The sequence below is a fragment of the Thamnophis elegans genome, chromosome 1 (assembly GCF_009769535.1).
Source record: "Thamnophis elegans isolate rThaEle1 chromosome 1, rThaEle1.pri, whole genome shotgun sequence".
Classification (NCBI taxonomy): domain Eukaryota; kingdom Metazoa; phylum Chordata; class Lepidosauria; order Squamata; family Colubridae; genus Thamnophis; species Thamnophis elegans.
This window is the reverse complement of record NC_045541.1, coordinates 101,045,427-101,189,605: the sequence shown is the minus strand read 5'-3', so window position 1 is coordinate 101,189,605 and position 144,179 is coordinate 101,045,427. Positions and strand designations below refer to the sequence as shown.

Here is a 144,179-nt window from a genome sequence, read left to right as displayed (position 1 = left end):
TATGTTCTACTTTAGGTAATTTTCCCCTCTTCCCTGTAACTCGTCCTTTTCTTCTTGCCTTCTGTTGTTCCATCCATTAAATTGAACGGTCTAGTTCAATCCATATCATACTCTAAGAGTATAATATAAATACTTTATGTTACAAGAATTTCATATGACTTCATAAAGAACTGCTGTCCTATCATGGAAGAAAAAAAAAGTCACATATTACAGGCATCCTGTTTATATAGCTTTACTCTCTTGTTACTAATTTCCTGTTTATTTGGTTTTGCTTGGTTTACTTACGGGTAAGAGAAAGTTCAACTATTCTCCATCCAGTAATTATGCTGCAATTTGTTAAACTTAAAAGTGGCTTGCAAATGCTGCAAAAGCTCATCTTTGTCTCTGAGCATCCTTCTGTTCCTCTCAATTCAGATGCATTTCTTCTGCCTCTGTTTTCTATTTTGCCTTTCTGTTCCGTTTCACTGGATGTCCTCTTAAAACATCAGGTACCATATTTTTTGGAGTATAAGACGCTCCAGAGTATAAGATGCACCTTAGTTTTTGGGGAGGAAAATAATAATAAGAAAAAAATCTGCCTCTGTCTACCAGCATCCATGGTATTCAGCTGACATATAGTAACAAGGTCAGCCAATGAATAGGCATAGCAATTAAATCAGCCAATGAGGGCTATTTGGACTCTAAAATTTGCAATGTGAGCAAGGAGACAAGAAGGAACCTGGTTTAGCTGAGAACTGAAAGTGAAACTGGTTGTGTTTTGCTTGCATTTACTGCTCCCTTGGAAAATTTGCTTTTGGTAATGTATTGTATATTATTTTGAATCCTGCTGAATCAGTTACTGTGCTTTCTGAATATGATTTCTGCTGCAAACTTTGACCAGCCAGGTCAGTTTCAGCACTTATTGCAGCCTGATTCAGTACAGCTGATTGGCGATGGATTGGACTGCTGGAATACCCCCAATCAGCTGGAAATTAGGACCCATTTCCAGCCTCCCAGAGGGTCCCTAGAGCCTGGGGAGGTCATTTTCGTCCTCCCGAAGGTTCAAGAAAAGCTTCCAGAGCCCAGGGAGGGCAAAAACATTCCCCCATTTCCTACATGGTGTAGGAAGCCAACTAGGCCATGCCCAATATGGCCACAGCAACTAGAGAACCCCTTGCTAAAAATTTTGAAGCCCACCCCTGAGTGTTTTATGTTAAGTATCCCATTTTCTGAAGTCTAGGCTAATTAAGGAACTTAATAGTTACAAGCTTGATGAAGTTGGGGAAAGGGTGATTGATTCTAGGAAATTTTTCTCCACTACAAACCATGCTGCTGATTTTTTTTCTATTTCAGTTCATAGTCAAATGTATTGTTATCTCCAACCATATTCTTTTAATCATATATACATTCAGTTGCTTCTCAGCTGTTGATTGATTTAGAATGCCTTCGATCCTTTTTTCACTTCAGGAAAAATAATTCCAGAGTGAAAGTATAAGAAGATGAAACAAACAAACACCATCTAATTGCTCTTTGCCTAAAAAAATAAAAGAAAGCTATATAATCTCAACACATTGTAAGGAATGAACAAAATACTCAGTTGACAAACTTAAAATCTCTTTAATTGGTAACAACTCCTTTCATGATCCAGTGCCACCCACAAATGGAAAAGAAAGTCTCATTTATCCGAAATGTCTGCTGCTGTGTTCCTACACAATAAATTAGTAACAAATGTGATAATATCAAAAAGACATTACCACCAGAGTTTAGTCATCAAGTTGCTATGTAAAACAGAAGATGATCAATTAGATGCAGTATTCTAAAACAGACCAGTATAGACCTGTATAGATCATAGGTTGAAGTATAATGGCTAAGCTACACCTGTCCAGGAATTACTATTTACTATAGTAGAAAACATCCATTGTCACATTCAGCTGTGCTGACAATGATAGAATAAGGATATTCCCAATAGTTTGGGAATTCAGTTTACTAGCCCACATTTACTTCATCCAGATACTGGCTCTGGTCCTGAATTATCTATTCTGATTTAGATAAACACATACACACGCACGCACACACACACGTCCGTGCACAGAGAGAAAGAGAGACAGACAGACACAGTTCTTCCTCTTCTCTTCTGCTGTCTCCAGATATTGCAACATCCACTATCCAGCCTTTAAAAAAAAATTCTTATCAACTGTTGTTAAGTCTGGATGTTGTGGGGAAAATGCTGGTCTGTTTGAATTCTAGTGTCTCAGAGCACTTTACCTTCCTTATTTTCTATTACTTTGTCTATTTTGAGGACTCTTTTCTATTCTTATTTGGTCTTTCTTGCAGGCCATTTTGGCCTTTCTGGTATTCAGTAATCCTCCATCGTACTAGCTTTAGTGTTTAGTGTCTTCACTGTCCTTCAAATATTCTTCAGATGCCTTTTTTTCCTTCTTCTTTAACCATGTGGTGTACTTGCAACATTCTGCGCCCTTCTATGTCCCTTGGTAAGTAGAGTATGTCAACATCACTGCATGGGTGAATGCCATGTTTCATTGTCATGATTTTTATTATCTTCCTATCCAGTTTTTTTTACTTCTCCTTGAGTACACTATTCCAGCTGTCTATCTAATGATTGAAATTGCCCACATGTTAATTGCCTTGAGGTTATTTTTTCCATTGAGTTTGAATTTTAAGATCTTCACTCTTATGATGTGTTCACTTCTAACCTTCTTCACTTCAGTATGCTTGAAGGATGTCCAGAAATTTAATATAATATAATAACAGAGTTGGAAGGGACCTTGGAGGTCTACTAGTCCAGCCCCGTGCTTAGGCAGGAAACCCCACACCACTTCAGACAAATGGTTATCCAACATCTTCTTAAAAACTTCCAGTGTTGGAGGCAAGTTCTTCAATTAATCACTGATTAATTGTTCTATCAGGAAATTTCTCCTTAGTTCTAACTTGCTTCTTTCCTTGATTAGTTTCCCCCATTGCTTCTTGTCCTACCCTCAGGTGCTTTGGGCAATAGCTTTGCTCCTTCTTTTTTTATTTATAGTGATCTTCTTCATCCAGAATCTTGAAATTATTTCCATAGGGCAATTTAATTCCTTCAATTTTTACTATTTTCCTCCATTGCTGGTGAGTGTGCCACATTTGTCCAGGCCAACACCAGTGCAATATATTTGCTGTATAATCAGATACTGTTGAGCCACAATTCTATTTCTAAGGATATTTTCCATATGGATTCAGATCATTATTTAAAGGAGATGGGATAGCCTGGCAAATGCTTTTAATGCTTGATAGTGATGGACTGACTGTTTCAGTAACGTTGACAGAAAAATCAGTTCAATAACAAACAGTAGTGGTGATAGTGAATATCCTTAAAAGTCTCTTTGAAAGATTCATCTCTTGATAGTAACTTCTCTCGATCTATTACCATTGACCAGCATTGTGTCATTGAACTTTGAATAGAAATTCTGATATTTCTACTAATTCCTGTTATATCTAGGTGGTTATTAGTATTTGTTAGCATCAGGCACTAAGTAGCATATTCATTCTGGATGGGTTATCATTTCTTCCCAAAACTTCCTGATGCTCTTTTACTACAATTAGCCAGTTACAGAAAATAGATTATTAAATTCTTTATTTCACCCTTTGATCAAATATCCACACCCTTTACATAAGCTTTTTGAGAAACAGATCTACCCGATCAAAGACTAGTATGTAAAATAGCTTAATCCTTTTAAATATGTTGCAAGCCATGGGTTCCACATTTTCTCACCACTCTGAAACTTTAGACCTCTTCTTTTCTTTCTTTCTACGGCTTGCTAAATGAAATAGCTTCAAAATGTCACCTGTGGATTTTAGTTTCTCTTCTGGTGCTTGAACTTTTACAATTTCTTATGGTTTTACTACTGCCTGCTTGGCCATGAAAAAACAAAACTTGAGATGGTCTTTGTAACACATGTGGTGATCAGCTGTGAAAACATGCATCTAACTTTGGTCCGGTGCCCACAAACCCACTTGTTCATTCATAAGTAAGAGACTTGGCATTTGATTCTGAGGATGAATGCAATTTTATTCTCTCTACCAGGAAAAACAGTGTGTGTGTGTGTGTGTGTGTGTGTGTGTGTGTATGCATGCATGCATGCATGTATGTATGTATGTGTATACACACACACACACACGCACACACGCACACAAACATGTCTTGTTGTATTCGGGTCTTTTCCCATGTAAGATTGAACAATCTTACATGGGAAAAGGCCTGAATACAACAAGACCAGCATACCTACACCTGTGAAAATATACGAAAACATATTGTGTATGTATGTATATATGTGTGTGTGTGTGTGTGTGTATGTATGTATATGTATATGTATATGTATATATATGTGTATATATATATATATATATATATATATGTATATGTATATGTATATGTATATGTATATGTATATGTATATGCAGGTCTTTGGTTATTCGGGTTTTCTCCCGCGTAAAATTGGAAGTGTCTTGGCGACGTTTCGATGAAGTCTCATTTGTCATCTTCAAGCTTTGTTTGAGCTGATTGGGTGGGTTTGAGCTGATTGGGTGGGAGATTGGCTGTGTTCTGATTGGGTGGAGGTGTGTTCTGATTGGTTGGGGGTTTGTGTAAGGATAGGAGGGGTTTAAAGTGACTAGGACCTATGAAAAACTTGAAGTCCAAAGAGCTTCCATTTTATGTGACCTCGCATTCCTACGAAACTGCCGAGATCAAAATAGCCACTTTAAACCCCTCCTATCCTTACAAGAAACACAAATATATATATGTGTGTGTGTGTGTGTGTGTATGTGTGTGTGTATGTGTATGTGTATATATATGTGTGTGTGTGTGTGTGTGTATGTGTATGTGTATGTGTATACGTATACATATACATATACATATATATATATATATATATACAATATATATATATACATATTGTAATAAATGTCATTGAGTGTTTAACTTAATGTTGTTTTGGAAAATGCAAAAAAGAACTGGACATTGAAAAAAAACAGAAAGACAAAAAACTTTCAAATATCTTAAAAGTTCTAACTATTATAATAAATGTGATTGATTGTTTAACATGATGTTGTTTTGGAAAAATAAAAAAAAGTACTGAACATTGGAAAAACAGAAAGACAAAAAAGACTTTCAAATGACCATTTGGTGGGAATAAACACTACATTTTTTATTTTACTGTCAAGTGAACTTTTCCAGTTTTAAAAAGTATGTGACTGTTGAAATTCCATGCAGTTTGAAAGAGAATATTGGCAGCTAACTGAAGTCCTAAGTATTCTGGAACATTTTCAAGAGAGTTTTTCCTTCATAAGATCTACAGCAGAATAGAACTCGATTCAAGGCTGGTTTTATTTTCAATTGTTTCACATCCCAAGAACTTTTATTCTTTGCTTTTTACCTATAAATCTATACCAGTTCTTTGATGCACCTCAGTTGGAGAAAGGTCTCCAACTGAGGTGCACAAAAAAGTTATAGCTTATGATTAATCAACACATTTTAAAGATATTTTATAATTATTATTTTTTTGTTCATCTACTTGTCATAAAATTTGAAATAGTGGTTTGTTCCCCCCATATAGCATCAAACTAGGACTTTGTGTCAGATAGGTTTGTACTGTGCTGGATCTTCGTTTTTCCCATTTTTTGGAGGTTGAGATATCTGTCCTCCAGTACAGTCTTTAAAAAGTGAAGTAATCTGAAGGAACTGAAAGTTTCAAAAAATTCCTAAAGAAAGATGAATTGTAAAAAAATAAAAGCCAGCATTGTTAACAAATTAATTGAATTATTTGCCATGTTTCTCAATCCATCTTGTATTTTGGAGTGCCACCAAACAAGAAAGCAGATAGCCAGGGCATGCTGTGCTCTTAGAAAGAAAAATAACAACTTAAAATATTGTGCTTCTATCAGCATAAGAATGAATCAGGTCACATTGTTATAGATTGTTGGCAACTCTATCAAAACCCTGGCTAAAGAAGTAAGCAGCATAATAAAGAAATAGGTAACCAACCTGATAAATTGGATCATGCAGACCATTGATCCTAGCTGAAAATAACAACAACATATTAAAACTATATGCTGCCTGACTCCCAGTTCATCTGGGTGTTTGCAATTATTAAAACAATTAAGAATAACGAACAATGTAAAAAACACTGAAAACAAAACAAAATAATAGAGGAAACTAAAGCTGCAAGTGAAGGCTCGTTCAAAGCAAAGGCATTATTCTTTTCTAAAGAGTCTGCTTAAGTGCTGCAGAATACTGAAATAAGAATTGAATTAATATAATTCATTGGAGTCAGGTTAACATCTTTGACTACAGTTGAAGAATGAAACACACTCTTTTGTTTTGTTTTACTTGTAGAAACTAGAGATGTATGCAACTAGGACATTTAATGCCAAGACAAAACACAAGTGAAAACAAAATTCCACTCTTTATATAGACCTTGTAGACTTGCTTGACACACTGATTTCTTAAAGTCAGAAATTATGGCATATTTTTTAAAAACCTTCTATCAACTGCCATATATTCTAAAGCCATAGAGTCTATAGATTGATTTTTGATGTATTACCATTGAGTTGATTTTATTGATGTGATATGATGATATATGTGAAGTTCATGATCTTCAGGTCTTCCAATGGTGCACCCATTGCCATTGTAATTGAATCCATATACCTTACTTAGAGAGAGGGATGGAGAGAGAGGGAGAGGAAGAGAAATTGCCATCATTAACTTGCACAAGGGAACTAGTATTGAGGTTGTGGTCTTGGTCTCTGAGCTTACGTGCTTGTTTTCGTGCAGACATTTCATTAAGCAAACTAGATAACATCATTATCATCATCATTATCATCAGTTTGAATAATGAAACATATGCAAGAAAACAACCAGCTCAGAGAGCACCAAGGACCTGTCATTTCAATCTTAATACAAATATACAAATATTCTCCTCTATTGGAACTAGTATCCAAATATTCACAATCTCTTGTTTCTTTCTTTCTGAAGTAAGATAATTTGTGCCTGGGCATTTAAATGTTTAGTAAGAACACTGGATTAATTAGTTAATGGGTTAATGATCCATTTGTTTTCTTGGCAGATAGACTCTATACTCTAAACTTAACTATTGTAACATAAAGATGTTGCATTCAGATGTTGTTTTAGATGACTGTTAAATATCTTGGGTTTTGGGGGTATTAACTTGAGCCCTATGGAAAATCCATATAGTTTATATGAATTCTCTAAACAGTGTTCCAGAGCAAGAGAGACATGGCACTGCTGACCAGGAAGACAATATATAGCTATAAAATGTATTCGGGACAAGAAGCTGTATAGTCTTATGGTCCATGACATCCTTACTGTAGATGTTCTAAAGTCATCTAGTTGCCACTGCCATGTTTTATTTAATGAATTCCATTGTTTAACTATCCAGTTTATTGATAAGTAAAATCCTCTACATTCTCTTTGATTTCAAATGTATCTCCAATGTTTATATAGCAACAGCACTCAGACTTATATACTGCTTTACAGTGCTTTACAGCCTTCTCTAAGCATATTGCTCCCAACAATTTGGGTCCTCATTTTACCGATCTTGGAAGGATGGAAGGCTGAGTCAACCTTGAGTCTGGTGAGATTTGAACTGCCAAATTGCAGTCAGCCAGCAGTCAGCAGAAGTAGCCTGCAGTACTGCATTCTAACCACTGCACCACTGTGGCTCATATATGAATGCTAACCTCACTTTTACAGAAAGAGGAAGCAGGGAGGGAGAAACAAAATGCAAATTGCCTAGGAACAGAGACCCATTTTTTAAAAATGAAATTTCAAGTACGGTAAGTATTTATGATCTTATAGTAGCAATGATGGTAATAGCAAAAATAGCAACAATAACCAAATTAAAAATTAGAATAATGATGTATTCATTTTTAAAAGATGCCACTTTAAGATTGGTTATATGCTTTTCTAATAATCATTAACATCAAATTAACACTCGAATGGAACTTTAAACTTAAGGAAATAAGAACAGCATTATTACTTTTAAGGCAATATTACTTTTAAATTCTAAATAATAAACCCAATATTTCAATTGGTTACAAAATCTGTACTGAAATGAAGCCAAAGAGGATGGAGTACCATCTCTATGCAGGCCTTGTTTCTTACATTTGACTATAATAATATAACCCGGCCACCCAATATGAAGTACACGAACATTTGTATAGGCATAACTGGAGTTGCAGATAACAGCCCATAGATTTTTGATTTATCACAAAGGAAAGCATAAAAAAGACTGGAGGATTGCTTATTTGAACTGCCGAAATATATATAAATATTTCCAAAGAAGTCATCTTTAATATTAATGCAAAATAAACTAGTTTAGTATTCCTGTCATCATTTCAAACAATTTCTTTAAATGAAAGAAATTGGAAAATGTTTAGCTCTGCTTTCTTTTGCTGTGGGCTCTGAGGACTTGTGGCTTTTTATTTGCTTCACCTTCATTTTCTGCTTTGTCCTGTGTAGGCGCCAGACCTCTGCTTTGAAAAGCTACTATGTAAACACAGCTCTGGTTGGTATTTGGTTTCTCTCTGTTAACTCTTTGGGGACAAAAAATAAAATAAAATCATAATACAGTAAGGTAAACTCTTTTGGTTGCCAGCTCAGAGAACAGCAACAGAAATTTAAATTCTCTTAAAATCTACAGATACTTAACACTCACCTTCTTTTAATAGTTTGCAAACATTTTTAATGCTTCAAATGGAAACTAGCCTAAGATGAAGTAATCTCAAGAAGTTAATACTTTTAAAAGTGTAATCATACTATATGAACTCATAATCACATAAGTAAATTAAGATTTCTCTATTTATTTATGAATTTGTTTGATTTATATGGCTGCCCATTCGCAAAGCAACTCTGGGCAACTAACAGGATGTTTTAAAAAATAACAAAAAGCCACAACAGAAAAATAAAGGATACGTTGCAGTAGCAAGAGAGCCAAATATATTTATATTTACAGCAGGTTCATATGTCAACATGGTCCAATGCCTGGGGGGAAATCCAGGTTTTCCAACTTCTTTTTAAGGCTGACAAAATTTGGGCCAGCCAAATTTAATGGTGGAATTTGGGGTTGGTAGGAAATGCTGTTCCATATTGCAGGCTTTGAAAATGAGAAGGTGCCTTTCTGGATCCCATCAGATATCTGTTTAACTGAAGGGATATGAAGCATGCCAACTTTGTTGAATAGCAATAGCAGTAGCATTTAGACTTATATACTGCTTCACAGTGTTTTACAGCCCTTTCTAATTAGTTTACGGAGTCAGCATATTGCCCCCAACAATCTGGGTCCTCATTTTACCGACCTTGGAAGGATGGAAGGCTGAGTCAACGTTGAGCCTGGTGAGATTTGAACTGCCAAATTGCAGTCAGTCAGCAGAAATAGCCTGCAGTGCCACATTCTAACCACTGCACCACTAAGACTCTTATCATGTAGGATGGGCTGAGATAGTTAGAGTCAGATGGCTCCTCAAATATGCAGGTCTAAGTCATTTAACCAACCACCAGCACCACCTTGAATTGTGCCCAGTAGTATACCACAATATGTAGTTGGGTTATATGGGTGTACTAAGGTGTGTCCATACTACTACCACCACCACCTCCTCCTCCTTCCTCTCCCCCTCCCCCCCCCCTCCTCCTCCTCCTCCTCTTCTTCTTCTTCTTCTTCTTCTTCTTCTTCTTCTTCTTCTTCTCTTTCTTCTTCTCTTTCTTCTTCTTCTTCATCTAGATCAAACTTTAAACTGCCAGAATGAAGCCACTTTTTGGCTTTATCATTGGCCCAAAATAAGTCATTGTTGGTACACATTTCTGGTAGTAACTGACATACCAGGAGATGGTTCAGGCCCTGTGTCTCTCCACATTCACATAGTGTATTGTTATCTGCTAAGAGCCTCAGTGAGCATATTGATTTTACATTCATCCATTCCAACCCTCAACCTATTCAGTGTCCTCCAAGAAGTATAAGCTGTGTCAGATCCTTCATCTATATCCTCCTTTAATGTTATTCCTTGCTCAATGGTCTCCTTCCTCATCTTTTAAATCAGTTTTGTTCTTGGGTATCCTCAAAAATGTTTGTTCTTGCCATAAAATTGTTCCTACATCTGAGTTAGCAGGCTTGGGGCACATGCCCCAGTGGTAAGATTCAGAATTTTTTTACTACTGGTTGTGTGGGCGTGGCTTTGGTGGGTGTGGCTTTGGTGACCATGGCTTTGGTGGGCATGGCTTGGTGGGCGTGGCAGGGGGAAGGATATTGTAAAATCTCCATTCCCTCCCGATCAGCTGAGAATCGGGAGGCAGAGAATAGATGGGGGCGGGGCCAGTCAGAGATGGTATTTACCGGTTCTCCAAACTATTCAAAATCTCAGCTACCGGTTCTTCAGAACTGGTCAGAACCTGGTGAATACCACCTCTGACATTCCCGTTTCAGAGAATGTTGAGAATCATTCTCTTGCTTCATTCTCTCAGCATCTTCATTCTTGATCTTTGGTGGAGGAATGCCAGTGAAAGGATATATTTTCACAATTGGTGTAGGTTTGACTTGTACTGGTGTATTCTGAACTAGCAGAAGTTTCTAGTTTTAAGAATAGTGCAATATAGAGTGCATTGCAGTAATTCAAATGAGACGTCACTAAGCAGAAAGTGACTGTAAATAGGGCATTGCAGTGAAGAAACAAGCATAAGATTCAAAAGTCCTGCATGCCATAGTTGCCAGCTGTTCCTTAGTCAGGAACCAGAGCTCTAGAAAAACTCCCAACTCAGTTCAGTCTGAGGAAATATAATCCAATCAAGAACTAATAGTGAAAGCTCTCTGGAGCAAAATGCCCCCAAATTCATAGAAACTTTATTTTGCTAAGGTTGAGTTTCAGTTTGTTCATCTCCATCAAGATTCCCACAGTGTCAGGCTTTTCAGAAAGGCAAGGTCAAAAAAGCAGTGTAATTTCAAAAATGTTTTTTTCAATTGTTGTTAAGAATAAGATTCTCGAAAGCCTGTACCATCAAACATAATCAAGGCAGGGAAGTTTTAAGTTTCATTCTCACATTCTCTTCTTTTCTGGGCCTGAGTAATCTTTTCTGCTCACTTCCCCTTTTTAAATTTTCTCACACAGCCTTCAAACATTAAGACACTAAGGCAGAAACCGCACAGCATTACTTGAGATATTTAACTATGTACCATCAGTATCTAACTCCATGTTAGCGGATGTGTTTATTTTTTTTCCAATTATTTCATGTTTAAAAGATTAATGCCTGTGCAAATGTCTTAAACTGAATATCTGTAAATATGACATTATGTCATTGAGCAATTTGTGAATGCTAGTCAGACTGAACCAGCATTACATTTTGGCTCTAGGTTTGTTGACCCTATGAGGAGCAGATCTAATCATCTGTCTCATTTTGGAGTTTGGTTCATTAATTAGCCCAATTACTTTACAGGTAAGTGCACACTTACTGGAGAGCAACCACCCCAGTTGGGAGGAGGGGTCAAACGGGAAATTAGTCTGGAGTGATTACATAATAAGAAGAAAGGAAGGTCTGAGCCTTCTTGAATGCCATTGGACTTTATCTAGTCCTTTTCAGGGACAAGCTGCCAATCTATGAAGATTCCTGTGAAATAGGCACTGAGCAATAAAGTAGCTAATTTGCACCCTACACTGGTAGGTCTGGTTGTTCACACCTGGCAATACTACATCAAAGTATATAAATCCTAACTGCATAACCATTTCTGGACTAGATGACACCAATAAAATCACTGTTTTTTTGTCAGCTTGTGGGGGCTTTATGTGGGTATACTATCCAGTGCTGAACTTCTGGTACAAGCAAAGCAAGTCGAGTGTCATCCATTTATCAACATTGACCCAAGTAAATATTTTCACTCAACGGTAATATAAAATTTTAACATATTGTAATTTCAAAAGAATTTTTTGCATTGTAAATTGCTGCTAATAAGCTATTACTAAAGCACAGTTGCCTTTTATGGAAAGCAGTTTAGAAGTCAGCCTATCCAGAATAGAAAATTCAGAAGTGTATTTTAATTAATAATGAGAAAAAAAACCACCTTTATGCATTAATGTTTGTCAACAGGGAAGACAATTTATCTATGAAGTTTTCTAACCCTTACACCTCAAACAACAGTTATGCTGTTTCTACCTCATTGAAAATTGATGATTACCAAACATTTATAAAAAATAATTCTAAAGTTAAACACAACAGTATAAAATATCACTCACTGGAAGACCTTCTATTTTCAGAAAGATAATTACACACATGTTTAAGTGTTTAAGTGTTTATTATACTTGTATGCATGTGAAATGTGAGCTGATAACATGCATAGAGAATATACTGGGAAAAGGCCAATTATCCTCCATTGAGGATACAATATTCTGAAGTTTGTAACAAAAGCTAAGACCATGTTGCCTGCATATGTAATTCATTTCCCAGAACCAGCTGTGCGTGGAGACAGTTAAGCTGAGGTAATTCATTCAAAGAAACGGACCCATTTAGATGTTCTCTGCCATAGAAAGAAATAGTAAATTCCCCATAAATGTAGCAGGACTTTTATTTTTTCAGAAAAATCTTCTACAGTATTATGATAAACTACTACAATAATGTCCAACCCCCTTCACAAACTGTACAGAAAAAGTATTTTAGCATCAAATTTAAATATACTTCAAAGTGTTCAAATTCCATTCAGGCAGATACATTTTGAAGAGACACAGCTTGTTGTAATAGTTAAAGCACCAGGCTAGAAACTGGGACCCCATAAGTTCTAATTGAATGACCTTGTGTCAGTCACTGTCACTCAGCCCTAGGAAGAAGGCAAGAACAACCCACTTCCAAAAATCTGGCCAAGAAAACTGTATGTCCAGGTAGTGACCAGCAATCAAAAGTAACTCAAAGGCACATACATTCATTCGGAATCTTCAATTAGCTATGTGTTTCTTCTTCCTCTGTGAGGAAAGTGCAATATTATAGTGCCATTTTTACATAAAGGTAGTTCTTGCTGAATGACCCTAAGTGGAGCAGAAACGTGAGCTAAATGCTTATTAATCAAATCATCATGTGTCTGTGTCTGGCAATTGTAGCATCCTGGTTGTTGTAATTAAGTGAATCACCATAGTTAAGCAAGACCTCACAATACTACATCTTGCTCGTGGGAAGCTAGAGAGGTACATCTTGCTTGTAGAAAGCTAGAGAGGTAACATGATGATGATATGATCATGGATGATATGAGCATCATAAATGATGGTTGCCAAGCACCCACATTGCAATCATGTGACTCTGGGGACACTGTGAGAATGATTGCTAAACAAGGACTAACAGTATTCTAATATCTGTAGTATATCCCAAGGCTACCAAAGTATAATGTGTCAAGTAAAATCTCGGACAAATAGTTAAATGGAACAATGCCTAGAATTTGTATATGGAACTTCAATTTGCACATTCTTAATTCATAACTGTGACAATCTTAATAGTGCTATAATTTTGGTCTTGAGTAGTAATCTTTTTCCTAAACCAATTGTTCAGCTCTAGTTCATCTCCTATACTCAGCCATCATGGTATTTCAAAAATTAGAGCACAAAGGATCTCATTAAGAAATACAAACTTTCAGATTCTTTCTAAAATTCATTAATTTCCTATTCTCATAAAAGATTGCATTTGGAGAGCCATATACATATTATTCTACACTTTTTAACTCTTTCAGTCTTCAGCAGATACTAAGGAAAAATTTCTAATTATTTATTATATAATAACTACTTATTCCCTAAATAATTATTGGCCCCACAGCATTCTTCACAGAAGGTAAAAGAAAAAGTAAAAATGCCCAACAGTTTAACAGCTAGACTCAGTACAGAATTTCTGAGCATTAATGCTGAGATGTTCCACAGAGCAAAAAATCTGCCAGTGATTGTTCACCACATGCAGAATGGGAAATACAATCTTTATCCCAATATTCAGACATTACAAAAGTAAACCCAGGCACATGTGTGAGATATTTTATTAACTAAAACAATATTTTTTAAAATCTAAACTGATGGTGAACTCTTTTGTCTACTTAATATTTATTTATTTAACAAATATCCATAACTCCAAAAATGGGAAAAAGAAGATCCAGCAAAATACAAAGCTATTTGACATCTATATCTGGAAAGATGCTAGAGCAATGAAAAAGTGACTCTGGATGGTGAACAATTAGTAAAATTAGGATAAAAACAATTCCAACAAATGCAAACGTTAAAATACATCACTGCCAAGGAACTGCTACAATCCATTTTTGACAAGAGATTATCCACCCCAACTGAAAGCAAGATTTCAGATTAATATAGGAGAGCTGGCTGTATGGCTCACTTTAAAGCTGCAAGTATCATGACCACAACAGATGCTGGTTGTGATAAAAAAAAATTCTGTCTGAAAACAAGATTATCAACTGTGTAGCACTGATCAAATAATAACAGTTACTAACTTAATTTCACACAACATTTTAATTAAAAATTCCACATGTTTTCAGAAGCTGAAATAAAAAGGAGTACTCTGACCTTTGGAGTAAGAATTATCTGGAAGCACAAATAACCTATGAGTAACCTCACAACAGTGAACAAAGATATATGACTGACTGACTGGTAGAAGGGAGGGTTGCCTAGCCCGAGATAACATCCTGGAGCTAATGATCCCAGAGTCAACATGACAACTTTTACTTCTACAGTTATTGAACATGACCTGGATTTTACTTGATGAGAATTATATGCAAGCAGGTTTGTGCATGACTCAGTTCCAGAGAAAGAGGTTACTGATAATCTTATTCCAAGAAGCAGTTCTACTTTCTTCTCTGTGCAACAACATTGGCCTTTTTATTCCTTCTTGAAAGGGTTAGACATTGCTCATCTTCTGCTAGACTGCTAAAATATTCCCCCCACCTTTTGCCCTTTAATGTCTAGTAGTTTTGAAACTGCTTTCTGAAACGCATTGCATGATTATTCTTTTTTCTCTCCATCAAATCCCCTTCAAACATCTTTTTTGAAAAGAATTGGGTCAATCTGTAGTTACTTTGCCTATTGTTATTAAAGCATAACCTCAAACTGCCCTCCCTAGTGATAACACATATTGCTTTCCTGTTTACCCATACTTCCTCTTTCTTCATTCTTTGCTTGCTTCAGATTAGAGATCTTCTACCACATCAATCTGCTGCCTTATGGATTGTGAAACTAAGTAATTCTAGATTTAATGCTAACAAAAAAGAAGTGAAATGAACTTTTGCCATTTATATATTAAAAGGTACTTCTGTTGCCTGAGTGTTAAATGTTTTTAGTTTGTAAACATTTCCTGTAATAAAAAATATGACTATATATTTACAAATCATCATAATAAATTCAGATTGTGGCCAGCTGTTTTAGATACTGGGATATATGTCTCTCTATGTGTATGTACAGTATGTGTATGTGTGTGGACACAACTATGAAAATATCATTTTAGAATAAGGCCTGAAGCACCGCAAAGCTCTAAAAGATAGCACTAGCTCTTAGCATTTAGACTTATATGCCACTTCACAGTGCTTTACATCACTCTCTACGTGGTTTACAGAGTCAGCATATTTCCCCCAACAATCAGGGTCCTCATTTTACCAACCTCAGAAGGACGGAAGGCTCAGTCAACCTTGAGCCCGTCAGGATCAAATCCTGACAGTAAGCAGAGTTAGTCTGCCAGGTAGACAAAATATTGTGAGATTGAAATGTCACTCAACACTCAACCTTTGAATGAACTTTCCTCTTCTGAATTCTGAGTCAACCAGGAATGGTCCAACCTCAGAACAGGCTAATTTCAATCCATATTGGCTCGTATAGTGGCCATTTTGAGACCAGATTTCTTCGAATGGAAATCTGTAATCCTAAAATGTTTTATGAACATTGCATTCAACTCCCAGAATCAGTCTAGTTGTCCTGTTGCCTCCTTAGGCTATGTAATGAGAACAGGTAGCAAGCTTAAGATTTTAAGTAAAAATAAGAACAAATATAAAGTTAGAATTAAGAAGACAACAGTTAGCTAACTCTGCCTTTGCAAAGAACCTGAACAAACAGTGGACACTTGCTGCTGCAAAAAGATCTCACGGATACAAACGACAATAATGATAATGAAGCCTCAATGGTGTACTGGAAGATCTGCACGAAATACCATTTGCCTGCAAGGAAGAACTCATAGGAGTGCAAAATAGACAAAAAAAGCTAAAATGCTTTGGGACTTTAGAAGTAAATCAGACAAGCGCCTGCCACAAAATATCCCAGACTTAACAATTGTTGATAAGAAAGATCAAAAAGTCCAGATAGTGGATGTTGCAGTACCTGGAACTGAAGAAAATTACAAAATGCAACACCTGCAAATAGGTATAGAACTGTAAGAAAGCAAGCAAAGGTAATGCCAATGGTAATAGATGCCTTGAGTACAATCCCAAAACAACCTGAGCACCACTTGAACACCACTGGCATTGACAAAATTACCATCAGTCAATTACAGAAGGCGGCTTTACTTGGAACAGCTTACATCCTGCGCCAGTACTTTTAACATCCTCAATCATCCACCCTAGTGCTAGTCGTTACTTTTAAAGCCCTACATGGTATCGGACCTGGGTACTTGAGAGACCGCCTCCTGCCAATTACCTCCCTACGACCGATCAGATCTCACAGATTAGGCCTCCTCCGAATTCCATCTGCCAGCCAGTGCCGACTGGCAAATCCCCGGGGGAGGGCCTTCTCTGTGGCTGCTCCGGCCCTCTGGAATGATCTCCCCGTGGAGATCCGGACCCTTACCACCCTCCAGGCTTTCCGCAAAGCCACGAAGACCTGGTTGTTCCGGCAGGCCTGGGGCTGATGAATTTCCAGCCCCACTTGAAATTTTATGACTGTTGTTGTTTTTTATTCTGTCTGTCTTTTGTCCTATTTGTATTCCCTTCCCCCCTTTGGTTGTTAGCCGCCCCGAGTCCTTCGGGAGTGGGGCGGCATACAAATTAAATAAACATTCCAACATTCCCTACCTAGATCCTTATAAACAACTTGCTAGATGGATAGAAATGCCAAATCCAGTCTGGATATCTGACTAACTATACAACAAACAGTAATTGCAAAAGGCTACACTGCTTGGATCCGCACATATACTATGTTGGTACATTATGATATGCTTGGTTCTTGGGAAGACCTTGATGCATATAAAGAAAAAAACAGCTAAAGCATTGGCAGCTGTGATTTCACATTGTTTTGAACAGATTATAATAATAAAAGCTGGATAAAAATGTCAAATCTTTCTGAGTTTCCATAATAATAATAATTTATTAAACATATGGCTCAATAATTTGGGTGGCTTTTATCACTGTTATCATATTTAAGAAATGTTTACATAATTATGCAGGTTTGTGAAAGACCATGACATGTATGTCTGAGATATGCATTGCACTGGTGATGTTATTTAGTTTGGTAATGAAAGGTCTGCAAGGAAACAGCCAAGCTCAGAGAGCACCAATCACTCTTACGTCTGAGATAATCTGTCTAGGAATTAGCATTGGTCTTTTATAGTTTCCATCACATACCAGTTCTTACGTTACAGTGGAGAAGAACGTCATCCCAAGTTTGAATAGTCTCAATATTCTAATATTAAAATGCTGGTAAAAGCTCATGTAATAGAATGGCTTGCTGCAAAAATGAACAAAAATCCATACAAATAAACAAAGCAAGATTTTTTGACAATTTAAATTCATAGAAGATGATTTATGATCTAACATTCATAGGAGATGATGAAAACAGATTAGGTAGAAACTATTTCCCAAATAGGTTTTATTCTATGAGGAAGGATATTTATTGCATTGTCATTTGTTTAATATGTTCTATTGCTTACTTCATAAAAGAAATTTAATCCCATAGACATTCTACTGGGTTAGACTTGTGTTTTAGTTATAACTATGACAGAGGCAGGACTATCACAGTTCCAGTAAAGAGCTATTGCTGAATCATTGGCCTTGGGGGTTTCCAGTAAATAGCTTTCCAGTGACAATAGTAACAAAAATCTTAAGTGTTTGTAGAATAATGTATTGCTCAATTTCTGAACTAGTCATTAAACATACAAACTGTTTAAATAAACGTAACAGCCTTGAACAGTATCTAGGGTATTAAAATAGTTTAAAATATGCTGTTCAGTTACCCAGTTTAAGATGCAAATTAACTTGTGAGTTTGGATATTCCTTAAGGATGTGTGATAATTAATTTATGAGGAACTAAATGTCTTCACAGCACCGTCTCCTTGATAAAAGCCATTTCACACACACATTCAGTTTCTTTTTCAGATGGTATTCTTTTCTTAGCCACCAGGTCCAAATTATTTCCTATGATATGGTTAGCAATATCTTCAGGATCCAGTGACCAGCTTTGTTGTGTATGCAATGTTACATCACACATGCAAAGGGGCAATGTTTTAATCACATCATTGTGACACTACTTTTCATCATTTATTCTCCCCCTTGACCTTCTTTGTGGTCACCTACTCCATATTAAATGCTGCTCCATCCTCATCCTTCTCATCATCTGACACCAACAATTTAATTTACCAGCAAAAGGCAACAAACATAAATGGGCTTGCCCTTAATTTTGATCTATCCTGAATCCTGATCCCTGAGAATCTGTCCTTAATTCAGGCAAATTTCTTTGTTCCCCTTATTGTCACCCAAGATTAAGCCTAGGAGAATAGCACAGATAATCCAAAGTACCTGAAGGCAGGACAAGAAGCAATAGATGGAAACTAATCAAGAAGAGAACCAACCAAGAATTAAGGAGAAGTTCCCAGACAGAACAATTAATCAGTGGAATGATTAATTGTCATTAAGCAGCTTTTCATGCTTTTTTAAGGTGATCCAAGGTGGCATGTTGTATTTCATCTAGGTGATAAGATTTTGATATGTAGGAAACAATATCTTTCTTCATTACTAGAAGTTTCAAATATTTCAAGTTGATGTTGTTGTTATGTGAAATTATATCTAATTTTAGGGCTGTAATGTAATTAAACATGATTAATATCCCCAATAGCTTCTCCTGAGCCAAATTATTTTATATAATATCTAACTAAATTAAAATTTGTCCTACAGATTAGTTAAAGCATGCCTGGTAGATCAGCTTCTCCTGAACTTGAAGAGTAGGATTATTATAACAGAATTTGCTTCATTCTTCTTTTCTTACAACTGACAGACAACACACATCAGAAGTGTCTAAGAAGCCCATATTTCTGGTTCTTATTTTTTTGGCTATTATAGCATTAATACAAATCTTAAATACACAAGTTAAATCATTGTTTTAAAAGCATAGGGAGAAAATTATCTTTGGATTGTTATATAACACATCACTCAAAAATAATTTAATTACTACAGCATAAAAATGGTTTAGATGCTTGTCATTTCAACCAGTAATCCTAATAATCACAGTATATTTTACTTTGTGTCATGTCAAAAAAACGTAGTCAATTCTTTTTTAAAAAAGATTTTAAAAGTCAGTAGGTATATTTCAAAATTAAACATCACCATTCAGATTATTTTCAAATTAAATTTATGGACTTTTTTAGATTGCTTCTTCCAGCATAACTTGTAAAATACTGTTTTTAGGCATAGCAAAAAAGACAAGCAAAGACTGCCTTTTTATTGGTCCAGGAGCAAGTAGATAACATTTTTGGATGAGTAGGTCCACACTTCTGGCCCACACTTGTACTGGGGAACTGGATGTGCAGATCAACCCTAAGTTTGATTGATTGTTATCCAGCAATAAACAGTACATTTTACTATATTTACAACTGCAAAAGTTGAAATCTGAATTTCAAATGTATTTATTTTTTGCAATTTTCTATAATTTTAGACATCAACTTTATTTATTCTGGGATCCTTACCATATTAACCATTATTTTAAGACTATTTGTAGATTCTCACCAAACATTCTAATAAAATATTTTAATAAATCAACAAATTCCACAACATATCCTAGGACTGTGATGGCAAACCTATGGCATGTGTGCCAAAGGTAACTTGCAGAGCCCTTTTTGTGAGTATGCGTGCCATCGCCAGCTGATTTTATGGTTTCTGGCATGCGCACTGGCCAGCTGGTCTTCACGGGCACCAGAGGACCGGAAAATGATCCGAAAAATGGCCCAAAACCAGGCTGTTTTGGGGGCATTTTTCAGGCCGTTTTGGAGCTGTTTGGGGGGCATTTTGGGCTATTTGTGGGCCATTTTGTGAGCCATTTTTGGGCTGTTTTTTGGAATGTCCCGAAAAACAGCCTGAAAAACAGGCATGTATACACCAGCCAGCTGGTCTTCGGGTTTCCGACACACACATGCACACGTGTTTCGGTTTTGGAACTTGGTGCAAAAAAGTTTGCCATCACTGTCCTAGGAAGACATAGTTGTTCCTAACCTTTCAAACAAGGTCTTATCAGCAACTGAACTAGCAGTATCTGAATCACTCTGGTATTTAATCTTGATGGGTTTACATAAAAGTCCTTTGAGGATGACAAGTGTTTACCCACTGACTCAAAAGTTTAACTGGAACGAAACCACATAACCTCTAAAGTACAGAAATTCCATCAGTGCACATTGACAGAAAAGGAATAGAGAAACCCAAATGCCACAGATTTGCCAAGCATGAGTTAAAGCCTTCTGCTTCCTAGGACTATCCCTTACAGATGTTGTAGAGAAGTAGCTACAGATGTGTTAGTTGCAAAAATATTCAATCTAAACCGTGTTTCCTGATTCTGCTCTCCAATACTTAACACAGTTTATTGCTCTAGTGATTATACATAAACTCCTTTTTTAAAATTTGTCTGACTGATATTTCTCTACTACTGGGCCAACTTTGTCTTCTCATTCTTATTCAGCTATTATACAGTTCTTTACCCTGAATGGGACAGTCTGTTTCTGGCTAGATCTTGGGACAAAATTTGATGCCAATTTCTTTCAGGAGGGGAATATTTTGTGGAGACTTGGAAGGCCTTCTGGCTACTGCTTGAACTCTGCAGTGCAGACTGTACAAATCTGGAAACTCCCTTCAAGTGGAAAAAAATAGTTTAGATGTTTCTCAAGGATAAGGAAAATATACTGTTAATTCTCTAGGGAAAGAAAATGTCATTAACTCGGAGGAAAAACATAGTGAGAATGTAATTAGAGGCATCAAAAAAATTAAAGATTGTTGCCTTCAACTCTGTCCCAAATTCTACTAACAGAAAAAGGCAAGCACAGTTTTTAAAAGAAAGAAACTGGAGAGTGAAAAGGGTGAGAAGTTGAATTTGGGATGGTGGGTGAATGATAAAGTTAGTATCTGCAACAATAAATATATAAAAGATACACCTGGGAACAAAAGACCAAAGCAAAATTAATTGAATATGAAACCATACCTTTTGAAAAAGCAAGGCTTCTATCTTCAGTAATATATTTTTTCTGTTTTGTTTCTTGACGTTTTATGGGCAATAATCAAGCTTATTGATTATTTTTTCCAGCCTGGACTTTAATTAGCATAATTGGCATAAATAACCCAATGTCCTCCTGCCACTGATTGTTGAAAATAGGATTAACACTTAGTAGGCCAAGGAATGGGAACACACGGGATAAATGTTTATATATTGTTTTAGATCAGTGGTAGTCAATCTGGTCCCTACTGCCCACTAGTGGGCGTTCCAGCTTTCATGGTAGGCGGTAAGGATTTGCTGTAACTTTACTTTATAAATTTTATAAAGTAAAGTTACTTCCCTACTTTATAAATCACCATTATTGTGGAACTGATGGGCGGTTAGAAAATTTTACTACTAACAGAGATACAAAAGTGGGTAGTAGGTATGAAAAGGTTGACTAGCCCTGTTTTAGATGATCATACAATAGAAGTGTACGTTTTATTCACCTTTCTCCCATCTACCCATACCTTTCTTCCCAATTTCCTGTTATAAATACTGTAATAAAATGAATTAATGAGTACAATGGAAAATAATTTGAGTAATTGGTTTTATCTTTTTTCCAATAAGGGAAAACAAACAAATTCCTCTAATATCAATACCATTGTTAAAGAAATAATCTTAACAGACAGCTTTTTTGTCACCCCTCCGTATTATTAAAGGAACAGGAACCCTATTTCCCTGATGTTTAGTCATACTAACTTTCAGTAAGTTAAGCAAGCTAGCCAAAATGTATAATTATTATGTTTATAATATAACTTCTAAAATTACTGCAGTAAAGCTGGAAATATTATTAATGTGATTGCCCATCATTCTCAGAATAACGAAATTTTCTTTATGTTCTTTATGTTTTTGCTTAGCTTATTTAATTCTTTAATTCTTTTTCACCTCTGTCAAAACTCTCTACAACCTACCATGTCTCTTGCTTGCATTTGCCTTCTAATTTTATCATAGGCCTCTCTGTAAATTGCCATGTATCTCTCAGAAACCTGAGCTTAATCTACAGTAAACTTAACTGCGTACATTTGAGGGAAGGGAAAGCAGCAGCATAATTCAGCTGAATACCAAAAGAATGACTTGGTTTCAAAGTCTGGGAGATTAATTATAAACAGTGACATGAACAGCAGAAATGTGCTGTGCCAAGCGAACAATTGTTCCTAAAGTTCTGGCAGTTGCAGCCCAATTCTCTTGGACCTTCAAGCTTTGATCTTGATACAGTAGAAGGTTTGTCCAGTTTCACTCCCCACTTGAGTAAGGAAAGAGAACTCCCACACTCCCCTCCCTTTGGGGTTTGTTTGTAAGACTGCAGCTGTGCTCCATAACGGGTTGTGTTCCCGCTACAGTGTACGACTCAAAGAGGCCACCCGAGAATGGAATCATTTAATTGTGGCGTCAATTATAGTTCTGGCTACAGATCACTGCTCAAATGTACAAAGCAGCCCTGAACAATGAAGATCCTGACCAATCCTGCTTTTTTTATCTGAAGACATTTCAACACCCCCTTTCACAAAAAGAGGGACATTACACAACTAAAACTACAGCAAGCTGTAAATGTAAAGTGACCTAATGGAAAGAATAGATTAAAAATAGTGGTAGGAAGTTGCATCATAACAAGTCAGTCCTAAATACTCAGCATGGCATATACAGATTGGGAGAACAATCTTTCCTAGGTCCATTGATAATTCTATTTATATTAAACTAGTTCTCTACCCCTGAGATATATATGTAAATATAAACATAAGATGTACTTACATTTGATGGTTGCAAATAGCAGGCCTTCTCTTCCACGGCATCCTCCTTATGGAGCATTCTACCCCACCCTCAAAGTCAAGTTAGCTCCATCCCTGTTAATGTTTCAAAAGTTCCTCAAGACCTGATTATGTCATCAGGCCGGAGGGGGGGGGGGTCCAGGAACAGATGGCATCCTAAGATGGCTTCACTATTGTGGCTGATTCTTCACTCTCTCCATGATTTTCGGTTTACATATTTTTAATTTTTAGTAACAATTTATTTACACTTGTATAACAATTGTTTTGATGTATTTGTTGTTTGACTTGATGGTTGTAACATTGCCCATAGAGAGATGGGTGTCCATAGAAATTTGATAAATAAATAAACCCTCTCCTACATAGCTCCCCCTACAACAATGGTCCCAGGGATGGGCTGCTACGGATTCGCTCGGGTTCTGGAGAACCCATAGCTAACATTACGGCTGGTTCGGAGAACCTCCAAATCTCACCCTGGTTGAGATGGTGGGGTGGGATGGGGGGGCTCCTCCCATCCTACCCCACCCCTCCCAGGAGTCTTTATGTGGCCCATTTTAGATGAGACATAAGTTCAGGGCTCACATGAAGGTTTGGGGAGGGGTAAAGCAGCCCTTCTGGAAGGCCAGAAAAGGGCCCATTTCTGGCTTCTGGAGGGCCTCCAGATCCCAGGGGAGGCAGTTTTCACTCTCCCAGAGGATCGAAGAAAGCCTCTGGAGCCTGGGGAGGGTGAAAATTTGACACCCCCCCCCTGCTGTGGTGCAGGAGGCTGACTAGGCCTCTCCTACCATGACCATGCCCACCCAGCAACCAGGAAGAGAACCTGTTGCTGAAATTTTTGAAGTCCACCCCTTAATGGTCCCCACCCTTTATAGCTTGGTGGTCCAGCGGGAGGGTAGGAGAAGGGAACCAGGCCATGCAAGCGGCAAGCCGGTGATCACACATGGGCACACACTACTCAACTTGCATCAGTGGTGGGTTGGTTCCGGATAGGCTACGGTCCGCTAGTGGGCCATGGGCTGGGGGTAGGGACTCTTGTTCTACAATGAATGCATATGGAACTTTGCAAATGTGCCAGTTAATAGTAGAGCTCAATAGCTATTTAAGCATCCCTATTTTCTTTCTCTAGCTCAGATGATGCTGAACTACTAGGACACTAATCCTAATATCACTCTTTTTTTTGTCCTATTTACTGCCATTAAGAGGGAATCACAATCTGAACAGTGTATTGAAAGCATAACCTAAATAATAGACTAGTAATTATTGATGTAAAATATGTGTAAATTTCATTCATTTGCCACCATCTCACCATGAGGTGACTATTTAAAATAAAGTTATTTATCATTTATATAAAAGCTTTCCATGCTTCTTTTCAGGATTTCATTTCCTTAAGGTGCCCTAACATTATAAAATTGTTTTCAGTAGTCAAAATAATCAGATTTAAAAAGCAGCATAAAACCGCAAGCAACAACTTAAAATACAAAAAATATTGCTATTTTAGAGCCAGGAAAGGTATCTGTTTAATATCCAGATCAGAGGTTTTGCTCAAAGGCAGTCTGCAATTTAAAAAACTGTTACTGTGGTGTTGTTCATGTATTGTTTCTGATAAGTATTCATAAGGAGTGACAGTAATGCGGTCACATACCCCAATGTATGAATATCTGCCTTAAAATCTGCCTTAAAAAAACCGAGTGACAGAAGTCAGAGCTTTAGGGTGAATTGGTTGGTGAGATTCTTGACTGAAGCAACATTAACACAAAAAGGAAAGGAAAGAATCAGAATGAATTATATCGCTTAAATGTTTCTTTGCTGTAACTCTAAATCAATTCTTGTCTGAGCATTTGTGTCCTGGGAAGTAAAGAGATACCTTATATCTGCGGTCTCCTGCCTAGCCCAACCGTTCTCAGGCAGGATTCTGATTAATGCACAACTTCCAGGAATTAGGAATTTCATTGTCCAGAGAGCAATAACACCATTTCATTTGGATGCCCTCAGAGACCCACAGAGAGGAGAAGAAATGGGCAATGTATATCTGCACAATGTCTTCCATATGGGATTACTTTTGAGGGTTTAAAAATGTACCTGATTTGCAACATAGCAACTGCTGCTGGGCATATAAATCTTTAATTCGTGATCCAATTACCTGTCTGATCTTAATCATACATATTTGAAACATGGCTCCTTCCATAGGTACCCTGCCCCTCTCTGCCTCAGGGTATAGTGGAAAAGGCTTTTTTCAGGATCTGTTCACCATGTTCTCATGGTAACAATAACAGTGAATGGCCTTACTGAAGTAAACAAAGTCAATATGATTTGCAATAGAAGCGCAGTTTTTACCACAAGAGTTGCATCAGTATTAGTCACAAGGGAATGTCTAGCAAGTTCCTATGATATTTCCATCACAGTTGGATTATGCCAAGAATTTATAACAGAATCCAAACTCAGCAGTATCTATGCAGTGGCAAAATTACATACTGTAACAGTGGCTCCTTGAGGATTGTCAAATACCTCCTGAAACTCAATCTATACTGGTTGTTGGTGCTTGGCAGAGGTGGTATTCAGCAGGTTCTGACCAGTTCTGGAGAACCGGTAGTGGAAATTTTGAGCAGTTTGGAGAACTGGTAAATACCACCTCTGACTGGCCCCACCTATTCTCTGCCACCCGAGTCCCAGCTGACCGGGAGGGAATGGGGATTTTGCTGTAACCTTCTCCCAGAGTGGGGAGGGAATGGAGATTTTACAGTATCCTTCCCCTGCCATGCCCACCAAGCCACGCCCACCAAGCCTCACAGAACCCTTAGTAAAAAAAACTGTGAATCTCACCACTGGTGCTTGGGTAGAATTGGATGCATTTAACAGTTTTATCCAGTGTAAATTTGATTGCATCGATGTAATATGTGTCTTGATAACTGCATTATGCTCGAAGTAAGGCTAATGATAGTTGATTCAGCTTAGTTTTTAGCCATTGCTCAGCAGAAGATCATATAAATAAATTCATTTAAAATTATGGACTGATTACATTATCATATCGAGGGATCAACAATACTTATGCTGTTGAGTACTACAGTTTAAATAGCAGAAGACAGCATCTGTCAGGCCAAAACCAAGATTGACATGTGGCAATTCTTCCAGGCTGAGTTCTTTATTGTTTCAGATCTATAAACAAAATCTTGACAGATTGAGGATACTACTATTTTCATCTGCAGTATACTCTATGAATTATTTGGGAGAGGTTGTCTTTACGTTCTTTCTCTCACGATATGATATCTGAGTTGCTTATGCTCTGAAATGTATTCTCCACCCTCCTGTAGATCCACCTCCTCATTACATTCTATCACCAGAAATAAGAGTGGATGGGGGCAACAATTGTTTCTCTGATATTCACTTGCCTCTCTTTATTATTCTTCCTTCAAGGAAATAATAGTTATTTCTTGGCAGAGGTCTAAACCGTGTTTTGAATCTAGATCAAACAAAATCTAATTCTGGAGCTTCAGGTTGCCTATGCCCGGGACAGGTTCATTTTTTTAAAAAAATTCTCTGTTTCTAAATATTGAAAGCATTAACGAAGAGTTCGACAGTTGCATTCTAGGGGGATGGCCTGAGAACCAAAACAAATAAAGACACCCCACTCATATATTTTGACATACCCCCATCCAAATAATATCCCCAATTGCATTCATACATAAATCTTCCTTCAAAGTCATGGAACTTCCCTGCTCCATAATTAGTTGGGCTAATTGGAGAAGAAGTGTAGCACGTCTCTCTCTTCTTCCGTCTCAGCTTGGAAGTGGTTTCCCTGTTTCAGCAGATAGCAACAGCTAAAGGCTGCAAATGAAGGTAGTCAGCAACTTTCCTCCAGCAAAGAGGAAGCTAGCAAGATGGAAATCAAGAAGCTTTTCCTTCTGAAAATATAGTATAGAAATCACCAGAGAAAGATTGGTCTCTTCCTGTATCAACAGTTTGATGCATGAAGAATATAACTCGGTTGAAAAGGCCATTGCCTAAAACTAAGCAACTATAGACCGTATTTGGCCATGGACAGTAGTTCTTTACCACTGGTAAATGATATGATTATCAATATAAAAATCTTCCTTAAAATAAAAGGTTTGAGTACATGTGCATCTTCCAGCCTTTGCAAGACCACCAGAAGGTGCTATTCCATAACAAATCTGATATGGATTCCAATTTATCTTCCTTTCTTTTCTTAAAGGAAGCAGCATCACTGCTTGGATAATCAGGATTTGTCAGTGTCTGTATCCATGAGAAGAATAGTCATGAACTATAATCATTGTGCTTTTCAATTTATATCTGTAAATGTTTGCAATTCACGAAGGTAATAAGGGTTCCTTTAATCACAGTATTGTTAACATGAGGTCTTAAAATCAGATTAAAAGCAACGATTCTACCATCTTGTGACTTCCTTTTGCTTTGACCACATCAAAAATTTCTCGTTGCTACTTTTTGCTAGAGGGCCATGTAGCAGCTATATGAAGATGACACATTGCAAAGAAAGGGAAGAGGCGGCAGAGGAGGGGAAATTTTATTTTGCTATAGTGCTGAAAGGGTTTCCTTTTTTAATTAAATGTTTTAGCATTAAAGGCTTCCTTGTTTCCAGCAAGTCAGGCTGAATAACTCCTGGCTGGAATCCCAGACACAAGCTTTCTGGGCTGGCTATATGAATGATGCCAGCCCTGGCACCAAATTCTTTTATCTCTGCCCTGCCCTGCTGCTCTCTAACCAAAAATACAGTCAAAGAGACCATCCAAAGACTTCATTGTAGGAATATTATTAAAAACCACCCAGAGTAACAACCAAGGCTATGGAAGGACCTTTAACCTTTAGAGAAATGAAACAATCTTTAAAATTATGGATGTCCTTCATCTCTTAGCATGCTTGCTTTAGGAAGTAGTAGGAATTAAACTTGGCCTCTCAAATGAAGACAGCTATACTAGTTTGAATCTCTCTCTCTTACCACCCTCCTTGGAATGATTATATTCAGTTGGCTAAATTATTGATGCTTAGAAAACTTGTCATTCTCCCCAGAACATTATACAACCATTTGAAAAAATTGAACAGTGTGATCTAGCATAGGATTTTTTAGACTGTCCTCGATCGACAAAAACATGATGGGGATCCACAAAAGACTAAAAAAGTTTATAGAAATGTGGTCGAACAGAGCTTTGCTTCTTCAGCACTTCTGGCCAAGATGTATTTTTGTTTACGTGTTATTTTGTCTTAACTAGCAAAAGTTTGGATGTAGTTTGTCATTTAAAGCACCAAGAATATAGAGGCATAAAAGCTCTTCCTTCCAAGAAATTCCAACTCTCTGCTCTAGATATCCAGTTAATGAATATTTATATGTTAAGGGTTTTGTGGGCAAATCTTGTTTCAGGTCATTCTTTTGCAGGAAAAAAAATAGAGCATATACTTGGGTCTAAATATGAATGATGGGGCATTGCTCTGAATGCGGGAAGAATGTATACCTTCTAATTTTTTAGTTGAATGTTTAGGTCTGTTGCATCACTGCATTTTGAATGCAATCAAAAAATAGACCATTCTGAAAGATTCATATAGGATGGAAGTCATGTACAGTCACCTCTGCATGGGATCAGATAGGATTATATTAAAAGGTTTCTCAAATAGAAGAAAAGTACTGGGCATAAAACTGAGTCCCCTTCGGGGGGAAAGGGCGGCATATAAATGAAATAAACTGAAACTGAAAAAGATTTCCTCCAAGTTAGCCATTGCACTTGTAGTTCAGAGTTGTCCCTAAATCTGACTTACTTTCAGAATAAAAAGATTGGCAAACTGAATAGCCAGAAGTGCCAAAACTTCACCTTCGATAATTGTGTGGAATCTTTATAAGTTAGCTTCTACTCTCACTCACCAGCTTCTACTGGTATTGGATTGTATTTTCTGAGAACCTGCATTTAAACATGAGTGTTGATAATGTTAGGCCTCATGCTTACCGTTAACCATATTTTATAAATATTTGTATAGGTAAACTCCCTTCTTTAACCCTATCCCCAACAATAAATAAATCCCTTATCACCATTTTCATTTCATTTTCATTCTCCTTGTAAGTGGTGGAAAGGTGTGAAGGTCTACATTATAGAGTTGGAGCTGGGAGAAAAAAACCTGCCAGGTTATATGGTGGTTTCATTTGAAAACCCTTTTTAAAAGACTGTGCAAGGTTTGATTCAGATTTCCTTCATACAGTTGCACCAAGGGCAGAAGATGGAAATCTTCCTCTGTATGCAAGTGAATGTATATGTGGGAATGTATAAGAACACTAAGGCAGCAACCTTAAAAACTCAAAGAGCCATTTGGACCCATTTCCCACAGAAAAGAAAACACTGGGAGCCACAAAACCATTCCTGTGCATGACTATTTCATGAGCGGCCCACAAAACTAATATATGTAGTTGAATTAAACATTCTGTTTTCTTCTGAAACTTTACTTTTCTTGGATTTATCCATCATTGGCCTACCAGGGGTCGAAACGCTCAATAAATCGCATGCTGTGGAGTGTTGCACATTGGCAGTTGTGACACATATTTTGAGCGACAAGGAGCCGCAGCAGAGGGATGAAAGTTCTACATGTGGCTCCACAGCCGTGGGTTGCTAAGCCCTGCACTAAGGGTTAAGAGAGTTTGTGCTTGGTGACTAAACCTACCTTATTTGCACTGCATAACAGAGATGGGTTGGTCACGGTTTGGTCCAGATTGGCCGAACCGGCAGTGGGGGGAGACTCCACGCACCTGCCCGGATGCCTCTGCGCATCGTATGTGTATGGGAGCACACCCAAACCAATAGTAAAAAAATTGGCAACCCACCACTGCTGCATATGATTACTAAGTAGCTTTTCCAAGTCTTCTTGACATGGATTTCAACTCCTGAAATTTTCAACAATAATTATATAACCTGGGAAATTTCAGGCTATAATCTACATATTTGGGAAATGGCCAGGTTTGGAGGTATACTTTAAAGCTGCAGTATTCAAACTGTATTCCCTAGTACCTCAGGTTCTGTAAATGGTATTGGTGTAAATTTGATTATATGTTTTATAAAGAAATACAGGTGTCAGGGTTCCAAGCAACACCCCTAACGAAAAAGAACTCTGAGGCTTGATTTTCCTCAAAGCTATACTTTATTAGAGATGTCATATTGGCATATCTGGGAAAACCCAAATCTGAGAGCTTTCAGGTTTTCTCCACACAGTTAAAAGTTCAAGACCCTGCGCCATACCCATATGTCCAAAGTTCACTCCAATTAGACACTGTCCCAACTGGAGACATCTTCCAGTCACTCCCATGCAGGTGCCAGGGGCAGGTTGTCCTTGTCTCTCAGAGAAAGGAATGTTGTTATGGCTATACATCCACGGGGCTCCATACAATCCTCCCTCCCAGTTTCTCACAATCTCTATTGTGGCAGGTCTGAAGGCCCAATTCAAAATATGGCTTCCAGGCATGACAACAGAGATGGGACAGAAGGCAGGAAAAAGGGGGAGGGAGAAAGAACATCTTGCTGCCCCCTTTCTGGGTTTGTCACAGCTATGATGAGAAACCATGCTGAATCTTTCTGAAAACAATATTAGAACCATCTGTGAAGAATAATGGATAGACTAGTGGATAGATAATAGCAGCATCTGTCCAAACATGGAGAATGGATGTAAAATGGATGTAAAAGGAATGTTAATAGTATTGTGAAAAACTGCAATTTCATATGCCATCCATGTTTTGTATCCTGACCTTTGCTTTGTAGACAAACTTGTCTCCAGCTGTTGACTGCCATTTTGCTTCAGCATCCATCTGCAGGAGGCTAAAACAGCTTTTCCAGAGGATGTTTCAAATTATATAGCACAGGGTCAGGATGAGAGTTACCATCACTGTTATTTTGTTAATCGGTCAACATTTTTTGTTGTTTTGTTGAGTTTGTTTTTGAACGGTGCTTGTATTTTTTATTTTATTTGTCCTCTAAGTTACCAATACAGTCTAATCAAATAAGTAAATAAAAATTAACATAAGGTTTCAATCAATGAAAGGACAGTATTATTAAGTAGTTTTAATGAAAACGCAGTTGAAAACTAGTGCAGTTTTCTGATTTTAAAAGTGCTCCTTTATCAATCCAGGACATCAGAAGAAATTTAAGTGGACAATCACTAGACTTTCAATGTTGATTATATATGAAATCCTTGCCTGCCACTCTTTAACGCGGTGAAAAACGAATCAAAATAAAAAATGCTTAATTTTAAAGAGTCAGTGTACCAATTACCTAATGAATGATACTTTGAAGAAATGAAAGGGATACACCTTTTTATGAATCAAAGGCCACATTTGGGCTTTGACTAACATGGAGGCCAATGTTGTAAAAATTAGATTTAGAATTAAATTTGGTAACAACATTGTAGTAAGTACATGTCCAATTTCCTACTTATGCACTCACATTTATCAAGAGTTTCTTCTATTTTCATTTATCACTTCTCTCAGAGTGGAACTACTTCTTCCAGAGAGCAAACCTGCTTCTTCTAATTGTTGCAAAATGTTTCTTACTGGAAGAGGATTAGAGCTGTAGTAGTTTGGCTGGTTTGTAATCCTTCCAGATATTTTGCAAAAATTGTCTCACATTGCTAATGATTTCAGTATGGAACACTGGAAGTACTTTACAGAGATCATTTTCATTTAGCTGGTTTTACTCCATTTTTCTTCTGAAAATGTTGGGGTTATATTTTTTAAATAACTAAGCACTAAAAACTGTTCTGTTAGTGTAATTTGCTGCTGCCATATTCTTCTTTTATGGTATAGCCTGGAATAATGAAGTATAAGGTGAGAACTGTTTCAATAAACTGTCAGAGACATATTTCAGAAAGCAAAGCCAAGGATGAACCACAAGCCAAAAAGCCTTAATGGAGCTCTTGAGGGTAGAAAACAGAATGGTGAAGCTGGGTTGCCTCTTTCCGCTGACCACTTTGTCACAACAATGACTTAACATCTTCTTTATGGGGAAAAGCAAAATTGCTTGTATACTCAGATTAGTTTGGGAACGGGTAGCTTATATGTGTAAAAGTCTGACTTATATTTTTCAATCATTCACTTATTGGGCAACTAGAAGAAATCTTGTGTTGCTGTTCTTGAGGCAAAAAATCTGAGCTAAATACTTTGAAGCAGGGGTGGGTTTCTGCCAGTTCTAACCTCTTCTATAGAAGAGGTTCCACAAATCTACCGTGCTGTTTAGAACCGGTTCCAGCTCTTTCCCCCTGTCTGTTAGCACCACACTTGCCCCGCCCTCCACTCACTGATTGGCTGGATCAGCAATAGCCCCGCCCACCTCTAAGAGTCCTATCTAAACCTTAAGGTCTTAAAGCTGTCAAGTTTGAACACTCCTGAGGTTTTTTTTCTAAAGGGTTAGGGGTGCAAGGGTCTTGTAACTTGACAGCTTTAAGACTTGCTCACTTCAATGCCAGAGTTCCTGAGCCAACATGACTGGAGGAGGAATTCTGGGAGTTGAAGTCCACAAGTCTTAAAGCTGTCAAGTTTGAACACCCCTGGGGTTTTTCTTTCTAAAGAGTTAGGGGTGCAAGGGTCTTGTAACCTGACAGCTTTAAGACATGCATGCTTCAAATGCCAGAGTTTCTGAGCCAACATGACTGGAGGAGGAATTCTGGAGGTTGAAGTCCACAATTCTTAAAGCTGACAAGTTTGAACACCCCTGAGGTTTTTTTTTCTAAAGGATTAGGGGTGCAAGGGTCTTGTAACTTGACAGCTTTAAGACTTGCATGCTTCAAATGCCAGAGTTTCTGAGCCAACATTTTGGTTGCTAAGCAAGAGCATTGTTAAGTGAGCTTCACCACATTTTACAAGTTGGCCATGTCCACCCAGTCACATGACTGCTAAGCCACTCCCACTCGGTCACATGGCTGGCAAGCCACTCTCACCCAGTCACATGGCTGGCAAGCCACTCCCACAAAGCAGGCCACACCTACAGAAGATGTTCTAAAAATTTTTGAAACCCACCACTGCTTTGAAGCCACTATTATTATTTGCAGCTTCAGTGCAACTTTATGCTCTTGTGTGCATGAAGTTATTCATCAGTGTTTTCTAATATTGTGTAATACTTGGAATATAAAGATAGATTGTAATATATTAGCCGTTTGAAGTCTATTTGAAACATATTTGACTTCGAAGCCTTCTGAAACAAGAATTAAATTACAGTTTTGGTTGCCACTGTGTAAAAAAGAGGTTAGGACTCTGGAAAAAGTGCAGAGAAGAGTAACCAATATGATTGTGGGACTGGAGGTTAAAACATATAAAGAATGGCTGGAATTGGGTATGTCTAGTTTAATAGAAAGAAGGAGTAGGGGTGATAGTAGCATTCCAATATCTCAGGGTTTGCCACAAAAAAGAGGGAGTCAAGCTATTCCCCAAAGCACCTGAAGGCAGGAAAAGAAGCAATGGATGGAAACTAATCAAGGAGAGAAACAATCTAGAAATCTCCTGACAGTTAGAACAATTAATCAGTGGAACAACTTTCCACTAAAATCGATGAATGCTTCAACACTGGACATTTAAAAAAAGAGACTGGACAAACATTTGTCTGAAATTGTATAGGGTTTCGTGTCTGAGCAGGGGGTTGGACTAGAAGAGGGGGTTGGACTCCAAGGTCCCTTCCAACTCTGTTATTCTGTGATGCTGCTATATAAATGAGTCTATCATGGCCTATGTTTCTAGCAACCACGTTTTACAAGTTAGAAGAAACAAATATTTAACTTACATATGTGTCTCAATCTTATAGTAAGTTGATAGGCCTGCTAAGGCTGTACTAATAATTGAGAGGCAGCTCCTTAAAACCACAGTTGAGAATTTCAGGGCTGTTCCATGTCATATGTTTGTTATGGATGGTCAGCATTTTTCTTTAAACTGCATGCTTAAAATCCTTGATACTTAAGATTAGATGTGCTGATCCATCATGGAAAGAACTTCAATATGGATTTATTAAACATGGATTCCTTGATTCTACATAGTGGAAATCAGTCACAGTTGCATAAAACTAATCTGAGAACTAATGAATTCCAAAGCACATGATCCTTTCATTTCCCTTTTGTCTAAAGCATGTGCAATCTGAAACATCCTGCATTGAAAAAAAGGGAAAAATAGTTTTCCTTATTTGGTATTATAGGAAAATGCAGTTATCATTTGCACATATCATGAATGTTGTATTCATAAACAATGGAGACATCTTGTTAAGGCTATTTTATTAAATGAAAAGAATTAAGTATTCATGCACCATACAATCTCTGAAACATATGGAAATCAGGCTAGTCTAGGAAACAACATTTAAGACATGCTTGATTTTGGACGGATTGTGCCTGATTCAGTAAATGGTATATTTTAGTATAGAGAATTTCCCTCCATATATTACACCATAAAAAGCTTTAAGGTGTGAAATTGTAACAAGAATACATAAAGGACAATTTCATAAGTTCCCCATTCCTCAAACTATCAATCCAGGAAATGTAATAGTCCAACTCATCTCACAGGGCTGTTGTTTTGGGGAAAATAGGAAAAGCAAAGAGTATTATGTATGTTTGACAACTTGAATTACTTATAAAGTAATAAAAAGTTGGCTAAAAATAAAAATAAATAAATAGGTACCTGATTTTCAGAATAGTTTACAGGAAACTCCAGATTGCATTAAAACTGGATACTATAAAGAACTAAAATTTCTGGATGGGAGAATCAGATTCTAATTTTATTTTGAATCTTTGCAAATGATCAGTCTAGATAAATTTTAAAGTAGAAAATTGAAAGTAAGGAATTGATTAATCAGTTCAAATGGAGCTATGTGCTATTCAACTCCAGCTTCTGCTATTTAACCTGCTTTGTTATGTTAGCCACAATGTTATAATAATTCTATTCCATACTTAAGGAGCTTGCCAAAGTTTAGAAACTGAATTTCTTCTAATAAAAAAACCCATCAAATTTCACTTGCTATTCCCTTTTTGGTTCTCCTCAGTATCACAGAGCACAGATATTTTTAAATAATTTATATAAAGCCTACTTTCTTTGAATAGTTATTATTGCCTGTCCAGATAATATGAACATTGCTACCTAACTCAGCCATTCTTATCAAAAGTGTCTTCTCTTAGTAGTACAGAAATACTTTGTTTTAGTAATCCACAGACAACTTGTAAAGCAACATGTGTTCCTTTAATTCTTTCTTTTAAATCAAAGAATTTAATTTGCACATTTCAGATTTTCAAAGCTTTCTGCCCCTAATCAGCGTTGTCTTTTACTTTCTCAGTTTCTGCTGAGCATTATACTTTGGTTCTCATTTACGTCTGTAAAGTATCCGTTTGTTCAATAGATCAGCATCAATGTTATTATCCCATTTATCTTTTCTCTATTTTGGAAACCTTCTCTTCTGTCTCTGTTGATACAAGAAAATATGTTGGAGTGGAAAATTTCCACATGTCAGGCAGTCTGCACTGGCTCACACACCCAGTGAGCATGAGTAATTAAATCTCAAAAATGCAAAGCAAAAAAGTTAATAATAATACAGTAAACTCGACTGGAAAAACACCAATCAATCAATCACAAATATATGTATCAAATAATAGATTGAAGAGGGATGATGCTAGGAGGTCCTTTGGTCCATCCCTGCCAGGACAGATATTAACCCATCCCAGAAACATGGGTTTTAACTTTTCTTGAAAACCACCAATGACAGCGCCCTGTTTGCCTGGAAAATCTCCAATGATGTAGCATCCATGACTCTAAAAGACAGGCTGTTCCATTACTTAATAGCTCTCATCATCAATAGATTCATCCTTATTTTGAGCTGGATCTCCTTTTAAAAACTCCAGTCTCAGCCACCCCCTGTGATCTGGTTACTGGAAGGTTGGGCCACTTTTTCCTTTTTGTAAAAGACAAATGAAGTACTGAAATTAATCAATTCCCTCTCCCTCTCTCTCCCTCTCCTTCTCTCCATCCATCCATCCATCCATGGAGGACTTCTTACTTTTTCTCTTTCTGAAGTCTTGATATATAGAGTAATAATCTCTTTTCTTGATGGCATCATCCCTTGAACCAGCAGTTCAGAATCATCCATTTTGCTCTCAGGCAATGTCATTCAGTTGGAAATATGTGGAAACACTACCTGTGCTCATGGCCTTTTTTTCTTGCTTAACACCTTGTGCGGTCCTGGTAAACTATTCAATCTCTTTCTAGTAGCATCATTCATTCCAACTCGAAGGAAAAGAGGGAGACAAAGGTTAGCGACTTTAATTATTCAGCCTGTCTATCATGTTCTGGATCTTGGAATCTGGGAGGCAACACACTTTCCTTGCCTGATCTGCAAACTGCTACCTCCATTCCTCTCAGTAGTGAGTCATTCATTTTCAACACGTACTTTTTCCTCTTCAGGGAAGATGGCAAGTTCCTTCCCTCTGTGGGAATCTGAGCATCTCCGTTTGCAGTTCCAGAATACTAAATGGAAACTCTTCTTCAGAAGAACGCAAGTCACCATCCAAGGGGAAGACCTGACACAGATTGCGCAGCTTCAGTGATAAGGACTGCTCAAAGTTCTTGTCTAGGACACCTGCTTTCTTTATGGTGGTCTCTTCCTTCCTGACCCTTTTGGAGAAATTCCTCTGCTATATCCAAAAATGTCTTGTCTTCCCTAATGAGTCTCTCTGTGGCCCAATGTGCCTGCAGCTCCTCTACTTTCTTTTCCATAAAAATGGGTCTGTACCTGGTGCAGATGTAGTTGAAGTCCTCCTCAGGCAAGAATATAGTATTCATTCTGTTATTTCCTTTCAGACTAAGAATTGTTATGCAGAGCACGAAGAAGAGATGAGAAACGCCAAGCTAGACACGATAAGAATAAAATAGAATACAATTACAAGCAGCAGTGGGTTTCACATTTTGTTATCACCGGTTCGCTGTGTACACGCACTCTTCACGCATGGATGCCTCTTCAAAGCATGCGCCTGACCTTCCACGCATGTGCTCACACGCCAGGCCTCAAAATCGTGCTGAAATAGGACAGCATAGAGCCGGGGCGGGTGGGCCGACCCACCCACAATTTCTGCTACCGGTTCGGGAGAACTGTTCCGAACCAGCTGAATACCATCTCTGATTACAAGAAAGAAAAGGAACATAGCTGCAGCTAGTTTATGTGATATTTCCATGTCTTTCTAGTCTTATAAATCATCCGTTCTTCCACGCTTTTACATAGCCATTTTTACTTCTTTCAATAAACATCCATTCTTTGTAATAGATCATGTGCTATCTATATATTTTACATATTTCTTCATCTATTTTCTCACCCTTAGTAAATAATTGACTAAGGTACACAAATTTATCTACCTGTTCTAGTTTTCACCATTTATGTATAACTAACAGCCATTTGAGCTGGTCCAAATCAGGAAAGAAACAAAATGCTAGAACCCAAGAGCCAATTTAGTCTAGTTAAGACACCAGTATTGGGTATATTTACCTCCTTCAGTTATATATTTAAAAAAGGCAGGATAAAATAAGAATAATTTTACTTTATTGGTTTAAGCTATAGTAACAATATTTGGAAAATCTGCTTGTGTTTTCCCTCCTTGTTATTCCCTAGGAAGTCAGGGCAATTTGTTTTCCTACAATTTTCTTAGTTTCCTGGACTTAGAGCATTTTTTTAAAATTGTCATCTTCTAATATATGCAAGGACATCTTTGTGGCTCTCCATACCAAATTGCAATGACAGTCAAGAATTTATTTCATTCTCCATTAGATTCAACTATCTTGACCTTTGAATAATAAGAATAATTAATAATTTATTAAACTTCTATATCATCTAACTTTCAATTACTCTGGATGGCTTACAACAAAAATAAAAAATAACATCAATAAAACTTTAAAAAGCTTAAAAGATGGCAAGAGCAATGAAGCAAGGGGGTCTTGCTCTCACTCATCAAAGGCCTGGGTGAAGGATCAAGTCTTCATGACACTTCTTATCAACAGCAGAATAAGAGCCATTTAGGTTTTTGAGGAAGGGATCTCGTTCCAGAATGTAGATACGGCTACAAAGAAGGTAGACTTCTGAAGTCCTAAGAGATGATATATTTTAGTCAAAGGAACCTGGAGCGTGCCAACCCTACAGGATAGAATGGGTTGGGCAAATGTTATGTGAGACAGACACTCCTTCAAGAATATAATTTCCACGTATATTTTCTTTGCTTGCATCATTCAGTCTAACATTTGCTGCATATCTATGAACACACCTTTAGTATTACCAGAAACATTTCTCATACATTTAACTATACATGAATTAAGTAGCCAAGGAGACATCATATCTCTCTGTCTTATTTCCTGCCCAATGTTGAATCATTTGCTGAGCATTATAATTTATGTATGATGCCGTGCATTATGTGCTTGTGTTCTTCTTAGCTTCTTTGCTGCATGACCCTACAATTCTTGTTTTTTTACTACCAGTTTTAAATATCAAAATAACTAAGCAACATATTAATCAAGGTTTGCAATCAAGGTTTCACACTTCTTTCCTTCCTTTAACACAAGGCTGTCAAATTCCCAGCCCATGGGCCAGTTGCTTCACATGCTGGCCATGCCCATGCCTGGTTTAGCGAAGGGGAAAAAAGTCACGCTACATCATGTGATGCCGCTGTGACCCAGTGAGTTTGATACCCTTGCTTTAACAGTTTCGCTCTATTCAACTAAATTGTCCTGATACACTAAATAGTGTAATTGGAAGACCAAATCTGTTTAAGCTGCTTGCGAAATTTCTTAAATCTATCAAACAATATAACTTTTCTTTCTTTCTTCTCAGTAGTTTATATCTGTAGTCTCTGTCTCTTAAGAGTTTTCTTTTACTGTGGTAATATAACTATTAAGTACACCAAAGAGGAGACTGTACTAGCTTTCGATGCAATTAAAATAACTTGGTTAGCCGCAACCAATTAGATGGATTTGAAGTGTACATTAACAATAAATTGAAAAAAGTGAATCAGAGCTCAGGGTGGAATCAGAAGGGATGGAAAAGGGATGTGATCTTTAGTCAACCATGTAAAAAAAAAGGCACATCACAGAGTTCATTTTTCTGAATCATAGTTTATTTGTAGGGCTAATTTTTTACAATTGAAAAGCTACCTCAGATAGATTTTCTTGCTTAATAATCAAAATATTCTTCTTACATGCAAAGTTAAGATTGCTATTCAGTGATATCATTTCCTTAAAGAGAATTACCAGAGAATTCACCAGATAAAGGTCTTTTCGTACAAATATTTAATCTTACCAACACTGGGAAAAATACTTCCTGCAGACAGTAAGTTTTCAGAACACTTAGGAATAAGTAATGAAAGTAAGACGGTTTAATGTATGAAGGAAGGTCTGATAGACTTCTTATAGTTTTTCATGATTACTATGGGTCAATATATCCCAGTTAAAGATTATTTGGGATTGGGCAACAGAATGTTCTTATACCTGCCAGACTTCCAAACCAATGTCTTTGAAAGTGGGATCAGCTCCTCCAAAGAACATTGATTTCATCATCAGAATGAAGAACTGGCAGGCATTATGAAGGTGCTGTGTGGTGAAGAAGTGGGAGGAAGTTCTCCTGCTACACTTCACAATCCCTTCCCCTGTGTTGGTCAGTTATTGGATCTATTTCATTCTCCCACTCTGTAAAGCTTGCAAATTGATTGCTAGGTCGGGAGAAGGAATGTGCTGGGATCGTAGTGGATGACAACAGCCCCTGCTTTGACTCCATATGCTTTCCCTGTACTTGCAACCCAGCAGCCAAGGTGTTTTTTTTTAGAATACAGGTAGTCCTTTACTTACAACTGTTACATACTGACACCCAGTATGGTAGGTCCCACCAAGATCCTCCACTCCATCAGGAAAATACTTGAAGCCGATGGGCCGAGGTGTTTGACAACTCCTTATAAAAGGACTAGCTGTCAAATGGAGCAATGCTGGATTGTACATAGTTATTCCAATAAAGAGCTGTTGTTTGCCACTAGAGCTTGAGCCTGCCTTATCCATTCACCCGATCTAACAACAACCATTTGTTTAGTGACAGTTTGAAGTTACAACGGCATTATAAAAAAAGTGACTTATTGCCATTTTTCACACTTATGACTGTTGCAGCATCCCCATGGTCACCTGATCAAAATTCAGATACCTTGGCAACTAATTTATATTTATGACCATTACAGTGTCCTGGGATCATGTGGCAAGAAAGGTCGTAAAATGTGGCAAAACTCACTTAACAACTGTCTCGCTTAGCAATAGAAATTTGGGGCTCAATTGTGATCGTACATTGGGGAACCACCTGTATTAGTTTAGGGATATGTTGTTTAAAAAAGCTGCTTGATCAGGAAGCTGAATTGGCTTCCACCTCTGCCCCTTATTGATCAGGCAGCTTAACAGATAGCTGAACCCACTGATCAAACAGCTCAGGTCCACTCACTATAAAACAGAGGAATTGATGGTGACTTTTCCTGTCAGCAGATGATGTTCAGTGGGGGAGAGGGAAAAGCCACAGAAATCCAGCAATCACTTTCCTTAACTACCGTAAATCCCTTTCCACATTATAATTTTTAGGATAACACCAATTTCTGGTCTGACTACTGGGGAAGTGTTATTTAATCAGCAGATTGTTTCACTGACCGATAGGTGGCATTTCGGTGCAACTACCTGGTTGTGCACCAAAATTGGAGAATCCATCAATTCCTTTACTTAACACATGCCACATACAGTAACTGAGCATCATGCCATTGTCAGCATCATGCATGTAATAGCAATAGTACTTAGACATCACTTCACAGTGATTTACAGCCCTCTCGAAGTGATTTACAGAGTCAGCCTATTGCCCACAACAATCTGGGTCATTTTACTGACCTAGGAAGGGTGTAACACTGAGTCAATCTTAGCGATAAAAGAACTGCAGAACTGCAGTCAGACGGCAGTCAGCAGTCAGCAGAAGTAACCTGCAGTACTTCATTCTAACCACTGCTCCACCATAGATCATAGTAGTAGAATAGTAATGGAATTTTGGAAGAAGAGCGAGTATGTAGTGGAATGCATTGTCCAATGAGCCAGGATTTTCCTTTTTAATGTCAACCAGTAACTAATAGTTTAATTGGAATCTTACACCCTTTGATTTTAGAACAGGATGTCAGATAGCATGATCTCAGAGTCACTTGATGTAGTCAGATTGTTGTGGACAGGAATGTTTTCTTTATCTCTCCACAGCATGTATCACAATGATTGGGAAGATAATTTCTCAGAATACCAGAAATGATTATTGATGTTCTTTAAATTATTCCTAAGAGATGAACCTCAGTGTAGACCAGTGGGGGGTTCCTACTGATTCGGACTGGTTCGGCTGAACTGGTAGTGGTTTGGCGGCCTGGGTCACTGGAACCGGCAGCAACTCATGCCTGCCATGCCCCCGAACTGGTTCTCTGGGTGATGTCTATGTCACCGCCATCTTGGTTTTTGCTTCTGTGCATGCGCAGAACGTTTATTGCACAGTGCATGCATGCACGGCGCACAGATGAGCGAACCGGCAGTAGTGCCTGCCAGGACCCACTCCTGGTGTAGACACACCCAGGAAGGATACTGTACATGACTCAGAACAATCTGGGGAATACCTGGGGCTGCCTTTGACAAAGTTCACAGCTACTGAAGTGATGTGATATTCTGTATTTATTTGTCTTTATAAAGGCAGCTATGTCTTGTTTTATTGTTTGTGGATAATTCCTCTCTGTATTATACTTTTCACTTAAAGTTGTACTTTTGCCATGCTTTCCTTAACAAGCTCTTTTATGTGTGCATCTGTTGTTTTTGATTCCACAAATCTTCTGCCTCTACTTAGTGTGGCAAAACAGCAGGGTAGAAACTGGCAGTCCTGGAGGCGTCACATTTTATATTGATATATTTTATTTTGGCTCAAGGTCTGGTCGATGATGTTTTAACAGACTGTAGGGAAGAGCTTTTTGTTTTGCTTGGAAACTCAGCAACATCAAGACTAGTTAGGAGCTTTAGGCAATCACTGTTAGACTGTGAAGTGAGAGGCACGCGCAGAACAAGGCAGTTGCATACTATCTCTGTAGCCTTGCCAAGAAAAACTACATGGATATGCTAATGAAGTCATAGAGAACTGAGCTTGACTCAATGGAGACTTAATTTTTTATTGAAGTATTGTGTCAGGAGTTGGCAGTATGTAGCCCCTCTTGGCTGATCTCATGTGGTATCTAGGTTAAGGATAGCTTGACCATAGATGAGAAACTAATCTATGGGAGATTGGGGGGGGGGGAAGCAAGGCCACACTACTTCCATATTTTTTTCTAAGAACCCGACATAAAGGTCTCATAAAGCCAATAGTTTAACTTGAAAGAGACTTGACTGAGATTTCAAAAATGGAGATATAGTTATATAGAAAGGATATATCCAAGTTATTATCTATATACCCTAGAAAAAGAGTGTTTATTAATACTGTTTTTGATGGCATGCATCCAGTAACCAAATATGAATATGAAACCCAATATATATATATATATATATATATATATATATATATATATATATATATATATATATATATATATATATATATATATATATATATATATATATATATATATATATATATATACACACTTTAAAGTCACAACCCCTGGTATGCCCAAGTATGGGAGGAAGGTCACACTTCCACTCTCTGTCATTAGGCTCGTCACAAGAGACCATCCAGACAGAAACCCAATATTTTTTACTGTTGCCTTTTTTGTTACATTTGTTATATTTATGCTGATAAATAAATAAAGGGAGACTAGTATAGATCTATTTCAAGCTATTTAGCTCTCATCAGCTAGCCATACCCACTTGGGTATGGCTAGCTGATGAGAGCTAAATAGCTTGAAATAGATTTATACTAGTCTCCCTTTATTTATTTATCAGCATAAATAATATATATATATATATATATATATATATATATATATATATATATATATATATATATATATATATATATATATATATATATATATATATATATATATATATATATATATTACTGTTGCAAAAAGCAACAGTAAAAATATTGGGTTTCTGTCTGGATGGTCTCTTGTGACGAGCCGATGGACAGAGAATGGAAGTTATGAACTTCCTCCCATATTTGGGCATACCAGGGGTTGTGACTTTAAATATATACCTTTCTCCCTGGCTCAGTGATAAAGAGAAGAACTCTGTGGCTTAATGGTTAACACATCTGCCTAAGATGCAATACAGCACAGGTTCTAATCCCAGTAAGGATATGGCTAGCTGATGAGAGCTAAATAGTTTGAAATAGATCTATACTAGTCCCCCTTTATTTATTTATCTGCACAAATACAACACACACACACACACACACACACACACACTACCCAGAAAAATCTATTCAATAGGAAGCAAAGGTTGTATTGAAATAGTCAAAGGGAAAAAAAATACACAAAATAATAATTTCGTTGCTCAGATTGCCCTCTGCTGGTCTAGTTCTAATTTGTCAGTAAATAGTTCTGCAATTGATCAATAGGCTTGTGCAGCATGCTGCGGACATAATTAAGACATATCCTGTACAGCATACTGGAACATGAACGTAGCACCTCTCTGCAACTCTTTAAAGCAGCTGTATCTTTTTTTCAGGACTGTACATCTCCATTCTTTTGTTGCCACATGAATCCTGGAAATGACATGGCAGGTTTGAAGAATTGCAATTAGGTGCTACATACAAATACAATAGCAGAGTTGGAAGGGACCTTGGAGGTCTTCTGGTCTGCAGAGTGCTTCATTGGAATTTATAAGAGTTCCATTACTCTATGGTACAAAATCATTTGTGTAAATTAAATTTAAGGTAGTTTTGCTTTCTGCTGTCATTTAGATAAGCAGTTACTTTATCAGAGAATCACTGCAATATACTGCACTGTACATTGTGTAGTATGCAGTATAATATCAGCTGGTAAAAACATTGGGTGCTCACCATTGGCAATCATTTAATCTAATTAAATACAATACAATAGCAGAGTTGGAAGGGACCTTGGAGGTCTTCTAGTCCAACCCCCTGCTTAAGCAGGAAACCCTATACCATTTCAGACAAATGGCTATCCAACATCTTCTTAAAGACTTCCAGTGTTGGAGCATTCACAACTTCTGGAGCCAAGCTGTTCCACTGATTAATTGTTCTAACTATCAGGAAATTTCTCCTCAGTTTCCTCAGTTTCTTCTTTCCTTGATTAGTTTTCACCCATTGCTTCTTGTTCTACTCAGGTGCCTTGGAGAATAGTTTGACTCACTCTTCTTTGTGGCAACCCTTGAGATATTGGAATGCTGCTATCATGTCTCCCCTAGTTCTTATTTTCATTAAACTAGACATACCCAGTTCCATGCCAAAAGGATTCCAAAGCACCTTTTTAGAATCTAATCTGAAAGATTGCAAGCCATACTAATCTAAATCACCATAAATTTAATTTATGAAATTCAGATCTACTGAAGATAACGCTATGTTGAAATCTCCTGATGCCTGAAGATTTCTTTGGCTTTTTTCTTTTGATGCTTATTATTATATACACCTTGGAATTTAGCAGCCTTCTGAGAGTTTAAAGTAATGAAAGTTCTTTGGAAGATGCGAAGTATGTCTTTATAATAAAGAGTTTATTTGGAGCATTTCTGTAAATTGCTATGTACCCTCGTTTGATTATTGAGATTTTAAATGTTTGTTTCCACATTTACAAAGTGCCCACTGAATCAAAAAAATGAATAAATATAGATGGAGCTTCTAAAAGAACATAGTATCATGCAGAGCATACAGCATACTGGCAAAAAAAGTGATAAAATTGAATGAAACTCACTCAACAACTACCTTGCTTAACAATGGAAATTCTGGTCCTGTTCGTAGTCTAAAATCCTTATATATCTTTGGTCTTCATATTACAATATATAACCTCCCAGCCTTCACTACTCTTATTTTTTAGACACTCAAAAGGTTCTTTTTCTCTTAGCTCACAGGAAACGGACATTTCAAGACAGATCACAACATTCAGATCACTGCTTTATGTCATGCAAAATTAACACCTTATTCCTCAGTATATATTATCACGGTTTTCCTGTTGTTCAGATTTTGCACTGGCACTGCCATATGTATTTCGGTCTTTGATTGTATATAAAGTTTAATCTAATAACAATAGCAAATGAACGCCTTTCTTTCTTTTTTAAAAATATGGGAATTTGACAGTTTGCAAAATTGGGCAAAGGCTTAAGTAGCAGGTACCGTATTTTCACGACTATAAGCCGCACTGAAAATCCTAAAATTTGATCCAAAACCGGCAGTGCGGCTTATAACCCGGTGCGCTTTATATGTGGAAAAAGATCTTCCAGCTGCTTTCGCGGTTTCCTGGAGCGGCAAGAACCTCCGCGCTCTTCTCCGCTCCTCGCGAGTGCAATAGATGTCCAGAAGCGGCTTTTGGGGCTAATGGGGATTGGATTTCCAGCTCGATAGCCCCTGCCGCTTCTGGACGTCTATTGCAGTTGTGAGGAGCCGAGGAGAGTGCAGAGAAGAGCGCGGAGGTTCTTGGTGCTCCAGGAAGCCGGGAAAGCAGTTGGGAGAGGCGCACGGCTTGGTTTCTCCTCCCTGGACGTCGCAGCAGCAGCCCCAAACTCACCGATCTCAGTGTTTTTCGCATCGGGGTGTGCTGCAAGAGCATGCCCCGATGCGAAAAACACAGAGTTCGGTGCGCTTGGGGCTGCTGCTGCGACGTCCAGGGAGGAGATACTGGGCTAATTATCTTATTTATTAGTTGCAATCACATGATGCTTTTTCTGAATAGCTCTTGCAATCACCAAGATGGGAATAAAATATAGGCAATATGTTTGCTCATGAGCACCATATCCTAGAATTTGGCACCATTAAGAAGAATATGGAACATTCAAAAATTAGACTGTCAAATTTTAAATGTATCTTCTTTCATTTCTGTTTTTCTCAGAAGACTTTCTGTTATCGTGTTTCCCTGAAAATAAGACAGGGTCTTATTTTCTTTTGACCCCCAAAATAAGCACTTGGCCTTATTTTCGGGGAGGTCTTATTATTTTTGAGGTGCAGGAGGCAACAAGCGTGGTCACTTCATGGCTGCTGCCTGTGTTGCAATATTTTTGAGGAGGACTTATTTTTGGGGGTGGGCTTATTTTAGCGCATGCGCTTAAAAGCCTGATTGGGCTTATTATCCAGGGAGGTCTTATTTTCAGGGAAACACGGTATTTAGTAATACAATTTCTATTGATATATTGTTGGAACTGTAAATATGCCTGCAACTCATAACCATTTTTCAAGGTTACAGTAAATGTATACTGTAAATTAAGCTGACATGTAGGAATTTATGATTACCTGGTTGCATCAAAACCTTCTGACCTTCCTGAAATAATGCCGCAATTATGTAGAAAAATTCCCTAGTTAACACAAACAATCACATTGTTAATTGCTAGCAGAACAGGCAGAACAGAATGATAAATTCTTAAATGAATTTGAAAGACACAACTTCAGACTCCAGGAAAGTAACTTCATTCGTTTCATATGGATTATGTGCTTGCAAATCATCAAAATGAAATACGAATAGTTCAGCCCTATTCTTTTTCTGTTCTTATTTCTCATACTCTTAAGAAATGCAAGGGCATTTTTAAAATATAGAAATCATTTAAAAATATGATCAACAACCCATTTAAAATAAAAGCTAGCTTAGGAGCCTTCCACCTTACCATCATGTTTTCTTGTATAAATCATTCTATGTTTATTTTTTTAAAAATCTATGTTTTTTTAGACTGAAATGAAGAGATTCCATTTTCAAAGGATTGGGGTTAATCCCTCCATCACTAAAACCAAAGCATAACATATTGCAGTGAAAGACCAGATATACATTAGGACTGTGCTACATGGATGTGGTGGAGGGACAGGGAAATGCTTGTTAATTGGGAGAGGGGCCTTATTTAAATAATTAGTTCTTGTCATGCTGAGACTACTCCCTACCCTCTTGAAGTGACTGGATGCCAATTTTTTTGAGTAAGTCTGACCAATCAGACTTGTTGCTTGGTTTCAACATAATGCCAGCCCATACTTGCAGCTCAAGCTTATTATGAAGCTGCAATGGAAGATAACCTTCTGATTTTATTTTTCCCACTGGGCACCTTCCAAATTAGATCATTACTCTTGCTCCACAGCCTCCTTCTACCAGGGAAGCCAGCTCAGTGTGAGTAAACTCATGTCAGTTCATCCAAACAGCTGCACCACTATTTCCAGCCATAACACTCCCACTCCCACCCTTGACATAGACAGTACCTTGTTAATAAAATGGTAATAGAGCCCTGTGGGCAGAGATCCAGATTGGAAGGCCATGGGGATATGCAAATGGCACCTCTTGGAAACAGCTCAAAGAAAATCAATTTTTCCCAGGATTGCACATGAGTTGCTACAGCTGTTCCAAAGAGCTCCCTACAGGTGTTACATACATGCCCAGGCTGATTTCTGCACAGCTCTCCTATATATATCCAAACTTTTGCACGCATCTTTGGTGGGCTCTCTTCTACTTCTCCTTATACTTATGTAACTTGAGAGACTTTGCTTGAAGGCAACAATCAGGACACAGTTCCCAAATGATATTGTGTACTGATTATAACAATTATAGGTTATTTTATACATAGACAACTTCTTGTATTTTTTAACTGTAATATTATATGGAATTTGAACTACAAAGAAATATTTGAAACTTGAGACTATGAGATAATAGTTCACTCTGAAAACTCAACTGCGGTATCACCAAGTAAGGTCATCTTGTGAGTTCTTTGTTGAGGGTTATCATAGAAAATTTGTTTCTTACTAACAATAAATTGCAGTGCACGTCCATGTGAAATAATTTTCTCGTTCTTCTTCCTCCTGTTAGTCCAGGAAACAGATAAATCAGCACTTCAGATTCTTGGAAACAATTAATATGCTTCCCCATCATCTTCTTTTCCGAGCTAAACATTTTCAGTAATATTAACCAATTCTCCTAAGTTGTACCTTCCAGGTCCATTATGATCTTGGTCTTCTGGGACTTGCTTCTCATTTGTCTATGTTCTTCTTAAAATATGGTGCCCAGTTTCTAGGTGGTCTGATTAACATATAATAGTGAACAAGGATATTTTTGCTTGATCTTGATGCTGCACAGTATTTCTAGGGAAGTTTTCTACAGTTGATCGGCTATTTTCAAACATCTGTTTTGCTTGTACTGGTGAAGCATATTTAATTACACAGAAAAGACCATTTCTCAGTTTTAAAAAGTAACTAGACATTACTCTATGTTAAATTCTATTCAAAACAGAGTGATGCAACAGGGAGCAGAAATGAGAAACATTTTAATTGCAATAAGGTTCTGAGAGAGTTTTAAATCATTGACACAATAGGTACTCTTATCATTTTTTCCCAAGACCAGGAAGATAAGAGAGAAATCCCACCACTGTGTTGTAAGCTCTTGGTAAAATAAACAGTGAATGACTAGCAACAGAGTCTAGAAAACTAGATGAGTCCATGACTGGAAGCAGACACAGTAATGACTGTACTGATTCATCCTCTACCGAAAATGAATGATAATGGAAGTATGAAGAAACTACTGTCTGATTAAACAGGACCCAAGAGTAAAAGGAAAACAAACCAATTGCCCTGAAGCCAGAGATCATGAATATGAAGTATACCAGAAGAGTATTAATAATAAGAACTGCAGTGGCACAGTGGTTAGAATCCAGTACTGCAGGCTACTTCTGCTGCCTGCTGGCTGCCTGCAATTTGGCAGTTCAAATCTCACCAGGCTCAAGGTTGACTTCCCTCCTTCCAAGGTCAGGAAAATGAGAACCCAGATTGTTGGGGGAAATACACTGACTATGTAAACTGCTTAGAGAGGGCTGTAAAGCACCATGAAGCAGTATATGTCTAAATGCTATTGCTATGCTAATAAGCAGGTTTCAGGAAAATGCTATATAGACCAACAAGATGATCCATGGATAACAGAAAGTGTAGCAGAAAGGGAGCCAAAAGCAAATAAGTTTTCTTTTGAAGTTCATATTTTTATTTGTAATTTTTATGGCCAATCAACTGTAGAAAACTTCCCTAGAAGTTTATAGTAATTTTTATTTGTAATTTTTATAGTAACAGGAATTGAAATGGCAAGACAGGGACCATTTTCAGTTCATCCATTTTACTTGCAAGGGGATTTTTCCTGTCATGCAAGCCAAATAATTACCCCCAAATACCTTCCAGCCTCTTGTCTATTTGAGGATATCTGGTACATGCAATTTACTACAGCAGCAAGGACTAATTTATGTGGTATATACACACTTACGCACAAGCACACACAAACCAAGTTGGCTAATAATTGTAAGGTATGTAGTTTTATCCCACATACAAAAAAAAATAATCATGGAAGGACTTGATAACAAACCATAACTTGGAGCCAAAGAAAATATCAAAAGGAAAAAAAAATGTCAGGCAATATGTTTTAATTATTTCCTTCCTATCCACCAACCCATTCATAGTAGAATGCTTAGATAGATTAAAAAAATCTGTTTCTCCATAGAAATATGGGTACTGCTCAACTAAACAATTCATTTAGTGACCAAAGTTACAACAGCACCGAAAAGAGAAAAAAGAAAGCCTATGAGCCACAAAAGGCTTACAAAATTCCAGTATCCTTCATTGTTCTTTTTGATGGCTGCTCAACTGTACTAGCTATTGTCCAAATAATCCAAAGGACAAGTCCTCAGTATCCTGATGATCCTTGAGAAAGATCCAATTGCCCCTCTCGCTTGCTTACAATCTTGCCCAAGCGCCTAGTTTTAATAATGCTTTCAATGTAATCACACTAAATCTTAGGGCCCCTTTATAAACCAGGCAATAGTTTCATGTAAAAAGATAAGATGCCAGAGATATATCTGAAATTCCCAACATTCCTATAAATGGGCTGGTAAAGAGAAGATATGTATACAAATGTCTATAAATGTACAATAAATTACATTTCTAAAAGTAACTTGTTAGCTTTACAGTCAGGACAAATCTGTACAGCCTGAGGCTATAAACTGTATCAACTAGTGAGGAAAGTTTTAACTTGATTATTCAAAGGATTTGCCTAGGTCACAAAGAATTTTGGATAGGCCCAGTTGTTATGGAACTAGGACACAGAAAGTCCTTTTCAAACAATAAAAAGAGGATAACCTATTAAAATTAAATGTTAAAAAGATAGCTTTAAAATGTTGAAAAGATAGCTTTAAAATGTTGAAAAGATAGCTTTAAAATGTTGAAAAAAAATGTTTAACTGAGGCAAAGCAAAACTACTTTACTAAACAGTTATTATTTTAAGCTTGATAATTTTTCTCCCAAACAGGGAGTCTGCTTTCGAACCATAACTATACTAAATGAAATCTTGCTAGCAGCACTGAATATTTGATTTGATTTTGATTTTATTGACATTTGTAGGCCGCCCTTTTCCCTGAGGGGACTCAGGGCGGCTCACATAAAATCAGGGGGGGGGAAGTACAAACAGTAACGTAGACACATATAATAAAAGCAATAAGCAACATACGTTCATCATTCGGGAGGGGCAACTATCCTTGTCCCCAGGCCTGACGGGCTAGCCAGTTCTTGAGGGCTGTGCGGAAGGCCTGGACGGTGGTGAGGGTACGAATCTCCACGGGGAGTTCGTTCCAAAGGGTCGGGGCTACTACTGAGAAGGCCCTCCTCCTTGTAGTTGCCAGCCGACACTGGCTGGCCGATGGAATACGGAGGAGGCCCAATCTGTGTGATCTAGTTGGTCGCAGGGAGGTGATTGGCAGGAGGCGGTCTCTCAAGTATCCAGATCCACTACCATGCAGGGCTTTATGGGTGACTAATAGCACCTTGAAGCGCATCCGGAGGTCGACAGGTAGCCAGCGCAGCTCGCGGAGGATAGGTGTTATGTGGGTGAACCGCGGTGCACCCACAATCACTCGCGCGGCCGCGTTCTGTACTAGCTGAAGTCGCCGGATGCTCTTCAAGGGCAGCCCCATGTAGAGCACATTGCAGTATTCCAGCCTAGAGGTCACAAGGGCCCGAGTGACTGTTGTGAGTGCCTCCCGATTCAGGTAGGGTCGCAACTGGCGCACCAGGCGAACCTGGGCGAATGCCCCCCTAGTCACAGCCGTCAGGTGGTGGTCAAACGATAGCTGTGGATCTAGGAGGACTCCCAAGTTGCGAACCCTCTCTGAGGGGTATAGAATTTGACCCCCCAGCCTGAGTGATGGAATATTGGTCGAATCTTTGGGAGGGAAACACAACAGCCACTCGGTCTTTTCTGGGTTGAGCACAAGCTTGTTAACCCTCATCCAGTCCATAACGGCCTCAAGGCCTCGGTTCATCACGTCTGCCGCTTCATTGAGTTGGCACGGGGCGGACAGATACAACTGGGTATCGTCCGCATATTGATGGTATCTGATCCCGTGCCTGCGGATGATCTCTCCCAGCGGTTTCATGTAGATGTTGAATAGTAGGGGGGATAAAACCGAGCCCTGAGGCACCCCATATGTTAGGGGCCTAGGGGACGATCTCTGCCCCCCCACTAACACCGACTGCGACCTGTCCGAGAGGTAGGAAGAGAACCACCGCAACACGGTGCCTCCCACTCCCACCTCCCGCAGTCGTCGCAGAAGGATACCATGGTCGATGGTATCGAAAGCCGCTGAGAGGTCAAGGAGAACCAGGATGGAGGAAAATCCTCCATCTCTGGCTCTCCAGAGATCATCGGTCAATGCGACCAAAGCGGTTTCTGTGCTGTAACCGGGTCTGAAGCCTGACTGGAAGGGGTCGAGATAGTTTGCTTCCTCCAAGGACCGTTGGAGCTGAAAGGCCACCACCTTCTCAACAACCTTCCCAAGGAAGGGAAGGTTGGAGACTGGGCGATAGTTATTAAGAGCAGCTGGATCCAAAGATGGCTTCTTTAGGAGGGGTCTCACCACCGCCGCTTTCAGTGCGGCGGGGAAGTTCCCCTCCCGAAGAGAGGCGGTCACAACCGCCTGGATCCAGCCTCGTGTCACCTCACTGCTGTTAGTAACCAGCCATGAGGGACACGGGTCCAGTACGCAGGTGGAGGCACTTACAGCCCTCATGGCCTTGTCCACATCCCCGGGGGTAACATCCTGAAACTCAACCCAGAGATGTTCCATCTGATCCTCTTGTGCCTCGGCTGGAACTGCAGGGATGGAGTCCAAGTCCGACCGAAACCGAGCAATTTTGTCCGCTAAGAATTGGGCATAATCCTCAGCTCTGCCCTGCAAGGGTTCCCCCGCTTCCCTTTTATTTAATAGGGAGCGGGTTATCTTAAACAGGGCGGCTGGGCGGGACTCAGCGGACGCAACCAAGGTGGCTATATGAGATCTTTTCGCTGCCCTAAGTGCCCTGGTGTATTCCTTGGTGCAGGTGGTTACCATTGCTCGGTTCGATTCGGACTTATTGGACCTCCATCGGTGCTCTAGGCATCTCCTCCGGCGCTTCATCTCCCGGAGTTCCTCGGTGAACCAAGGGGGTCTCCGGGATCCGCCGCCTCGGAGGGGCCGTAGTGGCGCAATCCGGTCGAGGGCCTCTGATGCTGCCGAATGCCAAGCAGCAACCAAAGTCTCTACCGGACTGTGGGCGAAAGTATCAGGAATAACCCCAAGCTCCGTCTGGAACCTTAGCGGTTCCATAAGTCGCCTGGGGCGGAACCACCTGGTCGGTTCCTCCTCCCTACAGTGGGGGTTTGGTCTCTGGAAGTCGAGCCTCAGTAGGCAGTGGTCTGACCACGACAGGGGTATGATGTCGTTACCCCTCAGACCAAGATCACAAATCCACTGCTCCGAGAGGAATACGAGGTCGAGCATGTGACCCGCCAAATGGGTTGGGCCCCGAATTACTTGGGTCAAGCCCATGGCTGTCATGGAAGCCATGAACTCCTGCGCCCCATCAGAGTTTTCACCGAGCGAAGGCAAATTAAAGTCCCCCAGGACCATCAACCTAGGGAACTCAATTGCCAGCTCGGCTTCCGACTCGAGGAGCGAGGGGAGGGCTGCTGCAACGCTGTTGGGAGGCAGGTACGTTAACAGCAGACCCACTTGACCCTTGAGGTCCAACTTTATCAGCAGAGACTCACACCCGACAAGCTCCGGAGCAGGGACCCTACGAGGAACTAACGACTCCCGGATAACAACGGCCACACCCCCACCCCTTCCCTGGGCTCTCGGCTGGTGCACCTGAGTTACTCCTGGTGGTAACTGTAGATGCCAACTAATTAAGCCCATAAGAAACTATTGTAATGTGAACTTTCTTTTATTCTACCATGAATCAGAAATCTTGCCAAGATAAATTTTAACAAGAGTAGAATTTTAAGGCAGAATGTACTATATTATCTCAATGTAGTTAGATAGCCAAGATGAAGCTACTTCAAATAGAGCTTGAATGTTTAAATTTAGCAGCAAATATGCAGGGACATATTGTATTTCATTAGTAACTATGTAATTATAAAGCTAAAAAACTCTCATGGCTATTTACTGAAAAGATTTATGAGGAAATTATTTCAGTAAATCTGGCAGTTGTGGATAGCAAAGCAATTTTGTATATACTTATCCAGAAGAGAATCCCATTAAGGTCAATGGGTCTCAATTCCAAATTCAGCAGATACAGAAGTTGAGTGGTAGATATTTCATAACTAGACTGAGGATGGGGTGAAGGTTGTCATAGTTTAATTAAATTTTGAATTCCATATGCAATGCCTTGAATATAAAAAATAAATACACCTTTTGAAATATGAACACAGTGAACATTCTGACAAGTTATATTTGGACAGCAAAAATATTTTCCACACTGAACAGCCTACCTAAAATTTAATTCTGAAAATTTATATTTTCTCAACAAAATATAATAACAATAACTTATATTTAAACATTCAAATACGGTTGAAAGATGTATGCTAATTTGAACTCTTAAAACTGTATTACTTTTGCATTTCAAAACATACAAATAGATTCAGATTTAAATACAAGCAGCAGCATTCCTGTTAGCCTGAAAGTTATACATAGAGATAAGAAGAATGGGTCCATGAAATTTGGGCAAGCTTTCTTTAAATGATGTCCCAAAGTTATGGCTTGAAGCACTGCCACGAGGAAAACCAATGTCACCAGTTCCAGTGCAAATAATTAAGTCCGGATTTTATTCTCAAACCATTGTTTTCGAAACTCACAATAATACATAATAATAAGAACTGTAAGTAGAAAACATGTTCAACAGGAATAGAATGTAGAATGTACTTTAAGATTAATGATTAACATTGTTTGGCAATTGAATTTTGGCACTCTGTATTTTCTTCTCATCACTCATAATATTTATCATTATTAGTCACTGTATTTATTGTATGCAGATAATTCTTCATATAGTCAGATTCCTATAGCTGAATCCTATTCTAACTGCTTTTTAAAAAATAAACAGCAACACTGTTGACTCAGATCAATTACATTTTGCCATCTCAATCTGGTTAGACCTAAAAGATGGTTGGTATTCAGCCTAGATAAAAGTTTAGCTTGAAGGAAAGATGATCTTCTTTCCTTTCAGTATTTTTTATACATCTATTCAATATTACCCAAGAGTTTTACATAGTATATAGGCAATACGCATTTACAGTGTTTCCCTGAAAATAAGACAGAGACTTATTCTCTTTTGACCTCCAAAATAAGGCCTTATTTTCGGAGAGGTCTTATTATTTTTGAGGTGCAGGAAGTAGCGAGTATGGTCACCTCATGGATGCTGCTGTGTTGCAATATTTTTGGGGAAGGATATTTTTAGTGCATGTGCTCAAATCCGATTGGGCTTATTATCTGGGGAGGTCTTATTTTTCGGGGGGAAAGGGTATATTAGAACACACTCTAAAATTACTCTGAACCAGTTTTGCAGATGTAACATGCATAACAGTATTTCAACATAAAAGTCAAGAGATCGAAATCATTAAACATCTTTTAAAGTTTATTTAAATAAATAAGCAGTTTAAGTTGTCCATGTCACACTATACATATTTTCCTAGCTTCTGTGTCTAGTTGCCTTTTATCTTCTTTCGGAATTCAGTTTAAATATTTTGCCAAACACAGGAAGAAATCTTGATCTTTTAATACAAAGCAAGACGGCCTGGATTCTCCAAGTTTGCCTTGAGTGTGTCTAAAAATTTAGAAGCTAGTTCATCATCTATCACTCGACCATCACTTGACAGGGTTATCGTTAGGAGCTGGTGTTGTTGAAGCTTCTCATTCCCATCTTCATCCTCTACAACAGTGAGTTCTGTCCGAGATCCTCCCACCGCTAAGATGCAGGCTTGAGGAGGCATTACCAGACCAATGAAACTGTTGATACCGAACTTTCCAAGATTTGATATGCTTTTGTTGGAAAAATGACAAGAAATAGAAAAATAAGACATTCTGGAAAAATAATTCTGAAACTGTTTAGTACAGGTAGGTAGAAATAAATATGTTGCAATGGTTAATTCTTGATTTTGAATTTGGTTTATAACAGAACAGTCAAATAGTTTCATTCGTCATCAACATGAGACTAGGGGTTCTTGGGGGTAAAAACTGGTTCAAATTCCATGTGATGAAACACGGCTATTGAATAATTAGCATAGCTGTTAAATTTTATTTGTTTAGTGTATGGCATCTACAGAATGTGAACAATACACTATAGGAGATAAAATATTAAATTAACATAAAACCATAAGAAGATCACCATAATATGAAGCCAGGAAGATAACCATCTAACTGCTTCTAGTGTGGCTGATATCATACCAGGGGTATGAAGTATAGACTACCTGCACAACGGCATACCCTGACAACATTTTTTCTTAACAAAGTGGCTATACATAGTGACCTAATTGGATATTGCATCCCTCATGGTCCAAAACTATGGAAGCAGCAATTAGATTACAACTGTTCTTTTAAGGACTCACTGAAAAAAAAAATGGGACACTGGATCCATATTTTGCAAGTAAACATAGAAGGCTCAAGTAGAAATAAATGTGAGTACCTAAGCAGACTGGCGATAGATAATATGATAGATTTTATAACACTATAAGAAATACATTTAGCTGACAAGGAACAGGTTAAAGCTGGTAAGTGCCAAACCAAAGGAGAGCCTTCTCAGTTGCAGCTCCGACGCTATGGAACAATCTCCCCGTGGAGATCCGCACCCTCACCACCGTTCAGGCCTTCCGCACAGCCCTCAAGATCTGGCTATCCCGTCAGGCCTGGGGATAAGACTTTACTCTTGCCCCTCCCGAATGTTGAATGAATGTTGTGTTTTTACCGCTAATTATTTTTACTCACATTTTCTTTTTGTGTTTTGTCCTGCACTCCCCTCCCCTATTATTGTAAGCCGCCCTGAGTCCCCTCAGGGAAAAGGGCGGCCTATAAATGTTTAATAAAACTAAACTAAAAAACTAAAAAACTTTATTGGCAAAGGCTTACCCATTCACACCTATTGTTTGACTGCTTAATATGGGACCTTTGAACATCAATGGGCTACAGGTGCCCCGCTGATTTTTAGATTATTTTATAGAAAACATGGCAAATGGCGAGACATAAACAAAAAACAACATTTTTTTTTCCAACAATATCCCAGGGCCACAGTCTTTCTCAGAGAACAAAATAATGATTGTAGCTTGATAAGCGGCGGTGGTAGAAAGCTCCCTGAAGGGATAATGGCAAACACTCAGTAGCATATCTTCTAGGAAATAGATGTTATGAAGTTAACTATGCCTGAACCCTAAACATGCTTCCACCTAGTAGATTGGGACTACTGATCAAATGACTCAACACAAAATATTCATACCAGAATGCGAACAAAGCAATAATTTCCCACACAATCGTTTGAAGATTTTGAAATGTACAGCTCACCAATATTGGATATTATATTGAACTCATATAAAATTATATGTTATTTTGAATGCATCTGATTTAAATTCTGACATGAGAGTTTAATACTGTTTTATACTGTTTCTTTGCAGGTTGAGCAAAAATAGTTTTGTTTACAATGTTATATTGTGGTTTTACAAAATTGGTGCATGATAAGGTGAGGAAAAATATCCATCAGGAGGACTTCAAGGTATCTGGAAGCAGTCATGCTTGTTCCATTGCAGCAGAATCAATATTAGGAAATATGATAAAATGGTATTGGCACTAAAATATGGTGAACCAATGAAATATGTTTCATTGTTTTTATGTAAGCATTCTGCAAATCTGTTTTATGATTTTCCCCATGCCAAGTAAGGTCCATCTTCTCTTATATAAACCGAACATGGCAATGCTAATAAAATGTGTTACTTTTTTTGACATTTTTTCAAAAATGCAATATTCTTGCATATCAAGATTTAGAGAATATGAACATATGAAACAAATGCAAAAAGTCCATATGTGCAGAAGTTCTCCTTTGGATGAACTTTTTTCCTAACACTTCATTCACACTAATTTCCCATTTTGAGTCAGTTTGGAAAGGGAATCAGATGCCTTTAGAAAAGGCTGCCTTCCTTTCTAAAGGGAAGACACACATAACTTGTTTCATTTTAACAACAGCCCAACACAATTTATCTCTTTAGGAAAGGTGATGATGGTTGATGCTGACAAAAGGAGTTTCTCCAGTTTTGTTACATTCCTTGTACTAGGCCAGTGATGGCGAACCTATGACACGCGTGTCAGTGCTGACACGCATAGCCATTTGGGGTGACACGCACAGGATTTCATGCGATTCATCCTCGGCTCCTGCACGGCCGCCGAGGATGAAAGAATCTGTGCTGGAGGAACAGGGGGGGGCGGGATGTGTGATCTCCCCCGCCCACACTCACTTACTGTATCGCCGCCGCCCCTTTCTGAGCGCAGGGGCTGCTGGTAAGGCGTGCGTGCAGTGCGCACACACGTCATCAGCGCGGCAAGGGAGGACCCGCAGGAGAGGAGCGCGGGAACAGTGCGCGCCTCTCTCCAGTCAGGCCGGCACAGAGAGTCTACTCCTGGGACTGTCGGTTACGACCGCACCACAGCAGGGAACAGCGGAGTGCCAACGGGAACTGTGAGCGCCATTAGCAGCAACTATTGGGGTGCCATGGACTTGTAATTGCCCACAATAACTGAGATAAGTGAGGGGGAGGTTGTGTTAGCTTGTTAGGCTAGTTAACCCCTAATTGGCTATCTATAATTCTATCTGCTGTCACTGGCCCACTGATGGAGCACCCAAAAAATAAAAAACAAAGGTTAAGTAAAGGGAGTGGTAGTGGCAGTGGCCGACCCTTTCAAGAGACATGGAGCGAGATGTATGGCATTATAGAAAAAAATGGCAGATCATTTTGCGTTCTATGTACTGAAACGGTAGTAAGCAGAACGTGGAATATAAATAGACATTTTGAAACTAATCATTCCCAGCTCTTGGAAAAAAGTGAGGATGAAAGGAGGGAATACATTTCCAGGAAGCTACACCTTTATAAGAGCCAATCTAACTCCATCCTTAAATTTATGAAAGGCTCTACAAATTTAAACTCTGCAAGTTTGAGCATTGCTCACTCCATAGCTCAGCATGCAAAAGCGCTTAACAAAGAAGTTACTAAGCAGGTATGTTAAATAATTTGTTTTTGGTTTATTAAATACAATTATATATTGCAATTATACATTTTTGTAGTTTAAACTATAAATTGAGCAAAATTATGTTTTTGTCGAAGTGACACACAACGCGAGTTATGCTCGATTTTTTGCCGATTTTTGACACACCACGCCAAAAAGGTTGCCCATCACTGTACTAGGCAGTTCTTTCTGTTACTCATGGTCACTTGAAAGTTTGCAGCTACTATCTTATTCAATAAAATAACTATTGATGGGCAATGGGGGAGGGATGATGTCTGTTCTCTTTAAGATCTCATCCTCAAGAAACCAACCAAGCATGAGAAGTAACAAAAGTGTGGGCTGGATGTGTTTTTCCATTCTTGCAATATAAGATATGTAGAAATATTTCCCTTTACCACTTCAACTATATGTACTGTATGAGGGCTCTGGAGAATTAAGGGTTAATTAAATTCATTACATTTACTCAAAATGCCTCCAGTTTGAAGCTAACCGGTTCCCAATTCAGTGATCTAAATGTCATTCCTCCAAGTTATACTAGTTCAACATAGTGTTATTTGAGATTCATGGAACTGATAAATGAAAATGCCAAGTCTTTTGGCTTCTCTTTAGGGTCAGCCTTAAAGGTGTTTTGACTTGCTTGCTTACTATCAGTGAATCATTTTCATGAATGTAACAATTCTAATAACTCCAAATTCAGTAACAGATTCCAAATTTTATAAAATAGCAGATATTATGATTTTATAATACACCTAGATAGAGCATTATTAAAGTTGCTGAATTACCATTGAAAGGCTATAGAATTAAATCCAAAAAACAACTCGACAGCAGCCCGAAAATAAAGCAGGAAAAACAGAAGAGAATGTAGCAGTACTTATTTATAAGTAACCCCCATTCATTACTTTTATTATATGTGTCTTCGTCATTGTTTTGTATTCCCCCTCCCTGATTTTATGTGAGCCGCCCTGAGTCCCCTCAGGTTAAAGGGCGGCCTACAAATATTAATAAAATCTCTAAAAAAAAAAAAAAAATCTCATCGTTCTGTTCACAGATCTTATAATGGAGATGGGATTATAAAACATAGACTTAAGAGATTTACAAAGAGTATCTCAAACATCTCCACCACCAACCCACACTCCACCAGGCCGCCGCCATTCTGTTCCGAAATGTATTTAAATTACCTCAAAGATCCTCCTTGGTATTCTTCGGGAAGTAACTTCCCATCTCTTGCTTTCTTTGCTAAAGCCTAAGGAAGTAAGATCCAAATATAAATTATTTTAAATAATCACAACTTTCAAAAAGTACATGCTTTTATGCACATTTGATTGGGTTGCTAATTATATAAGAAAATTCTGACAGATTCAGACAGTTGCTATAATCTGTAGTTAGAAGAACTCATATATTTGGATGTCCTGGGAAGGGGTTTCACATGTGAAAAAAGAACTGTAAGTAAAGCAGAGATATGGAGAGATTTCATGGAGATTTCTTAAATTGCTTTTTAAAATTCCACATATGTTGCCTTATGGAGAGCATATGTGGTTATCCACAATCCATCATTGTCTTGTTTACAGAATCTAAAAATTGAAAAGCAATTACTTTGCTATAACTATAAATTAACATTTTTATATTAACAGGAAATCCCACCAAATGTCAACAGAAATCATAGCAAATGTCATAGAAAAATGTAAGCCTTGCAGCAGGATTCAGAACAGACAGGTGAGAATAATTCAGTGTTAATTCATTTCCCGCAGGAGGCAATAAAACTCATGAAAAATCATGACGTGTTGTAATTTTATATACCATATTTAGATACTTCAGAATTAAACAATAGAACTACCTTCTGAATGCTTAAAAATAGGATAGTTATAGGAGATATTTTAAAGATTTAAATAAATGGCAATTAAAATTTATCTAGGTAAGTATTTCTTGAGCTTTTTCTCTCTCAGGACACTTTCCCACAGTATGGAGGGCTGCTAAGAGCTTTTGTTTGTATGAGTTATATTCATCATTATTTGCTATATTAAAATTTTTACTGCATTAGTTGCAGTACAACTTCTTACTATTGTTTGATGGAATTTTAATATTGTAATAGTTTTCAACATAGGCTGGCAAATAGTTTTTAATTTGTGGACCTATAAGCCAGAAATATTTTTGTTAGGTATATTATCAGAAAAATATGACAAAGGGAACATATATTTAATACTAGATGTTTTGATGGCAGTGAGAATGGTATTTGCACAACGCTGGAAAAATAAAGAAACTCCTACAGATGAAAATATAATTTAAAAAATATTAGATAATGTAGAAATGGATAGGTTAACATTCAAAATAAAGGATAAAGAGGATACATAATATTTTTCAACATGGAATTTGTTTTACCAATGATTACATAAAGAAGTAGAAATTATAAGTTGGAAGAATACCACTATTAAATATTATTATTATTATTGCTGTTGTTGTTATTCCTATTATTATGTATAAGTAAATTGACCCAGACAGTACATTTATGTATGTTTAAAAATGCATAAATAAAATTTAAAAAATATATATTTGTGTACCTCTGGATGGGTCTCAGACGACCATCCCCAGGGATCCTAGGGCCACACTTTTGTAACTGTTTTTAAATATCAACTAGACTAGATCAATTACATGATTGATTTCTTGAATATATTTTTTTCAAAATACATGAGCTGTGTATGTGAATTAATGGGAAACTGAATTTCTTAAAATGTGTTTCCTGAAGTAGCAAAGCAATGTATTTGTATTCGAAGAGAGTGCTAATCAACTGGAGTGGGCACAAGCAACTGGAATGGACACAAGCAATCTATTTAATACACCTTACGTCCAATACAAAATTGTACTCTTATCACAAATTATATAATGATCTAGTGTTCTTGTTGATAAAACAAACATATTTTTGCTTTGAAGGTTTATGTGGGAAGCAGACTAAATTTCTTTTTGCAGTTTCTGCAAAGGCACCATGACAAATATTGATCTCATCACAAACCCTTCCCTGAAAGCTATTCAGAAGTTAGGAAGGAGGCAGGTGATTTGTGGAGCCATGAGACTTAGATTCTCATTCTCAGATCATGCCAGACTAATCTTATTGCATTCTTTGACAAAGTGACAAAATTAGTGGACCAGAGGAATGCCGTCGATGTACCGTATATACTCGAGTATAAGCCGACCCGAATATAAGCCGAGGCACCTAATTTTACCCCAAAAAGCTGGAAAAGTTATTGACTCGAGTATAAGCCTAGGGTGGGAAATGCAGCAGCTACCGGTAAATTTCAAAAATAAAAATAGATATCAATAATGTTTTTGAATAAATAAATATTATTTATTTATAAATAAATAACTAGCTCTGTAAGTGGAAAAGAGGGTCAATAAAAACAATATGGTATCAACAATAACTTTAAATGTACAAAAACCTTAGCTCATTCAGCAACCAAGCTAAAACATAAGAGTTAAAATCCTTCAAAACTGGATTCCTCCTCATCATCTGTATGTCCAAACATACTTCAGCATTAGCTAGTGTGAGGTTATCAGCATAGACATTGTCATCATCACTGAGTTCGCAGTCATCACCATCAGAGCTGTCGTTCTCATACAAAGCGCTGTCTTCACTGCCATCCATAGCATTACTAATGCCACATTTCTTGAAGGCGCGTTGCACCATGTCCTCCGGAATCTCTTCCCATGCATCACGAACCCACTTTGCTATCAATTCTATGTCGGGCTTCATCAGATTTCCACCTTTTGTCAGTCGGGCTTGACCAGATGACATCCATTCATGCCACATCTTTCTCACACGGTCTTTAAAAGGTTTATTTAAACACACATCTAGCGGTTGCAATACAGATGTAAGCCCACCTGGAATAACGGCCAAAGTAACTTGAGAAGATTTTGCCATTTTTTTTATGTCATCAGATGTGTGGGCTCTGAACATATCCCAAACTAGCAATGATGGTTTTTTCTTTAAGGCTGCTCCTGGTCGTTCTTTCCAAATTTCTTCCAGCCATTTTTTTGTTCCGTCTTCATCCATCCAGCCTTTAATATGTGCGCGCACTGTAATTCGTGGTGGGAATTTGACCTTTTTAGGCAAGGTCTTTCTTTTAAAAATAATGACAGGCCGCAGCTTAGTTCCATTAGCCAAACATGACAGAACAACTGTGAAATGGTTTTTTTCATTTCCTGTGGTTCTGAGAAAAATAGTTTTGTCTCCCAAACTTGCCACAGTTCTGTTGCTTGGAAGATCAAAGGTCATAGGTGTTTCATCCATATTTCCAATATCTCCCAGGTCATAGTTATGGATCCTTCTTTGTTTTATGATGAACGAATGGAATGACATCACTTTTTCATCAAGGTCTTTTGGCAACTTCTGTGAAATCTTTGTTCTTTGCCGCAAACATAGGGAAAACCTATTCATGAAGCGGGTACACCATCCTGCTGACGCAACAAATTTTTCAATGCCTGGTGCTTTAAATTTGTCATCTTGTGCCATTTGAAGGGCACGTAAGCGAATTCCCATGCGTGTTACACAGTAACCATTTTGACGACACTCCATAACCCATTCATACAATTCAGTCTCTAGAGCCCCATATGAAGTTGTTAAACCACGTTGAGCTTTTTTTGACTTTGGAATCTTTTCCAAGTCAGCTTTCTTTTTCCGCCATTCCCTCACTTGTTTTTCATCAACACAAAATTCCCTACTTGCAATACTGTTATTGCTTTCTTCTGCTCTTGACACAACCTTAAGTTTGAAACCAGCTTCGAATGACCTGCGTTTTTGTTTTGGTCGAGGATTACCGGTAGAAGTACTGGGATCCATTTCTAACAGGATAAAAAAAAAAAAGACTTGTTCGGGTACCGTATCTTTTGAGGCCTAATGCAGGCTGATATTATAGAAAGTGATGACATGACTGTTTGCATAGAGCAGTCTGATTGGAACCCCCAAGGAATTTGTCTTAGGTGTACATAAATAAAATAAAATAAAATACATTCATCAAGAATCATAAGCTACAACACAGTGATAGTCTCTCTCTCTCTCTCTCTCTCTCTCTCTCTCTCTCACACACACACACACACACACACACAAATACACACACACTCCTCCTCTGGATTCAATGGGGTTTAGGAAATCTCCCACCCTCATACACTCCTTCTTTCTTTCTCTCTTCCCTCCTCTGGATTCAATGGGATTTTTAGAAAATCCCCACTCCTGTGCACACACTTCTTCTTTCTTTCTTTCTTCCCTCCTCTGGATTCAATGGGGTTTAGGAAATCTCCCACCCTCATACACTCCTTCTTTCTTTCTCTCTTCCCTCCTCTGGATTCAATGGGATTTTTAGAAAATCCCCACTCCTGTGCACACACTTCTTCTTTCTTTCTTTCTTCCCTCCTCTGGATTCAATGGGGTTTTTAGAAAATCCCCACTCCTGTGCACACACTTCTTCTTTCTTTCTTTCTTTTTCTTTCTTTCTTTCTTTCTTTCTTTCTTCTTTCTTTCTTTCTTTCTTTCTTTCTTTCTTTCTTTCTTTCTTTCTTTCTTTCTTCCCTCCTCTGGATTCAATGGGGTTTTTAGAAAATCCCCACTCCTGTGCACACACTTCTTCTTTCTTTCTTTCTTTCTTCCCTCCTCTGGATTCAATGGGGTTTTTAGAAAATCCCCACTCCTGTGCACACACTTCTTCTTTCTTTCTTTCTTTCTTCCCTCCTCTGGATTCAATGGGATTTTTAGAAAATCCACACTCCTGTGCACACACTCCCTCTTTCTTTCTCTCTTCTTTATAGCTAAATTTGATACCATTAAAAATTAAATAGGATTAAAATCTGTGGTTTATAATTTACCAGTTGTGTCCACCCCACTCCTTTCACCAGCGTTAGCCCGCTGCACCAAGGGGGGCACGTAAGAGGAAGGGGAAAATACAAGAGTGCACGCGGCAACCTCGACGTCTAAGTGGGCAAGTTCACAGCATGCGCGCCCGCACGTCTGAGACAGGGCATAAAAAGGGGAAAAAAGGCTGATTGGACCCAGCTCTGTTTGGGGCGCAGGCGTGGCGCGGCAGCAGTTTTTCAGGCTGCTCCCAGATGGGAAGGGAGGGGGATTGTAAACCCCTTCTACACCCTGGCTCCTCCTCTTCCAGAGTTCAGGCTCTCTTTCTTTCTTTCTTTTTTTCTTTCTTTGAAAGAGAAGCCCAAATTAGCCAAAGGGGGGAAAGCGAGCGAGCAAGGGACCCCAGGAAACTAGACTCGCTTGGCTGGACTACGTACGCTCCTTGGCTTAGTTGCTTTCCACGCGCCTGTTAATATATTCAAGGAAACAAACCACGGCAGTTTTCCCCAAGGGCAATGCCGAAGAGCAGAGCCCGGAGAAAAACCAAGGAAGTCACGGAGGGCATTTGCCACTTTCTCTAGAAGGTGATACGAGCTTCCCTTTCGAATGGGAAGAGACGGGGGGTTGGCTGGGCTCTTCCCAGCAGGAAAGGGGGTTGTTTGAAACATTGGGACCGGGGGAGGGGTTGGTTTTGTTTTGTTTTGAAAGGAAATCTCAACCTGTTACAATCGTCCTTCCCAAATGAGCCGAGGAGGACAGCGGTGAAAAGTTTTCTCCAACATTTAGGGGAAAGTCGCGAGCAGCATTGCCCTCACAACTGAGGGGAAAAAACCCGCCCTCTTCCCCTTCCAGGTTTTCTTTAAAAGCAGGCAGCGCTCCTTGGCCGCAGGGCTTCACAGGGACCTTTCCCCCTCCCACTGCTTCGCTCGCTCGCTCGCTTTCCCCCCTTTGGCTAATTTGGGCTTCTCTTTCAAAGAAAGAAAGAAAGAGAGCCCGAACTCTGGAGGAAAGAAAAGGAGCCAGGGTGTGGAAGGGGTTTACAATCCCCCTCCCTTCCCATCTGGGAGCAGCCTGAAAAAACTGCTGGGAGGTATGCGGTTCCTAGGTCAGCGGCCCCAAGGAAAGGAGAGGCTGAGCCACGGGAACGAAAAGAAAAAGGGAGGGGGAAAAAACCCGCCCTCTTCCCCTTCCAGGTTTTCTTTAAAAGCAGGCAGCGCTCCTTGGCCGCAGGGCTTCACAGGGACCTTTCCCCCTCCCACTGTTTCGCTCGCTCGCTCGCTTTCCCCCCTTTGGCTAATTTGGGCTTCTCTTTCAAAGAAAGAAAGAAAGAGAGCCCGAACTCTGGAAGAAAGAAAAGGAGCCAGGGTGTGGAAGGGGTTTACAATCCCCCTCCCTTCCCATCTGGGAGCAGCCTGAAAAAACTGCTGGGAGGTATGCGGTTCCTAGGTCAGCGGCGCGTGGGATCAAACTAGGAAGAAACTGGAGGTGGGGGGGAGCAGTTCGAGAGACTATGGAGAATATGGACTTCAGAGGCGGACCAGAAAGAGGTCCCGACAAAGATCCGAGGCTGAATTCGGCAGTGTTTATGGATCAGGGTCAGCCCCACCAGCTGGCGACAGGAGAGCAGAGAGGAGCGGACGGAGCAGAAGCAGCCCCAGGGCTCCGCTGCCGCTCCCCGCATTTTCTGGACAGGGATCCCTTGGAGAGGGGATTCCTTCCTGCGAGACCCCGTCCACAAAATGCAGGGAGCGGCAGCGGAGCCCCGGGGCTGCTTCTGCTGCGTCCGCTGGACTGTGGGGCTTGGAAGGGGGCGGGAAGAGCGGCGGGGTGGCGGTGGCCGGCGGTGGCAGGCTGGTTCGCCTCCTCCTCCTCCAACAGGCAACAGCACTGCCGGATCCAGTTGTAGACTCGAGTATAAGCCGAGGCGGCTTTTTTCAGCCCAAAAAGTGGGCTGAAAAACTCGGCTTATACTCGAGTATATACGGTAGTTTACTTGGACTTCAGTAAGGTATTTGATAACCTATTACTAGATAAAGTAGAAGAATGTGGGTTAGACATAGTAGTGGGTTCCGGATCCCGTTCCAACCGGTACGGTTGGAAAGGGCCCAGCGTTGCCCACATGGACGCGTGCGGGGGGGCGTGCATGCATCATACCTGCCTGTGACGCCTCCGCAACGCTCCAGCTGCTCAGTGGAGTATTACGCAGGCGCTGTACGCACTACGCACGTGCATAGAAGCGCTGAAGGCTTAAAGGAACAGGTAAGGAGCTCAGGCAGGCGGGTGGGCCCTCCGGAGCACCACACTGGAATGGTACCTGGTGCTCCGGGAAGGCTCCGGTAAGCCCGTACCAGGGCGTACTGCCTGCAACCCACCACTTGTTAGACAGCATCACCACCAGATGGATTCGTAACTGGCTGACCAAGCGCACTCAACGTGTAGTCCTCAAGGGAATTGCATCTACATGGAGGGAACTATGCAGTGGAGTACCCCAAGGCTCTGTTTTAGGCCAAGTACTCTTCAACATCTTCATCAATGATTTGGATGACATAATAAATGGGGAACTCATCAAATTTGCAGATGACACCAAGCTGACAGGAATAGCCAACACTCCAGAAGATAGGCTAAAGATACAGAAGGATCTTGACAAACTTGAACATTGGGTACTAGCTAATAAAATGAAATTCAATGATGAAAAGAGTAAGGTTCTACATTTAGGCAAGAAAAATGAAATGCACAGGGACAGTATAGATGGTACCTTGCTCAATAGTAGTAACTGTGAGAAGGATCTTGGAGTCCTAGTGGACAACCATTTAAATATGAGCCAGCAGTGTGCAGCAGCTGCCAAAAAAGCCAACACAATTCTAGGCTACATACACAGAGGGATAGAATCAAGATCACATGAAGTGTTAATACCACTTTATAATGCCTTGGTAAGGCCACACTTGGAATACTGCATTCAGTTTTGCTCGCCCCGATGTAGAAAAGATATGGAGACTCTAGGAAGAGTTCAGAGAATAGCAACAAAGATGATTAGGGGACTAGAGACTAAAACATATGAAAAGCGGTTGCAGGAACTGGATATGTCTAGTTTAATGAAAAGAAGGACCAGGGGAGACATGATAGCAGTATTCCAATATCTCAGGGGTTGCCACAAAGAAGAGGGAGTCAAACTATTCTCCAAGGCACCTGAGGGTAGAAAAAGAAGCAATGCGTGAAACTAATCAAGGAGAGAAGCAACTTAGAACTGAGGAGAAATTTCCTGATAGTTAGAACAATTAATCAGCGGAACAGCTTGCCTCCAGAAGTTGTGAATGCCCCAACACTGGAAGTCTTTAAGAAGATGTTGGGTAGCCATTTGTCTGAAACGGTATAGGGTTTCCTGCCTAGGCAGGAGGTTGGACTAGAAGACCTCCAAGGTCCCTTCCAACTCTGCTATTGTATTGTATTGTAGAGGTTTATCTCAAGAAAGACTGGTGACCATCTGCCATAAACAAATAAGTCTTATCATCATGAAATTAGAGGTATAAAGATGCAATGCCACAATTCACAATGTTTCATTTCAAAAGAGGGAAATTATTATGACTAATCCATTTTTCAATATTAAATCTTCTAAGGTCTTTTGTGAAATCTGCAAATTTACTGAAGTTTCCCCAAATCTCACAAGATATGTTTCCAAAAAGTATCCACAGTAATTTTTAATTCCATAAGACTACAAATGCTCTTCAGCCTAGCAAGAACCCGATAGGTGTTTTGAAAAAGCAAAGCCCAGTTTTCCTAGGTTGTTCCAAAGGTGTTTTTTTCAAGAGGCAACTGGACTTTCTTGTTTTTCTTTGAAGACGTTTAGCTTCTCATCCAAGAAGCCTCAGGCCCACCATTCCCCAGAGTTGAAGAAGCTTCTTGAATGAGAAGCGAAACATCTTCAAAAAAAACAAGAAAGTTTAGTTGCCCATTGAACCTTTCGAACAACCATGGCTTAGATGACTGAGAATCTCCATCCTTGATTATAAGTTTTAGAAAAATCTGCTAAAATATCTCACAGAATATTAAAAGGAATAGTCATATCTATATTCAGAAAATTAATCTTATTAATTTTAAATACAATGGTAATGAACTTATTATGCTAATATTTGACAATATAGGATGTCTATATATCTATTGACAATATAGGATGTCTATATAAAAATATCAAAATGGATGGCAGAGATAACAAACAGGGAGAGAGGTTCAGATGGTTTAGAGACGATTGGGCTATTTATAGTCTCTAATAGCCATGTACTAAGATGCACTAGATCAATGCCTCCTGAATCATAAATGAGTTATTGATAGGTTACTATGCCACAACAGTATACAGAGGTTATTGCCTTCTATTCAAGATTTGTGATCTTTGTAAAACAATCTTGTCCTCTTTCTTAAAGCCAGCCAAGAAGGCATAATCAAAGGAACAGCGGATGTTTTCTTAGAAACCATATAATTCAATTTTTGGTCTAAGAGAGGCCTGGGTATTTGAAGACACACCTCTGCAGAAGCAGCAATTTCCTGAATTCCCTTGGATGCAGCATCCTTTATGATAGGTGTAATAAAACCTTGGTCTGTTGCTGTAACTATAGAAATGTCTATCGATTGCAGCTGCTGGGGGCCTTCTCCATTCCAGGTCACGTTCACATCTGGCATTTGCTGGAAGAAACAGAGGGAGGCACAGATGTTAAAAATAGCATTGAAACCAAGTTTTTAAAAGCCTTTTAGAATTGTGTGATAGAAACAATAACATATGGGAAATGATTTGCCTTAAGCAAGATCACGTTAATAATAGCAAGAAAAAGGCCAAATGACTCTAAAAATAGACTTATCTTATTAGTGTATATTAATTTTGTCACAAAAGATGAATGCAAATTATGGTCACAGGCAATTACAGCTGCAGGCAACCACACAATAGATGGGTTTATTCAGTTTCTGGGTTACATTATTAACAGAATTCAAACTTGTTGGAGGGCAACTCTCATTTTGTTCCTTGCTAGTAAAGAACTTTGACATTCCGTCCAAAAACATAATAGAAGGTTTATAGAATTTCTGTTCCCATTTAAATCAGGGAAGAGAAAAGAGCTAAAAAATTGTAAAAAATTAAAAAGGAGTGGGGGGAGTCACATAACCATATTGAAGGGAGAACCAATTAGATTCTGTTGTATGTATGTACAATGACAATAAAGGTTATTATTATTATTTGTCTTATTTGAAACCTTAATTTCAGAAATAAACTCTTAACATTTTTAAATTCAGTTTGGGTTTTTAAAAAGGTTTTTTTCCCTTTAATATTCTGAGCTTTCACTAGAATAGTGAAATAGACAGCTAATTTTAAAAACAGCAGATCTGACACTTCAATTCAATTTGTAGTATTCTCCTAATAAGCGTTAGCCCACACTGATTCAATGAGAGCCACACACCAATTAATCACACCAATGTATGCACTGACAAACTGTCACTTCCAATTTCTCTTTTTGGTTGCAATTTTTCACACCATGTATGCCGCATAGAAGTCTCCCACAATATTCAGAATTGATTTTTACAGTCTATGAGTAGCTGTGAAAAAAGCAAGCAAACCCCCACACAACTATTTGAAAAATCCTGCAACGTTTGAAGTTGAAACATTATATTTCATCTTATGATTGCATCTTGTATCTTAGCACTTATAAATAGTATTTTCTACTATCCTCATAAAAGATCAAATTCAACACAAATGGTACACTACTGAAAGATCCTTATGGACTAAGGAATTCTAAAATATACTATAAAAATCAATATTGATTGATTAGAAAAAATAGGAATTAGTGGAAAGTGAGTATTAAGTTTTCTTTATTATATTTATGGAAACGAATCTTTGCATTTTAAGGATTTTGCTTATTTTCTCCATAAAGGCCAACTAAACACATTGCATCTTGAACTGAATTTAGATACAAGCGAATATCAAATATATATATGTAATGACTTGGAAATCCTAGAATATTAACTGAAATTAAAATAAAATTTTGGAAGGAATATTTGTTCTTTCTCTAGGAGACTATATCCCTTATCAGTAGAAACAATATTCATTGCACCAAAGGATATAAACCTATGTAGCTAGATATTATACAGTACAATAGTTGGAAAACAATAAAATAAAAAATATATTTAGCTTAAACTTGCCATTACTTGAAGGACATTGTAGAAAAGAGAACATGGTGCCAGCAATCACCAATATCCGTGTCCATGATCCATAATATTTAATAGGAGGAATTACAACAATAATCTCAAATCACATGGTATTTTATAAAGTATTGTTGAAAACAAATTTGTAAGGTAATGGTAAATGCACAAAAAAGAAAAGCTGTACAGATGTATTTGATTAACATATTTTGTGCAATTTTTCTCCAAGGTAGGAGTTGTTTAAAGATACATTAAACATTCACTGTATCTGTTACAATATCTTTAAGAAACATCTTTTCCTGGTCTGGAACAAAAAATACAGGTTTAAGAAATCGTTAAGGTGGAATCAGGTGTGTATATTTTGCAGGACTAATTTACTTACTTTCAGGGTTAATGCAGTTGCTTTGATAATAAAATCATTTATAGATACTTTAACATCATCTGTGCAAAAGAGAAATGAATTATAAGGTGACGTTTAATAGAAAAACTAGAATTCTAGACATGTAAAATCATATGGTTAAAACATTACAAGGATTTATTTTTACAGTAGTATTTTCACAGTACCACAAATTTGAAATTCAAAATTTGTGCCATAACACAAGTTTCCTTTGGACTGAGCCCCACGTATCGTAATTTCATGTACTTGGCTAATGTAGCCCTAAAAGGTAGACTGGATCAGGAAACAGACACCACGAAGGCCTAAAATTACTTTCATCAGAATGACCACAGTAAAAGAGTTTTGCAAATCTGAAGATATCACTCCCTCCTTTTATTTTCATTTGAATAAGGTGATTGCCTTACCCGTTTTTGTAATTCTGTACCTTTATATGGGCTTAAGCCATGCTTATTTGCTCATTGCTTTTTAATGATCTTCCCTCTAAAAAAGGCCAGCCTCTTTATATCTACACCTATAACAATGCAGAAACAGCCTGTTATTGCCTGCTTCAACAGGTTTTTTAAACTTTCCACTTTACTTGATATCTGGTATTTTCCCATGTGAGGACCAAGGAATCTCTGTGAGATTGTCCAAGCACACTGTAGAAAATTTCATTATGGAATTAAATCACATAAAGTAAATTCTTGAATTAATAGATTATCCAAGGCAGGGAGATCCAATCATCGTCATTAAATGCAAAATCACATTCATCTTGATGTACATTTTTGTGGAATTTATAGATTATGTATGTTGTGTGTTTTTTTAAATATAACAACCTGATACTTCCTATTTTTATTGTTTTTCATATTTTAAATACCCACTCTTACTCTTTGTAAATCACCCAGCATATAAATGAAATTAAACAAAATATAACGGAGGCAAAGAATACTCCAAAATAGAACATAAAATCCTTTTGAATGTTATGTATTGAAACATAGCTGATGTGAAAACATAATTTTGTGAGCAGAGAAGATTGAAACTTCATAATAATTGCACATAATTGAACATAAATTAATAAAACTATATTGTGCAGATCTGCATAATTAGCTGAAGTCAGTATTTTTAGCAACATTAGGATATGATTCATACTGTCATTCATAAATTATTGTTATAATTCATAATTTTAAGAAGAGAAACAAAGCAAGCAAGTAATTAGTGAATGAAAAATATGCATTACAACTTTTTATAATTTGTAACATTCATGTATCAATCTACCATTGTTTCAAAATCTATTCTTAAGTCTGAAAATAAACTCCGAAAGAGGCACTATAAATCCTGTCAGGCATGAAGTGGAAGAATCAAAATGATTGTTTTATATCTGTTCAGTCATAAGTAGGTGACATCTCAGTCTGTGATGCCCTTGGGGCTACTGCAATTTAAATGACATAAAGCCAAGACAAATCCTTAAAATCGGGTTAATGGTAACAGAGAGTAGAAAGGAACTTTACTGCAAGCTGCAAAGTGTAAAATATTTAACTATCATAAAACCATTTCTTCTTGGTTAATAGTTAGCTTGATGATGCACACTGGTTCTTGGTAGTTCTAAATTTTGAGACAGTAATAAGTTTATTTTCTTTTGCTGAATAGAGATCAGTCATTGATCCCTTTTTCTATATTACACAATCATTTTACAGCATGTAGCATTGTATTATTGTTAACATACTTCTTCACTATAGAAACTCTTACTATCTTAAAATGATGCTGCAACCACAAATACAGGTGATTAGTATTTGAATGTACAAAAGTCAACAATTCAGTATAATGGCTGGGTTCAAATAAATGAGTACCTTTACAAGAAAAACTGGGTCAATGTTATTTCTGTTTTAAATACCAGAAATTGTCGATTGACTTAAAACTGTACATCTTGTTGGTTGGATTCTCTGGGCTTTGGGAGATCAATGCCAATATATTGATCAGGGTTGACAGTTAGAACAATTAATCAGTGGAATAGCTTGCCTCCGGAAGTTGTGAATGTTCCAACACTGGAAGTCTTTAAGATGATGTTGGATAGCCCTTTTGTCTGAAATAGGGTTTCCTGCCTAGGCAGGGGGTTGGACTAGAAGACCTCCAAGGTCCCTTCCAATTATTCTATTGTATTGAAAGGTTTTTGCAGATATTTGATTCCATGTCCCATCGAGTCTTTTTCGATGCAAAATTCAGAAGTGCCTGGCTGTATTTGTAGTCTGCATAGGTTTTGAATGCAGGAGTTGGCTAGTGATTGAAGGTCTCTTGTGACCAATCAACTTTTTAGTGACTTTGAACATTAGCGGTCCCTTTGACAGATCAATAGATCTGTATATGATCTATCACTCAGTCAAGCACATGATCCAAACTATATACAACAAATAGATAAGGCACACCAATCAAAATGGAACTGACACTCAATTAATGATACTTAACATTAGCTTTTTTTAATTGGAAAGTTTCATATATCAATACTTGATGAACAGTTGATATGCCTAGTTTGTTCAGATTTTTTTCTTTTTTCTCTTTTGCTTGTTACTGTTTGAAAAACTGAAAAGTGGAACTATGAAAGAATTGGAGAATTATATTCTACCACATGCAGATAATATGTTATGCTTTATGGACTGATATAGTATGTGGTTTTAAGTTCTCACACTTTCAGGCTTATCGCTAGGCAGTAATCCAAGCTTTGATCACTAAATGAAATCAAGAACTTACGTATTCATCTATTCTCAGCAAAATAATTATTATTTGATCACAGTGAAATTCTAAGAAACAGCCTATCCTTAATATCACTAAAATGTTTTATTTTGGGATTTCCCAGTTTTGAAAATGCAGGTCAATCTATCTTTTGGTAAACTGGGCCTCTGATAGTACTATTATTTTAGATTAACTGGGCATTTAAACAACTTTTGCAAAATGAAAAAAATAAATTAGTTTTCCTGCAGAATGCTTCTTGGCATTTTATTCAGCTCAAGCATTTATTATACAGTCTATGAGGTCCAGATGTTATTGCTACTTCTGGAAACTCCATAATTGATGGAAGTTATGGAAGAATCAATCATAGTTCCTAAGCCAACAGCCTTTCTCTTAATAGGAAATTGATGAAACTGATATTATTTGATTTTATTTCAGTCCCACCTGACTTCAAACTGGCCCTACCCAATTTACTAGCTGCCAATGCAACCTATAAGAAGGAGTCTGGCAGTAAAACTAAGATTTTTTTTATTTATTAAAAAGCTCTTTTATTAGCCACAGTTCATTTTATCAAATGAGATGAATTTCCTTTTCACTGAAACTAGAGGAAGGTTGCTTTAAATAATACGATATACAATTCACTGTGATCTTAAAGGAGGTCATTACAACAATAAAAATATTATTCAAACCTCAGAGAATAATAAATAACAGAGCAACTGCCTTGCTAAGATGAAACTCATGAGTTGGAATATTAACTAGTAGGGTTTGGACTATCCCATTAATGTCACATTTTGGATTTAGACCAATTCAGTTGTGAATATGACTTTGGATGACAGCTATGCATTAAAGAGGCATATGTTTTTCCTGGCTTTTTCCCAGTGCTTGAACATTATCAAGGTTTCAAGATGTACAGTATATATTTGGCGCATAGGGACTGGATAAAAGAATTATACAATTATACATGTTAAATGCAAATGTAGATTGTTGACTGTCAATCTTTGAAAGAGACAAGGAAAGAGGCAAGGAATTTTGAGCATTATAGCAAGCATTCTGAATGTTCTCTTTATAACTTAATCGCTTAGTTTCTAGTTTGCATTATCATATTGTTAATACCGTTTTTATTCTGCTTTTGTTGCTAATTAGTCCAATATAAGAAAGTGGTTTTAAACAAACTCTCTCTTTTAAATGTCACATCAGCATGGTAAAATACTTTTGAAACTGAGGGAAATTTTTATATCATATCATACAAAGAAAAATAAATACTTTAAAAAATAAATACACATGACAATACTTGCAGTATATCTTAATGAATGATTATTACCTTTTTTTAATGCAAACCTATCATACTTATACAAAGAATAATGATGTGGAAAGAAGCAAAGCTAATTGAAGCTCTGAAAACAGTAGATAGTCTGTGGTTTTTCTGGTTCTAAATTTAATGCAATTATATTTTGAAACTAGTTAAAATTCCTCCAAACCAATAATTCAAACAAGAACAGTGTCTGTTCTATAGGATACTGTATAAGTTCATTATGTATGAACTTTTCCATATATGTTTAAAGAAAAATCTAAATTCTCAAAAAATATAACCAACAATTAACCCGGAATATTTGGTATCTTTCCAAATTGTTGTAATGTGTATAGCTTACCAGGATTAAGGAAAAGATATGGCACACAGATTCAAAACTCTATGCAAAGCAATACGTAGCAACAGAAATCTCTTGTTGGCAAAACTGGAATTCTGTCTTCCCCACCCCACCATCAGTTGCAATGTTATTGAGTAAAAAGTATTCAAATAACAAACATTAAGCACATTAGGGCTGGCTGAAGTGGAAAAGCATCATCATTTAAATAACAATACCTGTTTAGAATACTAATGAAGGAATTTGCCGTCTGCACCTCCTAAGGCTGCTAATTAAGCGGTAACCTTCAAATGCTTCATTCAAAATGTAAAACCATTCACATGAATAGGTTTATAGTGGAATTCGCAGATTCTTTTTGTGGGTAGGCTACAATTGCTTAACACTCTTAAGCAAAAAAAATAATTAATTAAGTAGAAATCCTCTGTGACAATAAGAGCAGGACAGTTGTCATCAAAGCCAATTAACAACTATCCATGCTAAATGTTGGATTGCAAGGGATGTCACATATGCAAACAAAAATGCTCATCTGCATCTAAGATCAAAGGCAAAATTTTGACAGGCGTTTTGTTTCTTTTCAGAAAAGCCCCTGCAGTAAATGCAGCATAGCTGAGTAGACAGATCAGAATTTTAATATTTGGGTTTACAAAATAGGAAGGAGTTTTACCTTTTGCCAGCTCTTGCGTTAGATTTAATATAGCACCAAGGTCACAGTCAGCCGATGCATATGCATGAGGTACCATGGTCTTTGATTCTGTTAGTTTCTTAGCAATAACTCTTCTTGTGTCGCTAGCAGGGATTTCAGTGAACGGGTTCTTGCAATAAAACACATTTTACATATTAAATTAAAGGAAGAAAGATGATTTCAGTGGAATAGGATCATGACAATAAAGGACATCATTTAAACCATAATGTTTAGTGGTAGAAAAACTGGGCTTTAATACCTAATGTTTTCTAAATAACTATGTTGCCAATTATAGAGTTCTTAAATCAAAATGAGCATTCTACATGGGCATATAAACTATAAGACACATATAAATATTCATTACAATTCTCACTGAAGTCCATGCAGAATCGTAACAGATCGGCGTGTCCTTAAGTTGCATAAATAAATAAAACTCTAAATTGAATTCTAAAATCCTACTGGTATAACTCTATCATTTATGCTTATATAATGTAATGCAGTGATCTTAGCGTAGCTATAAATCTGAGAAAGTTAATACCATGGAAGCTGGCCGGCCAGGAACAGAGACAGGGGTAACTGGAGGACGTGAAGCACTAACGGGCACACTTGCTGATGGTGTAGACAAAGGCATTCCAGCTTGGCGTAGGGGAACTGAAGAAACCATGGGTTTTGCTTCCACAGGCTTTTGCTTCTGCTCTAAAAGCTTAAGGGCATCCCTGTCAATTCAAAGACACAAGTGGAAAGGTTTAAGACACACTTCAAATATCATGAAGTGCAAATAAATCTATAAAACAACGTCTGCAAAGCACAAAGGCCTGGTGTGCTCTGGTCCGTGGGGTCGTGAAAAGTCAGACATGACTTAGCGACTGAATAGGACCAATAACAAAGCACAACAAAAATCCATTCCAAAAACAGCCCTGTTATTGGAGATTATTTACCAAGCAACTTATAGGTCCCATTATTAAGCATTGACTTATAGGACAATATATTTAAGTTGTAAACTAAACCATTTGGACAACAGCAGCGTTTTTCAAATTTGGCAACTTTAAGATATGTAGACTTTAGCCAGTGGTGGGTTCCGGATTCCATAACAACCGGTATGGTTGGAACAGCCCCGGCGTGTATTGGGTGGAAGCAGAGTAACTGCCCAAGCCAACCTAGCAGGCTTTCATGCCTAAGATGGAACTATAAATTACAGTCTCCTGGTTTCCAGATAAGTACCTAGATATATTATACAATAAATTATATTATTGAAAGTCACTGGGAGTTAGATAACATACAACTTTAATAAATAATTATATTACATTTATATTAATGTATTATTTATTTATAAAAATGAATATTTTATTATTGTTGTTGATTGACCATTGATTATTATTAATGTTTTCCCAGTTGCAATGTATGGCTATGAAAGTTGGACCATAAGAAAGGCTAAGTGCCAAAGAATTGAATTATGGTGCTGGAGAAGACTTCTGCAAGTCCCTTGGACTGCCAGGCGATCAAGCCTGTCAGTCCTAGAGGAGATCAACCCTGACTGCTCTTTAGAAGACCAGATCCTGAAGATGAAACTCAAATACTTTGGCCACCTAATGAGAAGGAAAGACTCACTGTAGAAGAGCCTGATGCTGGGAAAGATTGAGGGCAAAACAAGAAGGGGACAACAGGAAATGAGGTGGCTGGATGGAGTCATCGAAGCAGTAGGTGTGAGCTTAAATGTACTCCAGAGGATGGTAGAGGACAGGAAGGCCTGGAGAAACATTGTCCATAAGATCGCGATGGGTCGGACACGTCTGTGCAACTAACAACAACAACAATTATTATATATTAAACTTGTATGCAGCCCAACTCCCAATGATTCTGACAAAGAAATTACAATAACACATAAAAGATGGCAAGAATGACAGACTGTATGGAACAAAGCAAGGTCCTCATTCTCTCTCACCAGGGTGAAGAACCAGGTCTTCATAGCTTTTCTAACTAGCAGCAGAGTGTGGGCCATCTAGATCTCTAAAGGCACTGCTACAGAGAATGGGCGTTGGTTCCTACCTGGTATGTTCATTCTCTATTGAAGTGGAGACAGCAGCCAGACTGGATTTGCTCCGTCCAGTAACCAATTGAACTGAGTCTACACTTGTGATGTCATCGGGCCTTGTGGCTCCTCCCCAGTTCAGACGAAGGAAAACTGTAGACCCAAGTGAGAATTGTGAGAAAAAAACGTCCATGTATCAAGTCTGTAGTCTCTGTTTCTCTCTCCACACAAAAAAGTTCCATTGCGTGACGCACCCCAGGGTGGGGCTGGCTGCTGTCTCCACTTCAACAGAGAATGAGCGTATCAGGTAAGAACCAACACCCATTCTCCTGTGATCGTGGAGATAGCAGCCAGACTGGGACATACCAAAGACTGGGCTGTCCGCTAGGGTGGGAATACTAAAGAAAGTCCGTTAAGCACTTGTTGCAGTACCCTCTGCCCAAAAGCCGCGTCAGCCGACACATAATTGTCCATCTTGTAATGACATATGAAGACCGTGGGAGATGCCCATGTGGCTGCCCAGCAGATTCTTCCAACATGGCTTGCGTGGACCAAGCAGCAGATGTTGCAGCACTGCATGTAGAATGAGCTGCAATGTTTAGAGAAACCTGCAAGGACTGAAGTTCATAAGACAGTTTAATACAGGCCCTGATCCACCGCCCCAGACTCAACGATGAAGCCTTGTTACCCAAGGAAGCCTGGCGAAAGGATATGAAGAGAGATTCCAAGTGGCGGAACTAAGCGGTGCTGTCGATGTAGATCTTGAGGGCCCGACGTATGTCAAGAGTGTGCCATTTACGTTCCCACTCATTATGGGAAGATGGACAGAAGTCAGGCAAGGTTAACTCTTGACCTCTGTGAAAGCAATTATTCACCTTCGGTATGAATGTTGGGTCCAGTTTTAAGACAACTTGGTCTGGATTGAACACGCACAAGTCATGCCTGACTGAAAGGGCAGCCAAATCAGAAATCCTTCTGGCAGATGTGATAACCACCAAAAACAACGTCTTAAAGGACAACAGTTTCAAAGAAGTGGATCTCATAGGTTCAAAGGGCGAGGAAGTCAAAGTTTCTAGGACACAAGTAAGTCCCAAGTCGAATACCTATGGATGGTAGAGGGATGCAGGTTGGATGCTCCAAGGAGAAATCTCCGGATCAAAGGATGAGAAGGTAGATGTTTGGAGGCCAGACCGTCTAGGATAGGAGCCAATGCAGCCACCTGTCAATGTAACATATTAGGGGTAAGGCCCTGATCAAGTCCCCTCTGCAAGAAGTCCAATATCTGTGGAATGGACGCTTTAAGTGGATCAACAGTCTGGTTGGTACACCACAGTGCAAATGCTCTCCAAGTGGCATCATAAATGCGGTTAGTAGAGCTTCTGTGTGGTGCTTGAATGGTAACAATGACGTTGAGGGAGATGTTATAAGCTGTTAAGCTTGCCGCTCAATCGCCATGCGGTTAATTGTAGCCACTGGGGGTTGGGGCGACAAACAGACCCTTGGTGTAGAGACAGAAGAGACTGTGGAATGTGCCATGGAGTGGAGATTGAAAGAGTCACTAGGGCGGCATAACAAGGCTGGTGTGGCCACTTCGGCGCTAGTAGCAATAGTTCTGGCTCCTGCTCCAACATTTTCCGAATTACTCTCTGAATAAGGGGACGGGGCGGAAACACGTACAGGAGACCCTTGGGCCACTGGCACCTGAGGGTGTCTACTTCTTCTGCCATGGGATCCACGAACCACGAGTAATACCTGGGTACCTGGTTGTTGTCTGCTGTCGCAAATAGGTTTAGGACTGGGAGACCGAATCGTAGTATCAGTCGATGGAAGAGGTTTGGATGGATACTCCACTCTGCCTGATCTATCTAGTCTGCCTGGACGTTGGAGGCCCCTGATATGTGCTCTGCCCTGAGAGATGTCAGGTGAGATTCCGCCTACCGGCACAACAGATTGGACTCCTGCATCAGAGGCCAGGAACGTGTTCCCCACTGCCTGTTTATGTGTGCCTTGGTCGTGGTGTTGTTTGTTAGGACTAATATGTGGCAGTCCTGAACCCTGTGTTGGAATTGTTTGAAGGCGAAGCAAACTGCCCGTAACTCTAGCCAATTTATGCTGTTTTGCCTCTCTTCAAAGGACCACTGACTCTGAGCCACTAGGTCCTGCATGTGTGCCCCCCACCCCATCAGAGTTGCGTCCATCGTAAGTGTTAGATGGCACAGATCCCTAAACAAGGTCCCTTGCAACATCACTGGGACTGCCACCATTTGAGGGATTGTAAGATCTGTCTGAGAAGAGAAACCCAGAGAGGAGAGCAGCTCCTGTCGGCCTTTTGATGTGGAAGCATGAATCATTGAAGGAGCCTGCTGTGGAACCTGGAACAACCCCGAAGAAGACACTATCTTGCCCAAAACTTGGGAGAGAAGAATGGATGTCTTGCATAGGCGCAGCACCTTCCTGACAAGCTCCTTCAGATTGAGTATGTGGTCATTGGACAGAAACACTTGATTCTTCTTGATATTCACCCCAAACCCGTGATTCCGCACAGTGTGAATGGTGAGGGCAAAATCTGTTTCTGCTTGAACTGGAGACCTGGACAACAAGAGAATGTCATCAAGGTTAACAGAGAATCCGAACTGGAGATGACCTGATGTGGGCGGCTAGGGCAGCCAGCACCTTTGTGAATATCCTGGGGGCCGAGGACAGTCCGAACGGAAGAGCTCAGTACTGGAAGTGCCTCTCCCATTAGAGAAACAGAGATATTTTCGGTGGTCTATGAAGATGGGAATACGAAGGTAAGCTTCGGTCAAGTCCACTGACGTGAGGAAGTCGCCTTTTCTGACTCTCTGCAGGATGGTGTGCAGAGAAAGAGGCCATGGCATTAGAAGCGAATCTGGCAGCATTGAGAGAAGAATCAGCCACAAATTCAACGTCTGTCTAATCTTGTTGAGGTCCCTATGTGACCTAGTGTCAGTAGGAGAAATGTGTTCCTGAAGTTGTTCAATCCAGACTAGAGCTGCTCTAGAGAAAAAGGAACTGGTAGTGGAGGCCCTAACAGCCCAGGCCCCAGACTGACTAAGGTTTGGTCTGACCTTTTCTCCTCAGGCTTGAGGACTTCTTCAGGGGCTCCAGAGACCACAGTAGGGGATGACAGGGCTGCAACTGGTGCATCCACTGGGGGAGTCTCAAAGAATTTGGTGAGTTTGTCAAGGTTGATTGGCTGTGGAGCCGAGCCTGGGGACTCCCACTGCTTCTGGATCACATTCAGGAAGATCTTGGGAACAGGGATCACCTCCTTTTCCACAGTAGGTTCGGTGAATGGGGTATTAAGACCCTCAGTTGTAGCCAGTTCTGTTGGTTTCTCCTGTGAAGTAGAAGCTGAAGCAGAAGATAGCAGCTTTAATGGCTTTAAGTAGAAGGGTGTTAAAGCTATTGGTTTTGAATAATCCGGCAAAGGTCGGGGCATCCGGGGTGACCACCTCGTCGTCAGACAGGTCTGAATCCCGCAGGTTATCTTGCTCCCCACCAACTGAAGCCTGAAGAAGTAGAAGCAGAGGGATCAGGATGTTGAGCAGTTACAGACAATTTATGTTTGTGGCTATGTGATGGAGCAGGTTGAGAATGCTGTAGGCCAGAAGCCATGACCTGTTTAATGGTTTCAGCGATGATGGTTTCCATATCTGCAGGAGAGGTGTACATGGCTTGGGGAATCCCAGAACCATGAGCCACAGAGAGGGAAGCCTGTTCAAAGGTGCGTTCCCTATTGAGAGGGACATTAAAGAAATCGCCTCTGTTGTCAGGTTCTATAGAAGAGGAGGACTCTGAAGAAGACAATCTCCCATCTGAATCAGCCAGTGAAGGGCAAGGGCCCATGGGAGGCAAGACAGGTGGATCTGGGGAGACAACCTGGAGGAGGGGGGGCAGTTAGAACTTCTTGTTGTTTTGGGGCCCTCTGAAATTCTTTCTCAAGAGCCTTCTGTCTGCGCTCTTCTGCTCTGGTAGTCGCTTTAGAGCCCTTGGGGTTTACTCCTGAGGAAGGAGCCTCTTTGGCTTGCCTCTTCCTATTGCTCTTTGCTCCCGATGGTACTGCCTCCTCTAATCCTTTATCTGCAGCCACATCTTGGTCAGCCATCTCATCAGACATAAATCAATGTCACAATAAAGATAAGCAATGGTCTCACCTGTTTGATGGCCAGGCGCTCCTGATCCGGTCCACTTGGGATGATCCTGAGTCGCTGGGCACTTCTAACGGCTGCTGCACAGTTCGCACCTTTTTTAATGTGTCCAAAATGGCTGACTTTTTTTTTCTGAGGCTTTTCTGAGCCTCAAAATGGCGCCGCTATCTTCGAGGGCTTTTCCAACCTGTAAAATGGCACTGACACTCAATGTGGCCGAGCGATCCGCAGAATGGCCACCGACTTCGCTGGAACCGCTGCACATGGAAGGGCTGGTCGCATGTCTCTCCAAGTGCCCAGAGTCAAGGAGTGCTGTGGGGAAAAAGCTACGGAGCCGTAGCTCGTGAGCTGGCCGATCCGACTGCAAGGCAGGCTTTCTGACGAACTCATGGCAGTCAGATGGCTGAAGAGAGGCAGCCAGAAAGCAGTTCTGAATTTCCCTCCAATTTGATCAGAAGAAAAAATTCAATTAAAAAAGCCAATTCAAAGGGAAAAAAATTGTAAAAAAATTGCCAATTAAACTTATAAGGTTAAAATTTGGAGGAGAGATCAATTCTCACAGCTAGTCGGTTGGACTGAGTCTGAACTGGGGAAGAGCCACAAGGGCCCGATGACATCATAAGTGTAGACTCAATTGGTTACTGGACAGAGGAAACCCAGTCTGGCTGTTGTGTCCACGATCACAGAATACATGCTTCTGAGGTCCTGGCGAAATGGTATTGTTTAATTGAGCGAATCTGGATTGTGCAAATGCTTTAAGATCAAATTGGCTAGGCAGATACTATGATAGATACTATGGGAGACAGGTAGTTCAAGAAGCAACCAGGTCTTATGCCATGAAGGCTTTTACAGGTAACCATCACACCCAGAAACAAACTAGCAAATAGTACAACTTATGAAACAGAGATGTTACATGACACAAGCAGAAATGAGAAATAAGAAATGCACATCACTGCTTGCAACTGCTGCATTATGTACCAGTTGACGTTTCAAGAGCAGTAATCAAGTGTGGCAGTAATCAAGCAATGAGCTGACTAGGGCATGATAGACTACTTAAAGCCCCTATGTAGAAAAAGTGCACCTCTTAAGAAGAAGTTGATAATCTAGGAAGATTTCCAGATTGTACACCAACCTGGAAGAGTAAGTGCAATCTCATCCAAGGGCAATGATGGAATATTGCCAGATCTGGATAACTGAAACACTGACAGCCATTTGGTCTTGGTAATATTTGGAAAGGTAATGGTCAATTATTGATGAATTTTTAATCAAAGATTCTTTTATTACATTTTTATTTTCCTTTATACAATCACTTAAATACTGTGCAGTTAAAAAAAAAAGAAGCAATAAACAACTCATAACACTTCTATCCTACATACACCCTTCCTTCTACCCCTCCAACTTTCATTTCTCCCTTCCAACAATCCCCTCTTCTACTTTCCCTCCCCCTCAGCCATTCCTTTCTCCCCTTCCCACCATCTCACCCTCCTTACATTCCCTTCTCACTCCCTCTTAATTCCCCCCTCTTCTTTCCCTCTACACCTCGCTTCGGTGTATTTCTAGTATTCATTGGTCTATTTGTTTTGTACTAAAACAAAAGAAAAATAAAAGGAAAAGAAAGAAGAAAAGAAAAAAAGAAAAAAAAGCAACAGTATCCAAGTGCATTCATTGTTCTGAAAATTGAGTCTATATTTCCACCCTCCCCCCCACCCACCCCCTGAACCCCCCTCCCTGACCCCCTTCCGACTTCCCAGGTCCCATTCCCGGCATCGTTCTTTATCAAGCAAAGTCTGGAGTATATTGAAACCGAATAGATTAGAAGTTACAAAATAATAAAAAATAATAAAAAATAAAGAACAAAAAAGAAAAGAATAATAAAAAGAAAAAAGGGGGGGGGAACCCCCCCCAAGAAAGAGAAGTCAATATACTCTCTAACATTAAACTCAGCTTCTCATTATTTTTAAAATCTTAAACAATGTCTTTACCTGCTTCCGCATATAAATTCTATACCTCCCATCCTGCCTTTACCCGTGTCCGCATATATATTTTATCCTCATCCATTGCTCCTCTCATATTTACTCCACCCTCATGTAGACTCTCCAGATAATCTTTCTTAACCTTGTATTCAAATAACAATTTATACAAAAATCAGCTTACATTCTGGATCAAGGTAATCTAATTGAACTTTCACTACCCTTCCATCTACCCCACGCACCCGACTCCATTCATCCCAAACCACAATCCAAGAAAACTATGATCTCCGCTCTCCTCGCCCCAAAGAATAGATCATGCACAGTTTAAATTAAGATTCAAACAAGTCTTATATAAGTCCCATACAATATATGTCCAAATTCAGCACCGGTTCTTTCAGTCTCAATATCTCTTCATCGGTATACAGCTTTGTCATTTTATACCAGACAGGAGTCCTGAAATTTTATTCAAATTAAAAATTTAAGAAGTATTTTAAAGGCATAGCTGGATCTTTATTCTTTACTCTTCTGCCCTTCCGGAAAGGGAAAGCAACACCCTCCGCCTTGTAGCCACGTGTCCCGCTGCTTATCTTCTCCTTCTCCTCGTCTTTCTCCAAGTCCGGGTGAATCAGGAAGTCCCGCCTTCAGAGTTTTGTAGTAAAAATCTCGGGCTTCGCAAACAGAATTGAGACGATATTTTTGGTTCTCAAATGTGACTGTGATACCAGATGGCACTTCCCATTTATATTGTATCTGAGAATCTCTGAGTTTTTCAGTTAAGAAAGTGTAGTCTCTCCTTGCTCTTAATATTTGTGATGGTATTTCTTTAAAAACAATCAAGTCCTGTCCATCGATTCGCAGCCTGTTATTGTAGAACTTCTGTATTATCGCATTTCTGGATTCTCTTGTGGTGAAATATATAATTATGTCCCTCGGAAGCTGTCGTTGTTTTGCTACACACGAGTTCTGGTGATAAATTTTTTGAATCTGCCAATCAAAGTTAAATCCCAGACTTCCCACCGAACGTCTGAAAGCTTCAAAAAAGGTCTGTTTCAAATTCTCCTGTTCCTTTTCACGCAATCCTCTGACTCTTATTGCAAACGCAGTCTTATTGTAATTTATCATAATGAGTTGTTTTTGAGCATTTTCAACTTCCTGTTGTAACGTTTGAATTTTAGATGTCAAATTAGAATTAGTTTTTTCCAAAAGTTCCAATTTGTCCTCCATTTCAGAAACATAGTCTGTCATAACAGTCATAACTCTGATCGTATCTTCCCTTGTTTGAGCAATCTTGGCGTCCAGTTTATCATATAAGTCCGATAAAAGTTGTTTAATTTCCTGTCTGAACTCTTTAAGGGTTTCAAAAAGAAATTCTTGCGTTAAGAGATCTCCAGTAGAGGGCGTGGGAGGCAAGGGCAGCGATTTTGTAACAATTTCTTGAGATGTATTATTAAGGAAACGCTTAGACTGCTTCGATTTGGGAGCCATTATAAAAAACGCACAAACAAACAAAGTCTCTGCTCCCCTCGGTTTTAAATGGGATACTATTTATAGACTTTTAACAGTTAATAAGGAGAAGTCTTCAGGAGAATAGAGCTGATTGAGTGTGTCATATATCAAACGCAGAAGCTATAAAATCGCCATCTTGTAACGCAGCTGGATAAGAAAGCCTTTTACAAAATTGAAGCTGGTATTTTGAATAGTAATAAGAAAAAAATTTACAACTTCAAGTTAATATTTGGTTTTGAAGCCATTTCAAAATTTATCTGCCTGCAGTTAATAAAACTCTATTGCCTGAATATGCAGCTTTAAGTAAAGAGGCTGAGTTCCCCTTTTATTTTGAAGTTAAGGCTTGGCAAAACTTTCAGTGAGTAAACATTGTAACAAGACCGTTCAGCAGATTCATCACCATTTAACTTCCAGATAAGCAAAGTTAATGAAGGAGTAAGATTCTTGTAGAAATAAAACTAATTAAAAAGCTTCTGCTGGCCTATTGTGAAACCAAAACATATGATAAGCAATCTCTTTTGTTTTGAATTCTTGTGAATTCTTGTGAGGATTAAGAGTTTAAGAGTTTATTAACATTTATTTATATTAACAAAAAGTGTTCATTATTACCGGAGAAACCAGCCTGCTCGGCGCCATTTTAAAAGCCTCTAAGTAAATAATTTTTCGGAGGAGAAAAAGAAGAGAAGCTAAAATGTTGATAAACAATTATTGTGCACGGAAATGGATTCAGCTCGTGATAAGATTAAATCAAACAAAACTTTGAACTGAGTGGGGGAGACCTACTTTGTCCTGCACAAGGCAGTTTGAAATTCCCAGCACGGACAGCTGTTCTGCCTTGGGCTAGCCCCCCTTTCCCTGCAAGCACAAAAGCTGCAAAAATCGAAGAGCATTTGCCAGCAAAACAATTTCTTCTTTCCTTCTTGCCTGAAGGATAAGAAAACCTGATAAGACGTCAGATGGAAGATCCTCTAAACAGGTACGTAGCCAGGAATTCGGAGGCAGCTGATTTTTTTGCTGCCACCACCAGCAGGCTCCTCCCAGGAAGTCAATTATTGATGAATTTTTGAATTCTGGAAGAATGGACTAGACACAGACTACATTTGTTGTGCTTAGGTTTTAAGGAAATCTTTGCAATAATAAAATACACTTTAAATTATCCTATTAAAGTAACGTTTTTAGTCTGAATAAAACTCATAAACTGGATTCATATATTGTACACCAAGGCAGGGGTCTCCAACCTTCGGGCTGTGCTCACTACTGGGCCATAAGGCATTTGGATCTGAGCTGTGAAACCAACAGGCAAGCACGTGCACCCCCCCACTTGTGTGAGCAAAGGGGTGAGCGCATGTGTCAGTCTCTACTTTGTTTGCTTGCTATTGGCTGCCATAGTAACGAGGAGGGTGGGGCTTGTGGTATTTGGGAGGGGAATTGCTGGTGCTGGAGGAGTATGAGGAATGGAGTTTTGGTCTCACCATCTTCTGATCATGCTGATGGCTTAGGTTTAGGTTTGGTCAAGGCCAACCATCTCTACCAATGGAATGAGGCCACGTGAAGATGCACCCCACACGACACCTTTGGGAGTTACAGATTGGACATTTGGTGGGGGGGTGGGTCCTGGGTAAACATTTGATATGTACACGTTTGTGCCTTTTTGTCTCAGATCTTGCTTTTCTTTAGCTGCTTTCATTTCATGTCTAGTAAAAGTACCTTTATCTCTACTCAAATAGAGTTCGGGGTTTTCTTTCTTGGATACTGAATGTATGTGTGCTTCATTTGCGTGAGCAGTGTGCGTGCCTGCCTGCTGCTCACGCAAATGGAGCTGTATGCACTTGCCAGTTGCTTGCATGAAACCATCCTCTCTTCCTCTCCTGTCAGTTCACAAAGTCAAAAAGGTAGGGGAACACTGCACTAAGGAATAATGAGGGTAACTTTGTATTTAACAGCATGATATGAAAATCCAGTTCTAGAAATTATTGGATATTCAATAATTTGATTGATGCATTTGGAAGTCTGGATTGCCATAAAACAGGGCAGGAATTGGAAGTCTGGATTGCCACAAAACAGGGCAGGAATGCTGGCATGCTGGTAGGAAGTTTAGAAGTTGTAGGGGATTCATCACTGGAGGTTTTAAAGAAAAGATTGGACAGCCACCTGTCTGAAATGGTTTAGGGTCTCCGGCTTGAGCAAGGGATTGGACTAGAAGTCCTCCGAGGTGCCTTCCAGCTCTATTCTAATTGAACTCTCTACTTCTGCCAGAAAAATGTGTGGGATGGAATTGGTGAAATTCCTAAAACTACTAAAAAAGAAACCAATTATATGCTTCCCACTTGCTTCCAAATTCAGACTTTGATAATAGACACAGGTCAAGCTCTTAACTTTTAAGGAAGTGAACCAAATTCTTCCTAAGTATTTGGTTTGAGTGCAACAACTGCCATAAATAATTTGGGGAAAGGTGGCACTGACAGTACTGTAACCACCTTCTGCCACTCAGCTAATCATGAGGAGGATAACGAAGAGATCAGAGTAATACTCAGAAATAATAGTCAATTCCTCTACAAATGCTTCAAACATGGAACCCACTGAGCAAAACCCCAATTTACAACAGCATTTCTGGTGACAAAGAGAGGAAGAAAAGAGATGACGAATATTCTTTCCAGTGAATTTTTGTTTCACTTTGGAGATTAGCATAATTCATTCTACATTTGCTGTCTTGCATTTTCAATACAACTGTATAGAAAACAGAAAGCTGTTCTATGCAGGAATGGGATTTTCTTTGTTCAAGGGGTCATTCATTTACATCATCTAGTCTGCCAGACTAGATGAAGAGATGTGTCCTCATCTCTTCTCCCTCTCTTTGATCTAATGGATTATAGCGTTTCATACCATTACTCCAATTTATTTAAGCACATTGGGAAACAATAAAGGCAATTTCTGACAGCTTCTTTTTAGAACAAGCTTAACCCATAGCAGATGCTTTGCTGATTTCTTCAGAAATCAGGTTCTCCCATCCCCCTCTGGATAACAATACCCTCACAATAACTAATGCTGGTTAAGCAGGAGAGAAAAAAATCTCCTGAATTTGATTCTATCTTCTTAACTGTGGTAATAGTAATTTTAAAACTGCATTGTTTTCTTAATTAATCCTTAATATGACTTGTGACTACAAATCAATATGCAGAAAAAAATCTCTACAGATACTGTATGGCAGTGATGGCTAACCTTTTCAGCACTGAGTGCCGAAAGTGTATGTATCCCCATAATGCAATGCATGTGCACTCCGACTGCCCCATACATGCACGTGCGACCACCTCATGTGTGACCTGCCCCCCATGCATCTGCCCCCTGTGTGACTTTCCCCCCACATGCATGCGCAATCCCCCACATCCTTGCTCCCAAGCATACGTGGCAGAGCCCCGAAAACCAACTGGCCGGTGGGAGGCGTACGTGCGTGTGTGATAGAGCTGAGCTGGGGTAATGGCAGAGACAGTATAGTGATGACCGCTAGCTTTTATGGCTACAGTTTTGTGAATATGCCTCTTACCAGCCATCGGAAAAGCAAATTAAATGGGACATCAATGGTCAGCGATAATAAGGTTTAGGTTTAGGTAGGTTTAAGTAGTTTTATTTATATGCCGCCCTTTTCCCTGAGGGGACTCAGGGCGGCTTACAGTTCAAAAGGAAGGGAGGACATACAAATTAAACACATGAGACAGTACGTCGTTAAAAAACACAACATTCATACAATTCGGGTGGGTTGAGGTCTTTAGTCCCAGGCCTGTCGGGACAGCCAGGTTTTGAGGGCTACGCGGAAGGTCTGAAGGGTGGTGAGGGTACGAATCTCCACGGGGAGATCGTTCCATAGGGTCGGAGCTGCCACCGAGAAGGCTCTCCTCCGCGTGGTTGCCAGTCGACACTGACCAGCTGATGGAACTCGGAGGAGGCCTAATCTATGGGATCTAATTGGTCGAGAGGAGGTAATTGGCAGTAGGCGGTCTCTCAAGTACCCAGATCCACTACCATGGAGGGCTTTGTAGGTGACAAGTAGCACCTTGAAGCGTACCCGGAGACCGACAGGTAGCCAGTGCAGCTCGCGGAGGATAGGTGTTATGTGGGTGAAACAAGGTGCACCCACGATCGCTCGCGCGGCCGCATTCTGAACTAGCTGAAGTTGCCGAATACTCTTCAAGGGCAGCCCCATGTAGAGCACATTGCAGTACTCCAGCCTAGAGGTCACAAGGGCACGGGTGACTGTTGTGAGAGCCTCCCGGTTCAGGTAGGGGCGCAACTGGTGTACCAGGCGAACCTGGGTAAATGCCTCCCTGGTCACAGCTGACAAATGGTGTTCAAAAGTCAGCTGTGGGTCCAGGAGGACTCCCAAGTTGCGGACCCTGTCTGAGGGGCGTAGTATTTGACCCCCCAGCCTGAGAGATGGAACACTTGGCAAATTAGTGGGAGGGAAGCACAACAGCCACTCGGTCTTATCTGGATTGAGCACAAGCTTGTTAACCCTCATCCAGTCTCTAACAGCCTCAAGGCCCTGGCTTATCACGTTCACCGTTTCATTGAGTTGGCACGGGGCGGACAGATACAACTGTGTATCGTCCGCATACTGGTGGTATTTTATCCCGTGCCGCCGAATGATCTCGCCCAGCTGTTTCATGTAGATATTAAAAAGTAGGGGGGACAGGACCGAACCCTGCGGCACCCCATATGTATAAAACTCTCAATGTTACATCTTCAAGGCAAAGAGGAATGAAGTACAGCTACTAGAAACAGTTCTCAAGATGGAAGGATCTTTCGTCTGATTAATGGCGTTTGTTTATTTGTCAGAATTTTATCTTGCCTTGCGTCTAGGAACTTAAATTAAAAATAAATTAAAACAAATAATGAAGTTGATGGTATAAACTTTCTACTAATACGTACTAAATACTTTAAATTGCTTGTTATTTCTGATTATCTAGGAACTCTGTATATCCACCAGGCCCTCCTTTTTGTTTCTCAAAATAACCCTGAAACAGTAATTGGTGTGAAATCATCCTTTAAGATTCCACTGCTGAGTGTAGACTTAAGCTGAGCTCTCTCAGTCCAGCAACTTTAAACATACCTTCGCACTGACTCCAAAACAATGATAAACAACTCCACTCTTTTCTCATGTCTTCCTTCTCTGTTTAATTATGTTTTTCTAACAAATGCATTGTTTTGAAATTTGTTTAACAAAAATATGATAAATAAAACTTTTTAAAATTATCCTACACTTTGACATCACTAGTAATGCAAGCACGAGTCCCTGATAAACTATATATAAAAGAAAAGGAACTCAAAGTGATTATAAGAACATCCATATTATGGAACAATTGCTATTTTAATTGCTTATTTAATAAAGCAGTAACATTTTAAGGAAAACAATTTTCTTAACTGAAAAAGCAATTACTATTATGTGCAGAGATAATCAGAAACAATGAGCAATTTAAAGTATCTAGCAGAAAGTTTATACCATCAACTTCATTATTTGTTTTAATTTATACAGATTTGAAAGTTGAGATTTTCATCCTGATTTTTAATCTCCAAAACACTATTATTTTTTCATACTGCAGAATAATTAATATGTTCAAAAATATGAAAACAGAGATAAAAGTATAATTACAGAGTTTTAAAAAGTAATTTATTACTTGTAGAAATCTTTAAATTACGAAATATTACACATATGACTTCTTGTAAAACCCAGTGCCTCGTAAAATGCAATTGCTTCATTTATCATTTTTGTAGATTACATATAACTGCTTTTTAAAGAACAAGTTCAGCAAAATCTATATATAGGTCAGGAACCTCCAATCTGGACAGAACATTGAAAAAAAGAGTCTGGCTCCAGATCAGTAAAAAGAATAAGATAAGGTTGTATGTTCTTTTCTTATTTATTCAAGCTATTTGCAGAACATATATTTAGGGTGGCTAGATCGGAGGGAGATTAGTGTGGTTTTAAATTGGAGGAAGAAAGATTATTAAATTGCGCTATTTTATGATAGTACACTGTCAGCAGAAAATACAAATTATTTGTGAGCTTTAGTAATGAAAAGTCAAGGATCATAGGGAAAACATGGGAGAAGGATTAAATATACTGTGAAGAGGACCAAGCTAATGATAACCCATAGAACTAATCAAAAATATATTTAGAAATATGAAATATAAATAAATAAATTTAATTACTGGATAGTTTCTGCCTTATCGGATTACACCTCAGATTGGCATTTGGTAGGACAGAACTGAAAGGCTTAGGAAAGATATTTAAATGTCAAGATATCTACAAATACCAGAATTGTGTAGGCAATACACAATCATGAATAATGTTCATGATTTTGAAAGCTGGTCCCTAGAATATCATTGATAGTCAAAAAAACCAAAAAACTTGAAGGTTGGTGATAAGATCTTCTAGGAAAAGCTCCTTGTAGTCACTAAGAGTCAACATTGATTTGAAATCACAGTCAATCTATCTATTATGAATGAATCTATTTGTATTATCTAGGACTTTAGTTATGAATTACTGTAACACAACTGCTCTATTAAAATCAAAGAGGGTTTTTTCCAATGAGTTCAATTAAATATGAATTTCATCATCAGTAATTCCTCATTTCATTTTGCCAATTCTGAAAAACACAAAATGCAGTTTTCTATGTTCTCAGGATATGCCATTATTAATAGGTAAAGTTCACGATAATGAACAAAATAAATGCAACCTATTTACCAATTTTGTTTCTAGGCGGCTTTTTAAAACACCATTTTATAGCAGAGATCTCTTTCCCCAAAACAAAACCCCAGAATTGAGAAATGTGTAAAATCCAATATCACAAATTTGTTGAAATATGTGCTCTGTGTGAAATATAACTTTTATGAAAAATTGTAATTTGCAAGATTCAGCACTGTAGTGTGCCTTTTACTATAATAAAGTTTTACTGAAAATTGTGTTTTGCTGCCACCTGCAGTTCTCAGACTTGGGGGAAAAAACCCACAGCATCAAATAATCCATTGCTTATTGTTTTATTGACCTTGTACAAAAACCTGTGTTATATGTCCATGGCTACTAGAGAAAATTAATTACTGTAGGTATCTCAGTAACCTACAGAAGTTTCCCATCTGGCATGAATTAATTATATACTATAAATTAATTTATGTTTTTACAATTACTAAGATTCCTCATAATTACTGTTACATGTGAGGTGTTATGTATTCAGTTTACTTTTCCATCTAAATCAGGTTACAACAAGAACAAAATCGAGGTTGTATTTATTTGTTTTTAATCCAAAGCTCTACTATGCCATTTCAGTATTAGTGCTGTCTTAGCAGATGGCTTCCCATTATATCTGAGAAGTTAGCAATATTTAAGTGCTCTGTTACCAAAGGCAGTTCATTTATTAATAGAATTAGTTTCAGTTATGAAACAAATATCAATAAATTTAAGCACAGTAATATCAACTACTGTAACTGATTTAGAAAATGCTGGATAAGGATTCTTGCTTAAGATCTAAAACCTTTTATTACCAAGGAGTCTCTATGATACACAGCTCCAATCAGCTCCATCATTCCAAAGTATCTTTCAATTAATTTCAGTGCAAGTAGGAGCAATGCAACCTGATAGAATCACTTGGTTGTGTAAATGGCCCCACCATTCTATAAATAGAATCAGAAACTGAACTGATTTAATAACACCTTTCAAAGCACAGCATTTTCGCAATTGTGGCAGCCATTGAGGAGCTGCATAGAAGAAAAACTTTTGATCCTTGTATGACTCAATCTTGAAGTATCCATTTTTCAACAAAAATCAGTTGCTTTAAATGTTTGTGTAATTTCTTTATTCTGTATAACTTTAGTCTGATGTCACTGACTAGACCTGACCTTTGGTAACTGTATTGGAAGATGCCTGCTTGTCCCTGGTAATAACTCTTGCTCTTCCAAATACATTGCAACTGACCACTTGTTTTGTGGACTTGAATAGTCCATAAGGAGCATCCATCTCTTTGATGATAGTTTTCTTCTGTTCTCTGAATTCTGCCAAACCACTGTTAAACTTAATTTTGGCATGGTACAGTAGTTGCTCAGCTTTGTAAGCTGTTTAAGTCTTATGTCTTGAATCTTAAAGATGTCAAGTTTGAAAAACACTGGTTCACCCTTTCTCCCCCTATCTTTTCCATCTAGATCAGTGGTAGTTAACCTGGTCCCTACCGCCCACCAGTGGGCGGTAGGGATTTGCTGTAACTCTGCTTTATAAATTTTATAAAGTAAAGTTACTTCCCTACTTTATAAATCACCATTATTGTGGAACTGGCGGGTGGTTAGAAAATTTTACTGCTAACAAAGATAAAAAAAATGGGCGGTAGGTATAAAAAGGTTGACTACCACTGATCTAGATTCTATTATTTCTGTACACATTTGATTCACCATAAGGTTTTACTCAGTGTGTAACTTAAAATACTGTCATGGCACTTCTATATCACTGTCTTCATAGTTTCAACTGACAAACTGATTCCTTCATCCCCATATTCCTTTCTGTTTGTGACCGTATTACAACTAATACAAAGTTCCATTTTCTAGGAAAGTAAGATATCAACTGGTATAGTTGATTTTTACAAAAATTAGAAGAAACGTGTTTTACAGAATATGATACATAAAGAAAAAGTTGACATTTCACATACTCTTTTGTGAAAATTCCTCGAGGTCCCGAGGGTGTGCAATGACTTGCATCAAGTCCATGTGTTTCCAAAATGTTACGGGCAGCAGGACTTAAGCGAAACCTAAAAAGCAAAGGTACAACTGTATTAAAAGGGTACATACAAAAAAGTAACTCAGAATTTATTAAATAAATATATATACCATATTTAATTTTCCTAAAATTTAAATGCCAAAACAATTTTGATTATTAAAGTGATACAAGTCTTCCACAATAACCTCTAAAAAGTAAAAATAATTTATCTAGAGAAGCAATAGCCAACAAGAAACATATTTAACAACTCTTTGCAGACACAAACCGACCCTCCTTCCCACTCAAAATCTGGTTTCCAGATGTGTTGGTATACAATTCCATTAACTCTGGTCAACATGATAATTATCAGGATGGTAAGACAGTTTAACACATCTTCAAAGAAAATGCTGCTTTATTGCAAGCATGTTATATTTGCTTTTAAAGTAATAAACCCTGAACTGATAACAATTTGCTCCAATTATTGTTTCATCCTTTACATATTTAAAAGGAATTACCTACAAATGAAAAAATACTTTATCCATTTCATTTCACTGTTTAATAAACTATAATGTTATTTGGCAACTTAAAAAAAGATACTATTGTAGCCAAAAGCTGAAACCTATTAACATTTTTAACTAAATGGAAAAATATCAAATTGGGATATATGAGGGACATCCTATGAGTTAAAATTAAGAAAGAATTAAGTAATATGGATTAGAAGTGTGTAGGATAAAATATTAGGCATCGTATTTTTCAGACTATAAGATGCACCGGAGTATAAGACGCACCAAGATTTTGAAGCAGTACATTAAAAAAAAAATTGTGTGTGTGAAAAACAGGATGTGCAGAGAGTTTGGTAGGCCTGCAAAGTGTTCCTAGGGGCCAAAGAGGGCACAAATGCGATGCGTGGGAGTGGTGGTATTGGGAAGTGAAAAATGGGCCATTTTTACAAAAACGGGGCAGTTTTTCACAAAAATGGGGCATGCAGGGGATTTGGGAGGCCTGTAGAGTGCTCCTGGGGGAGACCAAAAACAAGCAAGAACTGTCCCATTTTTGCAACCCCCCACCCCAAAAAAACCAAAACAACAAACAAACCCAGAACGTGTAGAGAGTTTGGGAGAACTGTAGAGTGCTCCTGGGGGCTGGGAAGGGCAAAAACACAGTTTATATGAAAAACGGACCTGTTTTCAGTCGTTTTGGCCCTCCCCAGCTCCTAGGAGCACTTTGTAGGCCTCCCAAACCCTCTGCATGTCCATTTTTGCAAAAGACAGGATGCGCGGGGCAGGGTTTTGGAAGGCCAAAAATGGCTGTATTTGGTGTATAAGATGCATCCAGATTTTCACCGTCTTTTTTGGGGGAAAAGATGCGTCTTATACTCTGAAAAATATGGTACTTTTTTTTAACTCTCTGGAATCTTTGCATTAGCATGTTTTAATTTACCTTGTCCACAACCAGGTCTATTTAGTTTAAAAAAAAAAAAAACAATACCATTCTTATATTGCCATTCATTGAAATGTTAAGACAACCAATACATCAATAGTAAATTATATAGGAAAAGATGTATTGCATCTATGCCCCTGATATGGAACACTTTGCCTTGGAGATGAAAATGATGCTACCGCTTATTGAATTTTGTATGGCAGTCATGACTGAACATTTTGAGGCCTTTGATATCTAACACACAACAATAATACTGACATTAGGGGTAAATTTGTGCTGCTGGAATATTTTATTGTTTTTTTGTGGATTGTATGGATTTGTATGGATACAGCAAATTGACTATTGATATATCGATTGTTTTGACAGTGAGTTTATTGGAGTCAGTGTTCTAAAAACACTGTAAATAAATAAAGTTTTGCACCAAAAAAGGTACTGATGTAAAGACTTCTTTCCACTTATTTCATTTACTATTTCTATACCATTGATAATGCACAGAGAAGTATAATTTTTAGAGCTGTAGTTACTACTATAGCACTGCTAGTATCACTAAGAATAAATGGACTGAAATTAGAATTTTTGAGGTTTCCATAAATTCTATTATTAGAATTCAAAGTACAAATTGTTGTGAGAAGTTAGGCTAAGATATAAACTCTGACTATTTCCTGATTATTCTGCCACTTTTAGAATAGGATATTAAGATAGATATTTTTATGCACCAGGAACAATCTAGTTTCTCATATGAATACAAAATTCTGTAGAAGACTCAGTAGAAATATATACTGAAATACATCAGTCCATGAGATACCTAGAGACTTACTGTTCTTTTCCATGGTGCTCTTCTATTTTATGAGCTAATGGGAGAGTTGGGGAAGAGGCTGTTGATGCTGATGATGTCACAGGCTCAGAAGATGCATCACTTGGTATATCAACTTGCTTCCAGTCTTGTCCTTCTTCTACTAGCAAACCAATTAGTGTACCTAAGCGCACATTTTTACTTCCCTCTTCCTTCTGAAATGGAATAGAAAACAGAATGCTGTAGACTTATGAAATTACCATGTTTTTGCCTCATTTGGTGAACAACCACATTTAAAAATTAAATCAATCCCAGTCTGCAAACATACAATAAAACTAAGATACTAACAGGATCCAATCTGGTTTGGTCATTGGGACCAGAGATTCTGTCTTCTGAGCTTTCGGATTCATGCTGGAGCCCATCTTTGGGGACCTGTAGGTGATTGAGGCTTGGGGGACCCTTACATTTGCTATTAAACAGAAAAGTGACAGCTAAGAAGCAGGAACTACAACTAGTTGCAGACCTCTGGAATGTGTAAATGTCTGCCTTGTAAATTTAGTCCTTGTTGGCACCAGGATGACTTCCTTTTTCTCCTTTTCCTCCGCTGTCCAGTTACACTTCCTCTTATTACCATTTCATTTTTCAAATACCGTTAGTGATCTTTACTAGAAAGAATTCATACATATAGTAAGAAATGTTTACACTTGTCTATCTGTAACTAAACTGAAAGATATAACAGATAAAACTAAACTAAAACTAAATATACCTATTTTTCCTTGATTTTGAGAACATTAATAATCACTTCCCATTCTAAAAATCATTAACATATTATTGTTTCAATGAAATTACAAAAAAAGTAGAAAAAAATGAAGGTCTTGATTGAAAGAAAAGCTCTGATCATGCAACTCTGAAGGACTGACACAAACCACTATTATGGTTTCACAAGGAACCGTCAACAGTGGAAATCTTCCATTGTGAAAGATAGGTCCCATTATCTTAGATGGAGCCCTATTATCTTAAACTCCAGACAGGTATTTTCTTGCTTGATTTCTTCTTAACTGCCCAGGAAGGTATTTTATAATCCATTCATACATCAAGCTGTCTTTGATACTTATTTGCATAGCATAGTGAAGCAGAAAGTTTCAACTGCAGGTTTCATATCACGAACAGTGAAGTGTTCTGAATTTGCATATAGTAAGCAACTTTACTATATGATTTTGCTATAATAGGATTTTAACATGCATATAATAGTGCATACAATAAAGACTTTGTACAAAATATGCTGACAAAAGTGCTTTTGCACAAGGCTTTGAACAGCTAGTGATCTTTTCTGTCATGTCTACTTCACTGACAGTATTTTTAATCTACAAATATTTGAGTCTCTACTATTTTTCAACTACTCATCAAATTGGTATTGCAAAAAAGATATTTACTCAACCTAAGAATTATGTAATGTGCGACGTGTTTCCCTCAAACCAAAGCATGGTGTTAGGCAACATTGTATAATCATATGATTTCAAAAGCAGATTTGTTAGATTGTTTTGTAAATTGCCCTAAGTCTATACTGATTTGGTAGTATACCCGCAAATCAAATAATATATGCTAACTAAATAATATATGCCTGCTAACTGCAATCATGATAGTCCACATTAAAAGTTTATTTCCTTATGAATTTGACAATTTTCCATAAACAATATTTTCTATTCAAAATGGCTTTATTCACATGCACTTTTTAAGGATATTTTTTATTTCTTTACAGTTTACAAAGTTTAGATTTCTAGCCATATGATTTATGCTTATTATAATTCCTTATATCCACAATTTTAAAATAAAAAAGTCCTCCTAAAATGAATCATCCCTAAATAATTCAATAAATATAACTTGAAAGTGAAAAAATAAAATACTTTCTAGGATTGTAGGAGTCCAGCTGAACAGACTTGTGGGACTGCAGTTGGATCATTGTTGCAGAAATCTGTAAACCTATTTCAGTATAGTATCTTTTTTAAATTCCGCCAATTATGGTTTTAAATTAGCAAATATTCAAAAATCAAGTTTTGATGTCATAGAAAAGAAGATAGTAGGAAAAATTGCTGGGTTTTTATTATTGTAAGCTGCCTGGAGTCACTGAGAGTGAGCTGGTCCCCATATCAATTTAATTAATTAATTAATTAATTCTCATGAAAGATCTAAACATTCATTCAAGTGAATAATAATAATTCAGTAGTTTCACAAAAGGTAAAATAAGACCAATTTTATGCAAGCACACACATAGCCAAGCACATTTGTTTTTGTACTCCCCCTCTTCTCTCTTACAATTTAGCATCCTTCCTATTTGTAGAAATTGCAATAAGAATAACTTCCAATCATTGTTGTTTCAAATTCTGGGAATTGTATCCTAATATGGAATACTAGGTCAAGAAATTCTAATAAAATACTTAAAATCAGGAAAAATAAATCTTAATCTATTGAAACTTAAGTATATATTCTAAAGGTCATAATATTCTAAGGACCATAATTTATAGTAACTTAAATTACTCCTACCATTATTTTAGCTAATATGCCATCATCACTTGATTCCATTGTAACCACTGCTTTATCTGTTTCAATTTCACATAGGGCATCTCCAACATTCACCGTTTCTCCTGTAAAATGAAAATAAAATTCAATCTATTTAATAAATTTCATAGGTTTTAATTCATAGTTTATATTAAATTTAGTTTGTATTTAAAAATAAAATCATTTAACTAAAAACACAATGAGTTTTGTTAAAAACTAATGAACAGATATTAAATAATTTGTTTTTAGATAAAGAAAATGCACTTCAGTACAAATACAAAATAAAGGATTAAGTAAATTAAGGATGAAATTAATATGGCTTGTGGCACTGAGTGAAAATCCATATAGCGTCCTTACCTCTATTGTTTCTGCTCATATGTAAAAAATGGTGAGAGAAGGAAAAGTGATACTGACTATTGGCTGATGTACAACCAGCTGTATTAGAATTGCTTGCAAAGCATATTTAGTATAGCAAGAATAACAGATTAATTGATCTATATCAACCCTTCTCCAATGTATTTCTTTCCATACCTGTTAATACTGCAACTCTCAGAAGGCTAACTAGGAATCATGGGAAATGTATAAATCAGCAACAGAAATCAAGAATGAGACTGAGTCAAAGGAAGTTTACAGAAAGAATTTCATAGCAATATCCAGGATTAAAAGGAAAAAGTACTACCTGGGCTACTATAAGAAATAACACAATGTTTCCAAGAAGAAAAGGAAACCATATTTATCTAAGAGTAAAGAAAAAAAGACTGAAATTTTAAGACAGAGATTACTGTCTTGTATCAATAAGGGACGCCAGGTAATTAAGAATAAACAAAATTATCCTAAGTAATAAATTGCAAAGAGCTTGCACACAGAAATTTTGTGCAATCTGATATTTTAGTATTAAAAATCTCTCTAAATAAACAGTACTGCCCCATTTTTCCTTTTTTTAAATACATTCATACAAAACAAATTTAAGAAGTAATCTGAAATTGGTTTGGAAGTTCCTAAACAGAGGGAAAATCCTATTAGAAATATGTATTTATTTTCAGAAGTTAAAAGCAAGAACTTAATAGGAATTTCTATATAAGATATTATTTTTAAAATGGAATAATTTAGCTAGCATTTTCTCCTAAACTCAATAACATGCCATTTGATTTCTGTGTTAATTGATTCAGAATTCTTCATTAACTACTGTAAAAGTTGGTTAGACATTTTCTATTTAAAATGAACTAAACTGGATAAGCTCCTAAATGGTTCTGGAGTTAAAACATCTAATATACTTCCTCTCTGGAAAATTGTACTAACAAAGGTTTGATTCTTTGTTGTTTGACTGACATTGTGTACAATCATTTTATTAAAAAAGGAAAAGGTCATTTAAGTGTCTTACTGAAAGAAAGCAAACTGACCTGCCTAAGCCCTACATTTGATTTCTCATAATTTTCCACATCAGACTTAAATATTGCACAATTATGTTAACAGCCAGGTCACTAAATGAAATGTACAATTCTGACATCTACTTCCTCTGTTATATTTATGTAAAAACAAAATACAGAGAATATTGAAGGGTAATGATGTAAGTAGATCATGTTCCTTTGAAATGGCAACTGTAAACAACAACCACTGGGAAATGTTTCAAAATCAGTATTAGATCACTGCAGACATTTCATTTAGAAGAGTCTCTAAAATATCTGAAGAAGAAAAAAGGAAAAGGAGGACAAGGAAATAATGAGGTACTTATCTATTCAGTAAATCCAACAATGCAATTTGTTCCATTTGCTATAATCAAACCATTGCTATAATTACAGCATGAGATTTAAGTTACGTTGGTGACCTTAAATACTTTTCAAGTTTTCCTTAGAATACTGCTTATGTATAAACAGAAAATGAATTAATAAGTTTCTCTTTTACATAATTTAATTACTTTCATTTATACCATAATCATAAATTGTTTAAACCATTCATCCAACCAAACCTATAATGGGACAATGCAAATTTAATAAACATATGAATTAATGACATCTTCAATACTCTGTAAAACTGATAAAATTATGCATGCTAAATCCACAACAAATACCAGTCATAAGGGAGTAGCAGCATAATAATAATCTATTTTTTAAGGAAAAAAGGAAATAAGAGTAGACTATACTTGAAAAGATAAAACATTTCAATGTTCAAGACAGCATTTTAATATCTCAGACTTACCTTCTGTTTTCAGCCATTTCACTATATTTCCTTCTTCCATTGTAGGTGATAAAGCAGGCATAAGGATTTTAACAGCAGGGATACCTAGAAGGAGAAAAAAATATATCATCATATTGTTTCAGTTTCATGAGAACAGCCAACAAATTCATAGTACCAAATTCATAGAATCATATGTGCTAAATGCTCATGGTATAGTGATTCTACAAGGAGCTGCTATGAGGACAATCTTAAGTGAAGGAACAGACTTCTTTACAGACTGTGAAGAAAGTTGGCCCATAAGCTAACTTAGTTGACCTAATATAATATCCTTAACAGCTACTCTATGGTGATGGAAAAGGTAGATTGGGTGTCATGTATTAAAAAGTGGAGTACAGAAATACAAAGCTAAATTCTGAAAAACAAAATCTATTCCAACAGTGTTCAAAAACTACTTTTACCAATGTTAGATCTGATTTGAGAAAGGAAAGCAAAACATTCTCAGTCTGTCTTTGGTATTTCCAAGAACACTGCTGATGGTCTAATTGACTGGGGAATTTGTAAGACATTAGTTTTTAACATAATCTTGTATATTGATCCCACATTAGGCTAAAGCAATACATAACAAATCCAAATTATATAAATCTATAAAGAAAAATTTAATAGTCCTTGAATTATGACCATAATAGAGCCTGGTCATCCCAATTGTAAGTCATGATGGTTGTAAATCGGATGACCCATGTGACTAACTCAATTTTGCAATCTCTTCTGCATCATAAAATGCGATCATTTAACCGTGGGATGCTGCAAATGACCATAAATGTGGGCCAATTGCTAAGCACTCAAAGTGTGATCATGTTTTCAAGGGAGAGGGAGGAGAAGGACCATCAGAATTTGAATCCTGGTCATAAGTACTCACGGGAGACCCTCAAAACTTCAGTCACTAAAGCAATCAATCATAAGTCAAGTAGTACCTGTAACTGACCTGTGATATTATTTAACACTATTAGAGGTAGCAAAGAAATTATAGGTGTAGATTAAGAAAGAAAGGTCGTTTGACACGATGTTGCAAAAGCAGATCGTATTGTGAAATGTGATCTCATTTTAGATGGGTAATCAGACTGTGAATGGACAGAATCTACAGAGACTTAACCTGCCAAGGGCTTCATTTTCAGTTCTTATAAGATATTGTAAATGATTTACCTCCCCCCTTCCAATATTAGCTTGCAATTCTATGTTAACAGAAGAGGGTCAGAAACCCACTCCTCCTCACCGAGCAAGCCACAAAGAACCCACCTCTGCCTAATGAATTGAAAGGGAAAAGGCAGGTCTGAAGAAGAAATCTCTCTTTTTTTGCAACCATGTAGAACATTCTCCTCAAACATATTCATTAACCTGCATGGGATTTTTCATAGTCTACTGCAATTTGAATAACTTGTAATTGAAGTAAATACTTTATTCTTGAAAGGTGTTCCTTACTTTTTTGAGGCATAGGCTTTGATTCAAAGGTAACCTTTTATTTGAAGTGATATCAGAATGGTATAGTCCACCTTCTCTTAAGTCTCATAACAGATATAGCCATTGAGAGACAGACTTGTTAAAGCTTGAAAAAAGAGATCAGGGAACTCTGTAAATGTAGACCAGCAGTTCTCAACCTGTGGGTCGCGACCTCTTTGGGGGTCGAACGACCTTTACACACGCTAAGACTATAGGAACTCTAAACTTTAGACTCCCCCTCGCGTTCGTCGAAATCCCCTGCGGATGGGCTCTGGAGTGATTGCTGACCGTGCAGAGCATCGACGCGGGTCCATGTCATGGAAAACATAGTTGCGTGTGCACACCCCATAAAATTACAGCCTTGGCGACTTCGTAATGGCGGGAAATTCTTCTCAGCCGCCTGGGCTTCTGCAGAAGTTGCTCTCCGAGGCTTTCCAAATCTCTCTGAAGGCAAGAAGCGGCTGCCAGCGAAGCTCTCAGCGATGGCAAGAGTCCCACCGCAGCACCGGATTCAGCAAAGTGGCTCAAGCAGCAACGGGACATGCTTGGGGAAGGGAGAGCTGGAACTGAGTGCCTGGGACTGTTTCTGCGCCACTGTAAAAATTTCTGTTTTTACTCTCCCTCTCCCTCCAGAGAGCCTATGCTGAAAGACAGGGCTTGTTTGAATGCGAGCAAGCGGACAGTTTAGCGGCGTGTGAGAAAGCCCCCCCTGCCTGAATGAGACAGATGGAGAATGAAAGGAGATAGCGTCGGGCGGTGGGGGGCAGCATTGGTCCTATTATTGCTGGAGCTGCTTTTGCTGACTCCAGCATGGAGGTGGGACTCTTGCCATCGGTTTAGTGGCCTGCCTTCTTTGCTAGCTTGGGCGGGTGAAGAAAGGAGGCATGCAATAGTCGAGGGTGAAGGTGCTCCCCTTCGCCCTTGGTGGCAGGGGTGCTTTATCACAAGCCTCCTTTCTTCCTCTGCCTGCCTGAGCAAAGAAGGTGGGCCACTAAACTGATGGCAAGAGTCCCACTGCCATGCTGGAGTCAGCAAAAGCAGCTGCAGCAACAGCGGGACCAATAGGGGGTGAGAAATCCATGCAGAGGGAGGAAAACGCATGCATTCCGCACCCCCTCCATTGGAAACGAGAGAGACAGAGAGGAAGGGAAGGGAAAGACAGAGAGAATTACAGAGAGAGACAGAGAGGGAGGAAGGGAAGGGAGAGACAAAGAGCCACACACACACACAGAGACAGACAGACACACACACAGACACAGAGAGAGAGAGAGAGAGAGAGAGAGAGAGAGAGAGAGAAAGGAAGGAAGAATTTGTGGCTGTTTTGTTTTTTCTTTCCTTTTTTTCTTTTTAAAAGAAAGGTATTCTTTCCAGTTAGAGTCGTGAGCCTGCTCTTAAACTTCCCAGACAAAATTTCATTTATTTGTAATTAGAAATAAATATTTCACAATATATAATTACATATTGTTTTTGTGATTAATCACTATGCTTTAATTATGTTCACTTTATAACAATAAAAATACATCCTGCATATCAGATATGTACATTACGATTCATAACAGTAGCAAAATTACAGTTATAGAGTAGCAACAAAAACAATTTTATGGTTGGGGGGTCACCACAACATGAGGAACTGTATTAAAGGGTTGCGGCATTAGGAAGGTTGAGAACTACTGCTGTAGACAAAAGTACACTGAAAAAAACATTTCATAAAAAGGCAATGCTGCCAAGAATGCTGCATGATTGACAAGCCGGATTCAGCAATTCAATGACACTTTAGCCCTTGGGTGTTTAACCTTTTGGTTTGCCTCAGCTGCACTGAGGGAAGAGGAATTGCCTTGGGCAGCATATAAAATATATCATATATACATATAATGTGCATGAATGTTTATGTGTACACACATTAATATAATGTATATATTAATGTACATAATAATGTTAAAAGTTTATGATCTTGTGAGATTCCAGCTGTCCAGGGCTGTTGGTTGCATATACCAATTTTAGCCTTTATGCGCATACAATATCATTATACTGAATGAATAAATACCCAGGAATCTTAAGGAGCAAAAATGGAAAATTGCAAAAAACACATTTTTCTCTGCAACCAAATTAGGACAGATCATTTAGATATTTGCATTGATCCTTTATTTAAAGTTTAATACTATCCATAATAATAATACTATTATTTAATGCTTATACTATCATCAATAAGAAACTCACACTGATTAAAATCTGTAGCTCCCCATTCCCTCTGCTTCCAACTTTCCCTGCAAACTTCCTCACTGACTTTCTAGGCAGAGATTACAAATGGCAATCATATGATTGCAAGGCACTTGGTACTGGTTATAAATGTGAGCCAGCTGACAGCTACCCCAAAAGGCATAATATGACCACAGTGATAGGGAATTATGTTTTACAAAGCTTGCAAGTCTTTTTCAAAGCTGTTGCAACTTTAAATTGTTGTTAAACATTTGATTGTATGTTGAGGACTACCTACAGTTCACTTTAAAATGAAATCTGTATGTCAATTTATTAAAAAGTAATATACCATATTGAGATTGGCTCAAGTATATATGACTATTAAATCCTCACTTTAGAATGTATCTGGAAATAAGCCTCAATCATCATAGTCAGATATTCTTCCTATTAATCATCTGCCACTTTATCTTTTTTATACTGAACATTCTAAATATGAATCAATATACAATATTGTGACCTTATTAAATCTAATATATGCATGAAGAATGCTTAAAGTATGGAATATGGCTGTACTATAAATATAATGCATCATCAAAACACATTTTGACCTTCATCATTCTGCCAGAACTTAGCCACTATTTTACAAATCTTCCCCTTAATATGTAACATGGAGCAAAATGTAGAAGCAATGCTTTGCTTCTCTATATATTTAACATTTACCCTGCACAATTCACTCTTTGAGGACATATTCTAGAGAATGTAAAATATGCTTATTGATAAACATTTCATTTCACAAAAGGCAGTCGGCCTGCTCTTGGGATGCCTGATTTAACCTTATTAAAAATAGTTGTCCTTTTGGCCTACGTTATATCAGGAAGCCAAACTTCTAAAATTACTTCGTTGATTCTGAAAGGAAACCTTCAGGGGACTGAAAGAAATGGACCTACATTAATAGAATGCCTAAAGCTCATTCAAGCCGCCTCAGCCACTTACAAGATCCTTCTTTATACCACGGAATCAAAGTAATACAAACTTTGCATTGACCTCCTCATCCTGGCTATTTGGCACCCGTTCCTATTCCTTGCTAGTTTCTTGAAGCACAGCCCCATCCTTGCTGCCTTCACCGGTTCACCCAGCCGAACCCCCGGTTTAACAACAAACGGCCAAGGCAGCAATTTTCCCGGGAATAGTCAGGTGCTCACCCAAGGTTTCCGGGGTCGTATGTAGGAATTTGCAACCCACCACCTGGGACAAGGAACCGAGGGGCGCTCGCATTAAATTCCTGCCCAGCAAGCGACTGATCGTCCCTCCGCAGCGGTGGATCAGCCATAAGGAGGCTGCCATCTTTCCCCCCTTTCCCTCCCCTTTCGAGGCCAGGCTGTCTATCGCATTGCCTGAAAAGAGTATTTCCCTCCCACGGCAAGGTGTCTTTTCTGCCTGAATTCGCGCACGAACTCGGTAGTCATACACCAGGCATGCATTATCTGAAGAGCGGGACTTTTGTGAAAGCGTAATTTGCACTATTAAAGCCCAAGTTGCATTAAATAGGATGCAGACTACGACTTCTTTCACTACATATTTTCTATTTCAAGGGTTTTTTTTTTTAAAAAAATATGAACACAGCTTCACCCAAGTGTAGTACACTTCCTCCCAGTATTTTAAGAGTGTTTGTGAGATACAAACATCTTCCCATGACACGCCTCATTTCTTTATTGCCACTTCACAAAGGGCATATAAATGAATATACTATAATAGCATCTCTGACATTTTCTATACTGCATATTAGCAGAATAGTAAACATCGAAGCAAATTATGGGTGAAAAATATTAACTGACTGATCGGTTCGATCTAATCAGTTGTTGCAGAAAAAAGCTTCCTGTAGAAGTCCATTCGGTTATCCAGCAGAACACACCGGGTAAAGGCAATCGCAATTTACATGTGTTTAATGCAGAGTTTGGCACCAGTAATCTGATGTTTAACATGCTTTTTTTGAAGGGGGGCGGGGAGGAGAAGTAAAAACAATTTTGAAAGAAGGAAATATCATTTGATATTGATAGGAAGAAAACACAAGCGATCCAGCCACTTGTAAAATAGACTATTAAACAATCAGGTGGCAAGGAAAGGGTGGACTACTGTCTCCATTACTTAAGGACGTTATCCGGTTGTAAAGGCCTCGTCCGTTTTCACACGATCTAACCAAACCGAAACGCGACCTGAAAAAACTGAACGAACAAGTGACATGCTAGGAATGGATGCTAGGAAAAAGTTATTCTTGTAGCGAAGCATTTGGAGTCACGTTTGCAACTATGCATCTCATCTCGGGCATATACCCCCCCCTTTTTTTTAAAAAAAAATTAGTAACGGTGCAAAGGATCAAATTCACGAACGCTCAACCAAGGCAACTTTATTTCCGGTCGGTGACCCCACGCTACGACCTCCAACCCGTTGCTCTTTGCGCCGCCACTTTTCGAGATACGCGAGGAGGCTCCTCCCCGCACCGGAGTCGGAAGGGCTCGGGGCTTTCTCCGGAGGGAGCTGCTACGGCCCTAAGAAGACTCTCTGTAGCGCTATGGCGGAGCCCTTTGGGCACTGCGCTTGTCCGTACAGGAACACCTTCGAGGAAGCAAAGGTAACGGGGTGCACTCAGTGGCACCCGCCGATTCAATTCTCCCCCAGGAGAGGTGAGGGAGGGAGAGATGCCGCGCAATAACCTCTAAGGGGTTAATTGCTCTCTGGCTGTCCAGGTCGAGTTTTAGAATTCAATCGCTCCGCTAACGGGAGGCTTCCTGCAAGTCTGACTAAGGTGCGGGCAGTAAACTTGATTTTTGCTTAAAGGCGTGGCCGGCAGAAACGATCGCTAGGAGACGAAAATGACTTCACGGCACACAATCGATAAAAATTCGACACTGCTGCAAAAGAGCTTCCCTTTATTTATAGTAGGAATGGTATCCGTTAAAAGCCCCAAAACGTAACAGAAAGTAGCCTTCGGTTGTGGTTGTATCCTGCCTATGACACCTTGATCTAAATATCTCAGGGGTTGCCCCAAAGAAGAGGTAGTCATACTATTCTCCAAGGCACCTGAGGGTAGAACAAGAAGCAATGGGTGGAAACTAATCAAGGAGAGAAGCAAGTTAGAACTGAGGAGAAATTTCCTGACAGTTAGAACAATTAATCAGTGGAACAGCTTGCCTCCAGAAGTTGTGAATGCCCTAATACTGGAAGTCTTTAAGAAGATGTTGGATAGCCATTTTTCTGGAATGGTATAGGGTTTCCTGCCTAGGCAGGGGGTTGGACTAGAAGACCTCCATGGTCCCTTCCAACTCTGCTATTATATTGTATTGTAAATGTAATGTTTCAGGAAGAATTAATGCAGACTCTTAGTAATTGTGGGCAGGGAAGATGCCAGACGGGTGCTTGGATACAGCACTGAACTGAGAATGGATTGTGGAGTTGACCTTTCTGACATAACATCCGATTTTTGGATTTACTATTAGGTAAGGTTAATGCAGCAGATATAGTAGAGTCATGGGGTGTCTAATGTTAATTGTGAGCCTGGTCTATTCTACCAAATGCAAAGATTGATCTTGCCATACAGTTTTCCTTTTAAAAAAAAAAAGTATTGAATGTTTTACAAAAGACATAAAAATTAACGCAAACTAATAAAGAGTACAGGGAGAAAAAAAGTGGGGGAGCGCAAAAGGAGAGAGGGAGAAAAAAGAAAAGCTTCCAATTTCATCTGCCACAAAATTAAGTATGTTGACAAAATTAACTCTTATTCTATGATTACAAAGGAAAATGTGCAGTTTTTTTCCAAAAAGTCTATAGGCAGTCATAAATGTAAATATTGTTTTTTTCTCCAAGCAAACAAGTCAATTTAGCCAAACCTGCACGTTCCATCATTTTCATTAGCCATTACTCCATTGTGCCCAGTGTCCATCCTTTCCACTTTTGAGCATGTACTGCAGATGTTATTTTCCCAATCATTGTCTTTCAGCCTAAAGTACCTTGTAGAATTGTAGTAATCGGGAAAATAGGAAGAAAGAGTACTAAGGTATGCTACATTAAGGTCATTAATGAAATATCTACCATATATGGTATCATATCTATCTATCTATCTATCTATCTATCTATCTATCTATCTATCTATCTATCTATCATCTATCTATCATCTATCTATAATAAACAAAGCAAGCATGGACAGCTCCTGAATCCACACAACTGCCTGACCAAAAACTTGCATGTAATTGACATGTATATGTTTTTTTCCTATAAATCAGTCAATAAAAAAATAAAATGCTGACCTCAGACTCAACCTCTAATCATTTCAAAGACCCAAACATGTAGTTTTCTTGGTAGCCGTTGCCTTCTTCAGGATATTTTTTGAGTTTACAGTTTAATTTACAATTTACATACTCCTTGTGGTCTCCTATTAAAATATTAATCATATATAATTCTGTTTATAGCAATAGCAATAGCAGTAGACTTATATACCGCTTCATAGGCCTTTCAGGCCTCTCTAAGCGGTTTACAGAGAGTCAGCATATTGCCCCCAACAATCTGGGTCCTCATTTTACCCACCTCGGAAGGATGGAAGGCTGAGTCAACCCTGAGCCGGTGAGATTTGAACCGCTGACCTGCTGATCTAGCAGTAGCCTGCAGTGCTGCATTTAACCACTGCGCCACCTTGGCTCTGTTTAGTTTCCAAGCCAGATAAGATCGACCGGATGATGCCACATGTTAAGATGGGAAGTGCACCAAACTGCAGTATAAGTTCTAAAATGAATTTAACACAGTTTTTTTTTTTAAAAAAAAGAACCTACCAAGATGGTGGGGAAAGGGGTTGACAGCAGAAAATCCCAAGTCAGCCTACATCAATTTCACAACTTCACTCTGACCCACTGCAGCCATCTCCATGCCAAATTCAATAATTATCTATGTTCTTACATGATGCCCACTCAATCTTTTCCAGTTTTGACCCTTTTTATATGCGACACTTACTCCCAAATTTCAAATCTATGCTTGTGGGGAAACTACGGAGTTCTGTGACATGGAAGTCAACAATCTTAATAGAGGTTTGGCTAGTATATGTGTGTCATACTAAACTGTTCTATGCGTCTCTTGTTTTATTTGTATGAAACCAGTTGATGTTACTTTATTCAACAATCTCTGGTTTATAAAATAATGGCAGGAATACCTGTGAACATAGCCATTTTTAAAAAAAACTTCTGGTTTGAAGTTTATTCAATATAACCAAGAAACCAAAACAAATTGTGGCATTATAAACTAAACATGTCTGGTTTTTAACAGGCCAGAGAAGGAGAACTTGTTTTATTCCTGATTTTCAAGTCTATAAATTACTCCAGTGGAGAGTCCTTGGTCTGCCCTTTGCACTAAACTAGGCATAGAAAAATCTTTCCCAATTTGGTTGTTTTTGTTTACAAGACTTGCTTAGCAGGAATTATCAATTTGTAAAGAAGAATTCTTCACAATCCTCATATAGAGAGTCGCTTTGCAGAGTGAGATGGGCAGCGTATAAATTTAATTAAAGTTGTGTGACATGGAAATCATGCAAATATAACTGTCAGTTCCTTCCTTTTTGTGCCAAAACCTAGTTTGCCATTAGGTCTGAACTATAATTTGTCAATTTACATCAAAAATAGAATTGCAAGCCTTGATCAGATTGATCTGATTGGGACTTTTCTATAATTTGCTGTACAATGAGAAAACTGTTGAAGTAAAAATCAATCCAACTATGTTGCCAAATTATTAGTTTCCCATTAATGAAAAATTAATAGCCAATGTAGCCATGCTCAATATTCAGGGAACACTAAATTAAAGATGGACAGTTTTAGTGACTGTCAGCTGAGCTTAACATTTTTGGGAAGTTTTTTGTATTTTATCACATAAGTGCAGCTTGAAAGATAAGAAAACATCTAGTATGGATTTTAAAAGTCGAATAAGTATTGGCTACTTACTGTTTGAGATAACATTTGCTTGGTACTGCCAAGAGTAGCTCCATGTGTACAGTTTAATTTTTGGAGTCAGCTATTAAAAACCTCCAAGAAAACATTTGATTTTAAGCCAGTGAAAAGAAAAGAATTTGGGGGAAAAGAAATTAATAAACAATCTAATAGAAAACATCTTGTGTACCTTACTCTTAACTTTAAATCTGGGAAATTTGGTGACTCTATGCCAGAGAAACTTACAGATAGGAAGGACGGTAAAATGTATCATGTCATTATTTCCATATGTAACATAAGTTGCAGCTTATCTTGAAAGATACTGAAGGAAAAAAAACCTTTCAGTTTATGGAGGTATGGCTAATATTTTGCCAAGGTACATGTATAAAGGCTAGATTATACTGTATATAGTAATATGAACGATTACAGAGAACGTTTTCTTTCTATAACCAAATCAATTAGCGGTGAAGAGTTTGTACAAAGCTGTATTCTGCCAACATTCTTTTGCATTAATTGTTCTGGGGTTGTTATTTTGCATCTGTCGTGGTAAGTGAAGGATGTCAAACTGCAGATGTAAGTGATAATTTCAGGAAAAACTCCATTTAAAAGCCATTTTTAAAGTTGATTATGCTGACAGCTTTACTCAAACAAATGGAATGAGTTTGAAAAACTTAATTTGTTTTTTTTTTAAATTTGAAATAGGAAGTGGTTCTTTTTAAATAAAATGTATAGCTATCCAATCATAATGAAACATCTGTTACATATCTTAAGATATATTCAAAACCTTTCCTAAATAACTTGTCAAGACCTGAAAGATATAGTACACCCTGGTTTTATTGGCCAGTGGCTTTTATAGTCAGTGGCTTTTAATGCCATTAGCATTTATATGGAGCTGCTGGGAGAGGTCATCCCACAGTTCGATTGCCATATTACCAATACGTGGATGACAACCCAATTGTAAATTGCTACTGTGAGTTACGAGGGAAATACTGTCAATGCTTCTTCCTGATGCCTTAAATGATGTCAGGGTCTGGATAAGAGAATAGTCTGAAATTAAATCCAAATAAGATGAGCTATTGTAGATTCATTAAAGTTATCAGTCACCAGTAGAGTTGTTCCTTGAGGGTAAGCACTAGTCATCAGAGAGCAGGCTCACAACTTGGATACTTGGCTTTGGCTGGAATAGCAGGTAAAAACCAAGCCAGAGAGATCTATAATCAGCTGTAGTTGGTGCAATTCATGCTGTTATCACCACCTGTAGAAGGAAAAAGAAATGGCATTGAAGGATAACAGAAAGAGCTGCAGGAATGTAATTTGAGTAAATGTCCTGGATGAGACTATCCCTAGTTTTCACAAAGATAAAGGGAGGGAGGGGAGAGGTGCATTCAATTTTGAAAGATTCTGTTACTACATATTTGTAATAAAAAGATGATGGCATTGGATTCTTAATATGATCTACCTTACAGGGCAGATACCATCCCATTGTAGAGTCAGTATTGACTTTACAATGTTGACTTTATAGTGTTGACTCTCAATAACCATTTATTGATTTGTATAGCGGCTTGTCTCAATTATGTGATTCTGGGCATCCCAGAGATTTTCTACACAATATATAAATACTTTTAATACTTTAATACTTTAAAATAATAAATTAACCACTACAGATGTATTTAAAAATGTTAATTGATCAGATATTTTTTTGTTTCTCTTATAGGAAAATGTGCACCCAAGGAATTTGATTCCAGAACTTTGTCGGCAATTTTATCATTTAGGATGGGTTACAGGAACTGGTGGTGGAATCAGCATGAAACATGGGTAAATAATACGAGAAGTTTTAGAATTCTTTTAACTCATGCCAGTTTTTGAAAAATAAGAGTTTGTGAAAAATAAAACACAACACTTATTAAGATGCATTACACTCTTCAGGTAACTCAAAACTAAATAGATATTATTTATCTCCTGATGTAGGAAAAAACTACATACAGTTTAATAACTCAGAAAAGTTGTGGAATATGATAAAGCTTTTGATGCTTAAATGATTCAAATTGTTTTAGCATAATTCACAAATCTATTGATTGAATGTAGAACACAAAGCAGACACTTCTGAGTAGTGACATCCCTTTAGTATTTCTAAAAAATGTACACATGAATTTTTTGCAATGACAACACACATTATTGGTACAAAATCATGAAAGAAATAAAATACCTGCATTTACTGAAATATTTACTAGATTACAAATAAATCTGTCTATATATTGAAATTTCATGATCTTTAACTGGGTGAAACAGTGTCTCATAGAGCAATAATTTTAAACCAAAGTTCCTCAAATGGGCTGTTTTACAGAATATGTCCAAATTCCAGGACTCCTGAGAGAATGAAATGTGGGAAGGTTGTGATTGCTTTAGAGCTGCAGGGTTGATATAGCAGTCACATGACTATTTTGAGGGTTCTGTTATAGTTTCCTAGCCACTCTCACAATCTTTTAGTCCTGGGATCCCCAACCCTCAACTGTTTAACTGTTTATTTCATTTGTATGCCGCCCTTTTCCCCCGAGGGGGACTCAGGGCGGCTCACAGCTCAAAACAAGGGAAGGGGGGATACAAACAATTTGACAAACAACACAAAACAATACATAATTTAAAAGCGCAACAATCATACCATTCGAGATAGGGGCACGGTTCTTTAGTCCCAGGCCTGTCGGAACAGCCAGGTTTTAAGGGCTTTGCGGAAGGCCTGGAGGGTGGTGAGGGTGCGAATCTCCACGGGGAGTTCATTCCAGAGGGTCGGAGCAGCCACAGAGAAGGCTCTCCTCCGGGTAGTCACCAGTCGACACTGGCCAGCGGATGGAATTCGGAGGAGGCCTAGTCTGTGGGATCTAATCGGTCTGGTGGAGGTAATTGGCAGCAGGCGGTCTCTCAAGTACCCAGATCCAATACCATGAAGGGCTTTATAAGTGACGACTAGCGACTAGTCAACCACGGACCAGTACCAGTCTGTTTGGAACCAGGCTGCACAATGGTGATTAAGCGAAACTGAAAGCATCCCCCTCCTCTCCTGATCTGTGGAAAAATTGTCTTCCACGAAACAGGTTCCTGGTGCCAAAATGGTTCAGGGCTGCTGTTTTAGTCACTTCCACATCCTGCAGCAGCCACACTTATCTGCCAACTGAAAAGGGAAGGGAGGAGTGGAAGGAATTGGGAGGAACAGGCCACCCTTCCAGGCCCAAGCCTCCCCCCTCCTCCAATTTGGCCCTACTTGTCATTTCCAATATGCACAGCCCCTTTTACACACCCTGCCTGACCCATGACACACACATCCCTGCAGCTTACTTGACCCACACAGTACCTCTTACGCATCCTGATGATCCACCACCCCTTACACCTTTCCTGACCAGCAAGGTACCTGTTGTGCACACACCCTTCCTGACCAATATCTCCACGCAACTCCTTGTTCCCTCCTCCATTCAACAGCAGTTACTTATCTGCCTGCTGGCCTTGGACTTGCAAGTGATTATTGTCTTCTCCACTGACTTTCTTTCTGGAAGCTTCCCACGTGGAAAAGCCAGCAGGAATTCTAGAGAAGAAAGAATGAAGGAAGCTTAGGAGGAAGAGAGCCGAGGTGGCGCAGTGGTTAGGGTGCAGTACTGCAGGCCACTTCAGCTGACTGTCATCTGTAGTTCAGCGGTTTTAATCTCACTGGCTCAAGGTTGACTCAGTCTTCCATCCTTCCGAGGTGGGTGAAATGAGGACCCAGACTGTGGGGGCGATATGCTGACTCTGTAAACTGCTTAGAGAGGGCTGAAAGCCCTATGAAGCGGTATATAAGTCTAACTGCTATTGCTATTGCTATAAAAAGAGAATGAAGAGTAAAGAAGGAACAAAAAGAGGGAGGGAAGAAAGGTGGAAGAAAGAGGAAGGGAGGGAGGAAAGAAGGAAACTCTGGGAAGGAGTTACCCAGTGGTAAGATGTACACGGTACATTTTCTAAATAAGTAAATACAATAGGGAAACTCGCAGGAAGTTGGAAATTGCTCCCAGTCTCTCTGCTTTTTTGCCTGTCCGTGGTCATTCTGTTTCTCTATTTAGGTAAGATTTCTCATATTTCTGAAATGATGATCCCACAGTTAGAGAAGTACAGTCATTCAACCTGATGAAATAGAAGATCCTCTTTTTTCCCAACATGTGGAAGTTTGGAAATCTCCATCAAAATGGGGTGGGGTTGGGGAATCTCAGCAATAATTCCACAATGTCTTTTAAAAATCCAGATTCCGTTCTTGCTGAATAAGCTTTATGATTGCGTACACATTTTATTTAATCTGTATGCATGTATACGCTCCCAAATGTTATCAATCTGAAATTGCTTTATTGGTGGTTTGGAAACTTCCGGAAAATCATTTCTACTTGAAAGAAATCATGTCAGTATTTTACTTTGTGGGTTGTTAGTGCCACATAGTGGTAATAAAAGGAAAATCATGTACTCTGTCTACATAAAATAACTTCTAATGTAAGTTCTGCTCCTTCAAATGAAATTTTTCTAACGTTTATATCTCAATCTTAGGAACAAGAAATATTTTTGGGTTCATGATAAAGGAAATGTTTATTCACATATTGAAAGAGAATCCTTAGGTAAAAACACAGGACCACCATACTTCTTTTTATCCAAGATCTTTGATTCATATACTCAAAACTAACCTCATTGTGGGTTTTTTAAAATAAAAAAATCATAGAAAAACAATGCTTGCCTCAAATGATGGTAAAATCCCCTGTCCCTTTGATCCCCTCTGAGGATTGGCCTTGCTGACTATTGAGGGCTAGGAGCTAGAATTTATCAGAAAAAGCAGGGAAGAACACAGTTTTCTGCTACTGATGTTCCTGTATCCCCAGATTCCAATCAGGATTCCATCAAGCACTCTTGGAATCCAAAGAATTATGGCAATAAGTTGGGTCTAGAGCACCAGGGTTGAAAATGTAAAAGCACAAGAATTAGGGAAGATCTTAATGGGAATAATGATCAATTTTGTACAAAGAAACTTCTAGGATAGCTTAATTGTTAGATTTTTGAGTATTAGTAATAGCAATAGCACTTCAGTTTAAGTTTGCTTTATTGTCATTGCACCTTGTACAACAAAATTAAATGCCATCTTCAGTGTATATCATACATAAGAAAACTATAAAAAATAAAACAAAAAGACATCCTTCACATTCTACACAATTGAATTGAAAACCACTGATACTGCATTAATATTGCACTATACTTAGACTTGTATACTGCTTCCCAGTGCTTTACAGCCTTCTCTAAGCAGAGAAGCAAATTACAACAGTTTAGGTCCTCATTTTACTGTCCTCAGAAGGATGGAAGGGTAAATCAGCTTTGAACTGGTGAGAATCGAACTGCTGGCAATTGGCAGAATTAGCATGCAGTACTGCATTCTAATCACAGTGCCATCACGGCTCTTCCAAGTATTCCTAATAGAAATATTTTTAATTCTGTTTAAGAAGTTTTCTGTTGAGCAAATGTAGCTATTTACATGTTCCACTTCAGAGTAAAAAAAAAGTCACATAATAAATTCATGGGTTTATATTTCTCAGTAATTTCACATAGTAGATTGAAAGTAATATTTTTGTGCATATGCAGGTTTACATCTCAGAATATAATATATTGTCCTTCCTAGTTATAAGGGGTTTTAAAAGGTGTTCAATGTTATTACAGCTCTGTTGGGTCAGTTGCTCATATATATCTGCTAAAACTGTTTTTATAATGATCTGTCTTAAGGGAGGCAGGAAAATTATAAAATCATTTTTCCCCCAGAAAAGAGAAATACTTTTTCATTTTTCCATCATCAGTTATCTGCCATTATAGTCAAATGTTATACATACTAAAGCCCCCCCCCCCAATGCAATGGGTTAGTTAGAGCAAGCATATTGCCATAAATGACTTGGAGGATGTTTTAGCATTAACAAACATATTGCAAATGGTTAAATTTTTAACGTTGCCAATAGCTGGACTGTAGGCTTTTTGCTGTTTGCGAATACTTGAAAATTAGTGATCCAATGAGATCTGACTCATGAAGATAGAATCTCTGCCACTTCTTTCTGATAATGCTAACTTTGCCTTCAAACAGTAGAAAATCTGGTTTTACCTGACTAATTAACCACTAGATGTCCCTGTTCTTCATGCTTAACAAAAGTTACGATGATTAAAATAGTAGTTCTTAAAGGAGACTATTTTATCCTGTCCCAAAGATTTTATATAGAGATGTGTGAAATAGTTTTTTCCCTTATAGCCGTAGTCATTAGCCATAAAGCTTTTTGTTTCCACTTTTCCTTTCAGGATCCTGTAGCTTCTTTTAATTAAGTTGATTTGTGTCTCTGCAATAATTTCATGTTTTTTTCACTGGTACAATTTACAGTGACTATGTTTGAAGCTTGCTCTATATAATCGCATTGATTGTACTGGTGAGACAAAATGTCAGGGATTATAAATGTAGCTCCATTGCATTAATGCTGATTGTTCTCGAGCTAGCCAAACCTATGGCAATTTGTTAAGCACAGTTGCCAAAATGTAGTAGCGGAAGCAAGTATTGTGTATCCTGTAATGTCTGTAAATGAACTTTAGCTTTTCCTGCTGCCTTCTGCCTACAATTACAATTCTGATTTCTCCTTCCCTCCCAGCAATGAAATATATATTGCTCCGTCTGGTGTCCAAAAAGAAAGAATACAGGTAAGTAAATATGAGTAGTATTTCTATCTGGATTGTAGCCTTGAAAATAAATCCACAGCCTATCCATACTAATTCATAAGAAAGTCCTCTGGAATTCTTTCTAGATCAACACATTAGTGGTGGTATTCAATTTTTTTTTACTACAGGTTCTGTGGGCGTGGCGTGGCTTGGTGGGTGTGGCAGGGGAAGGATACTGTAAAATCTCCATTCCCTCCCCACTCCAGGGAAAGTTTCTGCAAAATCTCCATTCCCTCCCAATCAGCTGAGTCTTGGGAGGCAGAGAATAGATTGTGGGGGGGGGGGCAGTCAGAGGTGGTATTTACCATTTCTCCGAACTACTCAAAATTTCCACTACTGGTTTTCCAGAACCTGCTGAATACCACCTCTGGAACACATATAGAATTGTTACTACATGTGTTTTTAAAAAGAGTTTTCATTTTGGTTTATTTGCTTCCTCTGGACTATATGAGATTTTAAAGTTGAACGCTAGGAGGCAGTATGAATGAATGATGCATCAAAAGTGAAGTATGTTATAGGAATCTTTTCTTTTGCATACTATCTAATTAAGGCATTTTATTAATATGTAAAAGGTCAGTGCCTTCCTGTAAGATGGTCAAAAGGCAATCACTTTGACAGGCCATAGTAGGAAGCTTGTTAGAAGACATAAAAGGAAGTCACCCTCTTACATCTCTACTATTTTATATTCCTACATGAAAAACTAGAGACTAGCTAAGTCTGCCTTTATAACTATTTGGTAATTACCAGTGAAGAAATATATGGATCACCTGAAATGATGTCATCCCTTCAAGGTAGACCAGACTAGGAAACCAGTGCCAAAGAGGTCACTTCTATTTTTATTTTAAAGCTATAGTAATATAATCTTGCAAGACTGAATATGCTTCCTTCTCCTTCCCTTTATCTTCCAGTAAACTAAGGAGGGGTTTATCTGAGACATTTATTTAGCTTCCTTTCTTGGCTCAGGCCCTGTTTATCTGACAGTTGTCTTGATAATAGTTCTTCCTCCTGTCCTTCAAGAGATTCCCTTGGCTCTCTACAGATGGCCTGTTCTCTTGTTATTGAGGACATGTCCTCACACAAAAGCCTCCATCTCTGGGTCAGCCTGCCCCTAGGACATATTGAAGATGAATCAAAAGGAAGTAGTAAGAAAGGAATGTTTTCCAGTAGAAAATGCTGTAAGAGTTTCTCTGTGTAAACATTTGCATAGGGAGAAACCTAAGGCAGGTTGAGTACCTGGAGAACTCCATTTGGCCTATTGTCATATTATTCTGTTCCATTCAGCCAGGGGCTATATATCTATTCTCTCCCCTGCCCACCCACTCCAAGTAAAAATCCTTGGCTTCTTCGCGCTATAACCTCTGCCATGACCTCTGGGCTTGCTGGAGAGGACCGCTGCCAGCTCTGATTGAGGCAGCAAGTCAGCTAGTCAATAGGCTAAAGAATACACTCTACCGTTATTCTGCTGCCTCCCTCTCGCCCCCCCCTCCCCAAGTGGGATCTGGTTGAGGGAGAATAGCAGGCAACAAAAAAGGGGAAAGAGTTTTCTCTCCTTCTCCTTGTTCCTCCACTAAAGTGACTTCTTCATAGGGAATTTGTTTTCAAGGCATGACAAAAGAACCACATTCAGGGTAGCAGTTTCCAACTTTCCTCCATCTGAGTCTTACTGGGCATGAGCAAATACAGATTATCTTATTTTACTTTTTGACTTTAGGGTGTTCTATCTATTATCTAACTATCCATCGGTGAACGCTTCCTCTCAATTTGCAAGCTAGGTGGGAAGAGGTTCCTCTTTTATAATTCTAGAATGTTGCCAACATTTTTTAAACAATGAAAAATACTAGTCCTGTATGAGAAACATTATACTGCAGTGAATCTCTGGATTTTTAATTAGATGTTTTGCAAAGTATGAAAAGTTCTAATTCACAAATTTTATGATACTATTATAAAAAACAGTATTATTAGTTAGAATTAATTTATGGCCTCTAAGATTGCATTAATCTTCATCGATATTAATGCATGTTTTTTAATTTAAGACTGGAAACTTATCCCAATTTATTTGGGTGTATGTTCCACTGAATTAAATGGATTTGCTTACATTGTGCATATTTAAATAGAGCTGTGTTTATTTATTCATTTGAATGTGCCAGATTTAGAAGATGGATTGTGGGTAATTGCAGTCTCAGTTTTCATTTGTTTGTTTAATCTTTTCAAGGAGAAATGTTTGAAAGCTGATCACCAAGGCTGTGATGATTGCAAATACTAGTGGTTAATAAGTTCAGTCCATTAAAATCAAGCAAATGCATTGAGTATAAAGTAGAATAATTAAATTGACAATTATACTCTCTTACTTACTGTACATGTAATTTTAGTGAAGTCAGTGCCCCTCCCCGTTGTATTGTGATGTATAAGTTCAGCAGGTTGTATGCTTATCAGTGTTACATCTCTATTGTATTGAAGTTGAGAATAAGCAATCTTCCAAGTGTTATCAAAAGTTATAAAACCATAAAATGTTATACTATGTGCAAAAATAATTCTAAAACCATAGAAGTTATAGTGTGTGCAAAAATAACATGATTAAATGTCTTGCTAGTTTCACTTCATTTTTACCATTGAATGGAAGATAAAATGCTGCATATTTAGGAAGAGCTGAGCTTCCGACAGCACAAGCATTATAAGCAGTCAATGCTGCTTATAGCCAGCTTCTCCTACACAGTAGAAAAACCAGTTTCAATTGAGTTTGAACCTGGAAAGGATATTTTTGGACTGTCTGTAGTGTGTAGTGTGTACTTGCATAGATGCCTCACTGCCTCATTTTCTCAGAACCCTGATAAATTGAATCAATTGTATCAACATGCTTTTGTTCTAGTAGCTTCTCAATTTGAAATACCCTTGTCAAAAATAAATTTCCATGGTTTGTCAAACTTTTCTAAAGCATTTTCATTGTTGTTGTTGAAAAGTGATGGTTATCCCAGCTGGGTGTTCTTTCATTATAGCCTGAAGACATGTTTGTGTGTGATATTGAGGAAAAAGTCATTAGTGGCCCTCCAACCCAGAAGAATCTCAAGAAGAGTCAATGTACACCTCTGTTCATGAATGCTTACATCATGAGAGGTATGGCCTAAATATTCTTGGAGGTAGATGCCATTGATAATAGAGTGATTTTTGTCCGTAACATGACTGGAAGGCAGATGATTATGATGATTTAGAGGCCACAAGACTCCTAGCAATTCTGGATGATTTACAAATGATTTCAAACATGAAAAACAAGACAATAAAAACAAGAAACAAAAGAAGGATAGCAATGGCAGGGATAACAAAGTGGGTAGAAACAAAACAACCTAAGTTAAAAGGATGTCTCGTTCATCTTCAGCCAAGGCCCAGATGAAGATATATTACAGTACAGTCCTCTTTTTTTCCAAAAAAAAGTAGGAAAGGGCACGAAGTGTGGCGTCTGAAATTATTTCCAATCCCTTAATAATAGGCTTGATGTAGAAAACATGGCCAGAAGGGAGGGGACCCCAGAAACTGGCAATATTCTGAGTCATTGGCCTCTCCCATAGCAGACATTTTTTTCTGGATTTTTGTTTTGCTCCACAACCTCCAGCTTAACTCAGTCCACTTTTAAACTCTATTTTCTTTTATCAGGTTACCCCATACCAAATTTGATCCCCTTCTATTCATTTTTTAGCATGATCAAGCTGATGTAGAGAAAGAGCCTTGAGCCAGTTAATGTAATTAAAGGGTGTAATTAGTTCCTATAGCCCAGAGGTGGTATTCAGCAGGTTCTGACCATTTCTGGAGAACCGATAGCAGAAATTTTGAGTAGTTCGGAGAAACGGTAAATACCACCTCTGACTGGCCCCGCCCCATCAATTCTCTGCCTCCTGAGTCCTAGCTGATCGGGAGGAAATGGGGATTTTGCAGTAACTTTCCCCTGCCATGCCCACCAGCCATGCCACACCTACCAAACCATACTCACAGAACCGGTATTAAAAAATTTTGAATTCCACCACTGCTATAGCCTTGAACATTCTAGAGAGATCCCAGTAATGTCTTATTGGAACAGATTACAAAACTACAGCAAATTCATTGACGACATCCCTGTTATATCCCAGCTATAATGGAATTTTACCCTAACAGTTACTTTATTCTTAGGCAATAAATTTTTAAAAAACTAATTAATGTGTTTGCTTCCCAAGTTCCTAGCTGACCTGAGTCCTCCTGTTAGTTGGAGTAAAAAGAAAGAGAAGGAAAATGAAAGCTGGAAGGTGTGCAAAGAAAGCTCTTCCTGTGCTTTTCGTAATTCATACCTTATATTAAGAATAGTTGGTTTTAAATGTACATCCTGAAATAGAGGATGGGTTTAAATAAAATATCCATCCCGAAATAGGATGACACTGAAATGGAGGGAGCTTTTGATTTAGAAGTCCAGTCAAAATCAGTGTGTCTTCTTGTCTTCCCACATCGAGAATTATAACAAGAGAAGATTACATCTGTCCTTTTATTCTCAGGCATTCAAGTTTTAAAGACAAGAAATTACGAATATTGAAACAATTCTACTTCTAGTCTGTTGGTGGCAGCATTCCAGTGTTAAAAATTGTTTTGGAAGAAACTAGTTTAATACTATTATAATAGGCAGACATAATTTCATTACATAGCTATAATTCTAATAGATCTGACAATAAGCACTATCTTGCATCTTTTCCTAAACCTACTGTAAAGCAGCGTGACCCTACAAATGCGCGCAGGACAAAAGCACGCTGACGAAACAGCAGCGAGAAAACCGTGATGTCATAAACGTGCCCACAACAACGTGCCAACAAAACCGCGCCCACAAAAGCATGATTTAAGTTAAGGTTAGGGTTAGGGTTAGGTTCAGGGTTAGGTTTAGGGTTAGGTTTAGGGCGCGCTTTTGTCGGCGCGCTGTTGTTGGCGTGCTTCTGCGCTCATTCGTCGGTGTGATTTCGAACTTGCGGTTTTCTCGCCGTGGTTTCATCGGCGTGCTTTTGTTGAGCGCGCATTTGTCGGTGAACCGTAAAGAAGTATTGAGAACAGTGACTTCCATAATGTGCAGTCCATGTTACAGTGCAGGGGTGTCAAACTAATGTCGTCACAGCGGTATCATGTGATGTACCGGGACTTTCTCTGCCTTCGCTAAACCAGGCGTGGGCATGGCAAGCACGTGACGCATCCGGCCTGTGGGCCAGGATGACAGCCCTGCCTTATAGTATGGCAGACATTTTGATAGGTACCAAATTGAAGAGCGCTGCCTTGCAATATGTATTGCTGAATGCACACATAAGTGTACTCAGGTAACTATAAAGGTGAAGACATAATGACACATGCCTGGTAAGACATAGGTATGAGGTGACATTATGAGACATATTTTGTCCTTTGCTCTCCTCCTCCTTCACATACACATATATAAACATCAATCAATTACATGGAACTATTTATTAAGCCACAAAATAATTAGGACTTATCTATATAGGTAGTCCTTGTTAGATAACCATTCAATTAGTGACAATTCAAAGTTACAATGAAAAGCAGTGAAAACTGCCATTTTTTCACACTTATGACTGTTGCAGCATCCTATGGTCACATCAAAATTCAGATGATCGGCAGCTGGCATGTTGCTATGACAGTTGCAAGTTTCCGTTCATGTAACCCCCTTTTGCGACCTTCTGACAAGGAAAGTTAACTGGGGGAGACAGATTCGTTTAACAAACGTGTTACCATCTTAGCAACTGCAGTGATTCACTTAACAACTGTGTCAAGAAAGGTTGTAAAATGGGCAAAACTCCCTTAACACCTGTCTTGCTTAGCAATGGAAATTTTGAGCTCAAATGTGATTATAAATCAAGGATTACTCGTATACTACAAACTCTTGTGACTGTAACCTTTAACTGGGCAAAATAGTGAGTCGCAGGGACATAATTTTTGAACTAAGGTACCTAAAATGGGCCAACTTACAGAACAAATACTGATTTTTTTGAATCCTATCTTCTTTAAAAATATTGTTATAGGAGCAGGAGCAGTGATTCATACTCATTCCAAAGCTGCTGTAATGGCCACACTTTTGTATCCAGGAAAAGAGTTTAAAATCACTCATCAGGAGATGATCAAAGGAATCAGGAAATGTTCTACAGGGGGATATTTCAGGTAATTTATAATAATAAATAACATTGGAGTAATATGGAGTACTTCTTCATACATGAAGTTTTTGAAAGTTAGTTTTTGTCTTTTGTAACAAAAAATACAGGTAGTCCTCAACTTATAACAGTTCATTTAGTGACCGTTCGAACGTAGCAATGGCACTGAAAAAAGTGACTTTTGACCATTTTTCACACTTATGACGAACGTAGCATCTCCTTGGGCACATGATCAAAATTCTGACTCTTGGCAACTGACTCATATTTATGACGGTCGCAGTGTCCCGGGGTCGTGCCCTTTTGCAACCTTCTGACAATGTGGAAGCTAGATTCACTAAATAATCATGTTATTAATTTAACAACTGCAATGATTCACTTAACAACTGTGGCAAGAAAGGTCTTAAAATGGGGCAACTTAACAAATTTACTTAGCAACATAAATTTTGGGCTCAATTGTGGTTGTAAATCAAGGCCTACCCATAGAAACCTTAAAGACATTATCACATTATGCATTAAATGAAGGGGTATAGGACCCATAAAGGCATCTGTGATAATTGCCAGTTTTTGACATGTTAGAAAAACTTTTATAGTTTTTGTATTCAACTTTTATCCTAAACTCCCAGAATCTAAAATGAATCCATCCCAAACACGTGCTCCCAATTATGTGAATACCCAGAAACCTTTTTCAGAATGGTAAAGACAAGCTTTTTAACCTGTTCTTCATAAATTTATCTTGATACTTACAAAAATTGATTATATTTATAGTTAGATGGAGTCACTGAAGCAGTAGGCGTGAGCTTAAATAGACTCCAAAGGTTGGTAGAGGACAGGAAAACCTGGAGGGATGTTGTCCATGGGGTCGTGATGGGTCGGACACAACTTCACAACTAACAACAAGAATAGTTCCATGGGCTCAATTCCCATCCCCCTCTATTGAAGTAGCTATTCAAGAAAAGAAATAACTTTTAAGATCACAACAAATCTCTTTTATTCTGCGTGTCGTAAAAAATTGGTTAATCACTTAGTTCTTTGGAAATTTGGAGACAGAATGAGGGATAAAATGAGAAAGGGAAAATATTTTATCAGCAAGAGAATTGAACTACCTAGCACTTTCATCCATTATAAAATATTATTTAGTCTAGCAGTCACTAGACTGCTAAAGACTATGCTTTAACTATTCATTATAAAGCAAGTTTCAATTATGAAACTTAACAATTCCAGCAATGAACCTGTGTTTTTTCAATTATGAATTTGAGAGAGAAAACAAGTGAAATGTATATCAAGTCCCTAAGTAAAATGGCTTGGACATTTCACTGGATTGATATTATCAACATAGCATTCTAAAAATCTCAGCTATGAACAAGTTCAGCAGATTACTCACTGGAATTTGCACAATGAATAATAAAGTGGGATTAAGTTATTTTGGCACTGTTCAAACCAATTTAATTCAAATTGTCAGACTACTACTTATATACTTCATACTTATTTGATTTTAGGATAATATATCACTACCATAAATAAAAGATGCCTCAGCTTCTCTTACATTGGGATATGCTACCATTTTACCTAGTTTGGAACATAGCATTCTAGACACACTGAAAAATACAGCAGTATGAAAGGAGATGTTTCCACATGTCCTCCATGAAACCGGGGATGTGTTGTAACATCTACTAATTGGGTAATGCTGTAAACATGTTATGTATTTTCGTTATTACTTCCACTTCAAAACTAGCTACCAAGTTTACAGTGGGTGCTCTTAATGTAGGACTCCAAAGTTACTAGGAAAACATGGGGATTTTTTCTAGTAACATGCAAATAGATACGGTATGTAATTTGGTAATCGGAATCTGACTGACCAATGAGCTCTCTGCTGCTTTTCCAATGGATAATATTTTAGAACCCCAGATATCCTGGGTATTTTATATAGTCCTACTGGTCAACACTGTTGAAAGCAAGGAGATGGCGCAAATAAAGCAGAAGACTGGAACAGAGGCAGAAGAAGGAAATAGTTGAAACTGTTATTTCTGTATAGCAGAATACCAGGCTTGGGTTAAGATGTTTAAAGATCAGAAGGCTCAGTCATTCAGAAAGCCACCAGATAAATATGCCATTACTGACATCCAACCTTTCCATAGGGAGGGTAATAAGAGGAGATCAGGGCTAGAATATTTATTTACATTCCTTGAATATGAGTAAGCTATTGCCAGATTTCATAACAGTTGAATTGGACTAAACATATCTACCTAGTAAGAGCCACTGAGGTCAGTAGTTTGCTACCGAGTAAACATGCACTAACCTTCATTTGCTTTACAGCCCAAATGTCTGTTGATAGTTTCTTTATTTTCCAAAGAAATAAGCCATCCCAAACCAGTTTTCTCTAACCCCCCAAGGATATCTTTCAACTATCAATGGAGTAAACCATATTAAAGAGATCTATTCCTAGCAAAGCCATGGTCTGCAAATACTTTTCTGAGAATAAGACCCATTCAATTCATAGTTGAAGAGTTGAATGCAGTATAAGCATGGATGGGTTTATGCTTGCTGAAAGTAGCATGAATTGCTTTCTACCACTTCCCCAAAACAGCCCATTCTTATATATTTACTTTCTTTTCCTTCCTATACCCCATCGCTATCTAATGTTTTTCCTGAATTGGTGTTTCTATTATGCAAGAGAGAATAATGTGTATGTTGTACCTTGTAAAATGTAAAAGAAGACTTACATTTAAACTCATCTTCCTTTTGGGTAAAAAATAACAAGTGGTAACAAGTAGTAATAAGTGATTTGGTACATTTTGCTACTTTTTGAAAACAAGAATACTATCAACTGTTGGTAAGAAAAGTGTGATATCTTTCTCTGTTATATCTAAGATAAATTACACATAATCATAGAGTTGGTATTATCCAGTCAACATTATTAGGCTGTCAATATCTTTGAAACTACTGAGGGTATAGTCTGATTTTTTTTTTTACCACAAAACACAAACAGCACTGAGTTCATTCAGATTTCTTTCTAAGTAATTTTGCCACTGCTATATTAATCCTTGTTTGGATTATGCCCACTGAATGTATGTACCCGATTACTTTTCTCTTATGTGATTATCAATATCTTGAAATAGGTGAAAAAACAATGTTTTAAAATAAGTCTTTAAAAGTTCTCATTGTGAATAAGCTATAATATGTATTACATTTTTGCTCATTTACTTCCTTTGTCAAAATTAAACAGGCAGTTGTATATTTGATGGTGGTCTATTATAACACAGTACTACAATTATCTTTGTTGTAATGATTTCATAGATTCTTGGTTTTGAAATGGGGGATGTTATGCTTGCTTTAATTGTTGGTCACATTTGGATACGTTAAAGAGAAAACATGGACATAAATGTTTTAAACAAATTGAACAAACAATGCAATGATAACTAGGTATGAGAGGCTAAAATGACCATGTCAAGCAACCTCATTTTTTTCAGGTACGATGACATGCTAGTAGTCCCTATTGTTGAGAATACACCTGAAGAGAAGGACTTGAAGGGGAGAATGGCACATGCAATGAACACATATCCAGACACTTGTGCTGTGCTGGTCAGGCGTCATGGTGTTTATGTTTGGGGTGAAACATGGGAAAAAGCCAAGACAATGTGAGTAGAATGAGGAAGTAAACAAATATATTGGTGGGCCTATCTCTTCTAAAACTTCTTAACATATAAGTATAGCTGGATTGTGTTTGCTTCTACTTCACCTGATTTTTCTGTTTTTATTTTTGGGAATTATTCCAATTACCAAGTGTAAAAATATTATATACTGTACTATTCTATTTTTACACTTGTTTTTATAAATACTTGGAGAGCTTCTATTGTTATAACAACAACAAAGTTTAAAAAAGATGTTTGAATGGTGATAAGGTAAATACAGCATAGGTTTACCAATTGTGTAAGGAAAATATTGGTACCTCAGAGTTCTGCTTCTCCATAGTGAAAAATATTTTTAAATTGATATTATTAATAAAATAATACTATATTCACTTTAACAAAATGTTAGGGTTTTCCCCCCTGTCAAGTACATTATTTTACAGAGGGAAGGTTGTCTTAATTTGGTTGAGAGTGGTGGTGCAGTGGTTAGAATGCAGTACTGCAGGCTACTTTGGCTGACTGCTGGCTGACTGCAGTTTGGCAGTTCGAATCTCACCAGGCTCAATGTTGACTCAGACTTCTGTCCTGAGCTCGTAAAATGAGGACCCAGATTGTTGGGGGCAATAGGATGACTCTGTAAACAGCTTAGAGAGGGCTACAAAGTACTGGGAAGCGGTATATAAGGCTAAATGCTATTCCCGTGCTATTGTTATTTGAGATAGATCTGGTTTTTTTTCTATCTGTATCATAATTCAGAATTGTTGTCTTTTACTGTGAATGCAGTATTGTACATTGTGAAAACTTTCAATTTTATTTCTGATGTAATAGTAAATTAGTTGATTTATATTTATATAACAGGTTTGAAAACAAAATGTATATAACCAAAGGACCACCCTAATTTATTTATTTTTCCTTTGTGTATTCTTCAGGTGTGAATGTTACGACTACCTTTTTGACATTGCAGTACAAATGAAACAGCATGGAATTGATCCTTCTATAATTCCTAGTGGAGAAAATGGAATTGTTTAGCAAGTTTTTCCCTAAAAACTACCTTTCAGTACAATATTACTGGATTTCTAGGACATGTCTGATTATTGAACACTAACCATTCAACATTGTTTATTAAAAGTCTGAAGGATACCCAATTTAATTTCTATTCCTCATGTAGATATTGAATTATATTCCTTTACCCCTCAATTTATGTGATAATTCGTTTGTTTTAGGATCTTTCTTTGTAATTCATATTCTAGTGTTGAACAATACATCATTTAAACAAGGTGGCCTTACAACTTTTAAATTCAGAGTTTCTTTTTTTTTCCTTTTTTTTTTATAGAAGAAGCACATCATGGGATCCAACAGGGGAAATGTTTAAAACAATTTCATATAGGTGTAGAAAGACTACCATGAATAAAAGTATGCCAAAATAAGATATTAGCTTTTACTTTTGAAAAATGACACTTTAAGAAAGTGAGCAGATTTGTCTTACATGCTGTTTTCTTTGGATAATTCAAAATATATGTCAGCACAGAAATCATTTCCACATTTTAGGTATTTGAAAAGAAATGAGAGCAGCCTGAAAAAAAAATGGTATGCAGAAATGAATGGTGTATTTATTTTATCAAAATGTTTTAGAGGGTGTCAATGTAGTTAATAACATTTTAAAAGTTCCATATGTCACCTTATAATTTGATATGTTAAGAAAAAGTAAAATGGGAATATATTGCTGTAATTTACCCTTCAGCGTTATTTACTCTGTGGGGATAAGAGGGATGCCAGCATAAAGTTTGAAAGGCAGAGTTGAATCTTGCCATACATGAAATGATAGTTATTTATTAAAAGGACCTTCAAGCAAATATTAAAATACTATTCAAATGCAAAATGATATGAGCCACTTATCCCTGCCAATAAAATATATAACACTGTATTCAATGGAAAGAACAGAAGATCTCTTTAGTCCTGGTGACACTTTATGCAAACACTGTCCAATATTAACTAAATATTTGTCAATTACATACTGTATATCACATAATCTCCTACAGAAATAAAAACATGTAATGCTGAAAAGAGAACTGTACGTTCCAATTGTATGAGCATTTGATACACAGAGATGATTTTATGTTGACTTTATTTACTAACATTAACTTCAACACAGCTCCATAATCACTAAAAAGAAAGTACAGGGAAAGCTGTACGAAGCCTCTAATAGAGCAATGTTCAGATTTTACTATACCATAAAAAATTAAGATCCATGTGCACAGGTACAGAGTGTGATACCACTGGCTTGATCAAGGCAGTTCTGTAAATAATACTGGAAAAGTAATTGATTGGAAACTACTATGAGTTAACCAGGTGGATTGTCTACACCACAAGCATATGTCATTTCAGGATGCACGAAGGGAAGTAATGCCACTTCAAGGGGAGTAATCACACCACTTTATTCTTCTTTGAGCAGACCCTACCCCAAGTAGTGAGTCCAGCTCTGGATACTGAACTTGAAAGAGTCAGAAAGAAGTGGATTTAGGAAAATTTAAAAGTGATCAAGAAGCAACCCCATGAAGGGGATTTTAAAAGAGCTGAGCATGTCTAGCCTGCAAAAAGAGCTACAGGGAAATATGATAGCACTCTCCAAATACCTGACAGGATGTTGGAGTAGAAAGTCAAGTCCTGTTTTTTCACATTCCACAGTGCATGATATGGACTAATAGATTTAAATTACAGAAAGGTAGATTCTGACTGACTGCTGGAAAAAAATATATTCCAGTTAGGAAAAGCAGATCAACAAGAGGACCAGTTATCTAGAGATGACTCTGATATGTTCAGTAAAAGGTTAGATAGTCCTCTCTTGAAGTTATTTAACCTGGATTCCTGTATTGAGGAAGAGGTTAAATTCTCTGGCCTCTTCCAATTCCAATGTCAGATTTTATATTATGATACATGAAGCCTCCAATAGAGCAAAGATATACACACAGGCATATGTGCACATGCATGGTATTTTGGTAAAAATAATTAAGCTTTTAGCATGCTTGCAGTATACTACTTGCAGTAGTAGGGACTCGGTGGCTCAGTGGCTAAGACACTGAGCTTGTCGATCAGAAAGATCGGCAGTTCAGCGGTTCGAATCCCTAGAGCCACATAATGGGGTGAGCTCCCATTACATGTCCCAGCTTCTACCAATCTAGCAGTTCAAAAGCATGTAAAAAATGCAAGTAGAAAAATAGGGACCACCTTTGGTGGGAAGGTAACAGTGTTCTGTGCGCCTTCAGCATTTAGATATGCCGGCCACATGACCACAGAGACGTCTTCGGACAGCACTGGCTCTTTAGCTTTGTAATGGAGATGAGCACTGCACCCTAGAGTCGGGAACGACTAGCACATATATGCAAGGGGAACTTTTACCTTTATGCTTGCAGAATGGTTTTTCATCAAGTAGGCATTTCTGCCACTATTAAAGGACAGTCAGTTTTCAGCTATTACCCTTTTTTGCTGCAACCACAGTGGGGCATAGCAAGATGTTCTTTGGTGAAAAACATGGAAGGTGATATACAGTGGTGAGGTGAAGTTTAGTTCAACTAAAGTAGGCAGGAAAAAAGTTTCCGCTAGATTGAAACCATTTCATTAGTTTAATGGAAGCACTGGATATCCTGGTTCTTTGCGAACTAGAAGTTTGCTTTGAAATTTTTGATAGTTACAGGTGTCAGTAGAACTGAGGCTCAAATATGTTAGAAATATTTCTAATATGAGCCATGAGAGGCATCTCTTTTGAGGATCTTCCAGATGTGTGGCACAAGCTTAGTTATCTAAATTGGCTCTTAATTTCTGAAGTCGAAATGATACCAAAATATCTGCTATCCAAAATCGAAATGATAGCAGAAATATCTTTTTTTCATATTCTCCATGACATATGAGGCTTCCCTCTGTTAAAAAAAAGATTTCCAGTTCAACACAACATTTGGTTTTAACTTTGGAACAGAAGGGAATCACAAAGTGTGCTAGCTCTTTAAGCTCCTTTTGAAAGATCATATTGGAACATTATAGCTCCTGGTCATAAGAGCACTACATTGTCAAGGCATAGGTCTGTCTGGTCCAGTATTCTGTAACACAGTATTTAAGTAAATACACTTAAGAAGCTGGAGTAACATGACTGTTCTTTCCATTATGAATCCTAATGTTGATATTTATGTCAATGCAGTTTTGATTGCTATAATGCTATAGCATTATATATACATTGTATATATATTCTACATTTGACATTTTCCTAAAGTGATGGCTATTCTGGTGGTATCTTCCATGAATATTTCCATGTTGAAGCTGGTGAAGCATTATAAAGGTATAGATTACCCTCCAATTGTAGACTACAAAGCTATTGTCAATAGTTTGATTTCAGGTTGCTCCAGAATAGAGCAAATCTGATGCATGGATTCACTTACAGCAGTGATGGGAGTATTACTGAAAGCCTTGAAGAATCAGATTGAAGACAGGTCATCTGGGAGAAAATCTATATCGCCCAGAGTCAATACCACCTTGATGGTATATGGCCAGTCAATCAATGAAATAGAATATCCCAATTCTGTTGGGGTAGAAAAGTAACTGCATAATATTCATCCAAATATTTTCCTTTTCCTTGAATATATAGCTTTTAGGATCATTTTTCAAAAGTGTTATGCGACTGCAATTGGGAAGAAAAATCACATGAAGTGCTTTTTAAAAGCCATTTGCAGCTAAAGCAAACGTGTGTGTGTGTGTTGTGTTTGTGCTGATAAATAAATAAAGGGAGACTAGTATAGATCTATTTCAAGTTATTTAGCTCTCATCAGCTAGCCATACCCTTACTGTGATTCAAAACTGGGCTCTATTGCATATTAGGCAGATGTATTAACCACTTCCTCCCATATTTGGGGCATACCAGGGGTTGTGACTTTAAATATATACCTTTCTCCCTGGCTCAGCTGATAACAGATCAGAGCCTGTGGCCTAATGGCTAAGACGTCTGCCTAATATGTAATATAGCCCAGGTTCTAATCCCAGTAAGGGTATGGCTAGCTGATGAGAGCTAAATAGCTTGAAATAGATCTATACTAGTCTCCCTTTATTTATTTATCAGCACAAATAAAACAAAATGTAACAAAAAGGCAACAGTAAAAATATTGGGTTTCTGCCTGGATGGTCTCTTGTGACGAGCCGAAGGACAGAGAATGGAAGTAGTGATCTTCCTCCCATATTTGGGCATACCGGGGGTTGTAAAAATCTAATAGATACCTTTCACCCTGGCTTCGCTGATAACGGATAAGAGCCTGTGGCCTAATGGCTAAGATGTCTGCCTAGTATGTAATATAGCCCAGGTTCAAATCCCAGTAAGGGTATGGCTAGCTGATGAGAGCTAAATAGCTTGAAATAGATCTATACTAGTCTCCCTTTATTTATTTATCAGCACAAATACAACACACACACACACACACACATACACACACACACACACACACACACAAAACCCCTGGTAAGCCCCAATTATGGGAGGAAGCTAACTGCTTCCATCATCTGTCAATCTGCTCGTCACAAGAGTCCATCACGACAGAAACCCAATATCTTTACTGTTGCCTTTGTTATATTTGTGTTTTTTATTTGTGCTGATAAATAAATAAAGGGAGACTAGTATAGATCTATTTCAAGCTATTTAGCTCTCATCAGCTAGCCCAACCCTTACTGGGATTCCAACCTGTGCTGTATGGCATCTTAGGCAAACGTCTTAGCCATTAAGCCACAGGTCTCCTCCTTATCAGCTGAAGCCAGGGAAGAAGGTATATATTTAGAAATATTGGGTTTCTGTTTTGATGGACTCTTGTGACGAGCCGATTGACAGATGAGGGAAGCAGTTAGCTTCCTCCCATAATTGGGGCTTACCAGGGGTTGTGACTCTAAATATATACCTTAGGCTTTTAAAGAATCTTACCTTTATTATTTTTATAAATAGGTCAAGGCAGAAAACATATCTAACACTCCTTCGTCCTCCTATTTTCCCCATAACAACAAGCCTGTGAGGTGAATTGGGCTGAGAGTGACTGGCTCAAAGTCACCCAGCTGGCTTTCATGCCTAAGAAAGACTAGAATTCAAAATCTTCTGGTTTGTAGCTTGGTGCCTTAAATGTTTGGAGACTATTACCATTTTTAAATTAGTATTTCATCATGAAAATTATGTTTAATAAATATTTTACAACTTATCTACAGTACAGTATGGATTATAGTTGGGACACTGATCATAGTTGTGGAAAAGACTTTGTATTTAACATTTATAAGAACGCACACACAAATTTCCCATTGGTGGGACACAATAGGTACTGAGTTATATCAGAGTTAACTTGATCAAACATGGAAGACCTTAATTGCCATGGTAAATCTTACATAGAGGCATTGTATAAGAGGAAGATGTTATTTATCCCTTATTAAGTCTTTATGTCTCTGTCCATTACAAAGATGATGGTGAATGGCATTATTCAAAACTGCTGTAGGAAGAACTATAGACAGTCTCATTGTTTTTGTCTTCTGAGAATTTTTTAGGAGCAGACATTGAAGTATAATGGTAAAGCTTTTAATCTTCAGAAACCTGCTCAACAAGAATGTAATCCATAAAATGAATTACTTCTATTGAATATGTAGGCTTTTTAGACCTCAGTAAGGTACTCAGTTAATTAAAAATAAAGCCTATTTCAGTGAAGAGAAGAGTGAAGTTTGTGATCAAAATAAACATACATTTAATACCAAATCAATTAAACCATGTTGCATAGTATAATATATAAATCCAATACAATTCACAATTCATCCAGTTTACCATTAGTTCCTTGATCAGAAATTAAAATGACCCCTCATTGCAGGGTTGAGGTAGATTGCTTTTAGAGAGAACTGTTCATTTTTCAGCATTTGTATCATTTTGTGAAAGAATAAACTATCAGAGGTAACCTCTATTTTGTACTTTTATAGTTAATATTTGGAATTAACTTCCTTGTAAACAGCATGTCAATACGGCAAAGGGCTGGGCTAGGTCATCTGTTGCATCAGCATGTACACAGATTGTCAGTGTGGGTTTTCTGGTAAGCTCAGATTTCAATGAATCATTTGCTAGCAGCTCTAATATGGTGATGTAGTAAAGCACCAGTAATTTGCATTCGACTATACAAAAAAAGGGCTACTCAGGTTCAGAGATAGCATGTTTTCTGCAGATAAAGTCCCAGCCAGGTGTAATCCTTAGATCTGCATAAAGCCTCTTCCTGAAATCCTGGTGTTAATCAGGATGATACTGAAATAGATATGCTAAGCATTCTGATTCACTGTAAAGTTTATGATGAACTTATGTCCTTTGACCAAAGGAGAAGGAGGAGGAAATTTTAATGATAATTCCAGGATCTATAATGTACTGGGCTGCTAGCAAATGATTCAAATTAACAACCACTTGGGAAAACAAGATTGCTGATATAAACTCAAAGGCTAACTGATCTTCTCCATTTATTCCACCAATCTTTGTCCACCCTTGGTGATTCTGTTTCTGTTTTGGTATTGAGTGATTACTTTACCAAATAGAAACAGAATCACCAAGGGTGGGCAAAAATATAGTAGAAGCAGGAGCAACTTCTGACTTCCTTCTGGCTTCCCCATTGAATTTCCTTGGAATCAGTGGCTAAGATACTGAGCTTGTCAATCAGAAAAGTTGGCAATTTGGAGTTTCAAATCCCTAGCACCACGTAATAGAGTGAGCTCCTGTTACTTGTCCCAGCTTCTGCCAATCTAGCAGTTTGAAAGCACATAAAAAATACAAATAGAAAAATAGGGACCACTTTTGGTGGGAAGATAACAGCACACTCTGCATTTTCGGCATTTAGGCATGTCAGCCATATGACCACAGAGTTGTCTTTGGACAGTGTGGCTCTTCAGCTTTGAAACGGAGATGAGTACCACACCTTAGAGACGGGAATGACTAGCATATATGTGCGAGGAGACCTTTACCTTTACATACATACATACATACATACATACATACATACATACATACATCACATGTATGGGGTGATCATTTTGCTTTCTTGCATGTTGGGGTCCTATTTAATTTTAATTAAATCAATTAAAAATAAGGGATGTTAAGAACATGGTAAACACCAAGGATTGTTTTCTGTGTGGATGTTAGTGTCTGCAGGTGCCATGTCGGTGATTCATGACCTAAGCTGTCTAGGATAGTTTCTACAATCTGTCCCTTGCACAATATTGCAAGAGGAATCCAGAAAAACAATCCTGCAATTTACACTTTAGAAGAGGGATCAACAAGTGGACTCTTGAAGGCACTTTGATTGTCTAAGGAAGTACTGTTGTTATGGTCCTTTGAATCAATCAGGATTGCTGGTGACCACATTGACAGGTTAATAAAGTTGTATTGCCAACTTTTTCAGTTACTTGCCAATCAGCTCTCTATTACGTGAAAACTGACCCCAAATCAGTCATCTGCTGTAATTTCTGTGTCTATTTGAGGACTCAGGTTTTCCTACTACTTTCCTACTTCAACCAGCACATCAAACTGACTCACTGTTGCTAATTTAGAAGCCAGGTCAACAGGGTGATTGTTATGAGGAAAAAAAAGTGATTATCATAATTCATCAAAGTTAAGGGACTGCCTTACTAAGGCCACCAGACTGTATTGCTATTTTACTAGCCAAGGACATATTTCCAACAAATCATGAGACTTTTACTGCTCACACACATTTTATTGCAACAACTTTGGTGGTTTGCATGAAAACATCCACAATCAAGTGTAATTTCCAGTTAAAGATTTGCATAAGCATATCAGGGAAGAGCAAGGGAAAACTTGAAAGATTACCAAACCGAAAATATAATGTATTTATGTGGAAGCTTTTTATTACTCAGTTTCTCGGAATTTTGGACTATTCTAATAACTTAGGGTCACATTCTCAGGTAGGTCATTGTCCACAAAGAGACAACTTGGAAGATTATGTCTTTGCTGCCACATTGGATATGCTTTAATTAAGCCAATGTAGTATAAATTTAATCCTTTGGGGTGACTTATCTCAAATGCCATAATTTGTGCTGACATATTTTCTTGGGTCAAAGCTCTATTATGTGTATCAGTCACCAGGTTACCTTGACTTTTGATACGCCTATCATGTTACAAAAAATAAAGAATTCCAGTCTACACCTAGGAGAGATCTAGCCAAAAACCAAACAATAAAATTTCACAATATGACTAGGTGTGTTTTATTCAGTTTGTCTATAAAGACAGGAGTGCCAGTGTAGGAGTGTAACAAAGAACAACTCAGGAAAAAGTACATTAGTAATTAACGACTTCACATAAATCCTTATAGACTCATTTAGAAACTGAATATGATACTGTCACACTGAGCTTTGATTTGGAAGCAAACAACTCCAAAAGATAGTACTATATTGGGCAGGCCAACAATTTGATCCAGTAGTAGAAAGATTTCATTGTTCCTGGTGTCTGATGTGTTAAGACATGGGAGGGGTAATCAGTGTGCTACTCAACTTGGTAGCTTTCTGGAATTTGCTCTTTGTAATCTTGGGGATATTTCTACCCCTAACCTCCCTTGAAAATATCCAAAGAATAGCCATGTCCATATAAAAAGAGAGCTACATTTCGTATATAAGAGAACCAGTTTTGTCTAGGGTGCTGGCCTAGAAATCAGGAGTCTGTGAATTCTAGTCCCGCCTTGGGAACGAAAGTTGACTTACTCTCTCTCAGCCCAATCCATCTCATGAGGTTGTTGTGGGATCAAAGAAGAGGAGGATGAAGTATTATGCATGTTTGCTGCATTGAGTTACTTATAAAATAATAAACGTGGGATAAAAATCTAACAACAACAATAATAATTGGGAATATTGCACCATGAAAGAACCAGCTCCCATAATATGCTATAAACATATTAAAACTTATATTCAGCCCTTTCCTAAGAACATAAGGCAAGATTGGGGCATGGGAGGAGAAATCTATAGCTTATAGCTCTTATCAATGATTTCAATCAATAAACCGATGATTTGGTTATGGTTTTCACTACATCCAATGATGTAGCACAGAAGTTAAAGGCACTAGAATCACAAGGGTATTGTCTGGAAAAAGTCTGAGGTTTTTTCAAGGCTTTCCTGGTCATTTTAGAAAATGCAGAACAGATCCCAACCTGTTTGCCAAGAATTGGGCCATGGGTATGTGTGTGCAAATGCTTATTTCATAGGCATGAGGATACATTTACAAAGACGTGGAAAATTAACACCATCCCGACGGAGTGAGGGGGAAGGCAGGTACCGCTGAGTGCCTTCCGAGTCTCAGTGCTGCGATTATCTAGTCAATTGAGTGCATTCAGCTGAACCCCCCCCCCATGAAGATGAGCTTCTCAGCCAAAAAACAGAGAGAAAGAGAGAGACAGACAGACAAAGAGATAGGGACAGAGAGAGAGACAGAGAGAGAGAGACAGAGAGAAAAAGAGAGAGAAAGAGAAAGACAGGGAGACAGAGACTGAGAGAGAGAAAGAGAGAGAGACAGAGAGAGACAGACAGAAAGAGACAGACAGAGACACAGAGAGAGAGAGAGGGAGAGAGAAAGAAAGAGAAAGAAGGAGAAAGAAAGAAAGAAAGAAAAGAGAGAGGGAGACAGAGAGACGGAGAGGAGAGAGAAAGAAAAAGAAAGAAAGAAAGAGAAAAAAAGAAAAAAGACAGAGACAGAGAAACAGAGAGAAAGAGAGACAGAGAGAACAAGACAGACACAGAGAGTGAGAGATAGAGAGAGAGAGAGAGATGGCATACATCAGAAAGGGATCAGAATGATCCCTATGGGTATTTCAGAAACCCACTATTTAAAAAATGCCATTAATATTAAGATAAGAGGCTAGAAGGCAAATGCGGGGAGAGAAATACTAAAAATTGTGACCAGGCAATGGTAATGATGGTTGCTATTACAGTCTTTTATTCCTGAAGTTTTTTTTTCCATATTATTTTCACAATGACCATGTGAGAGGGCTGAAACACAATGACCGGCTCAAGGCCAATAGTTCATAATACAGACTTTTTGTTCCATATATATATTTATTTTATTGAGAACAAAGTTAAAATACAAAACTTCCCCCCCAAAAAAATCCAAGCAGACAAAAAAAGAAAAAACTACAAAACAGTCAAAGCATTAAAAAGTCCATCAAAAGGGCAGACATTTTAACCAGCAAATAGAAGTGACAGAAAAGAGTTCCTTGAAAATGCAAATTTCATGTATGTATTTCCTGATTCATGTCTGAATAAATGAATTTGAAACACATTCTGGGATGCAAAAATAATTTATTCCTTTAGGAAATGTAGAATATATATTTACAATTATGTGGAAAATAGGCCAGAGTTTAAAACCTGATTGTAATTGATTGAGGAGAAAACTGCCACATAAATTCATCCCTTATTTACTTCTTTTATTTTGCACCAATTCCCAGACCTATTGATTGCACTTGCAATAATGCTTTTATTAAATGAGGTAGTTACTGCAGAAATGTCTTACATAGTGTTTCTCTACTGCTTAGATTTTATAACAGAAGTGCTATTGCAATGAATGAAACTTCAGTACTATATAACAGGTACTAAATCCCTGTTATATACCTCCTGCTACATGGTTTTAATTATATTATTAACCATCAATGATGGCTTTTTGATTGCTTAGGGACAGGTCTATAAAGGCAGATGCAAGATTTTTTCCTCTCCCTTCCCCACAGGACATAAAAACTCATTTTTCTTATCTTGGCATGAGTTTTACTTCAACAGAATTTGATTGAAAATTAACTATTTCTCGTGGCTTCTGGGAAATATTTTTGGTATCCACAAATCTGACTATTGACTGCTTTAGGCATATTTTAAAAGCTAACTCAGCCCATGTAGGTTGTATGCCATGTAGCCAAGTGTCATGGAAATAAATGATAATAAATGTTTTTTAGGCTAACAACCTGTGACATTGCAAAAGCAGCTTTTTTTTGTCAAGGGAATCATTTCTATGGCATCATTTCCTCTGAAGTGTTAATCAATCTAGCAGTGTGAATGAATGTACAAATTGGCTTAAAAATCCAAAATTTGTCTGAATCTTATGCAAAGGATTTATATATACATATACTGTATGCTGTATGCTCCCCAGTAGCAATGTGATAGCTGCGCTCATATCTACGAGGAGAACTTATTTGGCCTAAGAATTATCTGTTTCCATATTTACTTGTCAATCTACATTATTCACCTTCACTTTTATATGAGGCTTTAGATTTAAATTGAGAATTTCCAAAGAAGAACAATGATCATTATCATCCTAGTTTTTTGGTCACATCTAATCTCCTTCCTCCCATCAATATTCTATAGTGTTATTTTTAAATTTTGAACATCTTACACAGCCAAGTTCTTTTATGCAGAAATAACTCATCCTCAAATATTATTCTTTATTTTTCTTTTTACGGCCCCATAATCCATTTTATTGGGGTGGAGTCAGGGAAACTGAATGGACCTGAGCATTTTACTGGCTGGATGCCTTTCCTGACATGGAGTTTGTAGAAGATATTTACTCTTTGCTCCTTGAGTATCTGTTGCTGCCTAGGATTGAACTCTCAGATTCCTGAATATGAGGCGAGCTTCTTCACCTCTAGGTCACTATGCTGGTTCTATATATAGGTATAAATATATTCATATACATATTCATATATTTGTCCAAAGTTTTCAGCCATATTTTCCACTAATTTAATATGGAATCTATTGCACAAGTTGTGTATTTATTTAATATACCTGTAGGTGATTGTCTTTCTTCTAAGGGCATGTAGTAAACTGACAAATAAGAGAATCAGTGTAGTGAACAAGTCCTAGAAACTGGTAGGCCATGAGTTCTAGCCTTGCCTTAGGCATAAAGCCAACTGGGTGACCTTGAACCAACCACTCTGGGAAGGAGGCAATGGAAAGCCTCATTTCAAAAACTGTGTCAGGAAAACTGCAGGGACTAATCTAGTCAATCTCCAGCAGTCAACACTGACTTGAAGGCACGCACACAGAGCATAACTGATGCTTCTTTAAAAACATAAATAACACAACATAGGCAGATTTCTAATGAATATAATTCCAAATGATATTACTGATCGCTTAAGTCGTAATTTATATTATTTCTCAATAGCTATACAATTAATTCATAATCCAGCAGCATTATTTTAAAAGGCCCTGTGTGGGTTACGTAACAGCTAAAGCTAACATTGTGCATTTCAGAAGGATTGCAAAACTTAAGGTAGACAGAAAGGCGCTCTGATTAGCCATCTCAGCAAGGATGAATATTTGGCATACGGAATAAATTAAAGGGGTATGAAAGGAAGGAACAAGGGCAGTGAAGAAACAACAAAGAAAGGAGATAGAACAAAACTTAAATGGGATTTTGGAAGAGAAGTATCTTGGCTGTTCATTAATTTAAAAAATATGTATGCAGGTCCTGATCACTAGAGGAAGCAGCAGGAAAAAATATCCTGTATAATTATTTCTGTAAACCTCTCAGTAAGGTACCCATTCTTTTGACAAGCATTATACATGTCATGGAGAAATGGTGGCCCAGGAGTTGTTGGCAATAGAACAGGAAATGCCATAAGTTAACTGAAGTAAAGGTGCCTTCACAAAGTAAAACACGCAGCAAATAAAACATTGCCTTAAAAGGGGAGCTGAATCCAGAACAAGGAAAGCTTGCTATAAGTTAACCTTACCATTTTGATGTGGGGGGAGGGGGGAGGATCTGAATTTACATTTGGCAATTTGTATAGATGATGTAAAAGAGAAAGAAACCAAAACATTCAAAATGCATTTGTGGGAATGAAAACAGGCGGGGTGTTTACACTAATACTAAATAATGACAGATGAAAAATCTAATATATATGCATGAGGAATATATCTATAATTATGCATGAATAATTAGAAACTAAGGAATAATTGTCCAAGTAATGACATTCTTGAGAAGATTGTGCTGCATAGAAAATTAATATCACTCCACAAGAAGCATGTGGCACAAGCCAGCAATAAGAATTTAATTTTTTTTAAAAAGCCATACATCCAACAACTTTAAGTTTTTCAGGTGTTACAATTTAAACAATGAAACAAAAGACTCCTATCTAAAACAATCAATATGGGCAATGTGACATTTGAGAGGTTAGACAACATCGTTTTGAGAAGAACTAGAATGTTAAAATTCTAAGAGATATGTAGACTGGGAACTGGTTCATTTAAATTGCTGCAAGTCTGCGTTAAAGTGAAAAGAATCCAACTGTAAAATAAATGCAATCCATTTGTAACCAGTAAGATATTCTTCCTGATTTAATTGCCTGCTTAGGATTGCAAAAGCAATGAAAAAGGTGTCAAATCCAAACAGATGGCTGATAGGCTGTGTCTAATTCAGGAGACCAGAAATTATGCAAGGAATGGTTTTTAGATTGCATTCCTATGCATAGAAAATAAGCTCCATTGAATTCAATCAGGTTTATTGTCAGATTAACAGATTTACAACTGTGCTGTTAGAATGATAAAACTGGTCTATGTATCTTTAGAATTAAATCAATGCAAATTGGACAATCTGAAGAGGAGACTTTTTTCAATAGAGAGAAATAGGATGATTCGTTGTTTGGTATTCAACACATAAGCTAGAACTAGTTAGTGTGGGCTGCCCTGTGACTCACTACAACATTCCTTATGGGAAAAATAATTGTTTGGTATTCATCATTTTTGGTACTCATCACACCTCCCAGAACCAATTAATAAGGAGTACGAAGGTGCCACTCTATAAGGTTTCTATCAGAGTTCTACAAGAAAATAAAATTGATGAACACAAAGTCATTCAATATTTTGAAGAGTGATTACAAAACTGTTATTTTCTAATATATTTTAGGGAGGCTATTTACTTAAAACATTTAATTAATGACTGGCTTTCAAATCATTGCCAGCTGGTATGTGTCAATAAATTGTTACATACAATAAAATAATAAATCAGGCAAGACAGCATAACCTTAGTGGAACACTATTATGTCACTTCTTTATATCGTATGTTCCATTTCCAATATTATTTTAGTCAAACCAATGTGGATGAGATGGGCCAAATATTTGCTGTGGATAGATAGTAAAGACATTAAATATATAATCCTGATATATCGGTACATTAGTTTCACTACAATCAGTGGAATAAAAAACAGTAATCTTTTGACAATATTGAATATTAAATTTGCACTTTCTAGAAACCTGGTGAATCTGGATCTTTGTCAGAAACTCCAATTGGGAATGGCAGAAATAGATAGGAGACAATGTAGTTTGCAGTACAAAACATAATTTTGCCTTTAGAGTCAAAGTGGCTAGCTTATCAAAGCAATACGCATTCTAAGAAACTATTCATGGTTTGTGTATTAACCAGGTTTTTTTTTGTTTGTTCATGAGGTCTACATCCATGGGAAAAAGGGTGGCAGAACTTGAGGGCAGAGTGAAAAGTGGGTTCAGCCTAGAATATCCCTACATAGCCACAAGAGACCTAAGTGCAATCCCCTTTGGGTACCATTGACCCTTATATAATTCTAAGGAGGTGCCAATTGTTAGTTAAGAAGACTCCTTTGCATATGCTTTTAGTAATAAATCAGCTTAATTTAACCTTCATGTGCTCTTTCAAAGATGTCAACAGCATCTTTGACAGGATGGCAATTATAGCCTTGCAAATCAATTAAACAATAAATTTCATTGTATCTTTTATCTAAATGCCTTGATGAATAGATTGTAATTTATGAGCTATGGTGAAAACCTGGATGATAAAACTTGGTTGCCAGACATGCAGCATCGATAGTATGTTTTGAAGATTTCTCCTATCAAACAAGTTAAATCATCCCTCTATATATATTAGAGAATCACTTCTGGGTTATATGATGATTTAGAATCAAGAAGATTTAGACTTGCTCTGCTTTAGCCATGAGAGCATATTGGGTGACTATATGCCCAACTACCTTGACAGATGTTGTGGAGAAAAATGGAGATCAGACTCCCAAACATGCTACCTTGGATTCCAAGAAAACAGTTGGGAGGTAATTGTATTGAGTTGTCTGCTAACTGAATGGCATCCATCAGTTGAAGGGGTTCCCCATTCTGCTCCCTACATTATTCTAATTTTACTACTTGCTCTGCTTGAGCAAGTAGTAAAAAATCCCCAAAGAAGATTGGACAGGAAAAATAGTGTAAATAAAAGT

General features: G+C 38.0%; 2 protein-coding genes across 2 annotated transcripts; one reads left to right on the top strand and one right to left on the bottom strand.

Annotated features, from left to right (window-relative positions):
• Positions 1–55,315: 55,315 nt before the first annotated feature.
• On the bottom strand, positions 55,316–106,843 carry PDHX (pyruvate dehydrogenase complex component X). The gene is made up of 11 exons (XM_032227991.1): positions 106,656–106,843; positions 101,785–101,868; positions 99,574–99,674; positions 97,057–97,247; positions 94,753–94,851; positions 76,930–77,107; positions 76,374–76,521; positions 71,352–71,410; positions 69,308–69,466; positions 60,138–60,202; positions 55,316–55,737 (listed from the first exon to the last, which is right to left on the bottom strand). The coding sequence occupies exons 1-11, from the start codon at positions 106,795–106,797 to the stop codon at positions 55,473–55,475; spliced, it is 1,491 nt and encodes a 496-aa protein (XP_032083882.1). The 5' UTR covers positions 106,798–106,843; the 3' UTR covers positions 55,316–55,472.
• A 1,047-nt stretch (positions 106,844–107,890) lies between these two features.
• On the top strand, positions 107,891–129,874 carry APIP (APAF1 interacting protein). The gene is made up of 7 exons (XM_032228189.1): positions 107,891–108,082; positions 113,128–113,228; positions 118,085–118,133; positions 121,145–121,262; positions 124,178–124,313; positions 127,771–127,938; positions 128,859–129,874. The coding sequence occupies exons 1-7, from the start codon at positions 108,023–108,025 to the stop codon at positions 128,956–128,958; spliced, it is 732 nt and encodes a 243-aa protein (XP_032084080.1). The 5' UTR covers positions 107,891–108,022; the 3' UTR covers positions 128,959–129,874.
• The last annotated feature ends 14,305 nt before the right edge of the window (positions 129,875–144,179 follow it).

Excerpts from the sequence above, each read along its gene's own strand:
- PDHX (XM_032227991.1), bottom strand. The coding sequence starts at position 106,797 with ATGGCAGCCTCCTTATGGCTGATCCACCGCTGCGGAGGGACGATCAGT. Across the intron at positions 94,852-97,056 it reads GAGCACCATGGAAAAGAACA|GTTTCGCTTAAGTCCTGCTG; the intron begins GTAAGTCTCTAG and ends TTTGCTTTTTAG. Across the intron at positions 76,522-76,929 it reads CTGGCCGGCCAGCTTCCATG|AACCCGTTCACTGAAATCCC; the intron begins GTATTAACTTTC and ends TTTTATTGCAAG.
- APIP (XM_032228189.1), top strand. The coding sequence starts at position 108,023 with ATGGCGGAGCCCTTTGGGCACTGCGCTTGTCCGTACAGGAACACCTTC. Across the intron at positions 108,083-113,127 it reads ACACCTTCGAGGAAGCAAAG|GAAAATGTGCACCCAAGGAA; the intron begins GTAACGGGGTGC and ends TTTCTCTTATAG. Across the intron at positions 127,939-128,858 it reads TGGGAAAAAGCCAAGACAAT|GTGTGAATGTTACGACTACC; the intron begins GTGAGTAGAATG and ends TGTATTCTTCAG.